The sequence below is a fragment of the Acomys russatus genome, chromosome 4 (genome assembly GCF_903995435.1).
Source record: "Acomys russatus chromosome 4, mAcoRus1.1, whole genome shotgun sequence".
In the NCBI taxonomy this organism is placed as follows: Eukaryota; Metazoa; Chordata; class Mammalia; order Rodentia; family Muridae; genus Acomys; species Acomys russatus.
The window spans coordinates 4,696,207-4,814,585 of record NC_067140.1 but is presented as its reverse complement, the minus strand read 5'-3'; the positions used below and the strand labels follow the sequence as shown (position 1 = coordinate 4,814,585).

Sequence of the window (118,379 nt, the reverse complement as noted above, 5' to 3'; positions counted from 1 at the left end):
AACTCAGGAGCCAGACCATGCCATTGAGCCACTTTCAAATTGAGTTTTTAACAGAAAAAAAAACACAACCAGGCAGGAGAACAATTTTTTTTTTCAGGTACAGTGTGTTTACCCAACTTAGAAGAATTATTCTTCATTGTATCTAGGTAGCTAGACAAAGCACTTTAAGCTGATTGGTGGGGTTTAAGGTAGAGGAGTACTTGGGGGCTTTCTAGCTCTCTGGGAGTAAGGAACATAGCATGATGTTGAAGTCTTTAACTCTAGTAGAACATACATATATTTTTAGCTCAAGCAGAGCAAACATTTATCATCTTTTTAATTTTATTTATTTATTTTTTTAACTCTAAGCAGCAAGCTTTGACCTTTTCTGGTTTCAGGAACGTAAGGCCTGAGAACTTGAACTTAATTTCACCTTATGGTCAAAATGGAGATTGGAGTAATATGGCTTCTGATATGCTAAGAGCAATAGCTGGTGTTAACAGAAGAGATACAGTCATGCTAAGAACTAAAATAGGTGTCAACAAAGGGCTATTGTTAGTTGAAAGGAAGGAAGGAAAAAGAGGGCTGGAGAGATGGCGCAGTGGTTAACTCACTATTTACTCTTGCAGAGGACATCAGTTTGATTCCCAGCACCCACGTGGTAGTTCACGACTACCTGTAACTCCAGTTTCAGGGGACCCTGCTCTTTGCTTCTGCCAGAAGCAGACATGACCACAGACATATACACATGCAAAACATCCACACACATAATTATCTTTAAAGGAAAGAGATTAGTTTGGGCAGTGATGGCACACGCCTTTAACTCCAGCACTCGGGAGACAGAGGCAGGTGAATCGCTGTGAGTTCGAGGCCAGCCTGGTCTACAAAGTGAGTCCAGGACAGTCAAGGCTACACAGAGAAACCCTGTCTAAAAGAAAAAAAAAAAAAAAAAAAAAAAAAGGAAAGAGATTGGAGAGCCAGATTTAGTGGTGCATATCGATAATCTCAATACTCCCAAGGGACTATGGCAGTGGGAATCACAGAATTTGAAGCCAGCTTGCACTACCAAGTGATTTCTGGACCATCCTGGACTACAGAATAAAATACTATCTCAAGAAAGAAAAAAAGAGGAAGAGAGAAGGAACTGAGGTTTTTGGACTCAGATCCAATAGATTTTCGTTTGTTTGGTTTGGTTTTTTTGTTTTTCAAGACAGGGTTTCTCTGTGTAGCCCTGGCTGTCCTGGAACTCACTCTGTAGACCAGGCTCGCTTTGAACTCAGAGATCCGGAGGTAGAGGCAGGCAGATCCTGGATGCTCACTGGCTAGTCTAGACAGAACAGTGAACTTCTGATTCTTCTGATTCAGTGAACTTCTGATTCTTCATTGCAAGTTCCAGGATAACTGGACCTACACAGAGAGGCCATGTTTCATAACAAAACAAATGACTACCCCCCCCCTTTTTTGTTTTTTTCAGGACAAGGTTTCTCTGTGTAGCCCTGGCTGTCCTGAATTTGCTTTGTAGACCAGGCTGGCCTTGAATTCACAGTGATCCACCTGCCTCTGCCTCCTGAGTGCTGGGATTAAAGGCGTGCACTACCACGCCCAGCTTAACAAAAACTTTTAAAATATTTCTTAGGATATTCTACCCTACCCCCACCCCTAACAATGAGATAAGCATTCCTTCCAGCTCCTAGGAAGCAGAGGCAGGTGGATCTCTGTGAGTTCAAGGCCAGCCTGGTCTACAAACAGAGTTCCAGGACAGCCAGGGCTACACAGAGAAAGTCTATCTCAAAAAACAAGCACAAACAAACAAACAATGCATTCTGTGTGATTCCATTTACAGTACATAAATCTTAACAGTCTAATCTGTGAAGTGAGAAGTCAGAACACTGTTTACCCTAAGAGGAGTCCTAGAAATTTCTAGAAGATAGCTTGAAAGGACCTTTATGGTACTCCTAATATATGTCCAAGTTCTCTGCTCTCTTCTCCCTCCCTCCCTCCCTCTGCCAGCCCCTTCTTTCTCCCTGTCCTCTCCTCTCCTTTTTTCTATAGTGTGTGTGTGTGTGTGTGTGTGTGTGTGTGTGTGTGTGTGTGTAAGCACCTTTACTTGCTGCACCATTTCCCCAGCCTATTTCTTGTTTCTCGATATGGGTGCTGATTAGACATGTGTGTTGTATTTTGTGAAGACTCACATTTATACATGTTTATGCCTTTGCATTATTCTCCAACAGAAGTTTTTAAATTGCAAGGAACCGGAGCTATGGCTCAGGGGTTCGGAGCACTGGCTGCTCTTGCAGAGGGCCTAGGTTTGGTTCCCAGAGCCCACACTGTCTCATAATTGAAATGCGGACTCTAAGGAATCTAATGCCATCTTCAGGCATGCATGAGGTCCATATTCAGGCATGAAGGGAAAACCTTCATATATGTTAAATAAAAATCTTAATTTTTTTTTAGATTCTTTTTTTTACGGTTTATTTATTTTATACATATATGAGTGCTGTTTCCACATGTACACCTGCTTGCTAGGAAAGAGCTTCAGATCCAAGTATAGATGGTTGTGAATCACCATGTGGTTGCTGGGAATTGAACTCAGGACCTCTGGAAGAGCAGACAGTGCTCTTAACCTCTGAGCCATCTCTCCAGCCCTTAAATTTTTTTCTTTAGCTTTACTTTTCCAGAATATATTGAAAACAGATCTTTAAACATTAAGATTATCTGCCTTGACAGGAGCCTCACATAGCTGTCCTCTGAGAGGCTCCACCCAGCAGCTGATCCAAATAGATGCTGAGACTCACAGCCAAGCATTGGGTGACGTGTAGGGAGTCTCGTAGAAAGGATAGAAGGGCCACAAGGGGACAGGAGCTCCACAAGAAGACAAACAGTGCCAATTAACCAGGGCCCAGAGGGGCTTGTGAGGACTGGACCTAGCCCCCCCGCCCCACAGATGTAGCTCAGGCTTCATGTGGGGCCCCTAGTAAGGGTAACAGGGACTGTCTCTGATATGGACTCTGATGCCTGGTTTGTTGTTGTTGTTGTTGTTGTTGTTTGTTTGTTTTTATCACTCCTTCCCTAGCTCAATCGTGATTGGACTTGATCTGCTGGGAAGTGTTGTTGTTGGGGCTCGCCTTTTCTGGGTAGGGGAGGGGGGAAGGGGGAAGAGTGAGGGAGGGTGGGACTGGGAGGAGAGGAGGGAGGAGAGGCCTATGATCAGGATGTAAAGTGAATAAATAAATTAATTAAAAAAGATTATCTGTCTTCAGGGAGGTCATTTTTTGATGCTGTTCAGTCTTTTCTATCTTGTAGTTATCACTCTATTTCTTCCATTTTTAATCATTTCTTCCTGAAGAAAAAGCCAGTTTGCCCACGTTAAGCATTTATAGTATAAATGTTATAACAAGTATTGCTTCCCTTAAGGAGTTCCTCCATTTGTCTGTGTATCAAGGCACTTTACTGCCCCATACTGGTCAACTGTCAATGAATTTACACAGTACGATGTTTGCCCTGTGAACGGCACCTACTGAGATGTGGTGTGTCTAGCTAAGGTGTCAAACCTTATCTTTTGGCCATTTTGTGATGAACCCTGAAAACAGCAGGGTGCTGATGCTCTGACCCTGTTTATTATTGCTGTTTCCCCCCATACAAGATAGTGATGGCCATCGCCAGTTCTTCTTCTTCTTCTTCTCCTCCTCCTCCTCCTCCTCTTCCTTCTTCTTCTTCTTCTTCTTCTTCTTCTTCTTCTTCTTCTTCTTCTTCTTCTTCTTCTTCTTCTTCTTCTTCTTCTTCTTCTTCTTCCTTTTTTGGTTTTTCGAGACAGAGTTTCTCTGTGTAGTCTAGGCTGTCTGGGACTCGCATTGTAGACCAGGCTGGCCTCGAACTCACAGGGATCCACCTGCCTCTGCGTCCCAAGTGCTGGGATTAAAGGTGTGCGCCACCACCGCCTGGCACCAGTTCTTCTTATATGTTTCTAATTAAATCCCAAATTCAAACATTTGTTTGTTTGTTCTGTTTTGGGACGGTTCACTATGTAGCTCTGGCTGGCTGTCCTGGAAATCACAAAGATCCTTCTGAGTCTGCTTCCCAAGCACTGGGATTTAAAAGCATGTGCCACTATGCCCAGCCAAATTTGCTTTTTGTTTTTGTTTTGTTTTGTTTTTGAGACAGGGTTTTCTGTGTAGTCCTTTCTGGCCTGGAACACACACACACACTCTCTCTCTCTCTCTCTCTCTCTCTCTCTCTCTCTCTCTCTCTTACTCTCTACCAGGCTGGCCTGGAACATAGAGATTTGCTTGCTTCTGCTTCCCAAGTGCTGGGATCAAAGGTGTGCACCACCGTTGCCCAACAAATCTTGTTTATAATCTGATGCTATGGTACTGGTTTTGTCTAAACTCATTTGTTTGTTTTTGGATAAAAGAAATAAAATTCATACAATATATTCTGATGATGCCTTTCTCCTCTCCCAACTTCTCCCAGATCCTCCCCACTTCCCTACCCACCCAGCTGCTCCCTCCCTCCTTCCCTCTCTCCCTCTTTTCTAAAAAAACAAACAACAAAGAAACTCACACACACACACAAAACACAAAACGAGAAAGCAAAATATACAAGCAAAAGACCAACAAGACCACGGGGGGCGGGGGGTGAAGAATGAAAGAATAAAACACTCAAAGCTTTATGAAACAAAATGTCTGAAAAATACTACTGAATGTATTTTGTGTTGGCCATCTACTCCTGGAATGGAGCCTCCTCTCAACTGTGGTTAATAGATTCCATATTTTAAAAAACTATTATTTATTTATTTATTCACATTACATCTCAATTGTTATCCCATCCCTTGTATCCTCCCATTCCTCCCTCCCTTCCTCCCATCTTTCCCTTACTATAGATTCCATTTTAAAAGACTAATTTTTCCTTCACAAGCTGGTACCAATTGCAGATAGCCTCTTGGCTAGGGGTAGGAGCCTGTCTGCAGCTCCCCCTGTCATCCTGAACCCTGTCTAGTTGAGTCTGTCATGGCCCTGTACGTACTGCCACAGTCTCTGTGGGTTCATATGTGCATTGGTCCTGTTGTATCTGGAGGATGCTGTTTCCTTGGAGTCATCCATCACCTCTGGCTCTTAAGATATTCCCACCTCCTCTTCTGCATAGTCCCTGACCCCTAAGGGAGGGCTTGATGAAGACATTCCATTTAGTCCTAGGCACTCCCAATATCTCTCACTCTCTGTGCATTGCCAAGCTGTGGGCCTCTGTGTAAGTTCCCATCCACTGCAAACTTCTCTGATGATGGATGAGTGAGGCACTGACCGATACCGTTGATCCATACCTCTAGTTCTTCGATTTGCTTTTTTTCTTTGCCCTAAGTCAGAATCCAGAGTAATCCTGTGTGTTGTGGGACTATTCTTCTTGTTCAAAATGTTCCGTGAAACAGCCTCTCTCAAAGCGTCAGCTACTCTGCTGCTTGTTAGTGGTAGCATTTGTGCCAAGCATGCTTCTGAGCATTTGTACATATTAACAACTTAAATCTCCCCACAACCTTAAGAGTTCAGAACCCTGGTATCTGCATCTTACAGATGAAGCAACAGAAAGATTAAAAGGGTAATTAGTTTCCCCCAGGAAGATCACAGTCTATTAGAGACACACAACAAAAGCCATGTAAAGATTTCAAAGCAAAGGGCTGGGAGGGTACTTGCTATGCAAGCATGAAGACCTGAGCATGAGTTCCCAGCACCCACTGAAAAGTTGAGCCTGGTGGCACACACTTGCAGTTCTGGCACAGGGAGGCAGAGACAAAGGGATCCCCGGAGCTCACTGGCCAATCAGTGAGCTCCCATAAGTAAGGCCAGCAGGGTTGCAAGATGTGACGAAGAATACTTGTCTGGCTTCCATGTGTGCACTGCGCCATGCGTGTATCCACACTCTCATATGTAGCACACAAATACACTTTAAAAGTAAGGTAGCCTTCACACATGTGCATACATGTTCACACACACACACACACACACACACGAGATAAAAGAGAAAATACTCTGGACCCTGAGAGACAAGTCATTTTTCTCCTTTTGGTCCTAGTTTCCTACCCTGTACAAGGAGGTTGCATCCGCCGGGTACCAAGTGGCTAGGAAGCAGCCGCTTTGCTTCAGTTCCACCTCGTAACCATCCTCCTGGATGATCCAACTCATGGCCTACTTTTGTTCCTATGCTGCCTTCCCATGAGCAGGAAGCAATTCTGTGGCCTATAACCCTATTACCTATACAGATGCCCAAGGGCTGCCTATCTCCCTACGTCTCTGTATCCTTGGACAGCCTTGAAAACCCAGGGACTTCAGTTTAAGGAGATGGACAACCAAGTAAAAATGATCAAAACCAAGCACTGTGGCTCATGCCTATAATCCCAGTGCTCACTCGGCAGATGCGGGAGGATCAGAAGGCCAAGGTCGTCCTCAGCTATAAAGCAAGTTTGAGGGCAGTCTGAGCTACATGAAACTCTCAAAACAAGAACAAAAAACTAGGGGCTGGTGAGATGGCTCAGCAGGTAAAGGTGTCTGCCACCAAGCCTGAGAACCCGAGTTTGCTCTCTGAAACTCACATTGTGGAAGGAGAGAACCAACCCCACATAGTTGTCCTCTGACCCCCACACACGCACTTTTGCCTAAGTATAAGCATGTCTACAAATATGCGCACATATATGCTTGCATGCAAAGTAAAATTTGTAAAATGCAGTTTTCTTTTCTTTTCTTTTCCTTTGTTTCTTTCTTTCTTTTTTTCTCTTTGGTTTTTCAAGACAGGGTTTCTCTGTGTAGCCTTGGCTGTCCTGGACTTTCTTTGTAGACCAGGCTGGCTTCAAACTCACAGCGATCCACCTGCCTCTGCCTCCCGAGTGCTGGGATTAAAGGCGTGCGCCACCGCTGCCCGGCTGAAAGGTACAGTTTTCAAAGAACTAAGAGTTTTTGTTTTTAAATGGGAGGCCGGAGGCTGGAAAGATGGTTCAATGGTTAGGAATGTGCATTGTTCTTCAGAGAAGCAGAACTAGATTCCTAGCATCCACATCCTATGATAGCAACTTTGGTCCCCGTGGGCATAGTACTCTTTAGCGCGCATGCGTACCCCCCCCCCCCATATACACATAACTGAAATAATAGTAATAGTACAACATTGAAGAGTGAGTTGGTGCCAGGCATGGTGTGAACACCTTTTATCCCAGCACTTGGGAAGCAGGACAAAGTTCTGTGGTTTCCAGGCCAAGCAGGGCTATACATTGGGATCTCATCTTAAAAGTGGGGATTGATGATGGCCTGGGGTGTGTGTGTGTGTGTGTGTGTGTGTGTATGCATATAAAATTTGTGATGGCTGTGCTTGGTTGTCAATGTGACAACACCTAGAATGAACTTCAATCCGGAAATGGAGGGCACAACTGTGATTCAGATCCTGGGCCACACCTTTTGCTGGAAGTCCATATAAGGACAATGGAAGAAGGACGATTTCACTCTGCCCGCTTCCCCTCACCTTGCTAGCACATCCATTCCCTCACTGGCATTGGAGCCTACTTCTTTGGGATCCCAGCTTATACAGAAGACCAGCTGGGGCACCCAGGCTAGATTCTTGGACTTTCTCTTCACAGCTAGTCATTGTTAGATTAGTTGGACTACAGTCTCCTGTATGTCATCCCAGTACACATACATACATACACACACATATATGTACACACACACACACACACACACACACACATATATATATATATTTGTTGCCTTACTTGTGACTCTTAGAGACCCTGACTACATTCCAGCCACGCTAAGTGAACAGCTCAGTGGCACTAAGCACACCCACCACAATCATCTCTACTGTCCACACCACCATCCTTCAGGAACTGAAGCCCTGGACACATGAAAGAAAGGCTTCAAGACCCACGCTTCCTCCAGCCTCTGGGAACCACTAATCCAGCTTTATGAACCGACTGTGCACATAAGAGGAATCATACAATATTTGTTCTTTTGTGCTTAATTCACTTAGTATAATGGCAAGGCTCAACTACATTGTGGCATGTATCAAAAATTTTGTTCTTGCTGGGCGGTGGTGGCGCATGCCTTTAATCCCAGCACTCGGGAGGCAGAGGCAGGCGGATTGCTGTGAGTTCGAGGCCAGCCTGGTCTACAAAGTGAGTCCAGGACAGCCAAGGCTACATAGAGAAACCCTGCCTCGAAAAAACAAAGAAACAAACAAGAAAACCCCAAACAAACAAAACACAAGCAAACAAAAAATTTTTTCTTTTCTGTTTGTCCTGGGAATTGAATTGATGTCTTTGTTCAGGTCAAGCACATACTATCCTCCCAGCTCCTCCTTTTTGGAGGCTGAATAGTATTTCCCAACACAAGCTACGCTTTGCTCATCTTTCGTCTGTTGTTGGACATTTGAATTGCTTCCACTTTTTGCTTGTCATGACCAACTGCAAGCAGGGGTATGCAGTTTCAGTTTAAACACCTTAAGTTGGATGGAAATGCTGGCTCATGTAGTAATTCCATGTTTACCCTTTTGGGGAATTGTCAGGCTGTCTTCCACAGTTACAGTCCCGCTAGTAACACGGAAGGTTCTGGCCCCTCCATGTCCTTGCCAATGACTGTCATTTTCTATCTCCCTCTGCCCTTTTGAAACAAGGTCTCATGTAGCTCTGGCTGACTTCAAACTCACTGTATAGCTGAGGATGGCTTTGAATGGCTGGTTTTTCTGCTTCTACCTCCTGAGTAGGGGATTACAGGTGTTCAGCAGTCCAGAGGATCAGTCCCAGAGCTTCCTTCATGCACACTAGGCAAGAAATTTACCAGTTGAGCTATACCCCAGCCCCATTTTCTCACTGTGATTGTGAGTGTGTGTGTGTGTGTGTGTGTGTGTGTGTGTGTGTGTGTGTGTGTGTAGAAGTTGGTTAGGCTTCTTTCTTTATCACTATATTTATTTCTTTCTTTATTTTGGCTTTTCAAGACAGGGTTTCTATGTATAATAGAGCCCTGGCTGTCCTGGACTGGCTTTGTAGACCAGCCTGGCCTCAAACTCACAGAGATCCACCTGCCTCTGCTTCCCAAGTGCTGGGATTACAGGTGTGCACCACCAGGCCCAGCACTATCTTCTTTTTACAAGACAGTTTCTGCTGAACCTGGACCTCTGCAAAACTAGCTTTTGTTTTGTTTTGTTTTTGTTTTTTGAGACTGGGTTTCACTGTGTAGCTCCAGGTATCCTTAAGTTCACTCTGTAGACCAGGCTGTCCTGGGACTCAGAGTTAAAGGCATGCACCACCACCGCCTGGCTGGGAACTACCTACTGCACCCCCAGTGCTAGGATTACAGGTGCAGACCGTCACTCCAGACTTTTTATGTGGGTGCTGGGAGGTTAGACTTAAGTCCTTATGCTTGCATTTTCCATGTGCTGTTTACCCAGATCCTTTATTGTGATTTTGATTGCATTTTCCTAATCATTACTGAAGTCAAATGTTTTTCATGTGCTTATTTGCCATTTGTATGTTTTCTTTGGTGATTTGTCTATATTCAAGTCTCCCCACCCCCTTCACCCCAACACTAGATAGAAAAGAAACAAAGAGAGAGGGGAAAGGAGAGAGAGAGGGGAAGAGATAGAGAGACAGAGACAGAGAGAGAGACAGACACATGCACACACACACACACACACACACACACACACACACAGAGAGAGAGAGAGAGAGAGAGAGAGAGAGAGAGAGAGAGAGAAAGAGATCCTGAACTTAATTTCTTCTTATTTTTTTGTTTTGTTTTGTTTCTTTGACCACAGCTAGTAACAATCACCAACCTCCCTGATGACCAACAACCACCCACACCCTCTCTTGGGGCCCTAGCATCTATGTACACTCTGAAAAGTTCCAAGAATTCCAAATGTCACACAATCGCAGAAATTATCTGCAGCTGGCAAAACCACGCTTCTACTAGAGCACCAGGCAAATCATAGTCAGCTGTTGTGGACAGTCTAAAGCAGCCCTGCCTCCATACATCTGGGATTAAAGTGAAAGCACATCCTTATAATGGTTCTGTGTTTTTAAAGAAATCAAAATCCCAGAATTCTCACAAATATCACTACAGATGATGTCATCTCCAACTCTAGGTAGCTGGCTGTTGTCAAGACCCCATCTCTGCAGGATGAAGTAATCAATCATTTTTCATTCCAGTCTTCAGATTGATTAACCAAGCAGTTCATTCGCTCTATGATAAACAAAAGTGACCCTTTTGTTGTGCCACATTTTCAGGCTAACACACAAGAGTACATGTTATGCATTCTGTTTGCAAGACAATCATGAATTGACAAAATAAATTTAATGCTAGAAATCAGGATGATTCTTACCTTTGATGAGACAGACCTTCACTGGAAGGGAACAGAAGGGGATTTTCTGGTTGAACTGATCTGCAACATGATCTGGGTGGTGGTATCACAGGAACATCAGATAAACAACTTAGTAGGTGCACGGGGGAAAGAGCTTAGTAGGAAAGCATGCGTCTAGCATGTGCAAAGCCCGGAGTTCAAGTTCCCAGCACAGCAATAACAACAAAAAAGGCACACATATAATATTTTTATATTTTATTTATATGAATTATATAACTTTTAAAATAACTTCTTTATTTTTATTGTTTCTTAATTTTTATTTTATGTGTACTGGTGTTTTGCCTGCATGTATGTCTTGTGAGGGTGTCAGATCTTCAAGTTACAGGCAGTTGTGAGTTGCCATGTGGGTTCTGGGTATTGAACTCAGGTCCTCTCGAAGAATAGTCAGTGTTCCTAACCACTGAGCTGTATCTCCAGCCTCTAAATTATAACTTTTTATAAAATGAAAAATGAGAACATAAATTAATCAAGCCTTAGGAGAAATTAGTATGAATGTTCCTCAAACAATAAAAGGCCTATCATATAATCTAGCTATAGCATTCTCATGTAAGTATACCTAAAGAATCTAGGTTAACATACAACAGAAATACCTACACACTCATGTTTACTGTGCTATTATTCACAATAGCCAAGCTATGTAATCAGCCTAGAATACCATCAGGTGGATATAGAAGCTATTATACATACATACATAATTAAATATTATTTATCCATAAAAAGAATGAAATCAGCCAGGCAGTGGTGGTGCACACCTTTACTCCCAGCACTTGGGAGGCAGAGGCATGTCAATCTGTAAGATCAAGGCCAGCCTGAAATACGCCTGGTGATACAATGTCTACACCAGGGAGGTGATACAAAGACTAGCCAGGGAGGTGATACAATGTCTACACTAGGGAGGTGATACAATGTCTACACCAGAGAGGTGACACAATGTCTACACTAGGGAGGTGATACAAAGTCTATACCAGGGAGGTGATACAATGTCTACACCAGGGAGGTGATACAATGTCTACACCAGGGAGGTGATACAATGTCTACTACTAGGGAGGTGATACAATGTCTACACTAGGGAGGTGATACAATGTCTACACCAGGGAGGTGATACAATGTCTATGCCAGGGAGGTGATACAAAGTCTACACCAGGGAGGTGATACAATGTCTACACTAGGGAGGTGATACAATGTCTACACCAGGGAGGTGATACAATGTCTACTACTAGGGAGGTGATACAATGTCTAGCCAGGGAGAGATTTGCTTGTTCTTTAGCTTAAGATCAATGAAGAAATATGGCTTACATTTTTTATACATTAAAAATTGGCTGTATAGGATAGGAGAGTACTGGATTAGTTCCTAGCCCGGACATGGTGGCTTATAAACATGTGTAACTGCAGTTCCAAGGGATCCAGTGTCCTCTTCTGGCCTCCACAGGCAGGTACCAGGCATGCACTCAGTACACACACATACACGCAGGCAAAACCTCATACACATATAAAGTGAAATATTTTAAAAACATTTTTAGCAGGGCGGTAACGGTGGTGCATTTCTTAAATCCCAGTTCTTGGGAGGCAGAGACAAGTGCATCTCTGTGAGTTCAAGGCCAACCTGGTCTACAGAGTTCTGGGACTACAGTTCTAGGATATTCAAGGCCACACAGGGAAACCCTGACTCCACATGTGGGTATGCATGCACAGGCTCAAGAGGTCAGAAGACAACTCGTGGGAGCGGTTTCTCTCTTCCGTCCTGTGGGCTCCGGGCATGGAACTCAGGTGGTCAGGCTTGGTGGGCAAATGCATTTACACATTGATCCATCTTGCCAGGCTGGGTTTTTAAATTTAACAACAGCAACGATTTTAGGAACTGGAGAGATGGCTCAGTAGGTTAAGAGCTCACCCCTCTTCCAGAGGACCCAAGGTTCCATTCCCACCACCCACACGGCAGCTTACAACACACTGTAGCTCCAGTTCCCATATCTGACACCTCTTCTCACCCCCACAAGCGCCAGGCATACACATGTGTGGCGCACACACATACATGGGTGGTACACACGTGTTGCACACACGTACATGTGTTGCACATGCATACACACACCGGCAAAACACCCATACACACAAAAATAATAAATCTTTTAAAATAATAGGTTTCATTATGGGATTTTCATACACGCACATCACATTTATACCCACCTCACGTTCCTTTATTCTCCCCCGCCCCACCCACTTTCTCCTCTCAAATAGTTTTCCTTCTGCTTCATGACACGCACACACATCTAGATTCTGTCGAGCCGTTTTTAGTAAGAGAGTGAATGACGCACACTCAGATTTCTGACTGAGGAATATTACTAACGAGAAAATAGTAGAGGAGCACGCTGAGGGTGATGGTGAGGGCGGCTCCTGCACACACACAGTGTATGCTCAAGAAATATCTGTGCAATGAAAGAGTTCCAGACTCCCTCTCTTAGATGAGGCAATACAACGGAGCTATTAAGACTCCATCTGCCCTACGCATCCCTCTGACAGCGGAAGAAGCTGAAATGCAGAGGCAAAGAATATCACGAAGCTAAGGGGTGATCCAGGGAATTCAGATAGCGTTCCCACTTTGGGAAGAGGGTAGAGAGAAGAGGCCAGACGCCCGCCTACACTTGTTCACGCAACTTACATTTTGTGAGCACTTACTGAAGGTGGTGGTGGTGGGACAAAATAGGGGAATATTAATTTATAGGAGAATAATACAGGTTATCTTTATCGCCACTGTTATTAGACACTATGCTAATAATGGCACCATTAGCTCGCTGTGTCGAGCGCTTTCCAAGTCTTCCCCCCATTCCCCCTGCGCAAGGAAATACTGTTATCCCCAATGTTGGGATGAGCAAACTGAGGCGTGGAGCGTTAACATGGCCAGCACACAGCCACCAGCTTGGACAGCGCTGGACGTCTTAAGCAGACCGAGGTCGGACCCAGCACCCGAGCTCGCACGCTCGCCAGCTCCTTAGCTCGCGCGCTCCACCTTGCGCGCCAGGGGACGCCCGGTCACGTGGACAGGGCCCCGCCCCTCGGGCCCGCCCCGCCCCCTCCGTGCTCCCTCCCTCTCTCCTGCCCTCCCCCTCCCTCCCCGGCCCGGTCCGGCCCATCCCCCCCCTCCCCACCGGCTCCCTGAGGCCCTGCCGGGTCGGGCTGCGGGCGGCCGGGCGCCGACGGCCGGACAGACGGACATAGGCGAGGACCGGCGGACGGACGCGCCGAGGGCGCTGGGCACGCACGGCCCGGGCCGGCGCTGCGAGGCCCGCCCGGGAGGGCCGGGGCCGCGCTCAGGTGAGGCGACGGGCGACGCTGGCCCGTAAGGGGTGGGCCTGCCGGGCGTCCCGGGCCGGGCCCGGTTGGCTTCGTGGGGAGGAGGCGCCGCCCGGGCCCGGCGCGCGAAGATGGCGCCGGGCCGCCGTGCAGCTCGGCCTGAGTGCGGCCCGGGCCCGCAGCCGCCCCACCCGCCGCCGCGCTCGTGTCCCCGTCGCCATGTTGGGGAGCGGGCCCGGGGCCTGCGGGCGGGGCGCGGGCGGGTGCAGCGGGTCGGCGGTGGGGAGGGTGCGGGGCTCGGGGTCGGGGCGCTGCGAAGAGTGCAGGGCGGCCGAGGGGCTTGCTGCGCGGGGTGGCGCTCCGGCCCCGGAGCCGGCACCCGTGGGGCGTGAGGTCCGGGCTGGGGGCGCGGAGAAAAGACCCCAGGAGCGAACGGGACCGGCGTTGGGCTTGGTGGGCTGAGGGGGTGGCTGGCGGTGGAGTTGGGTTAGGCCGTGCGTAGCGTTCCGAACCCCAGAGTGATACCTAGGGGTGAGGGAGGCGGCTCGGGGGGCCAAGTCCTGGCTGTCAGGGCTGGAGTAGTTCTTTGCGTGCAAAGGAGGTGATTGCTTAGAAATGGGGGTTGCGAACGCGGGTATCGGAGCAGGATACTGACGCGGGAGTCAGACTGGAAAGGCGCTGGTGCTGAATGTCCAGTCTTTATGACTCCCAAGGGTCTCTGGACCTTTGAGCCCCAAGGAGCCTCTAGTCCCGTTTGGAGGTAAGCAACAGGAAAAGGGAAGAACTTGAAGAGGAAAGAAAGGGTGGTGGGGGTAGGATGTAGGAGCTTGACAGAGAGCAAACGGCAAGCAAGAGTGGAACTGGTTAGGAAAGGACAGAACCTCCATCAGCTTAAGGAGTTGTCTTTAAAAGGAGGGACCTGACTGTTTGGGGGCGGTGACCCAAAGTGTCTTTCCTGGAAGGGGACAGCAGCTTTAAAGAGCAGGGTCACCTGAGGAGGTCATCTGAAAGGTCTTGTTAAAAACCAGTTAGAATGGTGAGGAATGAATAGGGAAAAACTTCAGTGGCTTTGGAGATCGCGTCATGATTTCAGATCAGGTAGTGGTTTTAGCCTGAGACATAGAAAGGTAGTTGGTTTCCCAAGGCAGAACATATTGGTGACTGGGGCTCCTGGTGGCTCCTGCTTCCTTGCTCAACTCACTGCCTCAACGGAGTTTAACTAAGTCAAAAAGCACCATATATTAGAGAGCCATTAATTTTTATTTGAACAAGTTTGTCGGTACAACGGCTGAGTGGAATATAAAAGACTAGAGATAATCAATTATTGGATATGTCCTAGATTTTTCTCTATTGGTACTTAAAAAAAAAAAAAAAAAGCATCGAGAAAGAACCCCTTTGTAGAGTTTAAAAAGTTGCCCTTCCTCTTCTAGATGTTTGTTTATTGCAGAGCAGAACACAAAAAGCCTAAAAGGGAAAAAAGAACCCTGACGGAGACCTAGGCTCTCCATCGTGTCTGATTTAAGTTCTGTTATTATAAAGAATTCAGAGTTCCAAAGGACCATGAGACAAATCAGCCTATTGCATATAGTTGACTTTTAATGTCCCCTGGTTTTGCAACTTCAGCCAATCACAAATTAAAAACATTCATTAAAAAAAAAAAAATTACATCTGTGCTAATCATACTTTTTTTTTCTTGTCATTATTCCTTAAACTAGACAGCTTAAGAACTGTTTGTGTGACATTTATATTGGATATTACAGGTACAGGGGATATGCAAATATGATACCATTTTTATATAATGCTTGTGATATTCTAGGAGGTCCTGAAATCTACTGTAAATGGATACAGTAAGGAATGACAACACAGCGCCCCACACAATTAAAAAAAAAAAAGCCTTAGAAGCTGGGTGCGGTGGCTCACGTCTCTTCTCAGAGCACAGGAGGCTGAAGCAGGAGACTGCTTCAAGTTTGAAGCCAGCCTGGCCTATAGAGTAAAGACCCTGTCTCAGGAATTTAGGGGGGGAAAAAAAAAAGATTTTGATTGGTTGGTGATGTGGTTCAGTGGTAGAGTATCTGCCTCGCATACTACGTAAGGTCCTTGGTTTTATCCCCAGCACAAAAGGAGTGAGGAGGGACTTTGAACCAAGAGAAGTTGGAAGGATTTTAAACACCACAGGTATATTTTCTGGGTCTTTATAATGCAAAGTGGTGTGCCACAGCATCTAGTGGAGCATGTAGACCTCTCTCAGTTTTTTTTTTTTAAGATAGGGTTTCTCTGTGTAGCTTTGGCTGTCCTGGACTCTCTTTATAGACCAAGCTGGCCTCGAACTCACAGAGCCTGCCTCTGGCTCCCTGAGTGAAAACAATATTTTTAATTGTATAAAGTAAAGTGCATTGGATTAAAAAAAAAGCAATTGCATTAAAATAGTTACAAAGTCTATGCTGATGTATCTGTACACATAACCTTTTTGTGACTGTGGTGGTAGGGATCAAACTCAAGGCCTTGCTCAGTCCAGGTAAGCACTCTACTATTGAACTGTAGGCCCTGTGTGTGTATAGGATGAGGGTGTACACATGTGAGGCCAGAGGTTGACTTTGGTGTCTTACTTAATGGCTTCTCTACCCTACTACTATTTTTTTTACCTTGATATTTTCTTTTCTGTTCTTTAGCTATCTGTGCGTGTGGAAATCTGAGGACAACTTGTGGGACTCACTTCTCTTTTTCCACTTTTATGGGTCTGCCATATCAAACTCAGGTCATCAGGCTTGACAGCTAGTGGCTTTACTACTGAGTCACTTTACAGTCCTAACCCTTTGTTCTTTTTTTTTTTTTTTTTTTTTGGTTGTTCGAGACAGGGTTTCTCTGTGTAGCCTTGGCCATCCTAGACTCACTTTGTAGACCAGGCTGGCTTTGAACTCACAGCGATCCGCCTGCCTCTGCCTCCCGAGTGCACCCTTTGTTCTTTGAGGCAGGGCCTCTCACTAAACCTGGAGCTTATTGATTCAGCAAGGCTGACTAGCCAGGGAGCTTCAGGCAAGCAATGGGGTTACAGATGTGTGCTGTAGCACCCTGCCTTTATGTAAGGACTACCATTGCAAACTCAGGTCCTTTTACCCTTCTGAGACAAGCCACTTGAGCCATCTTCCAAGCCCTATATATACTCTATTACCAGCACATTAGGAAGTAATTTTCTTTCTTTCTTTTTGGTGTTTCAAGAGAGATTTTCCTCTGTGTAGCCTGGACTCACTTTGTAGACCAGGCTGGCCTTGAACTCACAGTGATCCGCCTGCCTCTGCCTTCTGAGCGCTGGGATTAAAGGCGTGCGCCACCACCACCAGCTAAGAAGTAATTTCAAAGACATGTGCCTTGAATATGGTAGAGCAAGTATGGTCAGAGATAAGACAAGGTTGTTAAAGACTTGACTGAGGAGTATGGCCTGAGTCAAGATTTTTGGGAGGGGAGGTATATGATGGTTTATTTTTTAGGAAATGAATGGATGTTCTGTGTATGTGTGTATATGTGTGTGCACATGTGTGTGCTCATACGTGTAGAACCCAGAGTTCAATCTCTGTTGTCATTTATCAGGCATTGTTCAACTTGACCTGCATTCATCTGTATCTGTCTGTCTGTGCCTGTATCTCTTCCTCCTCTCTCCTATCCTCCCACTCCCCTGCCACCGCCACCCCCCCCCCCCCGCAATATTGTTGGAGTCTCTTCATGGCCTGGAATTTACCCTGTAGGGTAGGTTAACTGGCCAGCAAGCCTCAAGATTCTGCCTGTCTCTTCCTCTTCAGCATCGAGATTACAAGCGTGCGCCAATATGCCTGGGTTTTTTATTTTTTGTTGTTGTTCGTTTGTTTGTTTTATGTGTTTCCTGGGATGAACTCAGGTCCTCATGCCTGGAAGACAAGCGCTTTACAGACTGAGCTATCTTCCCAGCACAAATAGATGTTCTTTTGAGATATGTTGCATAGACTCAAGAGAAAAGAAAGAAAGATGCGGGCCTAAATTAAAGTTCAGAGAGTGGACATTGATCAGAATTGGGCATTCCAGGTGTTGATAACTGGTACTGTGAGTAATAAGGAAGCATTTTAAACTCTAGTTTGGATGATGACTGTCAAAAACATTTTTTTCCAGTGAAATAAAGATAAATAGAAAATTGTCAGATAGTAATAGGGTTTTTGCTGTTGTTGCTTGTAGTATGTAGTGTAGTTTTTGGTTAGAAAAATTAGAGGTATTAGCTGACATGAAAGATAGGGCGAGATGTCGAAAATAGTAGAGTGTACACTCCTATAGTGTAGGAAACATAGTTTCCTACATTAGGGTCTACCAAACTAGCTCATAGGTCAAATCTTGTCAACCACCAGTTTTTGTAACTAATGTTTCATGGAAACACCACCACAGTCATTTACATCTATGGCTTTAAATGCTTCCAGTGACAGAACTGAGCAGTTGTGACAGAGTGTGTTTTATTGTTCAATCATAGCAAATTGACTGTTTTGGAATCTGCTGAATGGGTTAACTGTGGTAGTGTCAGGTTACACATTTTATACTCAACTGGGGCTTGTTCTGTTAGATTATATATTTTTCTATTGGATTATTTCTGAAAGTGCTCCTTTACGTATTCAATTATATATAATACATCATATATATGTACTACAAATGTAATTTCTCAGTTTGTAATATATTTTAAAACTCTGAGATAGCCGGGTGTGGTGGCACACGCCTTTAATACCAGCACTTGAGGAAGCAGAGGCTGGTGGATCTCTGTGAGTTCAAGGCCAGCCTGATCTATAGAGTGAGTTCCAGGACAGCCAGGACTACACAGAAACCCTGTCTCAAAACCCACCACCACCACCACCACCACCACCACCACCACCAACAACAACAACAACAAACTCTTGAGAGTTGAGAATACATAATTTGGTGACAGAATTTGCTTGGCATGCTCAGTGACTTGGGCTTGATCCTCTGCACTGAAAAAAAAAAAAAAAAAGTGGGAGGAGTGCTGGAGAGATGGCTAGGTGGTTAAGAGCACTCAGTGCTTTTGCACATGACCCAGGTTACTTTCCAGTTACAACAGAGTCCAGTTTCAGGGGATCCATTTTCCTCTTCTGGTCTCCATAGGCACTGCATATATGCACTACACATATATATGTTTAGGCAAAACACTCATACACATAAAATAAAAGTATTTAAATAAATTAATTAAAATAAACCTGTATAAGGTTGCTAAAACTTTGGGAATTTAATGTCAATTTTACCAATCCTTTCCTCCCCAAGATTTTTTTTAGTTTATTTAATTTTATTTTATATGATTGGTGTGAAGGTGTCAGATCCCTTGGAGCTGGAGTTACAGAGAGTTGTGAGGTGCCATGCGGGTGCTGGGAATTGAACCCAGGTCCTTTGGAACAGCAGACAGTGCTCTTAACCACTGAGCCATCTCTCCAGGCCTTATTAGTTACTGTGTACATCATCTTCTAGAATCTCAACTATTTAGCCTTTAATGTTTAAATCTCTGATCCACTTTGTGGGATGAGGTGAGGTGCAGTTACATTATATCATCTATATATAATCACTTATGTCAATACCAAATACTGAATAGCATTTGCATTCAAATTGTAAGCTTTTTGGTGGAATCTGAGGTCCTAGTTTCAACTTTCCTGTTTACTAATTGCATGACCTGGGAAAGATTTATATAACTTTTGTGCCTCAGCTTCCTCATCTTTAAAATAAAGATAATAGAACTTACTTAATAGAGTTACTAAAAGGATTAAATTAATTCCTGTAACACGTGGAACAGTGCCTGACACAAAATGTTCAATAACTGTTAGCTGCTATTTATAGCCACTCTTCACGTCTCATTCCCGAGCACCTGGCACAAAGTGGGGACTCACTGTAGTTCAGTCAATTGTCACACAGATTTGGCTCTCAATTAAGAATGATTGAGAGCTAGGCTGAGATGGTCGGAAGGGATGGTTTGGTTTTAAGGTTGCCGTAACTCTCTATTGGAATGGAATTCCTCACTTCTTTTGCAAATAATTTCTGTAGCAGAGGATACAAACTGGCAACCTGTGGTTGACTTTGACCCTCACACATATTTTGTTTGGCTCATGCAATATTTTTAATGTCTTTAAATGTTTACACAAACTCCCAAATTTGACTTGTCTTGAAAACTTAGAAGATGTGTCAACACCAAGCTCATAGTCTTTCATAGAGAAACTCAGCAAAACATGTAGGCTGATGCATGTTCTAGTTCTTTGCGATCTGCAGTGCTCTGGCTTAGTTTTATGGTTCTGTAGACATTTGATTTTTTTTGGCTCTTTCTTTTTCTTTCTTTTTTCTTTTTTTAAAATTTTGAATATTGTTTCCTAAACTAAGAAATAGCAAATGGGATAAAGTCACAATGACCGAAAATAGATTTGGGTTTATGCGCAGGTTAAATGTTAAGATATATTTAAAAGCTGAGCAGTACTTGAACACAACGAGTAAAATGAGAGTTTAACATAAGATAAGGTAAAATTCAGTTCAACTCTATGGACATTTAGGCATCTACTATCATTGGATGCTGTGCTATATTAGAAGTTACCACACTGGTGATAAAGAACTTGCTAGACAGTTTACACAAATATTGCAAAAAAGAGGTCTTTGAACTTGTGGTATGGAGCTGCTATCTTAACAGTTCCACAAGAGAGAGGAAGCAGGAATTCATTCTTTTAACATTTTATTAAGGACTACATGTATGCCACAAACTGACTAGAATTCTATACTGTAGGATCTACAGGATTTCAAGATGAATATAGCAGAATTTGTGTGATGACTATAATGAATTAAGGAGTTGAAGTAGAGCCTTAAGAATGGTACAACAAGGGCTAGAGAGATGGCTCAGAGGTTAAGTGCACTGGCTGCTTTTCCAAAGGTCCTGAGTTCAAGTCCCAGCAACCACATGGTGGCTCACAACCATCTATAATGTGATCTGATGCCCTCTTCTGGTATGCAGGTGTATATGCAGACAGAGCACTGTATACATAATAAATAAACAAATCTTAAAAAAAAAAAAGAATGGTGCAACAGCCGGGCGTGGTGGTGCACGCCTTTAACCCCAGCACTCGGCAGAGGCAGGAGGATCTCTGTGAGTTCGAGGCCAGCCTGGTCTACAAAGTGAATCCAGGACAGTCAAAGCTACACAGAGAAACTTTGTCTCGAAAAGCAAAAAAAAAAAAAAAAAAAAAAAAAAAAGAACGGTGCAACCCTTAGTACTTGCCGATGACACGCTGTTTTACAGACTGATGAGTCATGAGTGTGGTGGCTTGTGCTTAGGGAACAGTAGTCTTGTCTGGGGCCTGTGAGGCAGCTTAGTAGGTAAAGGCACTTGCTCCTGCGTCTGATGGCCAGAACTTGCATTAAAGTAGGAAAGAACTGACTTAACAAAGTTTTCCTTGCATGCGCGTGCACGCGCACATGCACACACACATACACACACACAAATAAGAGTTTAATTTGCCTGGAAAACAGGTTGTTGCACAGTGTTTTTGGAGATAAGGCTTGAAATGAAGATTGAATGGCAGCAACACTGATGATACTTTTTTTTCAAGACAGGGTTTCTCTGTTGTAGCCTTGGCTGTCCTGGACTCACTTTGTAGGCCAGGCTGGCCTCGAACTCACAGCGATCCGCCTGCCTCTGCCTCCTGAGTGCTGGGATCAAAGATGTGTGACACCACACCCAGCTTTTTTTCAAGATTTTAGAAGGAGCGGCAGTGCTCATACTTTGCATGCTTACTATTTGCTGTGTAGGTGCTGAGCATTTCACAGGTAGTATTTTATTTGATCCTCATAGTAACTTGGTGAAGCTGCTTCTGGTTTTTAAAAATCCCTTTTTGTAAACTAAGCAAGAAACATAGGTAACAATTGATAATATTTTGCATCTAGGCAGTCTAGTTGCAAAGTCTTCCTAACCTGTGCGCTGTATGCTAATGAACCATGGAAGGCTTTTTGGGTTGTGTTTGTTGTTTTGTTTTGAGACATCCTCTTTCTAGGCTTGGTTAGCATTCAATTTGAGATACTCCTGCCTTCTTTCTAGAGTGCTGGGATTACAGGTTTATGCCACATACCTGGATCATGGAAGACTTTTTAAAAAAGGTTTATTATGTAGGGCTGGAGAGATGGCTCAGAGGTTAAGAATACTGGCTGTTCTGGTGCCCTCTTCTGGCATGCAGGCACACATGGGAGCAGAATACTGTGTAAATAACAGCTAAATAAATAAATCTTAAAAAAAAAAAAAAAAGATTATGTATAGTGTTCTGCCTGCATGTTCACCTGCCTTCCAGAAAAGGGCACTAGATCACACTATACACGGCTGTGAGCCACCATGTGGTTGACAGGAATTGAGGTCAGGCCCACTGAAAGATCTTGTTTCAGGCTGGGGAATTGGACTTGATTGAGTAAACAGTGGGAAGCCATGAAAAGTTTTTAGTGTTGTAATGAAAACTGTTAGGAAAAGAAGCTCTTTTGTGAAGTTCTGGATCAACACAGGAAGAAAGGGAAGTCATGGAGCTGGTTATTCCCTCCCTACTCATTAGATTGGATGTTTCTTTTCTTTTTTAAAAAGATTTACTTATTATTTATACAATATTCTGCCTGCATGTGAGCCAGTAGGCCAGAAGAGGGCACCACATCTCATTATAGATGGTTGTGAGCCACCATGTGGTTGCTGGGAATTGAACTCAGGACCTTTGGAAGAACAGCCAGTGCTCTTAACCTCTGAGCCATCTCTCCAGCCCAAATGGGTGCTTCTTGAGGGCTGGGCCAAGGCTGTTGGCTACATTCTTTCTCTGCCTTTGGCTCCAATGTGTACCTGTTGTGTAATCTAGCATATTATTTACTTAAAAAATTTTTAAAAAATCTTTTTCCACTTTATTTTAAAAAATATGCAAATAGCTATCTGTATTCTATATACATCAGTGTCTAACTTCAGCATTCCCAGTATGCACACAAACAGGGAACAAAAGCTCTTGTTAGCCAGTTCCTTTGATAATACTAAGCCTGTTGAATATTCATTCCATAGGGGGCCCACTTACTTCATTTTTTAAAGATCAAACAGAGGTCTCATGGGAAGAAATAGTGATGAATTTGTGAATCAGATTCCTGTTTGGGAAATTGTTCATTGGGTTGTCTCTTCCAATATTAATACATTTTAAAAATTACATTTCTTTATTCATTTTGTTGTTTATGTGCATAAGGAGGCCAGAGGGCAACTTGTGAGAGTTTGTGATTGAACGTCAGCCATTGGGCTTGGCAGCAAGTGCCTGTATCTACTGAGCACCTCACCATCTCCCTGTCCATATGTACTTAACGTTTTATGAAAGTGACTCTCTGGCCTTTCTATGAAATATAGACTTAAAGAATTTTAAATATTTGAAGAAATATAAAAGCACCATTGTTTCAACAGGGTGGTGGTGGCGCACACCTTTAATCCCAGCACTTGGGAGGCAGAGGCAGGTGTACCTCTGTGAGTTCAAGGCCAGCCTAGTCTACAAAGCGAGCCAAGGACAGCCACGACTACACAGAGAAGCCCTGTCTGGGGGAGGGGGGAAGCACCATCGTTTCCCACCAAATGCCAGAAGAGCTGGGAAGAGTAGGTAAACTGCATTTTATTAGACTAAAAAAATCAAGGGTGGGTGCCGTGGCATATGCCTGTAATGCCTACTCAGGAGCCTGAGGCAGGAGGATTTCTATTTCCTACCAAGCCTGGCCTAGATAGTGAGAAGAGAGTAAGGCAAATCAAACAGTTCCCACATGATGTACTTTAAACACCTTTCCCATTGTGAACATTAGCTAAGAGCAGTATGTGTACATGCCAACATTATATGAATTGACATAATAAGTAGCTGTGACTGTTTTCTAAGAAATGACGTCCTTGGGACTGGATATGTAGTTCAGTGATAGAGTGTGGTTTTGAATGCTCAAGGGCCTGTCTTGGGTCCATAGTACCAAGAAAACAAAATATGAACTTTCTTTTTTTGTGGTTTTTATTTCTGAGACAAGGTTTCTCTGTGTTTCCTTGGCTGTTCTGGACCCTCTTTGTAGACCAGGATGGCCTTGAACTCACAGAGATCTGCCCACTCTGCCTCCCAAGAGCTGAGATTACAGGTGTACGTCACCATTCCTGGCTCAAAATATGAATTTTCAGTAGAAAAAATTTGTGTTGTGTATAACTTGTCAGCATATGTGGAGATGATATATTCAGAACCATTAAGGTGAAAATTAGTGTTTTGGGACTGGGTGTGGTGGCGCATGCCTTTAATCCGGGCACTTTGGAGGCAGAGGCAGGCGTATCTTTGTGAGTTCAAGGCTGGCCTGGACTACAAAGTGAGTCCAGGACGGCCAGGTCTGTTACATAGAGAAACCTTGTCTCAAAAACCAAAAAACAAAAAAGGAAAATGAGTGGTTTTGGCCAGAGAATATGCCTGGTGATGAATATATATTAAATGTGTACCAGGTGTTAGGAGACGTGCACAGGGAGCGAGTATGTTTGGGCTTCAGTGTCCATGGAGGAATTATTTCAGACTCTCTTGGATACCAAACTCATAGATGCTCAAGTACCCTGTATAAAATGCTGTCCTCTTTGCATTTCACCTCTGTGTGTCCTCCTGTATTCTGGGAATTGTTTCTAGATTATATAATGCCTAATACAGTATGAATGCTATGTAATTAGTTATACTGTATTGTTTAGGGAGTAATAAGAAAAAATTAATACAAACACATTTTTCTACTTACTATTTTTTTATAATTTAATTTTTTTTTATGTTTTTTGGTATTTTACCTGTATGCATGCCTATGTGAGGGTATCAGAGGCCCTGGAACTGGAGTTACAGACAGGCGTGAGCTTCCATGTGGGTGCTGGAGATCGAACCCCAGGTCCTCTAGAAGAGCAGCCTGGAATTCACAGTGATGAGCCTGCCTCTGCCTCCTGAGTGCTGGGATCTCAGGAGTGCACCGCCTGGCCACAATTCCTCCTTCCTTCCCTCCTCACCCCCTTTCTGAGGCAGGGCTTCTCTGTGTAGCCTTGACTGTCCCAGAACTAGCTCTGTAGATCAGGCTGGCCTGGAATTTACAGAGTTCCTTCTGAGTACTGGGATTAATGGTGGGTGCCACCACTGCCCTGCTGCTCATTGAAGAATTTTTAAATAGTTGGTGATTCAAGTTTTGTATGACTGATTCAAACTTTAGGGACAGTTATCAGTATGATCATGGATAAGTAAATCATCCTAAAGAAAAACAGAGGTTCTGTGATTTAACGCATTCTTCATTTGTTCATGGCAGTAATTTTAAGACAGTCAAGAAGACACCCCCCTTATGAAGAAGAATAGCCCAGTAAACCTTGTCTCTCTTTTCCAGTCAGTCATCTGTAGGCAGTTTCTTTTCAAGGTTTCTATTTAAAAGCTTGTCCATGGATCTAAGCACTGATAATCATATTACTCTTCATTTTCTTTCAGACTTTTCTTCAAAGTTCTTATTGCTGCTCTTGATTTTTCTCCATACCTGTTAAGTTTTTCATATTCTTTAAAAGATCTGACTGATGGAGTAAGTGATGACTTGGTCATCTATGAGCTCTCTTGTTGCTCTTACAGAGGATCTGGATTCAGTTCACAGTACCTGGCAGCTCACAACCTTTTCATAACACCAGTTCCAGGGACTCTGGTAGCTCTTCTGCCTTTGTGGGCATCAGGCGTACACTTGTAGTGCATGTACATGACATGTAGGCCAAACACTCACACACATACATTTAAAACATATATTTGACTATTAGAAACATTTTAAAAGTTGTATACTATCCAAACTAATGAGAGATCCCCTTTCCCCCTGTCTGAGTTGGAGTGGGGTGTGGGTACATGTGCTCTCTAGTGTGCAAGGGCATATATATAGTACATGCCAGGTGTGTGTGCCCATGTGGAGGCCAGAGTTCAAACTGGGTATCTTCTCTGATTGCTCTCCACTTTTACTACAACGCCGCTGCCGCTGTCGTCAACTACTACTACTATTAGTGCTACTGTTGTTGTTGTTGTTGTTATGATGGCAAAGACGACAAAGAGACAGTCTCTTTAACCTAACATGAAGCTCACAGATTGGCTTGACTAGCTGGCCAGTGAACTCCAGGGAATTTTTTGTTCTACCTCCTAGTACTGGGACTATAAGAGTATTAGTTACTTTTTTTCTTGTTGTAGTTTCACCACAACCAAGGCAGCTTATAAAAGAAAGAATTTGAGCTTTGGGTGTTGAAAGTTTTTTTTTTTTTTTTTAAGATTTATTTATTATTTATACAGTGTTTTGCTTGCATGTATGCCTGCATGCCAGAAGAGGGCACCAGATCTCATTATGGATGGTTGTGAGGCACCTGGGACTTGAACTCAGGACCTTCGGAAGAACAGCCAGTGCTCTTAACCTCTGAGCCATCTCTATAGCCCTTGAAGTTTTTGTTTGTTTGTTTGTTTGTTTGTTTGTTTGTAGTTTTTGAGGGGAGTTTTGAGGCAGGGTTTCTCTGTGTAGCCTTGGCTGTCCTGGACTCACTCTGTAGACCAGGCTGGCCTCAAACTCACAGTGACCCACCTGCCTCTGCCTCCTGAGTGCTGGGATTAAAGGCGTGCGCCACCACACCTGGCTTCTTAAAGTTATTTTTATAAAATTGTGATACCTGGCTATCACACAAAGAATTGTGACTCTATTATATTATTTTAACAAGCTTCACAGCACAACTGAGTAGTTTTACTCTATTGTTAACCCTCTAAGTTAATTTGGTTTCCTCCCAGTGTGCATCCCAGAGACACTTGCACTTTGTAGCTTTCTTTGTTCCAGCTCTTTTTCCTGATGTCTCCTGGACGTCTGCTGGTGGCTCAATCCCCTATAACCAGCCCCTTTAAAACAATAACAAACATCTATCACCCACTGAATGACCAAAAACCATCCACCACCTCTTAGGAATGGGGCATAGTTTTCTTAAATTGCTTCCTGCTGATTTGGGACATTGTCCTTTTGGTGGTCCAAGACAATTTAAGACATTGTCCAGTCTTAAGAAAGCTAGATGTAGCCAAGCATGGTGGCAGAAGCCTTGAATCCCAGCACTCGGGAGGCAGAGGCAGGTGGATTGCTTTAAGTTCGAGGCCAGCCTGGTCTACAAAGCGAGTCCAGGACAGCCAAGGTTACACAGAGAAACCCTGTCTTGGGCGGGGGTGGGGTGGGGTGGGGTGGGAGGGGGCGGGGCGGGGAGGGAAGAAGGGGGGAGGGAAGCTAGATGTAACTTTTGCTGTACAGTCTCTGAATGCTGAGAAAGCTCAGAGCTTATCTGAAGTCCAGACTGTAACAGTCTGATGCTGGACAGTCTAGCTAGCCATTTTGAAATTGTCCTGGATATAGATTTTTGAGGAAGCAATTATTGAGGCTGTCTGTGAGGTTCAATCTCCTGGTCTACTTGTCTTTTTCAGTGTCTTGTCTTCTTGCTCTGCAAAATATATAAACTTTCAATGGTATTATGCATTTTTGTATTAATATACATATGGAATATGCACAGAGCACAATTCAGATAAAGATGACTCTCTGCGCTCTGTTCGAGCAGGTAAGGTAACAAAATGCAATATAAATTTTTATCTATGCCATTTAAAAGAATAGCATAAGTCCTGAGGATTTTGTAGCCAAAGATTTATTGACTGTGCATAACTTAAGTTCTGGCTGGTGACATTTTCATGTCTCTGTCAGTCTCAGATCTGTTCCCATGAGAGGGATCAGCAAATTATGTTACCTGTCCTGTTGAGTCTTCTTGATTTCTTTTTTTTCTGTCTTCAGCCAAGATCTTCAGGAGATCTCCCTGTGTCTAATGTGATTTCCATCAGTTTGGATGGAATACATCACTTTTTGTTTCCTGTGAGACAAGAGCATATTCTCCTCCTCAACACAGCACATTTCTTGTCTTCCATTTTTGGAATTAAGAGTTTTATATGCTGATCTAATTCAGCAGTCCTTTCTAAAATCCAGTATATTTTAGATGGTGTGCTACTTGCCTCATTAAAAAAAATTAAAATGAACAAATCATTATTTAGCCTATTTAGGAGAAGATGGTATATTCCCCCTCTGTTTTATGAGCACCTTTTAAAAACCATTGTTAGATCTTTTCATAATTGATTGATGTATGGGCTTTATATAGGCTTTATCTGTGGCATTAGGGTTCCAGAGGCTTAGAGCCATGTGATCAGAATAGAGGCATCGCAGTAGGAGGAGCACTCACACATGAACTGCAAGCAGGAGGCAGAGAGAGCAAGCTCTAATGCTGTACGTCTTCGTCCCCAGTGACACAGGCCCTTCACGAAAGCCACACCTCCTGATCCTCCCCAAACCACTACCAACTGACACTTATGAGAGGACATCTCTTTTGAACCACCATAGGTGTGTGCTATCATGTTTCTGTTTTTATGTGTGTCGATATTTTGCCTGCCTGGTGCCAGTGGAGGTCAGAAGAATGCATTAAATCACCTGAAAGTGGAGTTATAGATGGTTGTGGGCCACTATGTGGGTGTTGGAAACTGGACCTTGGTCTTCTGCAAGGGCAGCCAGTGCTCTTTAACCAGTAAGCATCTCTCCATCCCTCAGACCCAGCTTTTTACAAGGGTTCTAAAGATACAAATTCAGTCCTTCCATTGGGGCAGCAAGCACTTTACCTACTGAGTCATCTACCAGCCACGGTTTCTCTTTTCCATGAAGCTTGTTGGCTTTGTCTACAGCAGGACTGTACTTAAATAGTGAAGACTCACTTAGAGTGTGACCAGTCATGGTCTTCAGGTACTTTTCCTTGGTTGTGTCAAGGCAGGTCTTGATTTTGTGTTTAAAGAATAAATGTCCCTGCTGGCACATTTGCCTTTAATCCTAGCACTGGGGAGACAAAGGCAGGCAGATCTCTGAGGCTAGCCTGGTCTACAAAGGGAGTTCCAGGATAGCCAGAGCTACACAGAGAAAGTCTGTTTCAAAGAAAGAGAGAGAGAGAGAGAAAGAAAGAAAACCCAATAAAAAACAAAACAAAAACAAAAATGAACCCCCGTCTTTACAAGCTTAATTCATATAGATTTAAAAAAATATTTCTTTATTTTTATGTATGTGAGTGTTCTGCCTGCATGCACACCTGCACAGCAGGAGAGGGCATCAGATTACATTATAGATGGCTGTGAGCCACCATGAGGTTGCTGGGAATTGAACTCAGGACCTTTGGAAGAGCAGGCAGGGCTCTCAACCACTGAGCCATCTCACTAACCCCTAAATGTGTAGCCCAGGCTGGCCTCAAACTCATGATCCTCCTGCCTCTGCCTCCTTCAGCAATCCTACTGGCATGCACCACCACAACCAGCACATATAGATTTTTATAGATTGTTTTTGTTTTTTAGTGTTTGGAATCTAACCCAGAGTCTTCTGTATCATATTTTATTATTTGGTAACAATATTGATCACTTTTAGTCATGTCTATGCATCTCCCATAAACTTGATTATTTGGAGTTTAAATGGTTTTCAGTTTGTTTTTAATTGTTTTGCAATTTTCAGTTGTGCCTTTGTAACATCTGTTTATATGCCTTTCTTATTTTTCTGTTAGACTGTATTCCCTAAAGTTGTTTAAAATTAGGACTAAGGATATTACTTTTGGCTACATCATCATATTATTCTTTAGAATGACTACCAGTTTCTGTTGCTACTAGCTAAGTTACTACTGGGTTTTATTATTTTTTTTCCTTGTAGCACAGTTGTAAAGTATTACAGCTTAGCAGAGGGTCTGAGTGATACTTTAAATGCTTCATCATACAAAATTTCATGCTCACAAAACCTCCCACTAAATAGTGCCTTTCGTCTATGTTCAACATGCTGCTATGTTCTTACTGGGTTTAAACCATATTTTAAAAAGACATTTTGGGCTAAGAAAGATAGACGGCTCAGCTGTTAAAGGCTAGGTTCACAACCAAAAATACATTTTGATACCATGCTGCAAAGTCTTCAGCATGCATCTCTTACAAGTAAGGACACCTTCCCCCGCCCCCCTTAAGTAATTGTTCTGTTGTAATTAGAGAATTAGGTTATTTAAATAATCATTTTAGGCCTGGCAAGATTTTTCAGCAGGGAAAGTATTTGCCACCAAGCCTGCTGACCTGAGTTTGACCCCCCAGGATCCACATGATGGAAAGAGAGAACCTACTCTCAAAAGTTGATCTCTGCATGTGTACATGTGTGTGCCTGAAAATGTAATACATAAAAAGTTTTAAATTTCTTACAGTTGCAATTTTTGGTTTTGTTTTGCCTTTTCAGACAAGGTTTTTCTGTGTAACAGCCCTGGCTGTCCTGGACTCTCTTTGTAGACTAGGCTCTACTTCTATCTCTACCTCCTGAGTGCTGTGTGCATGCCTAGCTTGCAGTTTTTTCTTTTCTTTCCTTTTTTGATTTTTCAAGACAAGGTTTCTCTATGTAGCCTTGGCTATCCTGGACTCACTCTGTAGACCACGCTGGCCTCAAACTCTGCCTCCCGAGTGCTGGGATTAAAGGTGTGCACCACCATGCCCGGCTAGCTTGCAGTTTTTAAAAAATGCATACATTATATGTTACATGATGGAATCCAATGCCTAAGTCAATTGGGCACTCACTAATACAACCAGGGCAACGCTGGAAAGAGTAATGAACAAAACATCGGAGTCCACACTGAAAAGATTTTTGGCAGGCCTTGTAAATGTGGACATGTTGCTGGACTTTGATTTCCCCAACAATCATAACAAAATCAAACTCTTTTATATTTGTTTAGGGGAACTTCTTGAAAAGCATCCAAAGGAAATGAATAACAGCAACTGTGCTGAATGAGGTGTAAGCACCAAAGTAAGGCCACATAGTATATTCAATGGGATGCTCACAGAACTTAACTTTACAGAAAGAAATACCCTCCTAACAAGCCCAGGTTCAGTACTGTTCTCCAGTGTGCCAGCTAAAGAAGGGTTTTGCATCTTGGTCAGAAAGAGGCAACGTGCTGAGGGAGCCCTGTGCTGATAAGTGTGCAGGATGTGTACCAGCCTGAGTCTCAGCAGACAGCACAGTAATAGAGTCTATTAGATCATGATACTATGTGGGTCCCAAGCAGTAAAATGATTAGAGCTTCTCTCCTGTGCATTTTCTAGAGAGTTCAGTTAGCTTTTCGGCTCTTTTAGTTACAGCTTTTCCAACTTGACTGATACGATTTTGATCAACATATTCTTCTATGGAGTATTCCAACAACCTTGAAGTACATGTCAGGCTACTGCGCTTAAATTTTGGTCCTCCATTGTTCGAGAACAATTGAGATTCATTTACTACAATAAAGGGGTGGCACAGCATTCCAAGTTTCCTCCTTGCCTTGAAGAGAATATCTTCTTTTGTAAAATTAAGTGAGCTTAGTTCACCTTTAAACATTTCTCAGGCTGGCATGGTGCCATGCTCTTCTAATCCCGGCATTTGGAAGGAGAAAGGGGCAGGTGGATCTTTGAATTCAAGGCTAACCTGAGAGAGACCTTGTCTCAACAATGGAAAAATTTTTTCCCCTGTTCTCTCATAACTTTCTCATTGCTTATTTCATTCAGGTTCTGTATATTTTTTAAAATGTACTTATGCTTATTTTATGTGTATGGGTGTTTGCCTACATGTATGTATGTGTACCACATGTGTGCCTCATGGAGGCTAGAAGAGGGTATGGAACCCCCTGGAGCTGGAGTTACAAATGAATGTGAGCCACCATGTAGGTGCTGGGAACAGAACCCAAGTCCTTGAAAGAGCAGCAAGTGCTCTTAATTATTAAGCCATCTCTCCAGCTCCTCATCTATGTTTTTAAAAAATGTTTAATATTTGCTCTTGCAATGCTTGACTACCATAATACCTCCCTGTTTGCCACATTGTTATTATTTGAGTGACCAAAGTGCTAAAGTGGCAATTGCCAGGTCTTTCTATTGTAAAGTTACATTTTTTTCTTTTGTGATTTCTTAGAAATGTGTACCTGAGAAGATATATCATACTAATTGGCTCATCTTGCCTCTCTTACTTTTATCTTTTTGGGCCATTTTTTCAGTATGACTTGATACTTTCTATTTATATTATGCACATAAAATTGTATTCAGTGTAACCAAAACTGGTGGATTGTTATTAAGAATAAAATTCATTGTCAAGAGATAGCTAAAAGTAGGATTGGGTGAAGATATAATGGAAGGCATTTCTTTCGTAGGATTTTGTGATAGTTTATTTTTAAGTGTGTATGTGGGTCTGTCGGTCTGCCTACCTGTCTGTCTACAGACACTAAAAGAGGGCACTGGATTCCTGGAGCTGGAGTTATAGGAGGTTGTGAGATATCTGACAGGGATGGGTATTGGGAGAACTGGAATCCAGTCTGCTGGAAAAATAGCAAGCACCCGACAGCCAAGCCATTCCCCCCAGCTCTGTGTATGCTTAAAGGTGTGTGTGTGTGTGTGTGTGTGTGTGTGTTACTTAAAGTTAAAAAGTTATTTTATTTTATTTTCATTTGTGAAGTAGAAGCCCATGCTTGCCTCAAACTGGATCAAGCATGCTGGATCAACATCCAGTCTGCCAGTGCTGGGGTCATAGGCGTGAGCCACTCACTGCATCAGCTGGGTCATAGACGTGAGCCACTCACTGCATCAGCTGGGTCATAGGCGTGAGCCACTCACTGCATCAGCTGGGTCATAGGCGTGAGCCACTCACTGCATCAGCTGGGTCATAGACGTGAGCCACTCACTGCATCAGCTGGGTCATAGACGTGAGCCACTCACTGCATCAGCTGGGTCATAGGCGTGAGCCGCTCACTGCATCAGCTGGGTCATAGGCGTGAGCCACTCACTGCATCAGCTGGGTCATAGGCGTGAGCCACTCACTGCATCAGCTGGGTCATAGGCGTGAGCCGCTCACTGCATCAGCTGGGTCATAGGCGTGAGCCACTCACTGCATCAGCTGGGTCATAGGCGTGAGCCGCTCACTGCATCAGCTGGGTCATAGGCGTGAGCCACTCACTGCATCAGCTGGGTCATAGGCGTGAGCCACTCACTGCATCAGCTGGGTCATAGGCGTGAGCCACTCACTGCAGCTGGGTTATCTGCTGCTGGGATCAAACCTCGAACCTCATGCACGTGAGGTCAGCACTCTACCCACTGAGCTGTATCCTCTTTAGGATGTTATAGCCCCCTAAAAGTAAATTTTTAATTCATAAAAGTTCTTTATGTGTCCACCTAAAAGCACCTAGAATTTGTTTTTATTCTTTAGTCTCTAAGAGTTTCATTTGGCTGTCTTTTGTGTAACAACTTTTTTTTTTAAATCAATTTTAAGTAACTATTTTATCATGCTTAACATTTTTTTTTACAATTTATACTTAAAAGCTTTTTCATTTTAAACTCCCAAAGCAGTAATTTGTTGCCACAAGCTGAGCATCTGTGGTGTAGGCCATGAAAAGGCCATCTCCTTTTCTCCAATTGTATCATTTGAGTATAATAGCCTAATGTGATTCTCCTTTGCTTTTTCTGTACTCTGAAAATCCAGTATATATACTGACATATTTTCCCTTAAAAGTTATGCATTATTCTACAACTTCTTTTTTCCTTTAGTCAAGTTGGCCTACAACTTATAAGCCTCCTTCCTCTCCCTCCCAGGCATGAGAATTGCATATTGGCACCACGACACCTAGTTATGATTTCTATTTTTTTTGTCTCTTAGGGTATTATACCTTTCTTTCTAAATCATAAATAATATCTAATTAAATTTTATTAATGGCATATTCTGTTTATGTGGTATTCAATGAATTTTTCTGAGTCTTTCCCATTACAAACTATTTTACATATTATTTATGTATATTTCTTTGTGTAGCCCTGGCTGTCCTGTAACTCAGTCTGTAGACCAAGCTGGCCTTGAGCTCAGAGCTCCACTTACCTCCGTCTCCTAAGGGCTGGGCTTAAAGGCATGTGCCACCACTGCCTTGCTGTTTAATGTGTGTTTTTAAAAGTAGAGTTTTTGGGGGGCTATAGAGATGGCTCAGAGGTTAAGAGCACTGTCTGCTCTCCCAGAGGTCCTGAGTTCAATCCCCAGAAGCCACATGGTGGCTCACAGCCATCTATTACAAGGATCTGATTTCTTCTTCTGGCCTGCAGGTATACATGCAGATAGAGCACTCATACATAAAATAAATACATCTTTTTAAAAAGTAGAGTTTTTCTTCTGTAAATCCCTAAATTGAATTGAGATTTTTTTTTGACAAAGATTATTACAGTTCTATACCCATTCACAGTAAAGAAGAATGTTTTTGTTTATAGTCCTTGAATGTTTTAAAACCTAAAGGGACCTGCAGATCTGCTGAGCTATACCCTGCTGATCTGTCTTCTCATTATGTAGCTTTAGTGAGTCTTTGGTTCATATTAATTGTATCCTGCCCCAACTCACACAACTTCATGGGAAGGCCAAGCCTCCCTGGCGTGCCTAACCTTTCTATCTCTCTTTCCACATCGCATTGTGTGTTAGTGTAAGTGGTACTAGTCAAAGGCAGAGGAGGGTGGCACACACCTATAACCTAGCACTTAGAAGGCTGAGGTGGGAAGGCTGAGTTGTAGGATAGCCTGGGCTATATGGCTAGATTCTGTCTAAATAAACAGTAAATAAAGCCGTTTTTTCTTAATATGAACACTAGCTGATCTTACGATTTGAAAAATGAATAATGAGGTTAGCAAATGTTTCCATTTCCATGCATGGCATCTATAATAGGGAACAATTGTAAACTTGGGACATCTTTATTTCTATGCATTTGTTTCTTTGTTTTTGCAGTTGTTATTATAAAATAATTATTTCAGAGTATAGAGTAAATGCTAAATTAAAATGTATGATGTTATCAACATATTTGCAATTTAAAACAGAAGAGCCCTGATGCCGACTGTATGGGCAGGCTGGAACAAATCAGCTAACCTGTAAGATTCTGATGCATGCTCTTTCGGACTTTTTTTTTTTTTTTTTTTTTTTTTTTTTTTTTTTTTGAGACAGGGTTTCTCTGTGTAGCCTTGGCTGTCCTAGACTCTCTGTCCTGTCCTAGACCAGGCTGGCCTCGAACTCACAGAGATTGGCCTGCCTCTACCTTCCCTAGTGCCACCGTACCTGGCTCATAATGAAACTCTTTCAGGGACTCTACCCTGGACAAACACTCACTGCCTCCTCTCCCTCCTCTTCCCTCTCCCCTCTCTCCCTTCCCCTTCTCCTGTGCCCTTCCTCTTCTTCTCTCTTTCTTTTGAAAGACAGAGTATCAATGTAGTTCACAGGCTAGCCTAGAACACATTGTGTAGCCCAGGCTATCCTCAATGTGTCTGTGTTTTAAGTATTTTAATTTGAGTATAATATGCATTAGGAAAAGTACACAAACTGTAAAGATCATGAGTTATAAAATGAGTTTACATGCATTTAAGAAGGTGTTATACAGCTTTTTTGAAAATACTTTGAGTATTTTTGGTACTAATAAAGTTTATTTGCTTAAAAACCACTGCACTAAGAGACTATATACCTTTCTTTACAGCTCTTTCTAGAATAAAAGCAGGAATGATGATGGATGGGATTGGACGCTCATCATCATTTACTTAGACGCTGTTTACCGGGTTTGTTTAGTCTTCTGATGTTTTTCTTCTTCCTCTTTTTTCTTTTTCCTTTTTGTCTAGGTCCTGGGAGGAATGGAGAGGGGTCCTATTGACTACCTTTTCTGAGAGTGGTCAGAAAGTTCTTAAACAGGTCTGTCAATTCTGTAGAATAAAAATAAAAGTTTGATTTTTTAAAATTTAGTTTCAACTAAAAGAATTGAATGAGAAATAAACTTATAATTTTTTTTCTGGCAGTAATGGGAGTTGAACCTAGTACCTCATATGTGCTTTAGACAAACACTAAACCAGAAACGATAGCTGTGTCCATAAACATAAATATTTTTAAGCATTTATGATAAGTGTGTGTGTATGTGGGTGTGAGAGTGCCATGGTGTATGCGTCAGAGGAGGGAGCTGGTGTTCCCCTTCCACCATCTGGCTTTCAGGGGGATTGAACTTGGCTGTCAGGCTTGGTGGTGAGCTCTTTTACCCACTGTGTCATCTCACTGACTAAACTTTACTTTAAAAAAAAGAAGTTATCTTGAGCTAAGCATGCAACAAAATATTTCACTTTGGCAAAGCTGCATTTGGCATGTTGGTTAACTAGGTTGGCGTCTATGTTATGTGGGTTATGTTATTTTAATGTAGGTTAACTGGATGAAGAGGTGAATTTCTCAGCTGTTTATGATTTTGGAATGGAATAGAAGCATAGACAAAACCTCCAAATTAAATTATCTGACCCTTTCTGATGCTCTTGGAATTCCCAACAAGCTGCCAAATAGATCTCAGAAGGTCTAGTACCTGTAGCCATTTTTTAAAAAGATTTATTTATTTTATTTATTGCATATGAGTGCTTTATCTGCAGAAGAGGGTATCAGATTACATTATAGATGGTTGTGAGTCACCATGTGGTTACTGGGAATTGAACTCAGGACCTCTGGAAGAGCAGGCGTTGCTCTTAACCACTGAGCCATCTCTCCAGCCCAACCTGTAGCCATTTTTGTCACCCACTTCTCTGTCGTCACTATGCAGCTGCATCATTAGACAGACAAGCTCAGTGGGTTCCTTAAACTTGTCTTTACAATGGGATTTTTGAATTTTGATCATAGCCTGTGTCAATTTTTAGACATAGTAATTGGTTCAAATTGTTGATCTTTTTATTTTATATATAAACACATGCATGTGTAATTTCCATGCCTACATACACCTCCCCACCCCCACTGTTTGCTTTGCTTTTGCTGTAGTGCTGAGGTTTGAACTCAAGGCCTTGCTCAGGCTAAGAGAACACTCTCCGCCCTGAGGGTTGCTTTTTTGTTGGTGATAACGATTGCAGATGGGGGTCTTTCTTTTTTATTGTCCTGTCCCCCTAGTGTGTATGTGTGTGTATGTATGTATGTGTGTGTGTACATACATAAGATATATATATCTTAGAATTCCCAACAACAAGCTGCCTTATAGATGTCAAAAGTTGTAGTGTCTGTAGCTATAGTTTTGTTACCTACTTCTCTGTGTCATCACCAATCAGCTTCATTATTATGCAGAGATACAAACTATCTCAGTGAAGTGTGTGTGCATGTGTGCATGTGTGTGTGTGTGTGTGTGTGTGTGATTGTTGTTGTTATATTATTAAAGACAGAGTCTCTCAAATGTAGCCTTCTGGCCTTGAATTCACAGAGATCCACTGCCTTTGCCTCCTGTGCTGGGATTAAAGATGTGTGCCACCATGCCTAGCTATTTGTTCATTTTTGATCAGTCTTTACAGGCCTTTAGACTTGGAGTCATTAGAAAAACCTTTCCTTCTTGAAAGTTATATTTTTCTGTGCTTCTATAATATTAAAATGTAGAATTTCATTTATTGTATTTGAAGTTTTAGGCCTGTTTGTAGTTACCTTGTGTAGTGAGAGAAATCTAATTTTTTTATTCTTCTAGATGGCTACCTTTTCCTAATATCATAAAAGGAAATTATTTTTCTTCACCATTATGAGATAGTAAAACTCCAAAATTCTGTTAATCTCTCACCTACTTATATAATTTTCATGGTGGTCTTAACTATTGAGAATACAATGTGTGGGCGCTGTATACCCACGTAGAAGGCAGAGCGCAGAACCACTCTCCCCTGGAGGCCAGAGAGGACTTTGGCTGTCCTGCTCTGGCACTCTCCACCTTAGTCATTTGAGAAAAGCTCTCTTAGAACCTGGAGCCACAGTGCTATAGCTACAGTGCACACAAGGCCATGCCTAGCTTTTTATATGGGTGCTAAGAGTTTGGAGTCCAATTCCCATGCTTGCACAGCAACCACTCTCACCCCCCGAGCCATCTCCACAGCCCCTAGTAACACAGTTTAGTCTGATAAGGCTTAATCCTAATTCCTTTCTATAATCTGATTTTTCAGAGTTTTCCTATAAATTTTTGAGTCAGGTTGTCTTATTAAATTATAAATTAGGAGCTGTACACTCTGGGAGGCTGAGGCAAGCCAATATCTGTGAGTTTGAGGCCAGCCTGGTCAACAAAGCAAGTCCAGGACAACCAAGGTTACACAACAGAAACCCTGTCTCAAAAAAAGAAAATTATAAATTAGGACAAATTGACACATAATAATCTTTAACCACAAAGGTATCATTTTATCCATGCCTTTAAATTTTTTTTGTCCTTCATTAAGAATTTAAGAAAGACTTTTATGTATATGAATCCTTTGTTGTATGTACGTATGCATCTGCTTTGACCGTGTGTGAATAAGAGGCCTTCAGATCCCCTGGAGCTAGAGTTATGGCTGCTGCAAGCCACTCTGAGTGCTTGGACCGAACCTGGTCCTCGGAAGAAGCAATGAGGCTTAGGTTTTCTTTTTATATTTTGACCTTTTTTTTTTTTAGTTCATTCTTAAAGATTTTAACTTTGTTGTTACTATTTTAAAAAAGAGATCTTAGTCCAGTGAGTGATCCCAGCACTTGGAAGGCAGAGGCAGGTGGATCACTGTGAGTTTGAGGCCAGCCTGGTCTACAGTGGGAGTCCAGGACAGTCAAGGCTACACAGAGAGACCCTGTCTCAAAAAAACCCAAAAAGAGAGATCTTTCTCTACCTTTGATGAATACATGGGTAATACATGCTATGTTTTTTGTATATTAATTTTGCCTTGTGCTGCTTTGCTAAACTTTCTTATCTGTCTTTTGTTTGTTTGGCTTTCAAGAATACAAGTGTGTTGCCTTCTTTAGTTTTACATTCTTTCTGTGCTCTCTGATAGACCCCCAGCCTCCTCCATGAAGCAGACCTCTGACTTGTAGTTATTGGTGTGTATGCATGTACTGTTTCACATGTGCACGCACTCTGCTGCTGAGTTACAGAAAGCTGTGTGTGCGCGCACGCGTGTGTGTGTGTGTGTGTGCGCATGCATGCGTGTGTGTGTGTGTGTGTGTGTGTGTGTGTATGTGTGTGTGTGTATCAAGAATGAATGGTTAAGTCATCCAGGTGAGGTGGCATACAATCAAGTTGTGCTGGAGGCTTAGGCTACAGATCAAGACTTCAAGGCCAGCGTGAGCTACACATTCTAGCCCAGCCTAGGCCAGTACGGTGGAACACACCTTTAATCCCAGCACTCAGGTGGCAGAAGCAGGTGGATCTGCTCATTTGAGGCCAGGTTGTGGTGTACCTAATGAGTTCCAGGCCAGCCAGGGCCACATAGTGAGACTTTGTCTCTAAATAAATAAATTGCTATCCTATAGTATCTGCTCCCTCCTCCAAAAACAAAAAACAAACAAATAAAAACAAAAGCAGAGGTCAAAGGAAATCACTTAGTGGCAAAATAAAATGCATGTATAAAACCCTGGGTTCAGTGCCCAGTATTGGAGACAGGGTGTGTTACACCAATGGAGATGATCACACAACATTCCCCTCAACAGATACTGAGTTTGTTTTGAATTCTAACAACAAACTCACTTAATCATGATGCATTATTATTCTTTTAAAGTACTGCCACAGTCTATGTAAAATTTGACTTAGATCTTACACATTGGTGTAAGACCAAACAATATAAAAAATTATCTATAGCTACATATTGTGTTGGTTTTGAGTATTTATATTTACTTCATAAAATAGAGGGACTGACAAAATCACTCATTTAGTAAAAGTACTTGCTACCCAGTCTGATTGCCTGCATTCAGTCACCAGAGCCTGCGGGAAACCGAGTCTCTGAAGCTGCCCTCCCGTCTCCATGTGAGCTGTGGCATGAGTATGGCCACACACACGCAAAACAGCACACGCAGTTTAAAGGTTTTCATGCATGCATGTGCACGCGGAAGCAACTTCAGGCCAGAAGACTTCTGTGTTCTTTGAATAACTGGTTTTTTTTTTAAGTTTGTATGTGGTACTTTGGGGTGAGAAGGACCTTGCAGGTCATCATGGTAGGGAAACAAACTGTCAAGAGGTGTGAATGAAAAATTGGTTCAGATAGACTTCATCAATCTGGATGAAGACTTCTGGGGAGTCTGGTGGTAGGTGGCTTATTCCATTTTAAAGACAGTATAATTTGGAAAAAAATTTCCTTTCATAATATAATTTCTGGTACCCAAGGAAGCATAATTACATTGAAACTCAACTCAAATCACATGTCATTTTTTGAAAGAAGATGGTTTCTAGAGACAGGTTACCTGCACTAGCTTGACTAGGAGGGGTCTGGTCTCGTCTCCATCATACAGATAGCATAGAGCATTTGGGCTGTTAGCCACCTCTGGTCCTGGCTGTGGGAGCTTAGAAGAGCCTCTGGCTATGCAGATGATGTAAGGGTCATTTAGACTACTAGGTATCTCTGTCCTGGTTGTGGGAGTTTGGGGAGCCCCTAGCTATAAGGGTCATTTAGGTTACTATCTACCTCTGGTCCTGGTTGTAGGATCTTGATATGGCCCAACAGGTAATGTTGACCATAGGCTTAATCACTTCCAACTCCCAGCCTTCTGGATGTAAGAACAAGTTTTACATCTTTCTCATTGGAAAGCCAATGTGTGCTTAGCATCCTAGTTTCCAAGGAGATCTTTGGGCATAAGGACCTTCTTGCTATGCTTCCAACATAAAAATAGTTATATTGTAACTTGTCATGGTGGCACATGCCTTTAATCTTAGTGCTTGGGAGGCAGAGGCAGGCGGATCTCTGAGTTTGAGGGCAGCCAAGGCTACACAGAGAAACCTGTCTCAAACAAAATAAAGGGCTGGAGAGATGGCTCAGAGCTTAAGAGCACTGCTGCTCTTCCAAAGGTCCTGAGTTCAATTCCCAGCAATCACATGATGGCTTACAACCATCTAGAATGAGATCTGGTGCCCTCTTCTGGCGGCAGCTGTTACCTGTTGGCAGAGCACTGTATAAAAGTAAAATCCTTTTTAAAAGTATATTAGCAATCCTTTGAATTTTCTGTGTTGCTCTGTCATGATGTTTGTTGTTTTTCTTCCTTTTTTCTTCTTTTTTTTGGGGGGGGGGCATTAGTTTTTCTCTGTGTTAGCCCTGGCTATCCTAGAACTCCATCTGTAGACTAGGCTAGCCTCAAGTCATGTACCTCTACTGCCTGGTTTATTGTTTTCCTTCTTTACTTTATTCTTTTAAAAGATTTATTAATTTATGCAGCATTCTGCCCACCAGAAGAGGGCACCATATTTCATTATAGATTGTTATGAGCCACCATGTGGTTGCTGGGAATTGAACTCAGAACCTCTGGAGGAGCAGACAGCGCGCTCTTAACCTTTGAACCATCTCTCCAGCCCCTTCTTTACTTTCTTAAATTAACTAGTTATTTAACTGTTAAAAAAAAATTCTCCCGGTATAAAGGTGTTGGGGAAAGGCATGAGTACGCATGCTATAATCACCACACATGAAAAGCTGAGACAGGGAAATTGCTGAGAATTCAAGGTCAGACTTGGTTGTAGAGTGACAACCTGCCTTACATTTTTTTTTAATTATTTACCTGTCTGCTTTTGTTTTCTTGGAATTTTGTTTTACTTACTTGAGATAGTATCTCATGTAATACAGACTCCAGACTCTCTTGATTCAAGGTTGGCCTTGAACTCCTGATCCTCCTGCCTTGAGTGTTCCCTTCCCTCCTAAGTGCTGAGATTACCAGCTTGAGCCACTGGGCCTGGCCTTCTCTTAGTTGTTTAAGTAAGGATCTTGATATATAGCCCAGAATGGCCTTTAATTGTGCTCTTCTTTCTTCTGCCTCCTAAGGGCTGATTGCATGTATATCCCATAAATGATTTTCTGTTTTCTAATTGAGTTCTGTTTAATTGATGTATTCATTTTGCTCCCTTTTAGTTCATTAGTTCATTCTAATAACTTTTTCCCTAACTTTGAGTCAGCTGTTTAAGTTATTTATTTACCCCTCCCCCACACTTCATGTAGATATTTTGTGGCTATGAATTTTCTCCCTCATTAATTTGCCTGTATTCTTGGGTTACTATGTGTTGTATACATTTATAGTTTTCTAGAAATTTTGCATTTCTGCTTGGTATTTTTGCTTATTCTGAGTCTGTAGGTTTTGCTGTTCCTGTGAGGTAGGAAGATCTCTCTTGGTTTTATTATGAGTCATTTTAGTGCATTGTTTCTTAGAGTATTGAGTATTCTATTGTTGCGTTAGATATCTTGAGAGTTTTCCTTATGGCCTAACTTTAAAAGTATGATTTTCTTGGATTAAAAAGGTAATTAAGCAGTAGTTTTGTTGTTGTTGTTGCTTATTAACTACAGGTACATATCCAGCTAAAATTTTGAGATTATAAAATCAATATTGAGCCAGCAAGATGGTTTCTGAGGGTAAGGGCGCTTGGCCACCAAGCCTGAAGACCTAAGTTCAACTCCCAGAATGGTAGAAGAGAAAAGCTGATTCTCGCAAATTATCTTCTCACTTCTGCACAGTGTGACTCATGTATGCTTGTGTGCACACACTAAATAGATGTTTCAAAGATTGTAGTCAGTATGTGGCAATAACAAAATTATAATACCAAGTTAAAGATGTTCTAGTCTGATGCTATCTTGTTAAGATAGGATATTTTTTTCTGAAGCATGCCAAAATAATAAATTTTTCACGTATAACTTGTATGTTTGCTATAAAGAATGCTTTAGAATTTAAACTAAAATGTTGATTAAAACTACAAGATACTGTGAATAAAATAGAGAAAATATACTTCATGGGGTTTAAAAATAAATTTGAAATTCTGTTAGAAGATGATAGTCTTGTATTTAATGTGAATAGAAAATATTCTATGGAGCTGGACAGATGTTCAGCTGTTAAGAGTTGGCTGCTTTTTCAGAGGACTTGGGTTGGTTCCCAGCACTGACATGGCAGCTCACAACCCTCTGTAACTCCAGTTCCAAGGACCCAACACCCTCTTCTGGCCTCCCCAGGCACCAGGCACACATGTGATGCTCATGTACACATGCATGCAAGCCACCCATGCATACAAATAAACAAAATTTTAAACACTTTTAAAAGAAAAACATTTATCCCCAAATAGCTATGGCAGGTTTAGGGATCTGGAAAGGGATGGGAAGCCAGCCTTTCTAGTTCCGTGGTTCTTATATAAAGCTGGTTTGGGTGCCTGAGATTTGCTTCTACATTCTACATGGGCCATGTTCTAAGATTGCTAACAAAAAACTGATTTAATAACCTCTAGAGTTTCCATATTGACTTTACCTTACAGTATTTGTATTTTTTATTTAATTTCTTTATAATACTCTGGTTTTACTATTTTTCTCACTTTTTTTTTTTTTTCTTTCTTTCTTTCCTAAAAGAATTCTGATTTGGCTGCTACTTTGATATACAAGCCCTAAGGATGCCACCTTATTTGGACTTAGAGGATGACCTGGATAAGTGATAAAAATCAAGACATTTTGGTGAGTGAAATTTTATGTAAGAGTTTTGTTTTTAAGTCCACCTTGTTAAATTTTTACTTTATTTTAAATTTCATTGTTTTATATGTACTGCGTATTATAAAGATAAGTTATATTTGGGGGGAGCTTTTTCCAGTCACCCAGTCTAGCTCCCAAATAAATCACACAGAGACTTATTTATTAATAAGCTTTAGGCTCAATAACTGGACAGATATCATTTACTCTAGCCCTCTATGCTAGTCCTACAGATGGTTGAAAGCCTCCATGTAGGTTCTGGGAATTGAACTTGGGCTCGGGTCAGTGCTTAACTGCTGAGCCAGCTCTCCTCTGGTTTATTTCCTAGCATATTGTCAGTATATAGAGAACCTACCGGTTTGTTTTTGTTGGCATGTGTGGTTTGGGATGTCCATGGAATCCAGAGGAGGGTATCATCTATCCCAGGCCTCTGCAGGAGCACCTGACTGCTGAGCCACCTCTCCAGCTCTACATCTTATTTCTGTTTGTATGTGTATGTGCCACCCGGGGTTAGAGAGGTCAGGACGTAACATACAAGAGGTGCTCTCCCTTTCCTCCATGAAATGTCTGGGCATTTAGGTAATCAGGCCTGGCTGCAAGTGCCTTTACTCTCTGAGCCATCTCTCTCACCAGCCCTCACTGTATGTCAGCTTTTTTTTTTTTTTAAAGATTATATCCTCTTCATTCAATTTTGGTAATTCATGTATTGAGAAAAGTACCCATTTCTTCTAGAGTTTACAACTTACAGGAAGTTTTCATAATATTCCCTAATGATCCTCTGAATTTCACTGCTTTTCCTGTTTAGTGTCTGTCAGTATGTACATACGTACATACATAATCTTTTTTGAGACCAAGCCTCTTGTATCCCAGGCTGGTCTTAAACTCCCTTTTAGCCAGATAGACCTTGGACTTATGAGATCCTCCTGCTTCTACTTTCCGTGTGCTGGCATTACAGGTGTGCATCACCGTGCCTGGTCTGTGTGACGCTAGAGACCCAATCTAGACCTTTGTGCATGTCAGACGAGGACTCTATCAACTGAGGTGCATCTCCAGCCTTCTAATTTTCTTAATTCATTATCTATTTATTTTGGTTATCTTATCAAAGAGCTAACTCTTAGTTTCATTAATCTTTTATATTTTTGTTTTACTCCATTTCATTAACACCTATCCTAGTATTTATTTTGTCTTTTCTTTTTTGAGAAAAAAAAGTTTAAACATTTATTTATTTATTTATTTATTGTTTGTGTGAATGGGCTTGACGGGTGTGTGTGTGTGTGTGTGTGTGTGTGTGTGTGTGTGTGTGAGAACCATTTGCAGTTTGATTCTCTTCTTCCACCATGTCAATCTCAGAGATCAAACTCATCATCAAGCTTGGTAGAAATCACAACTACCTGCTAAGTCATCTCACCAGCCCTCTTATTTTTTTTTGAGACAGTCCTAGTTTCACAGGCTTAGAAGCAATGCATTTACTGCTTAACCATCTCACCCAGTCTGTGTTATGGTTTTCCACATACTAATTTTGGCTTGGCTTATTCTTGTTTTACTAAGACCATGACATACATCATTAGGTTATTTTTCTTTCTTTCTTTTTTCTTTTCAAGACAGGGTTTCTCTGTGTAGCCCTGGCTGTCCTGGACTCACTTTGTAGACCAGGCTGGCCTCGAACTCACAGAGATCTGCCTGCTTCTGCCTCCCGAGTGCTGGGATTAAAGGCGCCACCACTGCCTGGCTAGGTTATTTTTCTTTCAGTGAAAGAAAATGGCTTTGAAATGGTTGCTAAATAAATAAGCTTTTTAGGCAGTTTTGAGTCTTTGTCTTTTCTGCTAAGCAGCAGCATTTTTAGCTTTAAAAATCTTTATTCATTTTATTTACTTCTAATGTTTATTAAGAGTTTTTAATGTAGCTGGACAGTAAGTATAGTTATTTTATAAGAGATTTTCTTAATGCTGTTGTTTGAGACAAGATTCTGGCTCTGCAGCCCATGGTGGGCTCAAACTTGTGACCTTCCTGCTGAGACTGCACATGTGGACTCAGCTTGTATGTTTCTGTGACCTTTCATATATTTCTCTCAATATTCTAATCTTACCCAAAAAAGCATCATATAGTATTATGAAAGGAAATTTTATGTAGTAAATGAGTTAGATCTTTTTCAGAAGTACAGATGATGGTATGTTGAAATATTGAGTATATAATGACACGCTGTAATAGTCTCCATCCTCTTCTTTTTGAAGGTTTTCTTGCTGTTTACTTTGCACATACTTCTGGAATAACACACCATGGCTTTAGATGACCTTCCAAACTTCGAAGACATCTACACTTCCTTGTGTTCATCAACAATGAGCGACTCAGAGATGGAGTTTGACTCTGGACTAGAAGATGATGACACAAAAAGTGATAGTATTTTGGAAGATTCCACAATTTTTGTAGCCTTCAAAGGAAATATAGATGACAAAGACTTCAAATGGAAACTGGATACAATATTAAAGAATGTGCCCAACTTATTACACATGGGTAATTGCTTTAATTTTGGCTTCCTTCTTGTTGCTGTTTTGAATTGTTTGCCCTTTCCTTTCATGGTTATGTCAGTTCTACAAGATTGAAACGCTGATTTTAAGTGCAAATGTAGAATTTAAAGAGTTGCCCCTTCCATATTAGCATGTCTGTTGTTGTCATGATCTTTTTTATTTTAAGGAGTTAATTAATTAATTAGGTATGTATGTATGTATGTATGTATGTATGTATGTATGTATGTATGTATTTCGTGACTGGGTTTCTCTGCGCAGCCCCGGCTGTCCAGGAACTCACTTCATAGTCCAAGCATCCCTCCAACTCAGAGACCCACCTGCCTCTGCCTCCTGAGTGCTGGAATGAAAGATGTGTGCCCCACTGCTGATCTATTTTCTTTACTTTTTAGTTTGTGTTTTAGAAAGAAGTCAGGTTTTACTGCTCGACACTGAGGTTATAGCCTTTATTACGTTTTTATTGCCTGTGGGGTGGGTATGTGCCATAGTGCATATGTCCTTCCACCATGTAGGAACCAAGGATCACATTCATGTTATCAGACTTAGTGGTAGGTAGCTTTACCCACTAAGCCATCGCACTAACCCAGATTGTATTTTTGATTCAAAAACATTTTGATGGATATTCTCAGGTATGACAGAAATTTTAAAGCCCTTCGTTTTCTCCCTAAAGCAGTAATGAGCCCAGGCTGCCTTTGACATAGTTGCCAGCCCACAGCCCTGATGCTAGGACTACAAGTGCAGGCTGCCTTGCTTAGCTTTAAAACTTGCTAGTGGAGTGTAACTGTGTTGCCATTACACAGTGTTCAGCTACATGACATTAAAGCTATATAACACTTCTGACTTGTGTGGAACATTTAAAGTTTCCCGTAATCATCAGCTTGGGAAGAAACTTTAGTTCCCATCCTGTGGAACCAGGACCCAAAGGTTTTCAGTGTTTGGAGACATGTCTCCAAATGCCATGGAAAAGCAATAAGCTTAAGACTTGGAATAGATTCTGATGCCTTCTCAGATTTCACCCGGTAGCCACAGGTTTCTGGACAGATCACTTAGCCTTTCTTTGGGCCTCAGTTTCCTTACCTATAAGAAAATTTTTACTAAACGTTGTCTAACCATTTTAAAATCTTGTGAGTATATTAATCCCATCCCTTAGCAAGTACTGTGTTTTGGTTGTTTTACATTACAGCAAGTGAATTCTGTATTAGTCTTTAGTATCAAATAGTTTAAGAGCTGGAAGGGGCTTCAGTGGAAGGAACTCTCTTATTAGATGTCTGCATTTTGAGAAAACATACGCCTGTATGTGTTGATTCTTGATTTTTAACTCTATTTTATTTGGAGTATTGAAGCCTCTACCTCCCTTCCATCAACCCCTTTACCCTGGGTATGAGAAAGAATGTTAGTGAGGAGAGGGGGTGCAGGCCCCTTTACTTCTCCCAACTGTTTAGGGTCAATTGGGTTCTTTTGGGAAATACCAGTCTCATCAACAGCAGACGCAGCAAGCAGCCTACTCCGAACCACTGCGTTGAAACCTTTCTCTCTGTTGAAAACTTTCTCTCTGTCTGCCACACCAGAAACCGGTCTCTGGTTTCTCCAGACTGCTACACGCCACCTCCATATGCCACACCTTCTCTCTCTGCTCTTTCAGGCTGTTCCCAGCTGGCAAAGACCATGCTTTGAAACTGAGACAATTACCAGCTGTGGACAAACTAAAGCCCAAACTAAAACCCCACACTTGGAATTAAAACAAAAACATATTTACATAACATAACTGAGTTTACAAAGAAACCAAAGATTCCATTACATATATAGCCTTTTTTTTTCTTTTTTTTTTTTTTTATTAATTTATTCTTGTTACCTCTCAATGTTTTTTTTTTCTTTTTCTTTTCTTTTTTTGAGACCGGCTTTCTCTGTGTAGCCTTGGCTATCCTAGACCAGGCTGGCCTTGAACTCACAGCAATCCACCTGCCTCTGCCTCCCTTAGTGCTACATGGCCATTTTATTAATATTTAAAAGATGTAATTTTAGCAGTAGTGCATGACTTTAATTTCAGCAGTCAGGAGGCACAGGCAAGTGGATCTCTGAGTTTGAGGTTAGCTTGGTCTACAGAGTGAGTTCTAGGACAGCCAAGACTATACAGAGAAGCCATGTTTCAAAAGAAATGAGGGAGGGAGGGAGGAAGGGAGAGAGAGTATGTTGAATAAAGAGTATAAATTGTTTAGTTGATCTGGGTTAATAACATTTATCTGGAGTTGCCAGATAACTTTTATTTACTTCCTTGTCCGTAAAATGTAATTATAAGCAATATTACTACCTCAGTTAACTTTTTAATTCTTTAATTGTAAAATACATACAGTGGAATTTGCCATCTTCGCCATTTTTATATATGGCTCAATGACACTTATACAATTATATTATTATGCAACAATCACTAGCAGCCATTTCTTATAAAATTAAAATCTGTACCTATTACATGATAACATCTCATTGCCTCCCTATTCCAGCCCTTAATAAGTACCATTATACTTTTTATGGTTTTTTTAATTTAAAAAATTAGATTTATTTATGTGTATGGGTATTTTGTCTGCATGTATGTAAGTGCACCATATGCATGCATTGCCATGGAGGCCAGAAGAGGGCATCATATCTGCTGGAACCAGAGCTACAGCCAGTTGTGAATTCCATGTGCGTGTTGGGAACTGAACCTCAATCCTCTGGAAAAGCAGCCAATTCTCTAACTCTCCAGCCCCCTTTCTTTGACTATATCTATGTCATATAACCAGAATCATGTATTTTTATGCCTCATTTCATTTAGCATAGTATTCTCAGTGTTTGTCCATGTTGTAGCACATGATAGGATTTCCTTCCCATTTCAGGCCAAATATTCTACAGAATACCTGTTGCTGGGCACTTGGATTACTTCCATGTCTTAGCTGTTATGAGTGATGCTGCTGCAAACGTGGACACGCCCTTCCACATCTTGCTATGCCACAGCTTCTCACTGTTTAGTTCTCTCAGGAGACTGCGCCATTTGTGTGTTCCCGTCATTAGTGCACTGGGCTCCCAATTTTCCTGTGTCATTGCCAACATTTGCTATATTCTACTTTTATAATAGCCATCTTAATGTGATATGGTATCTAGCCACATGAGAATGCTTTTTAGTGCAAGTCCAGTGTAAAGTAAAGGTACACACCTTTAATCCTAGCAATCTGGAGGCTGAGGCAGGTTGATCTCTGTGAGTTCAAGGCCAGCTTGATTTGCATACAGAGTGAATTCCAGAACAGCCACGGCTACACAGACAACCAGTATCTCAGGAAAAAACAAAAACAAAAGTCCAGTGTTTGTATTTTTTTCTTTTGTTGCCTGTCCCTTTGCTGCTCTATCCAAGAAACCACTGCCAAATCCAAAGTGGTAAAGACTTGTCATACATTTTCTTCTAAGAGTTTTAGGTCTGTATTTAAGCGTTTGTTCCATTTTTGGTTACTTTTTGTATGTGATGTCAGGTATAACTTCAGTCCTTCGCTTGTGGACACACACTTTCCCCAGAATAAGTTAGCTTTTATATATTCTTAAGAATATGTCCAGGAGTTTATGTCAGTTTTAGATTGCAGAGTGCCAAATGTTTTTCTGTCCTAAAGGAAGCTGACTTGCCAAATGCATGTTTTCTCCCTCAGTTTGTTGGACTTTAGTGGACTCTTACTTAAAATAGGAATTTTTGTTTTGTTTTTTAGTTGCACATCCTCTAGTGCCTACAAAATTGATAATGTTATTTTCTTTCCTTCATGACTAAGAATCCAGCAAGCTAAAGGTACAGAAAGTGGAGCCCTGGAACAGCGTGAGGGTCACATTCAACATCCCCCGGGAAGCGGCGGAGCGGCTACGAATCCTGGCTCAGAGCAACAACCAACAGCTTCGGGACCTGGGGATTCTCTCCGTCCAGATCGAAGGTGCATTGCTCTGCCGTGTGCCCATCTGTGCTGGACACAGTTAGGGTTGTGCCCCGCACATACTGACACGGCCGTGCCCACTCCTCTGCTCTTATGTGTGAGACTCTGCAGCAGCGGTGTGTCCTGTGCTTCATGTTGCAGAACCATAGAATAGAGAGAGGGTTGAGGGTGTTGCCCTTGCACGCTGCTGGCCTTCAGTCTCAGACTTGGAGTTTTACTCATACCCTGCCAGGAAGTGACTTGTCTTTTGAAGCATAATCTCATTTTAATTGGCTTCCCTTTGTAACTTTGCTATTTCCTTTATTCATCTAGCAGATTAGGGAGTCCTAAACAGTCTTTTGTTAAGTATTTATTGCTGGAGTGACCCTCTAAATGTAAAAATATGCTCAGTCTAATGCATACATAACATCCAGCTAAGCTTAAAGCTCTTGTGATGCTTGCTGCTGCCTCACAGAATGTAGGCCAAATTCTCCACATGACCTCATGGCTTGCACAGTCTGAAGTCTTAGGCTAGTTAATTTCCCTCCCCAGCTCTCTGTTTTCTGGGTTCTTTAGTTTTCATTGGTACTTTTTTTTTTTCCCTCACATACATTTATTAATGCCACTTTGTAAATGGTAGTTTGGCAAGTATACTGTGATGTTCCGTGTCCATTTAACACAGTTTGCTTAGGCTTAGCTGACGTGATTCATTTTGAGTGGACTCAGGGAGCGGTTAATGATGGCCATGGGCAGGTGCAGGCCAGGTGCATGCCTGACTTTATAAAGGATGAGGGTCATTAACTCTTTTCCTACCCTAATTTCCTGGTAAACCTGGGTATAATAGGGTTTCATGGGGACCCAGGCATTCTTAGAAAGCTTAGAAGCAGACCAAGGCCGCAGGCCACACAAGATTCTACAACAGACTGGGAAAGGTCACTTTTATTTGGTTCTTTGAACACACAGTTGTCCCTTCTACCACACATCTTTTGCAGCCGCCTTCTGTGTGTGGAGTACTGCCATATCAGTCCATTCTTCAAGGTCGTCCTTTCAGCCCTAAGTCTCTGCTGACTCAGACTCTTGCTGTGCTGTAAGAAAAGTCCCTTTCATGCAGAGCATTCATCTCACACCTCCCTTAGAGCGGCTATCTGGTTACTGTTTATCCCTCCATGCTCTGTGAATAAGTGCTAGGAGGAAGGGGATCAGTCTGGTCCATGTTAGTCTCTTTAGAAAAATGTTGTGGGAAAGCAAGAGGAGGATATAATAGCTTTACCACCTGGTATATAATTACAAATAAAATACGCTCCTTGCTGTTATGTACTCAGATGAGCCCATGGTCTTAATAAGGACAACTCTATGGTGTGAATTAAATTTTTTTGTTTTTGGTTTTGTTTGTTTGTTTGTTTGTTTTTGAGATAGGATTTCTCTGTGTAGCCTTGGCTGTCCTGGACTCACTTTGTAGTTGTAGTTGAGGCTGACCTCAGACTCAGAGATCCACCTGCCTCTGCCTCCTGAGTGCATACGCTACCATACCAGGCTGATGTGAATCACATTTATAGTTGATATAAACATCAACTATGGGCAAATATGCAATAATTTCTCCTTTTTAAAAATATTTTATATGTATATTGTGTGTGTGTGTGTGTGTGTGTGTGTGTGTGTAGGGGTAAGAAGATAACCTAGAGAAGCCGATTATTTTGCTTTACCATGTAGGTCCTGGAGCTCAAATTCAAGTCATTAGGCTTGGAAGCAAATGCCTTTACTCTCTGAGCTGTCTCACTAGCCCTACCTTATGTTTTGGGACAAAGCCTTTTACTTGGACCTAAGACTTGCCAATTAGGCCAGCTTGGCTGGCCATTGAACTCAGGTGATCCTCCTGTCTCTTCCTCCTCTGTGTTAGGATTACAGTTGTGGTTCATGTACCACTCCAGGCTTTTTGAAATGGGTACTAAGAATCAAATTTGGGTCCTGAGCAATCACTTTATACTTTACCAACTAAGCTATCTCCTTAGTCTCTTGCCAGTGGAGAATTTTTAAACAAGGAGTGACATTACTTGATGTCATTTCAAGAACTCTTGTACTTGGGAAGCAGAGTGAAGAGGCTGAGGCAGGAGGACTGCACAAATTTAAAGCCAGCATAGGCTACAGAGTAAGACCCTGTCTTTAAATAAGTATGTAAAGACACCTCCTACCCAAAAAGGGGCAAAAAAAGCTTCTGCTCAAAGTTTCTTAGCACATTTAGTCTGTTGCTAGCTCCTTCCCAGCGGTAAAACCTCCACAACCCATACTCTCTTAGGCTTTCACTCTTAGTTCCTAAAAGCAAGTCAGAGTATTTGACAGCCTCTAGTGATTGCTCCTTTATTGGTAGGATGTTGTTCCCTGTGTCTAGCCAGTCTGTCCTCTGATTAAGCTTTACCCAGAAAGCTCAGTGACAGGACAGAAGAAAGAATCTCCTTATTTGCTCCTACTTTATCTTCAAACTGGAAACCAGGGTCCTACGTTATGAGAGGAGTTGAGCATATAGCCCTTCAGCTCCACCGTGACAGGCCAGCTACATTCTAACTGTCCACAAAGTGGAAGTGTCTTTTTTGGAAGGTACTATGGTAGTCAAAATTGTGAATATGGGCAAGAAGCACTCTGAAACATGTTTCAGAAGTTGTTTTTCCTTCTTTTTTCTTTTTTCAAGACAAGGTCTCTCTGTGTAGCCCTGGCTGCCCTAGAACTAGCTCTGTAGACCAGGCTCTCCTCAAACTCACAGAGATCCACCAGCTCTGCCTCCTGAGTGCTGGGATTAAAGGTGTGCGCCATCGTATCCGGCTTCTTAGAATCTGTTTAATGAAATAATCCTAGTGATATTACCTACTGGATAAAACAAATGAGATAAAATTTTAAGATGGCTCAGGAGTTAAGAACACTTGCTGCTCTTGCAGAAGACCTGGGTTCAGTTTCCAGCATCCACATAGTGGCTCACAACTCTAGTTCCAGGAGACCCAGGACCCTCTTCGGCCTTCTTTGGGTACTGTACACATGTGGTACACCGACATATCTGGAGGCAAAAGTCTTACATAAAATAAATCTTGTAAGAAAAAGTACAGAAGATGTAATGCACCAGTATGGCACGTGCTTACCATGTACGAGGTCCTGGATCCAATTCTCAACATGGCCCATTAACAACCTGTTTAAAGGATGGGAGCCCACCATAGAGGTGCTCTGAAAGACTCCGCCCAGTGGGGGATCAAAGCAGATGCTGAGACTCACAGCCAAGCTTTGAGGTGGATTGTAGGGAGTCTTAGGAAAGAGTTGGGGGATAGAAGGACCTGGAGGGGACAGGAGCTTCACAAGGAGACCAACGGAGCCAACAAATCCAGGCAGAGGAGGGTGCTCCAGAGACTGATGCACCAACCAAGGACCGTGCATATGAGGACCTGGATTCCCTGCTCAGATGCAGTTGATAGGCAGCACAGTCTCCTTTGAGTCCCATAATATGGGGAGTAAGGACTATTTCTGACATAGACTGTGGTGCATGGGGCAGCCTTGCCAGGCCACAGAGGAAGAGGACACAGGCAGTCCAGATGAGACTTGATAGGCTGGGGTCAGATGATGGGGAGGAGGACTTCCCCTATCTGAGGCCTAGTAGGGGGAGAGGGGCTGAGGAAAGGAGGGTGGGGCCTGGAGGAGATAAGGGAGGAGGCTACAATTAGGATGTAAAATGAACAAATTAAAGATTAAAGAAAACCTGCAGAGCCGGGTGTGGTGGCGCACGCCTTTAATCCCAGCACTCGGGAGGCAGAGGCAGGCGGATTGCTGTGAGTTCGAGGCCAGCCTGGTCTACACCCAAGGCTACACAGAGAAACCCTGTCTCGAAAAACCAAAACTAAACCAAACCAAAACAAAACAAAAACCAAAAAACCAAACCTGCTGAAATGCTGTTCTTGAGTTTCAGAGGCAGTGAGAAGAGACTTCTTTACTTTTCATCATATGGCATCGCCGCCAGAGACCTGTAGGGATCTTTGTGTTGCTTGGTGTTTTGCTTTTTGTTTGAGATAGGATCTTGTGTAGCCATAGGCCTCCAACACCTTATGTAGCCGAGTACAACCTTGACCTTCTAATCTTCCCCCCACCTCTAAGGTGCTGGCACGACAGGCATGTTCTAGCACACTAGGTCTGTGCCGTGCAGAGAATAGAACCCAGTGCTTTGTGCATGCTAGGCAAGGCTCTGCCAATTGGCTTATATTTGTGACACCTGGAAACTTTTTTTATAATGCAGATATTGAAAGAATATTCACAAGCCTACAGTCAAATATAACAGTATCCCCATACTTCCCTGCCTTTTTTCCCATATTAAACTTTATATCTCTTATCTTCTGATTATGAACTCCCAGAAAGAAATCAGGAATTTTGAGTTTCTGACAGTTTTTTCCTGTCCCCTTCTATCTCTCTATCCTGTGTCTGCCCACACACAATTTATGGGCCAGTTGAAAATAAATGTTCAAAGCCAAGTGCACTGGCTCATGCCTGTAATCCGAGCACTGGGGGAGTGAGAGGCAGTCAAATCTCTGTGAGTTCAAGGGCAGGTTGGTCTACAGAGGGAGTCCAGGACCCTGTCACAAAAAAAAGAAACATTGAGACTTTGAAGTTCTCTGACACTAAGCAACTTTATTAATGATTGTGAGACCTGATTATGATCTCCCTGTGCTTGCTCAGATGGAGCAAACTACATAGGCTAGGATTTCAATCTCATGTATTCAGAAAGCCAGACTGAGCTATATAATGAGGGATTAGGGTTAGGGTTGGAATACTGAGTTATTCCTTTTTGTAGTGGTAAACTTAGTATAATTCTTCAAAACAGAAAACTAATTCTTATGTAACTGCCTGTAAACTAAATCTGCATCTTACCCTGGCTATTTCCATTTTATAACTTTACTGTCATTTTCAGGGGAAGGTGCTATCAACCTGGCTTTGGGTCAAAACCGAAGCCAAGATGTGAGAATGAATGGACCCATGGCATCCGGAAATTCTGTTAGGATGGAGGCAGGATTTCCTATGGCAAGTGGTCCAGGTGAGTCGTCCTAGTTATTTGTGTGACATTTTATCAGTTTCTTTTTAGGGGCTTGAATTCTTAAGGTATGAGTCTTGCCATATAGATGGGGTGTTTTGCAAACTCATTTTTATTTACTCAGAAAAAGGAGACATGAGTTATTCTCAAGAAGGTTACATTAACAGTCTGTACGGTCTTTGGCCTAAAATTGGATGAACACTAAGTTATAAGTAAACATTTATTAAGTGCCTAGTACATGATAAAACCTCTGCTAAGTGTTAGAAAGTAAGACATTTTCCACTCTCAAAATAATTAGTAGGGAATGTGGCTTTCCATTTTGTACTTTCTCTGAGCCTATGGATCTTTAAGCAGAGTTCTTATGTCTTATGTGCAATCTTCATGTACGTGGGACGATGTGTTTTTATGTATTTTGACGTGAGGGAGTTAGCTGGAAGTGGTGGACATGCCTGTGCTAGCTCATCACATAAGATGCTAGGGCAGGATGGTCACATGTCTCAGAGTGGGAGGGAAGAATTTAGAAGAGGTACAAGTAGTAGTTTACTTCCTTTTCTAGTAATCCAGACTTTCTCCGTAATACTATGATTCATGCAACATTAGAGTTGAGTCGGCTTTTACTTTTAGAGCTGGGAAGTTGTGGGATTCATGGAAAGGAAGCCATTTGTCCCAGGCCAAGTAGAAATAGGTTTATATTCCACATGTCCTCACTCTCAGATCTGTGGTTTTTTTTTTTTTTTTTCATTGCACTAGTGGCACTGAAACCTTAGAAGCTTAAGGAGTCTTTATTCAAGTAAAACAGAAAGGCACAGCTGCTATGGTTGAAGAGGAGTAGGAGCCTGAGACTGTACACAATCTATTGCTCCATCCCTGGTGACCATGAAAAGCACAGCAGGAGGGGCTGTAAGGATGGCTCAGAAGTTAAGAGCACTTGTTGCTCTTGTAGAGGTACTGGGTTTGGTTTCCAGAAACCACATGGCGGCTCACAATCATGTATAACTGCAGTTTCAGGGCATTTGATGCCCTCTTCTGACCTCCACAGGCACCAGGCACACACTTGGTTCATAGACACACCCACAGGCACCAGGCACACACTTGGTTCATAGACACACCCACAGGCAAAGCATGCATACACATAAAGTAGAGGGACTTCATTCATAAACTGCTGTTCTGAACTGTAAGCAAGAACTTGGCATAGTTAGGCATAGTGGTGCATGCTTTTAATCCCACTTAGGAGGTGAAGGCAAGGGGATCTCTGTGAGTTCGAAACATAGTGAGTTTCAGGACAGCCAGGGCTGTGTAGAGAGATCCTATCTGAAAATACCAAAACTAAAAACCCAAAGGATTTGGCATAGAATTTAAATTAGGTTTTTATATTGCCCATGCATTTTCTGTTTACCTCAAGTTATTTACCCTATTTCAAGCAAATATATTATGTATTTTTATTTCCCTGAAATATAGTGAATATATTCATCTTTATCTTTAAAAATGAGATGATAAGGTCTGCAATCTTCAGAGCTCATGCTTAATAAGCAAGCATTTCATAACTTTCTCACACATGCTCTGTACTGTCAACTACATTCATAGCCCTCAAGATCTGTTTTATGACTCTGTCACAGTCTATTCGGTTGGACTGATATGAAGTGCCATATAAGAAATCATAGGTGGTAACATTGCCACTGCTGAAAGAGTGAAAGTCAGGAGACCCTAGCTACCTTACGTGTCGTTAGTGATGAAATGAATAGATGTGATTTGAAAGCCAGGAAATCTGGGTTCTGATCTCAACTTGTGCTCACTAGCATTAATATTTTCTGGTCATAGGTGACCATAAATATCTTAAATTATATCCTAGAAACAATGTTAGAGAGCTCATCAAGTCTTGAAATGTTAAGACACTCATTAAGCTGATGCCAGCAGACTAATTGCAACATCTCGTGTCTGGCCAGCATTATGGTGCTATAAGTTCATCACCACAAAAACCTTGAAACATTAGGTTGAAATTAGATTAAATTGGTATTTAATGGAAGACACTAATTGTGATCAGTTACAACACAAATACTAGGGCCGATCAATAAGCTGTGACTTGTAGTCACCTGTGACATTTTAAACTTTCAGGTATGTCTATACACCAGCTACATTTTAAGATTCCTTTTCTCATTTGTCTATGGAGCCTTAAGGGATGCAAATGAAATTTCATAGCAGGTTAAACTAAGTGGAGAAATCTTCCTAGGGAAAGAAACCTTCCCTTTCCTCTGAAACAATATTAAGTAACTTTTTAGAATTATTTATCAAGAGTATCTTAACTTATCACTTAATCTCAGCACTACTTTCTTCTCTTAGCATTGACAATAGAAAGCAACTAAATCTAAATCTAGAGCATATTTTTTCATGTCTTTAGAGAATCCTAAGATTTGTGGGGTTACCATAGTAATCATTAATCAAAGGTTTTCATTCTTGGCTGCTGGTGTTTGGGGCCAGTGATTCTTTGCTGTGAGTAGCTATCTTGTACATTGGAGAATATTTAGTAGCATCCTGGACTTTTTTTACCCACCAGTTGTACCACAGATGTACCACTCTACATCTCTTCAATTTGTGTCCATTAAAGGTATCTTTGTATATGACCCAATTTCCCCTAGATACTATCTGCAGTGAGAACCACAGATCTAGTTCAAATTCCTATGTAGTACCAGAAATGCATGCTAGCATGTTACTACCGAACATGTAGTCAGTGTGCACTGGAAAATTTCTGGGAATAAGAAGCTCATTGTGAGGCCAGGCAGTAGTTACACACACCCTTCATCAGGAGGCAGAGGCAGGAGGATCTCTGAGTTCGAAGCCAGTTTGGTCTACAGAGTGAGTCCAGGACAGCCAAGGCTACACAGAGAAACCCTGTCTCAAAAAAAAAAAAAAAAAAAAAAGAAAAAAAAAGAAAAAGAAAAAGAAAAAAGAAAAGAAAAGAAAGAAAGAAATTCAGAAACTCACGTGATCCAAGTCATGAGAGTGCTCTTGTTTTTGGTGGGTTTGTTTTTAGTAAGGTCTTCACTGTACAGCTCTCACTAGCCTGGAACTTGCTGTGCAGATAAGGCTAACTTGTTGCTATCCTCCTGCTCTTTTTTTTTAATCTGAGTGGTGAGGTTTCAAGTGTGTACCACCATAATTCATGGTTCGTGGATGCTCCTTCTAATTTTGAAAATGTGATGGGATTCTACAAAAGTAGATCTGGTTTCAACATGTAACAGTTTATCTGGTTATCTTCTCCAACTAGAAAACTCCTGAAAGTTTCAATGTGTAGCTGAGATTTTAAATACCAAAAGAACTTTTCAGAGAAAAATCCAAGTTAAAAATGAAAATGTGAGTAGTGATAAACAGCTGGTATTGAGGCACAAGACTTTGCAATCCCAGCAGTCAAGACCATGTCAAGACCAGTCTGAACTACATAGCAAGACCATGTCTTTGATGAGTGGAAAAAGGAGGAAGGAAGAAAACATAAAAACATCATGGAGAGTCTGAAGAGTCAAGTGATTTGGGTTGCCAGGAAGGCTACATGAAGAATGGGGGGGAAAAAAATCCCTCATGAAGCCAGACTTCACAGTGAAAGGTAGATTCTAAAAATGTTAGTTACTTTGACAGAGGGAGATACATGGGTATCTGCCTTTCTTTCCCTGTGCTCTCTTTGGAGGCTGGTGGTTTGAGGGTTTTCTTCTCTGACCATCTGCATGTTGAACATATAAAATGACCTGGAACAGCTTAACCTGTCATTAACATTAGGTGGTTCTAGACTAATGAAACCACTGATGCTCTGGAGGACCACATTCTCAACCCAGGCCATTATGGACTGTCAGTTAAAACTTACTCTAAAAAACAAAATTGTACTAAATTAGTGAATTTTAGTGTTAAACTTCCATTTTTTTCAGCATTTTAGGTAATAGAGATATCAGTGTGCTTAAGATTATGAAAAAACAGGAAAAAAGATATTAACAGAATATAAGTATTTGGAGGGATAGAAGAACTTGTACAAATTTAAAGGCATCAAATAAATAATTTATTTAGCAAATTAGCAATATGTGGACTTTAAGGAGAATTTGAAGAAGTCATGCAGAATACAAGAGAGAGAAATAGTAGACATATGAAAGTGGTCAAGAGACTTGAAGGATAAAATGAGAAGGTTTAGGCCAGGCGGTGGTGGCGCATGCCTTTAATCCCAGCACTCAGGGAGGCAGAGGCAGGCGCATCGCTGTATGTTTAAGGCCAGCCTGGTCTACAAAGCAAGTCCAGGATACACAGTCCTGGGCTGCACAGTGAAACCCTGTCTCAAAAAACAAACAAACAAACAAACACAAAACAAAACAAAAACAAATTAAGAAACCAAGGAACAATGTTAAAGAATAGCTGGAAAATTTCAGAGCTGATTTTTTTTGTCCCCAAAATAACACAACTTCCATATCAAAAACTCAGAAATGGTGAGCATCACAAATAAATCCACATCTAAACCATATTGTTAACGTACAGAAATGGAAAACAGAATTGTTAAAGGCACTCCCTAACCCCCACCCCGCAAGAGCCATTCACAACTCATTTCTCAACTGGGCCATTGGAATCCAGAAACCTTAGAACAGCATTTCCAAAATGCTAAGGAAAGAATTAGGAGCCTAAGTTTTAAACCTAGTTGTGCTGCCAAAGGAACAGTAGAAGTTTTCCAAGACTTAAGAGGAGTGACTAGCTGTGCTTCCCAGCTGACCTGCTGCTCTGGCCTCGTGGTAGAGGCAGAAGAAAGGTGCTGGGTGCTGTGCCTTGCACCTGTGTGCGTGGACTGTGCTAAGTGGCAAGGCTATATTAAAGAGATCATAAAGGCCATTCATTCATTACCTTGCCTGCAACACTCCCTTTCTTAATGTGATCCTTTGTGTTCCCTACTGATTTAAGAAGTGGACGAAGCGGTTCATCACTTCAGAGAGAATCCACACTGGACAGTTTGTGTCATGCAGCAAGAAGGTCCTGCTCAATATTTGCAATGGTTGTCTATGGGCAGCATGCCTGAGGGTACTATTGTGTGTTTCCTAGAAGGCAGAGGCAAGCTGGCATGAGCCTCTGAGAACTATGCTACAATCATCTCCCACAACCCAGAAACTAAGAAGACCCGAGTAAAGCTGCCTTCAGGATCCAAAAAGGTCATTTTCCAGGCCAAGAAAGCTGTTGGTGTGATGGCCAGTAAGGGTAGAACTGACAAACCTATCTTAAAGGCAGGCAGTGCATACCACAAGTAAAAGGCAAGAGGAACTGCTGGCCACGGGCACAGGGTGTGGCCATAAAGCTGTGGAGTGTCCTTTTGGAGGTTGTAACTACCAGCACATTGCCAAACCCTCCATTATCCAAAAAGATGCCCCTTGATGGGCACAAAGTGGGTCTCATTGCTTCCCACTGGACTGGCTGACATGGAACCAAAACTGTACAGAAAGAAAACTAGAATTCATGGGCCCAATAAAGTTTGGTTTTTTGGCCAAAAAAAAAAAAAAAAAAAGAAAAAGACATTTACTATTAATAGACCTTTGCTAATTGGACTACTCAAAGATGCATTTCAGGAAGTAGAAAGTTGAACCTAAGATGGAAGAAATGAAGTCTAAGAAGGAATGGGCGAGCTAAGGATTGTTAAACAGAGGTAAACCTACATAAGACTTAGTAAGTAACAATGACAATCAGATATTGTAGTTACATTCTAGGTCAGGTTTGCCTGTTGACACTTTAAAGATGTCAGTAAAATAATAGAATGTACAACTTTAAGCAAGTAATAGAATGATAGAAAGGAAAGGTGTGATAAAAAAATCCAGTAAAGTTTAGGAAAAATAAGACAGTATAGCATAGGGAGAAAAAGAATAATGTTAATATAAGTGATAGAGTGAATGATACGTCAGACTGTGTCAGTAGCTGGCAGTAAAAGTAAGTGGATTGTGAACACTAATAACATAGAAGTGATTACTTAAAGTAATATTCTCAGATTTAGCTCTGTACTGTTTGTGAGAACTGTATAAAATATAAGGACTCATAAGGTTCAAAGATAAAAAGATTAAGGCCGAGTGTGTCGGTTGCACGCCTTTAATCGCAGCACTCAGGAGGCAGAGGCAGGCGGATCTCTGTGAATTCAAGGCCAGCCTGGTCTACAAAGAGAGTCCAGGACAGCTAAGGCTACACAGAGAAACCCTGTCTCAGAATAATAATAATAATAATAATAATAACAACAACAACAACAAGCAGCAGCAGCAGCATCCAGGTAAGTAGTAACCAAGAAAAAGTATAATTTTTTTTTTTAAAATCAGACAAGACAGATATTAAAATGAAAAGGATAAAACTGGGCATGGTGGTACATGCCTTTAAACCTAGCACTGGGGAGGCTAGGACAGGTGAGTCTTCCTGAGTTTGAGGTTAGCTTGGCCTACAAAGCATGTTCCAGGACATCAAGGGAATTTAGTAAGACCCTGTCTCTCAAAAAAAAAAAAAAAAAGACAAGAAAACAAACAAACAAAAAAAGACTATAATATGGTCATGTTGGCATCTGCCTGTAATTCTAACCACTTAGTATCTGCTTGGGAGGGTCTCAAGCACAAGCCTAGTGACTGCACACCAAACTAAAGGCCTGCTGGAGCAATTTAGACTCTGTCTCAAAATGTAAAAAGAGTTACACATGTAGCTTGGTGCTAGAGTGCTGGTCTAGCATATGCAAAGACTTGAGTTAAGTCTCTAGTACTACAAATAATAATAAAAGATAAAAATCATGTAAATGAAAAAGAATATAGCTAAATTTTTTTATATACCTACCATGCATCTGAATATATAAAAATTACATGGAGTCTTGGAGACTTTAACATCTCTTGGTATGAATCAAACTTACAAAAATCAATAAGGATAAAGAAAGTATGAATAGCATGGTAATTTTTATATAGTGAGCCAAGCCTAGTGGCATACACCTTTAATGTCAGTGCTTAGGAAGCAGATGGGTCTGTGAAGAGGCCAGTCAAGGCTACAAAGATTATCATCCCCCAAACCCTCAAAAGCTTTATATAATGAACGTGTATAGAAACTATGTAATCCTAATTCCAGAGTTTTTAGTCTTTTTAAGCATAAATGGAATATTTATATGAGTTAACCATGTTTCCAAAAGCAAGTTTTAATAAATACCATGGAGCAATGTCCTATAGATTCTATGTCTAATCATAATATACCTAAATGAGTGGCAAAATAAATAGCATATAGGCAAAATACCCCATATTTTCAAAAATTTAGAAATTATAAAATAAATGCCTTTAGGATTTGAAAAGGTAATCGTGATGGAAGTTGAAGTGTTTAGAGTGTTATTAGAGTGTGGTAGTGAGGATGCATGTCAGTCACATTTTGTGAAATATAGCCATTATAGAAGTTGGAAGGAAAGCTCAAAAACTGAGAAAAATGATGGTGCGTACCCTTAATCCCAGCACTCAGGAGACAGAAGCAGGTCTATCTCTGTGACTTTGGGCCCGTCCAGGACAGCCAAGGCTACATAATTTGACCCTATCCCAAAACAAACAAATTTTTTTTATAAAAAGGAATTGAGAAAAATTGTAAAGTAATAAGAAAGAAAATAATAGTGAACAGAAATAAGTGGAATGAAAAGTATAATTAAGGAGCAACACCAAAGCACGTTTCTTTTTAAAGAGCAACTAAGCTGGTGGTGTAGCTCAGTTGATAGGGGGTTTACCTAGCAGCTAGAGACTGGAGTTAGTGCTACACACCTATGGTTCCCAGCACTCAAGAGGCTGAGGCAGGACTGTTGCCATGAGTTTGAGGCCAGCCTGTGCTAACTATGTAACAAACAAGACCCTGTCTCAAAATAAAAACAGAGGGATTAGAGAGATAGCTCAGCAGTTGAGAATGCCTGATCTTGCAGAGAGCCCGGATTCAGTGTCCAACACCCATGTGGTGGCTCACAATCAGCCATAACCAGTTCCAAGAGACTCAGCACCTCTTCTGGTCTCCACAAATAGCAGGCATGTAAGTGGTGTACATACATATACATGCAGGCAAAACATAGTATTTCTAAAATATGTCATTAGAAAAAAAAATTGGCCAAGCACAATGGTGCACGCCTGTAATCCCAGTACTCAGAGAGGCAGAGGGAGGTGGATCTCTGTGAGTTCAAGGCCAGCCTGGTTTACAAAGCGAGTCCAGAACAGGGCTATACAGAGAAAAAAAAGAAAGAAAGAAAAAAAGAAAAGAAAATTTTAAGCTGAGTATGGTAGCTCATATCTATAATCTCAGCCCTGCCTGACGCAATTTACCATGAGTTCCAGACAGGTCATTAGAGTAAGATCTTGTCTCAAAAAACAGCATGTGTGTGCACACACACACATGCGTACCAACTTCAGAATGTTATTCTAGGTATTTTTTTTTCTCCTAGGACTAATAAGAATGACGAGCCCTGCCACTGCTATGATGCCCCAGGGCGGGAACATGTCATCTTCCATGGTGGCACCAGGCCCCAGTCCAGAACTGCAGCCCCGGACTCCGCGCCCTGCTTCTCAGTCAGGTAGTGTCTGCCAGGCTTTGAGAATTAGCGAGGCTGGAACTACTTGCAGGTACCATGAGATTCAGCCACTGAAGCTGAAGGCGCATGCCTTTAATACCAGCACTCAGGAGGCAGAGGCTGGTGAATTGCTGTGAGTTCGAGGCCAGCCTGGTTTCCAAAGTGATTCCAGGACAGCCAAGGCTACACAGAGAAACCCTGTCTCAAAAAACCAAAAAAACCAAAAACAAAACAAAAACAGAGAGAGAGAGAGAGATTCAGCCACTGAGGCTGGATTTCTAACTGCTTTGTTCCAAAATCTACCATGAACTCTCACAGCTAAATGTCAGCATTTCTTCTTAAAATTGCTTATTTTATCAGCTATGCTTCAACATTCCCAAGAAGCATGCTGTCCTAGTTGAGGGTTTCTATCACTCTGAAGAGACACCATAACCATGGCAGCTCTTATAAAGGAAAACATTTCGTCGAGTCTGGCTTAGAGGTTTGGTTCCTCTAAGGCAGGAAGCATGGTGTCCTCACGCAGGAGCTGAGAGTTCTGCATCTGCATCAGCAGGAAGAGAGAGGGACACCTACCTCCAACAAAGCCCTGCCCACTCATTGTGCCATCCCCTGTGAGGCTGTGGGGCCATTTCCATTCAGACATCATGTATACCTTGGGATGTTTAGTCCTATAAGATACATCATGACAGAATTTTGAAGTCATATGAGTTTGGTAAATGTTTCATAAGTTGGGCCGGGCATGGTGGCACACGCCTTTAATCTCAGTACTTGGGAGGTAGAGGCAGGCGGGTCGCTGTGAGTTCGAGGCCAGCCTGATCTACAAAGCGATCCCAGGACAGCCAAGGCTAACACAGAGAGACCTTGTCTCAAAAAACCAAAAGATAAAAAAATAAAAATAAAAATTTAAAAAGAACTTCATAAGTTAACATGTTTACAGCACTAAGCTTCTTACAGTAAAGAAGAAATTTGTCTGAAATCATTAGGTCTAGCATTTCCCAAACCTAGTTGACTATTTTATTTTGTTTTCCTGTAATAGTAATTTGCTCCTCGGCACCTGTGTTTAAGGCAGCATTCATCTTTAGGTCTGCTGGTGTGCTGTTGGTACTTAGAAGATACTCATGGACATGATAATATCAGTGGCACCAGCAGATCCAAGCCAGTGTGCTCAGACCTGGGTCGTAATAGGTTAATTATTGTTCACTCTCTTTAAACAGATGCAATGGATCCACTTCTCTCTGGACTCCATATACAGCAGCAGAGTCATGCCTCAGGATCTTTACCTCCAGCGCATCATCCAATGCAGCCTGTTCCTGTGAACAGACAAATGAACCCAGCTAATTTTCCCCAGCTACAGCAGCAGCAGCAACAGCAGCAGCAACAGCAACAGCAGCAGCAGCAGCAGCAGCAACAACTGCAGACAAGACCTCCACAGCAACATCAGCAGCAACAGCCACAGGGGATTCGCCCACAGTTTACTGCTCCAACTCAGGTGCCTGTTCCTCCAGGCTGGAACCAGCTGCCTTCTGGAGCTCTACAGCCTCCGCCAGCCCAGGGCTCTCTGGGCACAATGACTGCAAATCAAGGGTGGAAGAAGGCTCCCTTGCCTAGCCCAATGCAACAGCAACTTCAGGCAAGACCTTCCTTAGCCACGGTACAGACACCTTCTCACCCTCCCCCTCCTTATCCCTTTGGCAGCCAACAAGCCTCACAAGCCCATACAAACTTTCCTCAAATGAGCAACCCAGGCCAGTTCACAGCTCCTCAGATGAAGAGCTTGCAGGGAGGGCCCTCCAGGGTCCCAACCCCCCTGCAACAGCCCCACCTCACCAACAAGTCTCCTGCCTCCTCACCCTCCTCCTTCCAGCAGGGATCCCCTGCATCCTCCCCAACGGTTAACCAAACTCAGCAGCAGATGGGACCAAGGCCACCTCAAAATAACCCACTTCCCCAGGGATTTCAGCAGCCTGTCAGCTCTCCAGGTCGGAATCCTATGGTTCAACAGGGAAATGTGCCACCTAACTTCATGGTGATGCAGCAGCAACCACCTAACCAGGGGCCACAGAGTTTACATCCAGGCCTAGGAGGTGAGGAACACTGAAACTATTTGTGTTAGTAAAGTTACTGGAGATAGATTTAAGTAGAGCGTCAGCTTTTAGTATTAATGGAGGGAGTGAAATGAGAATGTAATCATTTGGTTTTGTGATACAGTGATGACACTTGATATAACTTAGTTAATGTATTTTTATCTTGATATACAATGTAACATCTTACTGGTTAAATATAAGCTAGCTCTCTGGATAAAAATGCAGGGAAAGTTGAAAATAGAGATGTTTGTTTTGTTTCAAACTATTTTTGCTTAATCTTGTACTAGTACGTTAAAATGTCCAGACCAAACATGTATTTTATTAATAATTTAAACTTCTTATTTGCTGAAGGATTAAGATTATACAGTTGAGCAAAAATGAAAAGATAAGTACAGGATTTTATTGGGGAAAATGCCCTTCTACTTTACCAATTTTGATAATCCTAGTTAGTAAAATAGTAAGCATGGTATTTTTAAAGTATTAAAGGGGACTAAGTTCAAAAATCATTACTTTTATAGTTTTATAATGCCAATGCCTGCTCCTTAGAGAGGGAATTCCACTAGTTATACCTAAAGGAGATTTATTTATTTATTTTGTAAGGTGCCTCTTGTATGAAGATAAAGCAATGGAGCTTAATGTGTGAGAGGTAAAACGATTACAGTAAAACTTATCCATCTCCATGTTTATTATTTATTCTTATTAATCATCTAGGGCACATGACTGTGCTTGGAGCTTTTCAGTAAGGTATAGAGAGTGTCAGTAAAACTGTCATCTGATAAGCATATCCCCCACCAAAAGATACCCGTTGCCTACCCAGAAAAACTCTGCATCTTGAATGCAACACAGCAAAGGCATGCTCCCGTGGTTTCTGGTGAAATTAAGTTGCTCAGCAGTCCTTTCACTCTCTTCTAATTGCTTTTGTTGAAATACGGGCTCTAATATTTGAGTCCTAAGATGCTTTTAGGAAATGTAAGGGCATTTTTTGCTCCAAACTTTGCTACTCTGGGCATCTAGCCCTAGATCAGTGGAATCTGGGTAGTCCCTTCTGCAAATATGATTATTGATTAAGTTACAATGAAAGAATGTACATGGGGACTTGTTGCTGCTAATGGAAGGACAAATGCATATTTGTCTACAAAGAGCTTTTCAGGGCATTGGAAATTTGCCCGAATAAGCAAATTTTAAGTGAGGGTTAGGTATTATTGCTTTCATAGAGCAATTGATGAGCTCGCCTAGGTGATCTGGCCACATCAAGGCCTGTGGTACACACGAGTGGATCTGACATTCTCTTTATTGCAAACATGTTTTTCTAAATTAGGCCTTCCTAAAAGGATGTAAACTTGAGTAAGGTTACTTCAGAGCATGGTTTCTGGTACCGTAATTATCCTAGTTGCAACAAATCTTTGAGAGAAAGGCATAAGTTGATACAGCCTCACTTTGAAGCTCCTGTGAACTCTTAGCTCTTCCAGAGAAACAAGGGCAAACCCTGGAGGGAGGGAGACTTTTCTGCAAAGATTTCCCTCAAAGGGGAACACTGCCCATAAATCCTTAACTGGGGCCCAGCTCTTTGTTTTATAGTATTTCATAACCATTTGTTTGAATACGAGAGAATTAAGCATATCCCTTTGGTGCCTGTGTCACAGTGTATAAATATTGGGAGTCTGTTGTACTACAGAGAAAAGTGAGCCCTCAACCTTGCTGTGGTATGGCCTCAGATCACATGTAGGGAGCAGATTGCCATTTTTTCCTTGGCATGTTCTAAGTGTAAATTTTTTAGTATTTTTCATTTGACAGTGCTCATGTAAGGGATTGTGTTGATTTTTTTAACCATCTTTCCCAACCTTATTATTAAAGATCCTACCAGTGTGACAGAGAGAGCTAAGCCAGTGGAAACTCCATGCAGCTCATCCTTCCTTATCCATTCCATATCTCAGCAAGAGTATAAATTTGCTAGATAACTGCCTCACTCGTTGTTTTCTATTAAGGAATGCCTAAACGCCTCCCACCCGGCTTCTCAGCAGGACAGGCCAATCCCAACTTTATGCAAGGTCAGGTGCCTTCCACCACAGCAGCTACCCCTGGGAATTCAGGAGCCCTTCAGTTGCAAGCAAATCAAAATGTCCAGCATGCAGGTTTGTTTGATTTAGCCACTTGTATTTTAGCATTGTTAGGGTGGTAAATACCTTGAAAGACAACAGGGGTATACAATGAACACGTCCTGGGCTTTCTCTTTAATTTCAAACATGTAGATAATCATTGAGGATGATGACTGAAATGTGGGGGGCGAAGGGGGAGTTATATTTCCCAAGAATCAGGAAACACCTTAGGAAAGGAAATGAAACTTCAGAGCAAAAGTCACACGCACACACAGACCAACATGTACAGACACACACATACAGACACGCATACAGATAAGCACACACTCTTCCATTTCTTTCTACATAGGGCCAAAAGTAAATAGCTTAAGTCATTTGGTCTATATTGCAACTATTCAGTCCGTTTAGTGAAGGAACAGGTCTCCAAATCCTTGCCTGTTTCAAATCCATCTGTGGCCTGACTTGTTGATCCCTGGATTAGAGTTTGCTCAGGCAAAAGGCATTTTTTGGGGAAAAAAAAACCCATAAATTCATATGTATGTAGGCATATGGCATGTTTGAACATCTAACTTTTCCAATCTCTATGTACTACATATTAGCTTCATTTGTCTGAATATCTAAATTGAAGCATGCAGCGTGGCATTTTTCCAATTTAAGCAGGCTCAATAGTACAGTATATATAAGGAAGAAATAACACGTAGTGGGTTGGCTAATAAGTATTGCTTGAAGCGTTGTGTAAGCTTTAATATTATGTTTCTGGGTTTCTTTTGGTTGCTTAGCAACAGCGTGGCTAATCTTTTTGCCCTTTTTCATTGAAGTTGTTTGGACTAAGTTAGCTTAAATTTTTCTGAACTTCACTTTTATTATAAATTGCTTAACGAATGGGAAAAATTCTAGGGCCTGAAAGTCAGCAAGTAAAAGTGTTTTTTCTGGCCTTCCTTGCCAATAGGCATATTTGCCTATACACACACAACACACACACACACACACACACACATACTCATAAATAATAAATAAATAAAATTTTAATATTTTTAAGAAATAAAGAATGAGGGACTAGCGAGATGGTTTAGTATTTTAAAAGGCTTTGTGCTCTTCCAGAGATCCTGTGTTCAGTTCTCAGCATCCGTATCAGTGGCTCATAACTACCTGTAATCCTGGATTCTGGAGATCTGATGCCCTCCTCTGGGCATGCACATATGTTGGCATTCATTCACATGCACACATACAGATAAATCAAAATGAAAAATGAAAAAAAAAAAAAAGAATGAGGGTAGGCATAGGGGCACATTCCTTTCTTCTCAGCACTCAGGAGGCAGAGGTGGGAGGATCTGCAAGTCCAGGCTAGCCAGGGCTACACAGAGAAACCCTGTCTCAAAGGGGGAGGTGAATTTTTCACAATAAAAACTTCATACTGTCACTTGAAGAATGAGAGGAGTAGGATAAACTATTTGATGCTTCCTATCTGCTAATATAAAACTGCATTCTTGAGTTATATGAACTAGTGTTCTATAGGAAGTTAAAAAACATAAAATTTATAATCCTTGGGGCTGGAGAGGTGGCTAGGTGGTTAAGAGCACTGGCCCAGGTTTGCTTCCCAGCGCCCACATGGTGGCTTACTCCAGTTCCAGAGGAGCTGATGCCGTCTTCTGGCTTCCACAGGCACCAAGCACACATGTGGTATACAAACATGAACAGGCAAAACACCCATACACCTACAATAAAAATAATTTTTTTTAGATTTATAATCCCTCCACCCTGGCACAGCTGTTTGACAGTAAGCTGTGTGCTTACTGTCTCCATGTCTCCATTTAAAGCAGTTGTCTTCCTGGTGCTGACGCGGCTCTTTTCACATCTATCACTTTCTATTCTGTTACCTTGTTTTAGTTTTCTGTTAACTTTAATTACTTCCTGGAAAAAAATGTTATTTTATATTTTCTCTTGCCAGCTATGCATTAAAGGAGCAAAGATCTTATCCATTCTTTTGCTATTAAATTAGTATTGGAAAGACCCTGTTGTTACTGGATACTCAATAAATGAGGCTTAGGTGGCTGTGTACTGTATATACAACGCGCATAGCACATACTTTGAATTGATGAAACTAGTTTAAAAAGCCTTCCTGAAGTTCAGGAGCGACTGTGACAGTGTGAGCAATGAACAGTGTGTGCTTCCCTCCTAAGCTGGAGCATGGCTGGTTTCGTGACTTCGTTACACTGCCACTTTTTTAGTTTCTGTTTAAAGTTAAAAACACAGAGATAGGACATGGTTCAGACAGTAAAGAGCTTGCTGTAGAAGCATGAGAACCACAGTTTGGATTCTAAGAACCCATAGAAAAGCCGAGTGAGGGCCGGAGAGATGGCTCAGGGGTTAAGAGCACTGTCTGCTCTTCCAAAGGTCCTGAGTTCAACTCCCAGCAACCACATAGTGGCTCACAACCATTTATAATGAGGTCTGGTGCCCTCTTCTGGCCTGTAGACACACATGCAAACAGAACAACAACAACAAAAAAATCTCTAGATAGAGCCTGGCAGTGGTGGCGCACGCCTTTAATCCCAGCACGCGAGAGGCAGGGGCAGGTGGATTGCTGTGAGCTCGAGGCTAGCCTGGTCTACGAAGTGAGTCCACGACAGCCAAGGCTACACAGAGAGACCGTCTCAAAAAACCAAAAAAAAAAAAAGAAAAAAAAAAAAAAGAAAAGCCGAGTGAGTGTGGCAGCTACCCATAATCCTAGGAGTTGGGAGGCAGAGACCATACACATTCAAATATGCATACCATGCACATGTACATACATACACCAAAAATGACAGGGATAAAATAAATCACACCCGCTCAAGATGTGTACAGCTCAGTAGGAGAGTGCTTACCAGGCATGTAAGAGGCCTTAGGTTCATTGTTTCTATTTTTGGTGTTTTGAGATAGGATGTCACTATGTACTCCAGGCTGGCCTTGAACTTAGGGCAGTTCTCTTGCCTCAGCCTCCCAGGTGCTAGAATTACAGGCATGAGCCACTTTGCCCAGTTAAGAATATTTTTAAGCCAAACATATGGTGCCCTTAAAGGCAACTTGGACCACATTGTTTCAGAACAGCCCACTGTATAGTGAGGTCCTGTCTCAATAGAACAAACAAAATAAGATAAACGGTTACTCATTTGAAGTGGGTGGGTAGATTGGGAGTGTAGCTCTTATAGAATTCATGCTAGTGTATGGGAGGCCCTGGGTTCATTCTCCAACATCAGAGTGAGATTTGGGGATAAAACAAGTAGCTATAGGAATATTCCAAGGATCTAACAATAAACAATGCAAGAGGCTAGATAATGCCTTTGGTTTAAAGAAAACTTAGAGCATGTCCCATGGTGGTCCACTAGAGACTGCCACAGAGTAGGATCACAAAACTATTAGCATCTTCCTGTCCACAGCTTCCAGATAAGAAGTTTGCCATTTTTAGGTGACTTTAGCAGAGGTACCCTATCCTTAGGAAATATTGTATACTGTCTTCTTTAAAATCAGCATCCATGTTTTTAATAGCTGAATAGTATTCCATTGTATAAATGGACCACAGTTTCTTTATCCAGTTTTCAGTTGAGGGACATCTGGGTTGTTTCCCAATTCTGGCTATCATGAATAAAGCTGCTATGAACATGGTTGAGCAAGTGTCCATATGATATGGTGGGGCATCTTTTGGGTCTATGCCCAGGAATGGTATAGCTGGGTCTTGAGGTAGAACTATTCCCAATTTTCTGAGAAAGTGCTAGATTGATTTCCAAAGTAGTTGTACAAGTTTGCAGTCCCACCAACAATGAAGGAGTGTTCTCCTTTCTCTGCATCCTTGCCACCATGTGCTGTCACCTGAGTTTTTGATCTTAGCCAGTCTGACTGGTGTAAGGTGGAACCTCAGAGTCGTTTTGATTTGCGTTTTCTTGATGACTAGGGACGTTGAGCATTTCTTTAAGTGTTTCTCAGCCATTTGATATTCCTTTGTTGATAATTCTGTTTAGTTCTGTATCCCATTTTTTAATTGGATTATTTGGTTTGGTGGTGTTTAATTTCTTGAGTTCTTTATATATTTTGGATATTAGCTCTCTGTCAGATGTAGGGTGGGTGAAGATCTGAGAGATAGAAAGACCTGGAGGGAAGCCAGGCATGGTGGTGCACGCCTTTAATCCCAGCACTCGGGAGGCAGAGCAGGTGCATCACTGTGAGTTCGAGGCCAGCCTGGTCTACAAAGTGAGTCCAGGACAGCCAAGGCTACACAGAGAAACCCTGTCTCGAAAAACAAAAAACAAAACAAAAAAACAAAAACAAAAACAAAAGACCTGGAGGGGACAAAGCTCCACAAGGAGACCAGTGGAGCCAACCAATCTGGGCTGGGGGTGGGGTGGGTGCTGTAGAGACTGATGCACCAACCAAGGACTATTTGTGGTGAGGACCCAGACCCTCTGCTCAGATGTAGTAAATAGACAGCATAGTCTCCTTGTGGGTCCCATAACTTGGAAAGTAGGGGCTGCCTCTGGCATGGACGCTAGGGCCCACTTGTTGATCACTTTCCCCTGTACAGGGCGGCCTGGCCAGGCCACAGAGGATAGGATCCAGGTGGTCCAGGTGAGGCGTGATAGGCTGGGGTCAGAAGACAGGGGAGGAAGGCTCCCCCTTTCTGAAGACTAGGGCAAGGGGGAGGAGAGAGGGTAGGACCAAGAGGAGATGAGGGAGAAGGCTACTATCGGGCTATAGAGTGAGCAAATAAAAAATAAAAATAAAAAATTTAAAGTTTAAAAGTAAATAAAATGCAACATCTAGATTTTAAACACAGTTTTTAAAAGGCATACTTTTTGAAGAAGCATTTTTAAAATGTCTTTTCAGTGTTCCTTAGTTTTTTCTAGAGGACACTGGTGCCTTCTTTGTTTCCCTTGTTTATTCATAATAAAACTCATTTTCTAGCCCATGATGGTTTTTGTTAATTTCATTCACAATAAGATAGTTACAGCCTGGCATGGTGGCTGGCGTACACTTCTAATCTCAGCACTTGGGAGGCAAAGGCAGGTGGATCTCTGTGAGTTCAAGGCCAGCCTGGTCTACAAAGCTAGTTTAGGACAGCCAGGCCTGTTACACAGGGAAACCCTATCTCAAAAAACCTAAAAAGAAAAAGGTAGTTACAAGCCATATTATAATAATTAATGCTTCATTTAATCTGAAAGTAAACTTTATCTTCTAATGTTATCTTTACGTTAGTATATGAGAGTAAAAACCTGTTTTCCCTGCTGTATGATCATGGAAAATTTAAGCAGTTACCTCTATCCTACATTACACCTCCAGAGTCTAAAATACTCAAAGAAAGCATACAGAACACAGTACACTTGTGTCAGTCTTTAGATACATGGATAACGGGCGCCTTTCTAAGCATATAATTTGTGTGTCATGATAACATGATGATAATTTTTCATTCTTTGTTTTTGTTCTTAAGGTGGTCAAGGAGCTGGTCCTCCTCAAAACCAGATGCAGGTGTCCCATGGGCCACCAAATATGATGCAACCCAGCCTCATGGGAATACATGGCAACATAAACAACCAGCAGGCTGGTAGCTCTGGGGTTCCTCAGGTGACCCTGGGCAACATGCAAGGCCAGCCCCAGCAGGGCCCACCATCTCAGCTGATGGGCATGCACCAACAGATCGTGTCCTCCCAGGGCCAGATGGTCCAGCAACAAGGAACTTTGAACCCTCAAAACCCTATGATCCTTTCAAGGGCCCAGCTTATGCCACAGGGCCAGATGATGGTGAACCCTCAAAACCAAAATCTTGGACCTTCACCCCAAAGGATGACCCCACCCAAGCAGATGCTTCCCCAGCAGGGTCCACAAATGATGGCACCACATAACCAGATGATGGGGCCTCAGGGGCAAGTGTTGCTCCAGCAGAACCCAATGATAGAGCAAATAATGACCAATCAGGTGCAGGGGAATAAGCAGCAATTTAACTCTCAGAACCAATCCAATGTCATGCCGGGACCAGCACAGATAATGAGGGGACCAACTCCGAACATGCAAGGAAACATGGTGCAATTTACAGGGCAGATGTCAGGACAGATGCTGCCTCAGCAAGGGCCTGTGAACAGCAGTCCATCTCAGGTTATGGGGATGCAGGGGCAGGTTCTGCGGCCACCAGGGCCCAGCCCACACATGACCCAGCAGCATGCTGATCCTGCTACTACAGCAAATAATGATGTCAACTTGTCTCAGATGATGCCTGATGTTAACATGCAACAAACCAACATGGTCCCGCCACATGTGCAGACTATGCAGGGAAACAGTGCTTCAGGAAACCACTTCTCTGGCCATGGGATGTCTTTCAATGCACCATTCAGTGGTGCGCCCAATGGAAATCAGATGTCTTGTGGTCAAAATCCAGGCTTTCCAGTCAATAAGGATGTAACGTTAACAAGCCCATTGTTGGTCAACTTACTGCAAAGTGACATTTCTGCCGGCCATTTTGGTGTAAACAATAAACAAAATAATACCAGTGCAAATAAACCGAAGAAGAAGAAACCGCCCCGGAAGAAGAAAAATTGTCAGCAAGATCTAAAGTAGGTTATGATTAGTTTACCTCAACTATTATTTGTTTGTTTCTGTGTAGACATTTATTGATAGAATTTTTGTTTGCTTGGTTTTTGTTGTTGTTTGGGTTTTTGTTTGTTTGTTTGTTTTTTGAGACAGGGTTTTGCTACAAGCCTTGGCTGTCCCAGAACTCACTCTGTAGACCAGGCTGGCCTCAAACTCAGAGATCTGCCTGGCTTGGCCTCCTAAGTGCTAGGACTAAAGCTTTGCTCAACCTCTGCCTGGCTGAAAGTTTTAATCATATTTAAAATTAGGGCTGGGATGTGGCTCTGGAGAGTACCTGTCTACCATGCACAAGGAATGCGCAGGGAATAGCAGCAAGAAACCCAAGAGTTCATGGTGATCCTCTCCAAGTTTGAAGCCTGCTGGGCGAGATGAACCCTGTTTCTAACATTAGGACAGCACAGACATGGTTACCTAACAATAGCCAGTTCAGAGTTATCTTGCCTTTATCTGTGCTCCTTTCCATTATCATTTGTTTATGGCAAATTTGCTTTGTGTATATGTCAGTGCTATTGTGGAAGATACAGTTCTTTTATATAACCACAAAATAACAGTAGCATGCCTAGTAAAATTAGTCTTATGTTTCCAAATAGTGTTCACATTTTTCTATTTCATTTTTCTTCTTATAGTTTATTTAAGGATCCAAAAAAAGTCAGTATCTTCCAATTGGCCAATAGGTCTCTTAATTCTGCAGTCACAGTGGGAGTTGTATCCCTCAGCCTGAAAAGTGACCAGTGATATCCCAGTGCCATTCTACAGAGCACAGACCTCAAGGTTCCCCTGACTGCTTGGGGAACTCAAGAAATGTGTTTGCTGAAGGGAAAACTGCTCGTGGAGATGCCCTGCCATCTCACAAATAGGGGATTTTTTTTTTTTTTTCATGTGTGCTTTTCCTCTAAAAGATCCTTATCATCCCTAAAAGCTTAAATCAGCTTAACTTTCAGTAAAAGTTCCCCAGAGGGAACTTTCATAAGATATAACCGGAAGGGTAATTAGCATTTATGTTTCATATCCTAATCCTGAAATTACATATTAAGTTATACTTCTGACTTTTGGCTAAATGTTTCCTGAATGTTTGAGATGGATTTTTAGCCTATAATCATAAAACTGCAGTTCATAGACATTAACAGGGATGAGTGACTAATGAACACAAAACCATTGTTAGGGCAAGCATGGTGGCTCACTCTTGTTAGCGCAACACTCAGGAAGTTCAGACAAGAGCCTAGCTTGGCCTTCATAGAGAGACCTCAGAGAGAAGGGGGAAGACTAGGGATGGGGAGACGCAGAGACAAGAGAAAACTCAAACAAGGGAGCTTTGTCTAAATAAGCTTAAACATTCAAACTAAACCCAACTGCCTTTACCCAAGCTTTTCTGCAACATTCTTTGGTTTTAGCCTATTATGTAAACTTGCTACTTTTGAATCTTAAATATTAAAAGACAATCATATATTAACAACATATAGTTTCCTGAATTCAGACTTAAACACTTTACCTCTTTTTTTTAATGACTTTATCTATTTATTTCATGTATATGAATGCTCTATATGCATGTATACCTGCATGCCAGAAGAGGGCATCGGATCTCATTATAGATGGTTTATGAGCCACCATGTGGTTGCTGGGAATTGAACTTAAGACCTTTGGAAGAGCAGTCAGTGCTCTTAACCACTGAGCCATCTCTCCAGCCCCTGCCTAACTTTTCTTATACCTGGTCCTCAGTTAAATTCCTGCTGTTATTAACCTGTCTAAATACCATTTTTATGGTAGTAATTATTTTATTCCCCTCAATAGGCTGGCAATAAAATTGCAGTTACCCATTTGCCAAAATAAGTATTTTTGCTGTCTTCACCAGCCTTCTGAGAAATGTTAATTGTTGATTCAACACACTTTTAAAAGGACATTGAGCAGGCATGGTGACACATACCTTTAATCCCAGCACTCAGGGAGGCACCGGCAAGCGGATCTCTTTGAATTCGAGGCCAGCCTGGTCTACAAAGTGAGTCCAGGAGGACAGCAATGGCTACACAAAGAAACCGTGTCTTGAAAAACACAAAACAAAAGATCTTATACAGCACTGGGGCTCCTAGGAAAGAGACAGTAGGCGTGGGAAGGTAACCTACAGTGAGTTCTACTATTAGCTTACCATGAACCCTGTCTTAGACTATTGCAACCTTTGTTTTCTCATCCGTAACAAAAGGCTGGAGCAGATAACTGAATTTTGGTAGATTTTATTTCTTTCTTTGTTTTAGCTATATAAAATAAATTAAAGTGAAAGACACCACAAAACCCTCCTTTATGATTTGAATAAGTGGGAAGTTATATAAGAATCAAATTAGTATAATGATTTGGTTGTGCTTTGGACTTGCTGAATGCTGATGGCTTTTAAATTTGTTTTGTTTTTTTGGGGGGGGTTCCTCTTTTTATTTTTTATGTGTATGGGTATTTTGGCTGTGTGTATATGTGTACACCAAATGCATATGTGCCTGGTGCCACCAGAGGCCAGAAAAGAGTGCCAAATCTTCTGGATCTATAGGGACAAATGGTTGTGAGCTTCCATGGCGGTGTTGGGAATTGAACCTGGATCTTTTGGAAGAACAGCCAGTGCTTATAACTTCTGAGCCATTTCTCTAGCCTTATGCTACTGGTGGTGCTTTTTTGTTTGTTTGTTTGTTTGTTTGTTTGTTTTGTTTTTTGTTGTTGTTGTTGTTGTTTTTTCAAGGAATTTATGTGGTTTATGAAACTATAATGGAGCAAAGTACTATGTAAAAGGAGATAATCAGAACAAAGGGAAATTAAGGTAGGAAAGAAAAGTGCAACTGGGAATAGCAAACAAACCAAATGAGGAATACAATCATTCTGGTTCTTCAAAAATATGGTTGTTAGTAGGGAAAAAAGAAAGTTTTTCCTTTCTTTCCAACTAAAATTCTAAGTTACAAAAAGTATCCAATGGTTTCATCCAAAAAGCCTTCGTTTTGCAGCAAAGCTAAGTACCTTTGTTGTGTTATTCTCCCCCTCTGTTCTCTGAGTACTATCTCCATTGGTTGCCTTACAAAATCTGTTGAATCATTGGCACCTAGTTTGAATTTAATAGCCTCACTGAAAAACTGGTTTCACTGGAATAGCATTTCAGAATATTGGTAGCTCAAAATCCTGATCAGGCATTAAAACATCTACGGGGTGTATCATTTATCGAATGATTATGAATATTCAATATTGATTTATTGCTTTAGTAAACCAGTGGTTACTCCTTAACCAGCTTTATACCCAAATAACCACACAGGAGACCAGGGTCTATTTAACCAGCCTAGAGCACAGTGCTGTGCAGTCACTACTCCATCCTAACCCTCCAGCTAGTACACTTTCCTCCATTCAGGTGTCCCACATTATAATTGCTTTTTACTCATGTTCTAGGACCAGCTCATTCCTCCTGGTCTTCCCGGGTCCCCGTCATGGATATCCCTTCTCTCCTTCCTGCTCTTTCTCCTCCCTTCCCTGGACCAGGATGTCCACCCTATTCTCTGTCTTGTTCAGCATTGGCTAGTTGGCTTTTATTGGCAATACAAAGAACAAATGGTGATAGGTTTACACAGAGTTGAGACAGGAGATACTTAGAATAAGCATCACAATGCAGTGTCTGGATTGAAACCAGATAGTGGGGTAGAAAAATCAGCATTTGAATGAGCAAGGGTAAACTGTGCACAGCCCACAAGAACGTTATGCCAACAGTCATTGTATGAAACATTATACCAGCAAATAGAGGGTAACACCGAAAAAGTACAGTGCTAAGATAAAGTGAATGTTAAGGTTTAATGAAATGGCCAGGTTACTCACAAGTCAGTGTTCAGTATCCAGACTAGAAAGATGCAAATAATGATAAGAATGATATGTAAACACATTGTAGTTGTTTAAAGTAGGAAGAGGTGGAGCTAGGTTCATGTTTCCCTTATACTCAATCTGTGCTGCTTCTATTTTAGCACCCCAGATAACCGTCCAGCTGGGCTAGAGGAAGCCGACCAACAGTCATTACCTGGAGAACAAGGAATCAACTTGGACAACACAGGCCCTAAACTGCCAGAATTTTCAAACCGGCCACCAGGTGATAAAATATTAGCTAAAACTGTATATTTTGCATTGTGTATGCACCTTTGCAAGGCTTCTTTCTCTTAAGTGAAACAATAATACTTTGTCCACTAACTAGTCTGCTTCAGAAATGTGAATTAAGTTAATACTTCTAGCATAACTTCTGTAAGTATACTTGTAAATGCTTAAGTAGTTGTCATTTAAGTCCTCAAATCAGACTGAGCATCTTTTTGGTCAGCAATGTAGTTCTTGTTGGCATCAGAGTAAAATATGATGCTATAGAGATGTACTCCCTGTATCGTGTGTGCCTGCACTGCTTACTTCCTGAGGCTTTCTCAAAGCAGAGGACTACTGTTAGGATTTAAAACAAGATGATGTTTTAATAAAAAAATGTAAATTGTAACTCTTTAAAACATATACAATATATGAAAAGTAACAAATATATACCCATGTGACTACCATCATCCTAATAGCTTATAATAAATAGTGCCAGTAGTATTGAAGCCACTTCTCTGACTATAAAATGTTTTCTTTTAAATGTTAAAGAACATAGTTTTATGAAAATCTGAAATTGATTCTTTCCAACTGAGGCATCATGGAGCCAAGAGCAGAGAACACAGCATCTCTATCCATGTTTTCTTTTGGCCTACACAATGACTTATAACCTTATTCCAGAGTGAAGGTCAAAGTTACACAAGCCCTTTCTTAGGGATATAAAGAGTTAATGCTTTATTTCTTCCTCTTAAGTAATTTTACCTCCTTTTTGGCATATTAATAAAAGTAATACTTTTAGGGCTAGTCGTTCATCTGGTTCTGATTTATGTATTTCAAAAGCATATCCATTATGATGTCAAGACTTGATGTTACTTATTACAAATTGCTTAGCCTCCTGCGGTTGTCACTAATGAGCCACCAAAGCAGCACTGCTGGAGCTAGGCAGTCTCTAGTTTGTGGTGAGTATGTTCAGAAGACATTGTGAGCAGGAAGGTAGGTGGCCTCTCACCTCAGGCATATCTGAACTCTATGGATTCCAGAGTTCCTTCAAACATTTATTGCCTCCTGCAAACTGGGAACCTGAGGCTGAATTTGGCCTTAATGGATTTGAATTGCTAGTGATGTCTAAATAAATCCCTGAGTTTAAGTGACTTTAGAAATACGCAATTGCTGTGCAGTTGGGTAATGTCTGCGGGACCCTGATGGCTCGTGCAATGTACTTCTTTCTTCACTACCTGCCTGGCCCCTAAAGGCATCAAGGCTTTGTATCTCTTGACTAATAAACGTAGTTATTGATTGTGTTGTGGGACATTGTGTGGACCTGGCTTTCCCTTTCAACCATCTATCCCAGTCTGTCTTCTTACTGTAAGCCCCTCTGGACTGCTTCCCCCAGCTTCTGGACCCTTTATAATAGCTGAGCCTTTAGCTCTTGCTTTTGAGAGACTGCCATGTCATCTCTATTACTGTCGGTATTTACTGTGCTGTCTGATAAACTCATTTGAAAGATGAACGGCATCTGTGTATGGCTCTGACACAAGTGAACTTTTTCAGAAATTATAATTTTCTTAATATAGGAACCCCAGATTACATAAGAACCTGTTGTGCTTGACCTGTTGGAATGCCAGATTTATAAATATCAAGAAGCTACTTGACCTAAAACAAAACAAAAGGATTTTTAAAGAAAACCTTCAAAACTGAGCCAGGTGTGGTGGCACAGCTGCCTATATCCCCAGCACTTGCAGGGTGGAGGCAGGAGGGTTAGCAGTTCAAGTTCATCCTCAGCTGCACAGTGAGTCTAAGGCCGTCCTGGGCTGCTTGACACCCTGTCCAAAAAAAAAAAAAAAAAAATCAAAGACAAACAAGCAAACAAACAAACAAAAAACAACTTCAGAACTGGATTCTGCTCGTTGGTACTATGGAAATCTTTGGCTAGAAGACAGTGACTCTGTAGATCACAGAGTCTGACCAAAAGCGTTTGGTAGCTGCTCTAAGAAAATCTCAATCCAGAATTTCTTCCACCTGCCAGAGCCAATTATTTGTGTTCTTACACTTTCATGCAACAGTGGAATTATGGAATCACATCCCTGACATATGCCCATTTTCCCACAGTGAACCACTTCTTGGTATAATTTGAATCTTCCTTCTGTTTATGCTGATTGCATAAGGTTTTTGTTCAGAAAATCCAAGTAAATCATCACAAAAGAGGGAGTCACGTATGACAATGCCTTCTGGGAATCTAGAAGGCATCGTTCTTCAGGGTTCTTGTCCAATTATTTTTTTATTCCTGAGGTTTGTGCTTCTGGCTTATTTGTTCTTCAATTGTGGATTCATAGAAAATACTTTTCCAAATAAAGACTTCTGTTTATGAAGGTACATGGAGATTAATATGCATGAAAACTTGAGTACTTTATTTTATTTTCACCATAATAATCAGCCCCCATTGCCTCTCTGTTTATGAAATGGGTGCACACCTAAGGCAGTATAGTACATTCAGTTTTCCCCCGAGGATCGAGCCTAAAGCATACAGCATAATATATGGAGACCATGGACCAGAGTAATTGAAATCCTGTTTAAAAGAACTCAATCATAGGATTACATATTTTACTTTTACTGAAGGAATAAAAAGGCTGTTTGCATCAAAACCAAGTCTTGAGAAAGACAAGTCCTCTGCTACAAGAAAAAGTGATTTCTAAATGTGTTATTTCATATGCACAGTGAATTACTGATTATTTCTACATGAGACCTAATGCTGGGCAGAAGGCTACTTGCTGTTGATAGTTTTCCTCTTTTCCTGTTCCGGTGGTAGAGCCAGCCATTTGTAATGCATGGCACAGTCTTAATGCAGTGACGCTTCATTAGCAGCCCGGATACCAGGGGCTTCATGTTCTTAATGCTTTGCTTTTTGCTTCCCTAAGCAGTGTGCCACCTTGCTTGTGTCAAATAATGAGGGGCTGTCCTGGGAGCAGCATGCCTGAGGTATTTGTGCACAGTCTGCTACCTATGAGTACTGCTTAGTTATACTCAAAAGGTAGCAAAGTTTTCTTGCTGAAAAATCTAACTTCCCTGATTTTGGGGGGCTTGTTTTAGGTTATCCTACTCAACCAGTTGAACAGAGGCCACTACAGCAGATGCCTCCTCAACTCATGCAGCATGTGGCACCCCCACCACAGCCGCCACAGCAGCAGCCACCACCACAACTGCCTCAGCAACAACAGCAGCAGCAGCCACCACCACCTAGTCAGCCACAGTCTCAGCAGCAGCAGCAGCAGCAACAACAGCAGCAGCAGCAACAAATGATGATGATGCTTATGATGCAGCAAGACCCTAAATCCATTAGGCTTCCAGTCTCCCAAAATGTCCATCCTCCACGGGGTCCTCTGAATCCAGACTCACAGAGAATGCCCATGCAGCAGAGTGGCAATGTCCCTGTCATGGTTAGTTTGCAAGGACCTGCCTCTGTGCCACCATCACCTGATAAACAAAGGATGCCAATGTCTGTGAACACTCCTTTGGGAAGTAATTCAAGGAAAATGGTATACCAGGAGAACCCACAGAATTCTTCTAGCTCACCACTAGGAGAGATGCCCTCACTTCCTGAAGCTAGTGGCAGTGAGGTACCATCTGTTCCAGGAGGCCCAAATAACATGCCCTCGCATTTAGTAGTTTCTCAGAATCAATTAATAATGGCAGGGCCCAAACCTGGACCATCTCCACTTTCAGCAACTCAAGGTGCAACTCCTCAGCAACCTCCTGTAAATTCCTTGCCTAGCTCCCATGGCCACCACTTTCCAAATGTGGCTGCTCCAACCCAGACATCTAGGCCTAAAACACCAAATAGAGCCAGTCCCAGACCCTATTATCCTCAGACACCCAACAACCGCCCTCCCAGTACAGAGCCTTCAGAAATCAGTCTGTCACCAGAAAGACTCAATGCCTCCATAGCAGGACTCTTTCCTCCACAGATTAATATTCCTTTACCTCCCAGGCCAAATTTAAATAGGGGCTTTGATCAACAGGGCTTAAATCCAACAACTCTGAAGGCCATTGGGCAGGCACCTTCAAATCTTACCATAAATAATCCTCCTAATTTTGCTGCCCCACAAGCTCATAAGTTAGATTCTGTGGTGGTGAATTCTGGAAAACAGTCTAATCCTGGAACGACAAAACGGGCAAGTCCAAGCAACAGTCGTAGGTCTAGTCCTGGGTCTAGTAGGAAAACTACCCCTAGTCCTGGAAGGCAAAATTCAAAAGCCCCTAAACTTACTCTGGCTTCTCAAACAAGCACAACCCTTTTGCAGAGCATGGAGATGCCTAGAAATGTGTTGGTTGGTCCCACTCCACTTGCCAATCCCCCCTTACCTGGAAACTTTTCTAACAATAGTGGGCTTAATCCCCAAAACCCCTCCATGCCTGTGCCTGCAGTGGGGACTGTTCTTGAAGATAACAAAGAGAGCTTGAATGTTCCTCAGGACAATGACTGCCAGAACTCCCAGGGGAGGAAGGAGCAGATAAACGTTGAACTGAAAGTAGTCCCTACCCAAGATTCTAAAATGGTTGTCCCTGAAGATCAATCCAGAAAGGATGGGCAACCTTTGGATCCTAACAAACTCGCCAGCGTGGAAGAGAACAAAAATCTGATGTCTCCTGCCATGAGAGAAGCACCGACATCGTTAAGCCAACTTCTTGACAACTCTGGAGCTCCTAATGTGACCATTAAACCCCCTGGGCTTACAGATCTGGAAGTAGCACCTCCTGTAGTCTCAGGAGAGGACCACAAAAAAGCATCTGCCATTCCCACGCTGCAGGATCCGCCTTCTAAAGAGCCCTCTAATTCCGTAAACTTACCTCACAATAACGAGCCGTGTTCAACCCTCGCACATCCAGAATTAAGTGAGGTCAGCTCTAATGTTGCACCAAGCATCCCTCCAGTAATGTCAAGACCTGTCAGCTCTTCCTCCATTTCTACTCCTTTGCCCCCAAACCAAATAACTGTGTTTGTTACTTCCAATCCCATCACCACTTCATCTAACACATCAGCAGCCCTGCCAACTCACTTGCAGTCTGCATTGATGTCCACAGTCGTCACAATGCCCAACGTGGGTAACAAAGTCATGGGTTCTGAGGGACAGTCAGCTGCTCAATCTAACGCCCGGCCTCAGTTCATTACACCTGTCTTTATCAATTCATCTTCAATAATTCAGGTTATGAAAGGATCACAGCCAAGCACAATTCCTGCAACCCCACTGACAACCAACAGTGGCCTGATGCCTCCCTCCGTCGCAGTTGTTGGACCTTTACACATACCTCAGAACATAAAATTTTCTTCAGCTCCTGTCACACCTAATGTCCCTTCCAGTAGTCCTGCTCCAAACATACAGACAGGTCGGCCATTGGTCCTTAGCTCACGAGCCACTCCTGTTCAGCTGCCTTCCCCTCCTTGTCCATCCTCTCCAGCCATCGCTCCTAATCCTTCTGTCCAGCAAGTAAAAGAATTAAATCCAGATGAGGCCAGTCCTCAGATGAACACCTCAGCAGACCAGAGCACTCTGCCCTCTTCCCAGCCAACCACAGTAGTTTCTCCCCTTTTGACGAATAGTCCAGGCTCCTCTGCCAATCGGCGAAGCCCAGTCTCATCCAGTAAGGGCAAAGGAAAAGTGGACAAAATTGGCCAGATTTTGCTGACCAAAGCTTGTAAGAAAGTTACAGGCTCTCTGGAGAAAGGGGAAGAACAGTATGGTGCGGATGGAGAGACTGAAGGCCCAGGGCTAGAGACCACAACTCCTGGGCTCATGGGAACAGAGCAGTGCTCCACAGAGCAGGACAGTAAAACCCCAACACCCTCAGCACCCACTCTACTAAAAATGACCTCTAGCCCCATGGGCCCAAGCTCCACCTCAACAGGACCCATCTTACCTGGCGGTGCTCTCCCCACCAGTGTACGCTCAATAGTGACCACACTGGTACCCTCTGAGCTCATCTCCACAGCGCCAACCACAAAAGGCAATCATGGTGGCATAGCATCTGAGCCACTTGCAGGTGGCCTAGTGGAGGAGAAGGTGGGATCCCATCCAGAGCTTCTACCCAGCATAGGTATGTACTTGAGCTTGGCATCAGCTCCTCATGTCAGTTTTGTGCTGACCTGTCCCACAAGAGAGTAAGCACGAGCCCTTTTCTACTTAAAGGAAGAAAGTTGGCAGTAGTTTTAGACTTGCTTACTGAACGTACATTGAAAAAATGTTTTTAAGTTCCATGTTCAGTTTTTGTTAACATGGCTCTTTCCTGGCTTCTGGACTGATGACATGTGTCATTTTCATGTACATACATGCACACATATACATGTTTCTCCATTTAAAAAGCATTTTCATGCACACTATCTCACATCATCTTTACACCAACCATGTGATGTGTTCTCACTTCTTCCTGTGGATGGAAGGATTGAAGCTCAGAAGTGTTTAGCGTTAGTTGAGACTCTACCCTTACGTCTCTGGCCTGGCCTGGCCCCGTGTGAACAGCAACTGCTCTGTGTATTTCCTGGCCCCGTGAGTGTGAACAGCAACTGCTCTATGTGTTTCCCATAATGAACACTTACTTGTTCTCTTTGCCTTGTTCTCATTATCTGCTTCCTGTTTGGGCTGCTCCAGAAAAGCTCACCAGAAAACCAGGTTTCGTGCTAAGCAAAGGAAGATCTTCAGATAGGCTTGGGTTGGTAACTACCAGCATTTGCCAGCTTGATGGGCTGGGGCAAGTTTCACTTTCCTTCTTTGTAATGTGGAGACATAACAAAGTTACAAGATTTCAGTGAGGTAATGCACGTGACATGCTTAGCACAGGACCTAAAATATGGTTCTGTGGTTCAAGTGTTATTGCCCATTTCCTTTGGATGTGTCTCTTAGTAAATTCCACTAGTGGTCATCTATTTCAAGGTATTCATTTCCTGTGTACTGCAAAGGTAGTTAATACTGGAAGCACAGGTGTCCTTGAAGCTACTCTCTCCTGTGTGGCTCAAACGGTGCAGAAGCTCTGTGCTCCTAGAGACAAGTCAGTGGTATGCTGCTCATAGCTGGGAGGCCTCTGCAGTATCTAAGCCAGCTAATAACACCTCTTTTATTTATGCAGCTAAAATACTTTGAGTGCCTACCAATTAGGAGGAGGAGCAGAAAGAATACAAGCATCAGGTTATGATCAGAGTTCAGATTTTAGCTCCACTGGTTGCCAGTTACAGTCTGGTGAGTTCCTTGTGCTTCACCTGTAAGTGGAGATTGTAATTACTACCTCCAAGATATGTGCGGCTCAGAGAGAGAACTTGAATATCAAGTGTGAGCATATGGCTTCATTCAGAGCTCTGGAAGGTTCCCTCCCTCCTTTCTCCTGCAAAGAGTCTATTGTCCTTTAGGAGAGAGCCTCCTCTGGGCAGGCCTCTGCTTCAAGGTTGAATATTGTTGATGTAGGTGACTATAAGAATGAAAAAGAAAGCCTGGCGCGATGGCGCACGCCTGTGATCCCAGCACTCGGGAGGCAGAGGCAGGGGGATCTCTGTGAGTTTGAGGCCAGCCTGGTCTACAGAGTGAGTTCCAGGACAGCCAAGGCTACAGAGAGAAACCCTGCCTAGCGGGGGGCGTGGGGGGTGGACAATTAAAAAGAAAGCTGGGCATTGTGGTGCAACACACTGCACATGAGACGAGGAGGTAAGAATCTCAAGAGCAGAACCATTCTCAGCTCCATAGTGAGTTTGAGGCCCAGCTAAGCTACATGAGACCTTGTATAAACCAGAAGAAACTGATATGGCTTAAGTATATTCTCTACTGCTTAATATTTCCATTTCTATTTCTACATTTTCCCCTCTGGTGTTAAGAAAATAATAATGAAGTAATTAGAAAATATTTTATTTGGATTAAAAATGATAATAGAGAAACATGTAAGCTTTAGGGAGATGAACTGGCAATTAGAAAGGGTTCAGTTTTACTTAAGACCACCTGCTTTATTTATAGTGATTGATTCTATTCTTTTTCAAGGGACTTCTGAGCTCTTGAAAATGTGAGAAATCAATTCAGAAGTTAAAAGTAGATGTTAAGGTATAGTTTTAAGCTTCATCAGAGAAGCATCCAAAGTAGATTCTTAGGTTACTAAGCAGAGAGAGAAATATACAAAATTTAGTTTCCACCAAAGGGTACAACTTACTGTTGCAGTTTATCATGAATTTTAGGCTGAAGTATTAAGGTGAGGGCACAGCCTTCGCAGCCCTGGCATACTTGAGGCTTAAGTCTTTACTGTGTAATCCAGAAAGGTTCTATTCCAGACTGTACTGTGTATTCTAGTTCTAAGTTCTAACTAGTACCTAAGTTCTTTCTGTCTTTCAAAGACTTAATTCTGACATTTCTACCTTAAATATTCCTTTACATTTTCAGCCTAGGATATTCTTTTGCTTTGGACTCCCATACACTTTATATTTTATGTATCTTTCCATATGACATCATAGTGCAGTGTGCCACATGTGTTTATCTTCAATACTAGGCTGAGTTTCTGATGTACAAGGAAAGTGAAATCTCTAAGGGTGCGTGGCATATTGTCTAGCCTCTAGAAAGTTCTTACAGCTATTTGTTAGGAAAGTAAATAATACTGGTTTATTATTAAGTATATATTTATTGTCTGTTTCATGCCCATCACTCTTGCTAGATGCTATAGAAAAGTACAGAATTGTGTGTTGTAGTAATCAAGGAGTGTGTATGTCTCCAGAGGGGCAAGAGAGTTTCTTAAGTGTTGTGGTAAATGGTATAGTCATTCTAAAAGTAGCTAGGTTGCTTAATATGACATAGCTTTTAGTTTAAAAAAACAAAAAACAAAAAAACCAGCAGTCAGGACTATTGTGGTGTGGCACATGCTTGCTGTAATCCTAGCACTGTAGAAGCTGAGGCAGGAGGATCAAAACTTTAAGACCAGGCTGAGGAAACTAAAAAAAAACCCTGTCTGAAAACCAAACAAAAAAGAAAAAAAGAGTCATGACCTGAAATTGGCCCTAAAACTGTGCTTACAGTGCCATCCCCTTTCTGGTGGTTCTTTATCTCTGTAAAAAGAGGAGCCGATCTTGGAGTGGTTGTCCTTGCTGCGGAGGGTAGAGTAGTTGCTTTGTTAAGAACATATTGAAGGTCAGCTTCAAGCGCTGCCTTCTAATGATACCGTGTTTCAGCAGTTACTTAGTTGTTTGGATAATGCATTTTGGTTTAGTTAGAAAAAAAAAAGTAAAAGACTTACTTGTTTGTTTCTTGCCTTAGCCCCTTCACAGACTTTAGTCCCAAAGGAAACTCCAGCCACAGCACTGCAGGGGTCTGTTGCCAGGGCAGGTAAGGTACCATTTAGAATACCTTCTCAGAGTGGGATGGGTTACCTGTGAAGGGATCAGTGTTGTCCTCATGCCAGTATCTGGAACTAAGTATCTGGAACTCTCTTTCTTGTTTCCAAGCCAGCTTAAATTGAGTGGCAGAACTTGTGTAGTACTCAGCGATTGCTTCTCTCTCAAGAAGGGCATTTCTGTGCTTGCTGTCTGTCTGCCACCCTACCTTAGTTGTTTCCCTGTCCCATGACTCTGCTATCCATGGCTGACAGCTAACTAGTTGGCATGTGGTTGCTTACCAGGGTGGCCGGCATGAATGTACCAAATGTAGTTGGGTTGTCATGGTGGATGTAGAGGTGTGTCCAAGCCTCTCTGCTTACAGTGAATCGTCCCAACTATTTCTGGATGATTTTAAGTTTCTCCCCATGACCAAGTATTATAAATAACCCTAGCAAATAGCACTAGGAGTAGATTTTCTGGAAGGAGAATTTGGGTACAATCTAACAGATAGCTGCTGTGAGATGCTGGGTCAGCTCTGAACACACACATACCTTGATGGCAGTAAGAACACTTCCCCTTTTGCATATTAGACTTACCAGAGTTGATAAGTATCATGGACATGGTTATAGTTTTACTTGGTTCTTTGCCGCAGAAGGGCTTTAAAGGGCAAAAAAAGGGAAAGTTAGAATGTCATTGACAATGTGCACATGGGCTGATGGCTCAGCAAGTGAGAGCTCTTGCTGCTCTTTCAGAAGGACAGATCAGTTCCCAGCATCTACATCTGGTAGGTCTTAGGTGCCTGTCACTCCAGCTCTAGGGATCTTAGAGTCTCTTGTGGCCTCCTCTTTGGATACTCTCATGCACATCACACATCTAACTGTGTGCGCACACGTGTGTGCGCGCACATACACACACACACACACACACACACAAAGGAAAAGAAAAGAAAAATGTGTATATTAGGTGAATTTGTGTGCTCCAGCTGACCCAGCAAGGAGGTAGAAAACCCAAGAAGGAGTTGTGTTTGTTTCTTGTAATGATATATCAGGTTTTATGGAAGAGATTTTGGGAACTAAGCAGAAGACAAAAAGCAAGAATTCCCTTCTGGCAGCATTTTACAGTGAGGACAGTGAATGTCCAACCTCCTCTCCTGAAAAGAGCAAAGTGAGCATCATATCAACAAATAATAATAGTCAATATTGAGCTATTATTAAATCCTATATTAAAACTCTGTATCGTTTCAACTTCATCTTAATGTAAAGCAGATAAGATAGTCACCCATACTTTTCATAGTAGGCATTGAGTCCTGAGAAGGCAAATAATTTGCACATGAGCACATGAATATAAGAAATGACATACAGCAGATATGGTGGATCATTCCCTGTAATTTCAGCATTAGGTGGCAGAGGGATGGTTGCCATGAGTCTGGGCTAAGTTGGGCTGCATAGTGAGTTCCAGAGCAGCAGGGCTACAGAATGAAAACCCTGTCACAAGCTCCCATAACACTTAAAAAACGAGAGAGAAAAAGAAAGAGTGGAGGTTTTAAAAAAAATTAAGCCCAGTAACTTTTCAGAGAGATTACCTTGTGCTTCTTCAGGCAGCTTAGATACCGAGCATGAGGCACTGGATTCTCTATGAAGGAAAACAGGGCAGGGCCAGGGAGGTCAGAGGTAGGAGACATGATTGGTGCCTTTGTAAAAACTAGAGCTACCTAGAGGCACATTAATAGAAATAGGTTTGGCATGGGGTGGTGGTGGTGTTTTCGGACTGGTGCTGAAAAGAAGTGTCTAGTAAACTCAGAAAATGCTCATGGATGCAGTCCTGCTAGACAAATTGCTTTAATTGTTTCTAGGTCACTGTCTGGTGGCTGATGTAGTCTATGATGTTTATCAGAAATAAATATATATAAGTAGTATCTCAAAACAGGGCTCGTTGCCTTCCAAAATTCAGTGAAATGTTGTTCAAAGGGAAATGAATCTGTAATAAACATTCTACTATATTTAAAGGTAATTGCCTTTAAAAAGAAAATGCAAGAGTGTGGTGATTTTTTAATAACGAAAACAATCTTTTAATGAAAGGAGGAAGCTTCTTTTATTCACCCAGTTTTTTAAAAAAGATTTGTTTATTTATTATGTATACAGTTGCATCAAATCACATTATAGATGGTTGTGAGCCACCATGTGGTTGCTGGGAGTTGAACTCAGGACCTCAGGACCTCTGGAAGAGCAGTCGCTTCTCTTAACCTCTGAGCCATCTCTCCAGCCCTACTCATGCAGTTTTAGCTGGATGCAATGTAAGCCAGACAGTTCTGTTGATCCACCCAGGTTTATTTCACAGTGAACTATAAGTAAAAATAGACCAAGGAAGTTCTTACATCTCCAGCAAACCAAGTTGGATCAGTGCCAATTTTGTCTCCATACCACACAGAATGAGACTCCTGCAGGACATGGAGACTGTTTAGTCTAAATACAGCATTCTGGATACTGGCTCGTACATAACAAGAGCTCCCATATCTCATTCTCTCCTTTGTATTTTTTTTACAGAACTTGAGGCAAATGCTGCCATAGTCTCTGGGCAAAGGTAAGATGACCATTTCTGCAGACTTAGCATGACCCTGACATGTATGTGTCTTTGAAGGATCTCAGCTTAGTCTTTAAACTTCTCGCCTTGTCCTTCTCCTATACTCTGGCACCATTTGTTTTACTGTTCATATAGAGCTTCTGTGAGTCCTCACTCCTCCAGGGGAACATCTCAATGAAACTTGATGAACCGGGCGTGGTAGCACACCTTGATCCCAGCACTCAGGGAGGCAGAGGCAGGTGGATCTCTAAGTTCAAGTCCAGCACAGCCAAGGCTACACAAAGAAACCCTGTCTCAAAAAAATCAGAAACCAGCCCCCCCAAAAAAGCTAAAACTGATGACTAAGTTTCTATCTTTTATGATTGCTTGCAAACTGACAACATATTTGTCATTCAACATAGTGAGGAAATAAAATGTTCTCTATATAAATACTACCTTTTTTTTTTGTAACTGAAGATCCTCAAATATATCTTCTGAGCATAGCCGTTTGATCCACAAAGGTGAAAGAGAGAAAGCCAGGTAGGTATGATGTAACCCCAAACCCATGCTGTGTCCAACTAGCTGTGTAACCCTTTATAACCTAACAGATGAGGCACCTTATTGCCCCAGAGAGCAGTGTTCTCTCTCAAGAATCACTCCTCTTTAGTGAAAGAGTGCAGTAACACTTTAAAGAGTGTCTCATATTTGTATAGAAATGTAGTTATGTAAAATATCTTCATAACCATTTTCTCATTGGATCTTCATAACAGCTAATTTTTTTTTACTATTATTACTTGTCATACCATGAGCTACAAGCTCTCTAGATACACTATCTCACTTGATTTTCACATTTTCCATTATGATAATAAAACATATCAGATAGTTGAGAAATCTAAAGATCTAAATTGCCCAGGGTCACAGATAGAGCAAATGGTGAAATTGAGATTTCCAGCCCATCTCTTTCTGATGTCAGAGCCCCCACATTTGCCATGGATTACAGTAGACAAGTTGGAATTTATAGTAAGGAGTCAAATATTGCAGTTGGTAAATCACAGCTCCTCCATCGTGGCCCCTGTTATCTAATTCCAAATTGATTGCTATTGTTACTCACCATCTGTTCTTATTTGAATTGAACTGACACTTGAATTCATATGAGTTTCTCAAATAATATGCCAACTAGTTGTCTAGAAAAAATCTATCAAGATCAGATACATCTCACAGGTATCTGTTTTCAGAGCTGCCTGAACATTACATTGACCACACAAGCACAACGGCTGTATTGCTATGGCTTTTTTCTTTTCTTTTCTTTTCTTTTCTTTTCTTTTTCTTTTTTCTTTTTTTGGGTTCCACCATTAGGAATTGTCCTTAGAAAAATTGACTATTTTCTGGGCTCAAACAGAAAGCCATCCCTAGAGCCTCTAAAGGGAGGTGTAACCATCTTTACTTGTAATTCCACCCTGCTTCCAGTCTGGCTTCTGGGTGATATCGGGTAGCAAAAATAATGAATGAACAGTTATGGCTCAGTTCCCAACTATAGTGTTATTAGCACAGGGTCTTCTGGTAGGAGCGAACAGTGGAAAAGTGATAGTCGACAATAAAACCATGATTTGTACCTCTAAGGAACTTAGTGTCATAAAAGGCACAGGACATTAAAATAGAACATTCAGAGATGGAGAGAAGGCTCCGTGGATTAAGGGCAGTGTCAGCTCTTCCAGAGGACCCAGGGTTCCCAGCATGGTAACTCAACTCTCTGTAACGCCAGTGTCAGAGGATCCAGTGCCCTCTTCTGGCCTCAAGGGCATTGCACACACATGTGCACAGACATACAAACAAGCAACACACACACATAAAATAAATAAATCAACCTTTAAAAACCCCATATAATAGAGCATCCAATGGATACTTGAGGAGGTCATATGTTTAGACTGTGAACCCAAAAGAAGACACAAATCCACGGGGAGAGAGAGGCAGGGGAGACTTCCCAAAAGAAGCAGGCTTTGACTTGCTTTATTGTATTATACTTCAGTTCTATGCCCTGCAAGCAAATTTAATCAGAATTTTAAAAATCTTAATAAGCATTTAGAGCCATGGATATGGTAAGTTTTATTAATGAAAATTTCAGATTCATACCAGATTAAACCCAGGTGTGGTAGCACATGCATGCAATTCTAGCACTTGGAAAGTACAGGCCAGAGACCTAAGAGTTCAAGGTTACAGCACTCAGGAGGCAGAGGCAGGAGGATCGCTGTGAGTTCGAGGCCAGCCTGGTCTACAAAGTGAGTCCAGGATAGTCAAGGCTACACAGAGAAACCCTGTCTTGAAAAAACCAACAAACAAAAAAAGAGTTCAAAGTTATCCTTAGCAATATAGTAAATATGAAGCTAGTCTACACTATATGAGACCTTGTCTTAGAAAAAGAAAAAAAACATGAGTGAACCGAACTGCCCAGGAACTCATCTTGTAGTCACAAAAATAATTTCTAAGACAGCCGGGCGTGGTGGCACATGCCTTTAATCCCAGCACTCGGGAGGCAGAGGTAGGCAGATCCCTCTGAGTTCGAGGCCAGCCTGGTCTACAAAGCAAGTCTAGGACAGCCAAGGCTACACAGAGAGACGCTGTCTCGAAAAACAAAAAACAAATAATAATAATAATACTTATTATTATTATGTCTAAGACTGCATGTAGATGTGTCATAATTAAGTAAGCAATTATTATTAGGATTTTTATGTCTCTGTGAACTTGTCCCTGTGTCTTTAATAACAAAGTATTACCAATTTTAAATCTTGACTTGAATGAATGAATAAATTAAATTCCAGAGTTGGAGGCATTCAGTATATTCAGTGGATTATGAAGATCATTATTTAGGTAGTTTTGATGTTGTTGGTTTTTGTTGGTTGGTTTTGGTTTCTTGTTTTTGGTTTTGTTTTTTGAGACAGGGTTTTTCTGTGTATCCTTGGCTGTCCTGGACTCACTTTGTATATCAGGCTGGCCTTGAACTCACAGACATCTGCCTGCCTCTGCCTCTGAGTGCTGGGATTTATAGACATGCACTACTGTGCCCAGCTCAACATTGTAAGTTTTTGTTTTTGTTTTTTAAGATTTATTTATTATGTATACAATGTTCTGCCTGCATGTACACCTGCACACCAGAAGAGGACATCAGGTCTCATTATAGATGGTTGCTGGGAATTGAACTTAGGACCTTTGGATGAGCAGACAGTGCTCTTAATTGCTTAGCCATCTCTACAGCAACACTGTTGGTTTTATTTTTTATTTTATTTATTTATTTTTTTTAACACTGTTGGTTTTAATTAAAGCTCTGTAAAAGAATTTCTTTACAGTGAGTTTTAGAAATACAGCACTCAGGAAACTGAGCCAGAAGAACTGCCCTGATTTCAAAGCCAGACTACGCTACATAGCAAGTTCCAAGCTAGTCTGAACTAACTACAGTGTGACTCTGACTCTTTCTCTCTTCTCTCTCTCTCTCTCTCTCTTCTCTCTCTCTCTCTCTCTCTCTCTCTCTCTCTCTCTCTCTCTCTCACACGCATGCGCACGCACGCGCGCGCGCGCGCGCGCACACACACACACAAACACACGTTTTAAGATTTACTTCTTTAGGTACCTAGAAATGGAGTTACTAGATTTGGATGACACCAAATCCTCCCAGCATCAACATTACTGACTTCTGGGTCAGATGCTTATTATAAGGGGCTTCCTTTTTACCACAGAATATTCATCCAAATATGCCAGTGGCACCCTTCCCAAATTGGAAAAACAAAACAAAACAAAGTAAAAAAATTATCTAAGTCTAGGAATGTAGCTTACTGATCACAATTGCTCCTTATTGAGAATCGTTAGGTTACACAATTTATACTCTATCATAAGTATATAAAAATGTTTTTGTCTGTGTCTTTAATAACAATATTAACCAATTTTTAATCTTTGCTTGCTAAAAAGCCAGGCTGGGCATTCAGCATGCCTACAATAGGCTGTGACTATACTCCCATTGCTTAAGTAATTACTATGTCCTTATCTAACCAATATATGCTCAAATTTTCCTAGTCACTGCCCAAATAATATTTTCGTTTGAAGACAGGGTCTCTCTGTGTAGCCCTAGTTGGACTAGAACTCACTATGTAGACCAGGCTGGCCTCAAACTCAGAGACCAGCCCGTCTCTGCCCCGCAAATGATGAAATTAAAGGTATACACTACCACGTCTAGATTTTAGAAATTTTCAAACATCTATTAAATACATCCTAGAGCTAAACTTTTACAAACTAATGTTTGATGGGACATAGTACTACCTTAGGGAAACAAGTGAGGAGTCTTAGAGGAGCTGTTGGAATTCTGTATGTCTCTCACCTGCTTTCCCACAATTCCACCAGCACTGTGCTTTATTTTTCTAATGTAACAAGATAGATTGACTTTATTGTTCCATTTCTATCTAGAATGACTGTGGCTTGTTTTGGTTTTGGTTTTCTGTGCTGTGGATCAAACCCAGGCCTTGTACATGCTAGACACACTCAGCTGTGTCCCTGGCCCTGACTAGCTGCTAATGATCTACTAAGGACGAAACTGTACTCAAGGAGTCCCTTTTTATTTGTCTTGATGCCCTTAACCTTCTTGGAAACTTGGTACTTTTCTCTGTCAGCAGTGAGCCAAAAGAGGTAGTTGAGAAGTCCAAAACCCCAAGCCGAAGGAACTCTCGAACTGAGGAGCCAACCATGGCTTCTGAGAGCATGGAAAATGGACATCGAAAACGATCCTCTCGTCCTGCTTCAGCCTCCAGCTCTACTAAAGGTTAGCAGCGGGCTGAGGGGCGGGGGGGGCGAGAAACAGGGGAAGAGTCAGGTTTGATAGTACCTTCTTCACAGCGGGTCCTGTTAGGCCACTTTGCTTTCTCCTCTTAGTTTTGTCCGTTGCTCATTGTCAGTTCATTAACGAATATGTTTCTGTTGTGTACACAAGAGCAATAAACACTTCTGAAAGAATAAAGAACTTAACATGGTAAGTTGGCCTCTTTTTAAGTTGTTTGCACCTACATGTGGTGGCACACACCTGTAGTTAATTGTGGCACTAGTGAGGTGGAGGTGAGAGTTTAAGGGAGTTTGAGGTAGCCTGAGTTACTTGAGGTCTTGTCTTAAATGATTTTATTTTATGTATGATTTGCTCTATCTGCATATATACTTGCAGGCGAGAAGAAGGCATTAGAGGGCATAGATGGTTGTGAGTCACCATGTGGTTGCTGGGGATTGAACTCAGGACCTTTGGAAGATCAGACAATGCTCTTAACCACTGAGACATCTCTCCAACCCAAGGTCTTTGTTTGTTCATTTGTTTGTCTGTCTTGTTTTTTGAGACAGGGTTTCTCTGTGTTAGCCTTGGCTGTCCTGGACTTGCTCCTTTAGACCAGGATGTCCTCGAACTCACAAGAGATCCGCCTGCCTCTGCCTCCAGCGTGCTGGGATTACAGGTGTGTGCCACCATGCCTGGCATCCAATGTCTTGTTTTAAAAACAAGCATACATCCACATTAGAAAGCCCATGATCACTCACTTCAGTTAAACCCTGAATAGGGCCCAACCCCCTTTTCTAGAAAAGTCTCTTTCTACATGTTCTCTACTCCTTCCCACACTTTGTAACAGGGTCTTCTTACGTAGCTATGATGCCCTCAACTCTCAGTCCTCCCCTCAGCCTCCTAAGTGCTGGGGTTACCTGCATTCACCATTAAGCTCACTTAACGTTTTCATACTTTTAAACCTCCACCTCAACATTCTCTATTCTTCCTCGGTAGGGGCCCTCACATCTCCATTTCCACCACAGGATGTAAATGTGAACAGACTGCTGTGCCCCTCCTCAAAGCCAAGCTCAGTGCCTCCATGTGTGCATGATAGCATCTTTATGACCTCAGCCTGACACTGCCACATTTCTCTGTTGAAAACTTTCCCTAATTTGGGAAGGAGGAATTGTTTTGAGACAGAATCTTACCCTGTAGCCCAGGCTCTCCATGAATCTGTGGCAACTTTTCTACCTTAGCCTCCCAAGCCCTAAGAGTAATGAGCATGAACCACTTGTACAAGCTGCTGTTCCTTTCTTTTTCTCTTTTTTCTCTCTTCTCCTGTGTTGGGGACTGAACCCATGGCCTAGTGGATGTAAGGCAAATATTCTACCAACAGGCTAAATCCCCAACCTTACTGTTTGGGTTTTTTTGTTTTTGTTTTTGTTTTTTTAGTTAATTGCTCTTGACTTCTGTGTTCCAGTACTCATTTTCTGCTACCTCTCTGGCAACTCCTTATTTTTCATAGACATTGCCTTACATTTCAGTGTTGAAAAGCAGGCAATATGGTACATATATGTGATCCCAGCACTTAGGAGGCAGAGGAAAGATGATTAGTAACTTAAATTCATCCTCAGCTATATAGCAAGCTTGAGGCCAACCTGGGCTATAAAATACTCTGTCTCAAAAAACAAAAACTAGGGGCTGGAGAGATGGCTCAGAAGTTAAGAGCACTGAATGCTCTTCCAGAGGTCCTGAGTTCAATTCCCAGCAACCACATGGTGGATCACAACCATCTGTAATAAGATCTGGTGCCCTCTTCTGGCCTGCAGGTGTACATGAAAGCAGAGCACTTTATACATAATAATAAGTAAATAAAATCTTTTTAAAAAAAAACAAAAACGGCATACCGTTGGGAGGACAGATCCTGATGCACTTTCATTAGACGCTGATTTGAGGACTCAGCTGTTGCTGGCAGGAATGTCATCATACCTTACAAAGAGCCCCTAGAAGTAAAACCCAGCCTGCCAGTTACATATAGATAAAACAGAAGTGTTCAAGGTAACGCCATTTCCCTTGGAGGCATGTATAATGTTGAAAGGGGGTTGGACGGATGGCTCGGCGGTTAAGATCACTGACTGGTCTTCTACAGGACCCAGGTTCGTATTCCTAACACCCATATGGTAGCTCTGTAACTCCAGTCCCAGGGGATCCAATGTCCTCTTCTGGCCTACATGGACACTGCATAAATGTGGCACATAGACACACGTGTAGTCAAACCATCCATACATATAACATTGTTTTAAAATTAACAAAATGTCTGGCAGTGTGGTCAGTAATAGAATACATGTTTCTAGATCCTTACTGTGTTGAGTGGTAGAAATGGTAACATTTGGAGGGAGTACAAATTGAGCCACAAAAAAATAAAAATAAAAATAAATTGGTCTTTTCAGATACATTACAGAAATGGAAAATGACTTTTCTCTATGGTCTAGAGGAATTGGTCTCCCACCTCTCCAGGGGATGTGATAGAAACTTCAAAATCTGATGAAAGAAAAAGAAAATGTTATTTTGTTCTTTTTCTTTTTTTCAGTTGTTTGAGGCAGGACCTCACTATGTATCTCTAGCTGTCCTGAAATTTGCTATATTATAGACCAAGCTAGCATTAAACTCACAGAGATCTGCCTCCCACGTGCTGGGATTAAAGGCATGTGTCATAACACCAGCAAGAAAAAATTTTAGCCAGGCACTTTGGTGTTTGTAATCCTGATACTTAGGAGGCTGAGGCAGAAAGATCATACATTTGATCTGCTTGGGTTCTGGGGCAAGTTCTAGGTCAGCCTGGACTACAGAAGACGACCCTGTGTCCAAAAACAAACATATCTCATGACAGTATAGAAAGGTGCACTGGTCACCATTTCCACCGATCTTGAAAAGATTTCCAGTTTCTAGCATAAGTCGCTTGTTTACTGGCCCTGGTTAATGCATTGAAGACAGCCTCAAGGAACACTAAAGTGTGCTAATGTTGCTTAAGGAGTGAAAGTGAAGCCGCTTCCTCTTGTGTTAGAGTTCTGCACTTCTCCCCGTGTCTCCTGTCTGACTGGTCTCTGGTGTATCTGTCATCTCTGCTTCTGAGTCTGAGTCTGTGCCCTGGTACTTGTCCTTGTTCATAACAAAGGTCTTTACTCTGTAGTTTTTTTCTTTTGTTTCATTTTGTTTTTTAAAGATTTATTATTATATATACAGTCTGCTTGTACCCTTGCACACCAGAAGAGGGCATCAGACCACATTATAGATGGCTGTGAGCCACCATGTGGTTGCTGGGAATTGAACTCAGAACCTCTGGAACAGCAGTCAATGCTCTTAACCCCTGAGCCATCTCTCCAGCCCACTCTGTAGTTTTTGAATAGGACAGGACCACAGCATGGGAAAGGAATGAGGAATTCTTCACAAGAATCTTCCACAGGGTTTTACCAGGCAAGAAGGCATCTCACAGCCAGGCATGATGGCACACACCTTTAATCCCAGCACTCAGGAGGCAGAGGCAGGCCAGCCTGGTCTACAAAGTGAGTCCAGGACAGCCAAGGTTACACAGAGAGACTCTGTCTTGAAAAACCAGGCTGTACCTGAGTCTACATAGCATTCATCACAGCAGATAGACATTATCAACAGATAGCCACATGTTTACAGCATTTATGGTGGATATTTGTTTTAAGGTTGTTTTCAACCTGTTGGCTGTTTTCAGCAAATGATTACCACACCATGCACGTGTACACATATTCTAGGTCAGGAGCATAGAAAAGTACATAATTTAAGATTAAAGCTCTGCATTTATCTTAGGTTGTAAAAGCTGAGTATATGGGAAATCCAAGGCATAAGAAGGTTGGTTACATTGTTTTGTTTTTGAGACAGGGTTTCTTTGTGTAGCTGTGCCTGACTTTGTCTGTAGACCAGTCTGGCCTTGAACTCACAGAGCCTCCCAGAGTGCTGGGATTACAGGTGTGTGCCACCACTGCACCAGGCTGGTTACATTGTTTTCTTCAGGGCTAAATGTAAACATGCTGAGTACTCAGTAGAATAGCAAGTTAGGTAAATGGTCTTAATTGACCTCAAGGGGTATTTTTAATTTTGCTGTAAGGTCTGCCAGAAGTTTAGACTTTGGGGTGGCTAAAAGACATTTTCATAAAAATATACCACCTCCTTTACTTAGGGCCTCATACATTGTCTGTACTCAAAGGCAGTGTTCTAGTTCATTGGGCGCTATGAACTGACTCGGGAATGAAAGGGGGCAGAGCCTGCCTCATCTCCTAGCCATTTCTGTGTCTCAGATCCACCGTTTGATTTTTTTTTTTTTTTTTTTTTTTTTTTTTTTTAAATGGAGCCTTTTTTCCCTCTGTGTAGCCTTGGCTTTCCTGAGACAGGGTCTTTCTATGTAATCCCGGCTGTTCCTGTTCTGGAACTTGCTATTTAGACCAGACTCACCTCAAACTCAGAGAAATCCTCCTGAGTGCTGGGATTAAAGATGTACACCACCTCACCAGCCACCATTTGATTCTTCACACATAAGGGAGATGTTTCTAAAGTTGACCTAATTGATAGATATTTTTATTTTTTAAATTCTTTTCATTTTCATATGTGCATATGAGTTATTTCAGGTATGAGCACATGTGTGTGCATGCATGTGGAGACCAAATGTCAATGTTGGTTATCTGCCACTGTCTATTTTTTTTTTTTTTTTTTGAGATAATATTTATCACTGAACTTGGAACTTGCTGATTATGCCAGGCTAGCTGGCCAGGGAACTCTAGGGAACTGTTCTCCTCCCAAGCACTGCACCACTGTCCTGGCTTTCCATGTGGGCGCTGGGGATCCATACTCAGCTTCTTATGCTTGTCTAGCCAGCTCATCACCAACCGAGCCCTCTCCTCAGCCCAAATAGCTTTCTAAGGATGAGCAGTATCAGGATAAAACCCTGTATATTTTCACTCCAAATAAGTTGAAAATCAAACTTGAGTTGATTATAGGACCAGTATAGGTGACCCATGCCGGTAATCCTAGCACTGAACGGGCTGCTGTGGGAGGATGGACCACAAGTTTGAGGACAGCCTGGACTCTACAGAGTGAGGTCTTAATATAAATTAATAAATAGTTGATTATGGGGAATTGTGTGTGTTGTGTGAAACTCAGTTTATATAAAGTAAAACAAAGAACACCATTATTAATGTCCTTGGTTTGTAAATATTTGGACATACTCTCCCACATAGCATGAGCAATATGACCACCCAATAAGAATACTGGAGTTTTCACTAACAGAAGCCTGGAAATACTGCATTGGTCCCTGTTAGAAAATCATATAGGCCTCTGCGACAATTACCAGAGTTAGCAACAGTAAATTTGCCCCAGATTCAGGGAAGGAGATCCCTGTTGTGAGTGCTTTTGTGTGTGTGTGCACCACTGCTACGGGGTCAGTGCTAGAGATGGAGCTCAGGGACCATGTGAGTTCCAGGGATTAAACTCAGGTTTGGTGGCCAGTGCCTTTACTTACTGAGCCATCTCGGTGGTCTTCGTCAGATTTCCCCAGTTGACAGGGCCACTCTCTTAACTACATAAGCTAGCAGGCAAAGCCTTTGACTGTTTTCAAATCACGGGTCCCTTAACCTGATTTGGAGCCTACTAGGGCTGCCCTGTGTCAGCTGCACTCGCTGTGGGCGCCCTTTGTTGAACGTCTCCTTCCTTTATCCCGACAGATGTAACTGGTGCGGTGCAGTCCAAGCGTAGGAAATCCAAGTGAGCGAGCCGGAAGATGACGCGGCGCTTGTAAATGTGTGTGAATTTTACAGAGAGCAATTTTCAGCTGTGACTTTTTAAATCTATTTCTGTACAGTTAGTCATTTTAATAACACGGTCCTTTTCCTAGTCCCTGAAACCTGTCTCATAAAGTGTAACGGGGAGCAGCCCTTTTGGTGTTGCAAATGAAGTTCAAGGCTTCTAAAATGTTGCCATGTATTGAAAGGAGCTAATGCCATTATAAATGTTATTAGTTTCACATTTCTTAAGCAGCCTAGAGTACAGGGTGAGCATTTGTAGATCTTCTAATGACGTATTGTGCTGTGGACGTACTGTGTGTGAATAGCAGTAGTGGGGCAAAGAGCAATCTTGTCATTTGGAAATGTAAATAATTTTATTATATAGTGTTTTGGATGTATTTGTTGTAGAAATGGACCAGTGAATAAAGAAAATCTAAGGGTTTGTACAATGTGAAATATTGAACGTGTTAAATAAATGTCTTTGTCATAGAGCTTAAAAGTATATTATTGGAAAGAGCGAGCAAGCTTCTCTTGTGGGCCATAGATGAGCAAAGAGAATTCACTGTAACTCAACACACATCTCACCTGAAATGCCCGTCCAGCTGAGGAAAATGGATCTGCTTGCTCATTCAACTCATTCTTGGCTTTGAACAAACCAGATCTGTTTAGCAGCATATTGGAGGGTGAATGTGTATATATCTGATTCACTGAGTATGGCGGTACGTACACACAATCATAGTGCTTGGGGTGTAAAGGCTTAATAATCATGAGTTCAAGGTCATCCTCAGCTACATAGAGTTTGAGGCTAGGTTGGACTCCCTCAGACCTTGTCTCAGAAAGTAAAACCAGCAGGACTTTTAGAGACAAGAGGCTGTCAGCAACACAGATGGCATTTTCCCCACCTGAGCCTGTGCTGCTCTATTCTAGAAATGCACTCAGCTGACCAGCAAGACTGCCTTAGCACAGTTCCTGCAGTTAACTGGGCAGCTTTGTCCTTGCCATGACCCAGTGCTTGGGACTAAGACTGGGCCAGTGCCTGTTGTGCTTCCATTCTCATTTCTGAATTCAGGTGTCTACATGTGTCTTACAAGGATCTTCTAAAAATATTTTATGAGTCAGACCCTACATTGTCTGTTTTCAGTGTACTTACTTAGCCTCTTCCTTTCTTGTATGACAAATCAGAGCCAAGGCCAGCCTAATAATCATACCCTCTGCCTGAGTATGCTTGAGATTATAGTGTTTCTCATGCTTTAGTTCAGCTCAGGCAGAAAGCTTAATGTGCTTTAAATAGATTTTTATTTGTTTATATTATTTTTCTCCCATACAGGAATAGCATTACAATCTAACATTCAGAATCCTGTTACACACATACACAGGCATGCCACATGACCAGGTCGAGGCGGTTGTGTCCTTGAGTCTGTCAACACATCACAACATGGTCAGTCAAAGATTTTTCATTTCAGCCAGTCTCAACACAAAACACCCAACAGAGATGCACTCAACTTGTTGGTTCCATTTGGAACTAGGTGGTAGGGTAAGAAGGTATTAGAAGCAGGCTGTGGTTTGTCTGCATTCAGTCCCCTCACACAAAGCTACATGGATCTTGAAAGCCACCCAGGAGCTCTGTTAGGGTCCTTGTTGCACCTAAGACATTATAGGTCACAGCAAGTTGATCAGAGGGTTCCAGGCTGGGGAGCAGGCATACTCCAGAACAGCACCAAACTGCACTCATACACACATAGTGCCCTGCTGGGGCTAGACTGGCAAAGGTTAGAAAGTGACACCAGCTCAAGAGAACCACTCAGACTTATTGGAGAAAGCTGGAAGTTGCCCTTTGATGTAATTGGGACTCACTCTAGAAACAGGTCCCTCTGACATCCTAAGTTTTGGCAAAGTGCTGGTAGTATTGACATTAATACAAACTGGTACAAACTTCTCTAGGGACTCTGAAATCATCAGTCAGGACAGACTCTCTAACCTCCTCCTGTCTAGGGTTGCATAGGACTTTGTGAATTCTGGTTCCCTTGTGTATTCAAGTTCTGTGGTTTAAGAAAAAAAAAAAAAAAATCCTGAAGCATGCTCAAGGTGAAAGGCACATACACAGTCAATACAGTATGACAAGGTCTGATGCTTCAGGAGTCAGACTAGCAGGAGACTGAGTAGTGTTGGTTCTTAGAAATGTATACACAGTTAAAATATTGCCACACTCAATTGCTACAGAATCTATAGGAAAGTACAAAAGAAAAAGAAGCCTTGCAACCAGTCAGATGAGAGATTGGGGGGCGGGAGGGGCGGTCGAGAAGTACAGGTCAGGAGTGAGGCCTTTTGAAATTTGAGCCAAATGCCCTATCAAACTTCCCACCACAGCGGGATCATGGGCACTTGGCCAGGACTGAGCCGAGGCCCCATCTGGCAGTGAGGAATAGACAAGGAGGGCAAGAGGGAGTCTCAGCTCTTAGAAGTGCTGAGGACCCCAAGCCGGCTGGGAAGGGACCTTAGCACAGCTGGGAGAGTACATGTACTAGGTTGTAACTGAAGAGCTTGGGACAGGAACAAGGTTATCAACTACTAGGGACCTAGTAAGCTAGTGTGGGGGTTGACCTGCTTCTAGTTCCCATGTGGCTTGTCACTGGGTGAGGAGACCCTGGCAGGGCTTCCTCTACCCGTCCTGGGGACACCCTCTCCCATCCCTATGAAGCCTGATGAAAAAGGATCAGGGAGGGCAGCCACTTTTACCCTCAGGAATGCAGTTTCCTCCAACCCCAGCTCGGCTCTGAGGCCTAGAAACCTGGGGTTGAAATGAAAGGGAAGACCTGTGTTAATATGTAACAGGAAATCTAAAAGTTTTCAAGAAGGAAGAGCACACGCTTTAAAAAAAAAAAGGACAGCTAGAAAGAATCGGAAACGACTTGGGGCATCCCAAGAGGTTGTTGCTGGTGTCTGAGCCCCACCACAAGAAGGGAGAAGCTGGCTACCCCAACCCTGTGCCCTACCCAAGAATTCCTTACCAGATAGTTAACGAGAAAGAGAAGAGGGACCATAGGACACTCAAAGAGCCCTGTGGGAGGACATTAAGAAGCCTCTTGAAGGCCCTGTACCTCTGTAAGAAAAATTTGGGAACTGGAACAGTGAGGCTCCTGGCCTCCTCTACCCAGGAGTGTTTATTAGCCAGCTATTTTGAGCCAAGTATGAAATATAAGGCCAGAGGCAAGATGAAGGCAGAGCTGTCTGGGGATGGCTTTACCCCATATTTGTCTTCCTCAGCATCCTCCCTCTGCATTCTCACCTTGGGTGTGTACTCTCTTCCCTGCCCTCCCTCTGGCCTGTATCTCGCCTAAGCTAATTCTAGCACCTTGGGCATATGAACAGAGCGGATGTAGAGGCCTTACCCGACTTCTACTCCTGGGGTGGCGTGTCAAGGTAAGGTGACAAGGTACGTACAAGCCCTTCGGACTCCAGACTCACAGGGTGGGGTGGGGTAGGTGTTACTCCTGAAAAAGGACCGGTTCCAGGGAAAATTTTGAAAGGTAGGATTATAGGAAAAGGAAATGGGGGCAGACTCCAGGCTCAGGCCTAAGACCAGGGCTTAGCTCCTCTGACCAAGCACAATGCCAGCTCTCGCAACGCCCTGCTCCCTACTGTTCTCCATCTGTCCCTGTCTGCATCTTCCCATAGGCTGCCTGTTTCCCTCCATTCTCTTCACCCCATCTAACTTACAACTCACTGTCCTCCACATACTTAAACTTTCCAGGCCTAAGCCACTCCAAGGAGCCCAGCCCTCCACCCTGGAGGAGGGCAGAGAAATTGGGGAGACTGAAATCAAAACCCTGTGCCTGACCCCTGACTACACAGGGTAAGGACAATGGCCCAGGCCTGCCAGGCTGTTCCTGGTCAGGATTGGAAGGGAATTGCCAGGAATGGAAAAGGGAACAGGAGTGGGAACCATACCAAACAAAAAAGAGTAAGTCTTGGAAAGTGGGAGCTGAAAGTGGAGAATGTGCCAGGTCAAGGTAGGGGATGCTCTTAGAAATGAGCTGGGCTAGGAGGGCGAACGTGGAGGCGTGAGAGACAAGAACAGGGTCTGAAAGGGAAGCCTAGGGGATTAGGAATGGGGAGTGAGGTGCTGAAGAACCAAACCCTGGGGCAGGGGAGTGACCTGGGATGAGCGAGGTTAGCAGGTGAGTTAGAAGATCAGAAACAGGAAAGGCAGGGAAGTAGAGGGTCACCATCCCACCTCAAACACTTAGGAAAGAGGGAGGTTGTGGTATCCAGATGGAGGCAGGCAGACCCTGGACACCCCCCCCCCCCCGAACAGCACACTGGCTGCTGCAGAGGGGGCTGGTGGGACTAGAGACTGCGAGGGATTCGAGGTGCAGCAGGGGCGCTCAGTAGTTGAACTGGCGCTGGCACGGCTGGTAAATGAAGCTGCCCTGGGGCTTGGGCCGGCGCGAGCGGCTCTCTCTGGCACGATTCTGCCGTTGTAGCACTTTAGCACTCAACGTGTGGCGCTCAGCCCGCTGCCGGGCCCTCTGCAGCCTCCGCACCTGGCCGGTCTTCTCCAGCAGCACAGCTCGTCCTGGCACGGGAGCGGCTGCGTGATGCAGGGCCCTGGGCTCCCGGCGGGCGGGCACCAGCTCCCTGCAAGTGCAGAGTACAACTCTGTCAGAGGGGTGGAGGTGGGGCCTGCCATCCCCAACCCTGTCTCTGTAGGGCACAACCCTGTCTCTGAGGGGTACAAACGCTTCCCTTAATCACAATTAGGATGTGATTTAAGCCCCTGGGGCAGGCAAACTAGACAGAATAGAGAAAAGGCTCAATCACCATCCGTACAGGCTCTGCTCTGCTCTGACTTCATAGTTCAAGCTGGTCTTAATCCTCTGAGCCAAAACTCTCCCAAACTCTGCCTTAGCCACCAGACCGAAGCCTCTCTTCCATCTGTGAGCCTGATACAACCCACCTGACCCATCCTCTGACTCAGGGACACGCCCCTGCTAGACTCCTAGCCTCTAGCCTCTAGTAGCCACCCCCCAACCCACTCACCCATCGCTGAGGTCCTGATCAGGCAAGGCAGCATCAGGGTGAGGGGAAGGCGGCCCAGACTCCAGCACTATGGTGCTCCCGGTGACATAAACAGACATGCTGGGATGTTCAATGAGGAGGTCCTCCAGGGGGTTGCTCTGGAGGCGGGCAGGCCCAAGGCCGGTCCCCTCTGCAGTAAAACAGGCGGGAGGGGTAACAAACCAGCTCTCATCCATCAAGGAGGGCGCAGGTGGAGGGCGGCCTGCGGGAGCAGGAGAGGCCCCAGGGTTGGGGGGAGCCGTGTAGCTGTCTATAGGGTGTGGGAGTGGGAAGCAATGAGGAGGAGGGGGAGCAGTGGGATGGGACACATACACACACATGTACCGGGACACAGGATGGGGAGAGAAAGGGCATCATTAGTCAGACCTGCAGCCCTGTCCATCGTGCCCAGAGAGCCCCTGAGGGCCAGGGTCCTTACCCTGCTGCCCTAGGAGGTCCCAGGTGTATGCTCAACAAATGGCAGGAGACAGACAAGAGAACTGTCTGTATTACCTCATCTCTGGGCTCCCTGCCTCAACTTTGCCCAGCCCCCTCCCCCTGCTATGCTGCAAGACCTCCTGTGCTTATGATGCTTCGTAGGCTAGGAGATCCGAGTGCTAGCCCCTGACTCCAGCCTCACCCTGCAGGTCAATGATGAGCCAGCCGTCCACTTCATCCTCCTCTGAGACGAAGGCCCCTGGACAGTTGGAGTCTTCCGGAGGCGAAGGGGTACTGAAGAAAAGGCTGGTGAAGCGCTGGAACATGGTCAGCAGGCGAAGCAACCTCAAGGGGGCGCCCTACGGCAGTACAGAACCCTGGGAAGCATAGGAAGGCATTAGAATCCGACTAGAGCCAGCCCTCACTGGGTGGCTACAGCCCCACAGCCCCTGAGCAGAGCTAACAACATGAGTCGGCTCTTGCTGTTTGCGCTTTTCTGCATTCACAAAGCTTTCCTGTATGAGTTTAGCAAAGTGTTGGGTCCTTATTTTCCCATCTGTCAAATGACAACCCTAATACCCTAATAAGAGTTAAATGGGCTAAACACTTAGGTTTAGAACAGTGCCTGAGCACACAGAAGGCATCCAACAAGCTAATAAACAGGTTGCTTTGGGAATATGGAAGAACTGACATATATGACCAGGCTGTGCCAGGGTTGGTCTCTAGAGGATGAAACAGCCAACCTGGGCTTTGAAAAGCAAATGGGAATTTTCCATTGAGAGAAAAAAGTGCCCTTACTATTATCATCATAGAGTGAACATTCATGTGTCAGGTACCAGACTAGGTAACTTCATCTGGTTTACCTTACGTAGTCCTCACAACAAAGCATAGAGTCGGAGCAAGGTATGAAGGTGCAAGCCTGTCACCTAGGAGGTAGAGGCAAGAGGATGCGGAGCTCAAAGATGTGATGGCCCATGTGTGTCTTCCTAGCACTTAGAAGATGGAGGCAAGATGTGGATGGCCACAGAGTGAGTTCCAAGCAAGTCTAAGCTACACGGGACCCTGCCTAAAACAAAACAAAACAAAACAAAACAAACAAACAAAACAGTCCTTGGCTACATACACAGGCTCCTGTCAAAAGGCACTGAAAGGGAGGGGGAGGGAGAGAGAACAACTTTTTTTTTTTTTTCTGGTAGAGAGAAATAAGACAAGACTCAGAGAGGCCAGAAAACTAGCCTGAGATTTTACAGCTAGTAAAAGACACAAGTAGTATTTAAGTACAGGTAGCTAATGGCATCTGCAAATCACTATAGTCCACTGCTGTCTGGATTCGGCTTTTTTAACTTGGTAAATAGGGCTATGTCCAAGTATATTTGTCTAGGAAGAAAATCTTGGATTTCAGCAAGATATTCTAAACAACAGTCTTTGAACCCAGAGACCAAGAATAGTTATGACCTTGTGCGGTTTGAAAATGCTAGCTAACAGAAACCTCACAGGGGCCAGGGATGGTGGTGCACACCTTTAATCCCAGTACTCGGGAGGCAGAGGCAGGCGGATCTCTCTGAGTTCCAGGCCAGCCTGGTCTACAAAGTGAGTCCAGGACAGCCAGGGCTACACAGAGAAACCCTATTTTGAAAAAAACCAACAAACTAAACCAGAAACCTCACAGTTCTTGCTACAATCTCTCCATGAGATTGAGCTACCCTCAGATGTGTCTTCAGGATGAGGAGGACCTATGCCCACAGGCCCTCCCCATTAGTCCAAGCCCCTTTCCCCAGACTCTTGTTCAAAGACAGCACCCCTGGGCAACAGGAAGAATATTGGGTTGCCTGGATAGTGAGACAATACAGATCATGATAGAAGGAAGCTGTCAGATAAAAGGAGCCATTAAGGATAAACAGAAGTGTTGGACCAAGACCCACGCCTTCAGACAACCCTTCCCTGTTCTAGGAAAGGAGACATCAATCTATCCAAAACGTGACAGCTTAGTAGTGGGAAAGTGCAGAGTAAGTAAAGCTGGAAAAACCTCAGCAGATAATATCCAAGAATATAATGATGCACAGGATACAGGGAGAACAGACATGTTCCCGGATCCAGACAGCACGTTTCTGCCTATCCATATGGAGGTCTGGCATCAAGCTCTAGCATGAATGTCTCAAGGTTTACACTGTGTGACAGACCCTGCAAGGAGCCTTTTCAACTGTTGACATGTTGGGTGAGGTAAGAGAGGCTTAGCTGAGAAGCTCCCTGACGGCTACAGCCAGGAGAGCCGGTAGCAACCAACCAGCTATGATTGCCCCCTTCCCTGACCATTAAGAGAGGCTCCTGGGTTTTCTTTCCTAGCCTGCTGGCTTCCTGGTTCTCAGATTACTGGCTCTGCTCCAGGAAGAACTATTCCCTTAATACTACAGCAGCTGTGCCCAGAATAGCTCTTGAGCCCTAAGCCACCCCTAGCCCAGGCCATTCTTAAGCAAACCCTATCCTGGTGAAGGCTCCGGATCCAGCCTCTATATCCACTCACTTGGAAAGTAAGAAACATCCTTCTGCCTCCCCCTGAAAGCAGACTGGGAGACAACAGCTCTGCAATCACTAGTGCCAGGGGAGGTCTGGTTCCTCTCAGCTGGCGGCAGCTCAGGATCTGACCAGGTGATGAGAGGCCAAAAGCGGGAACTCCCAATGCATTCGCAACAACATCTGCCCTGAAGACACCTGGAGGCAGGCAACTAGGGACTCACCATTCTGTGGTCAAAACAGCTGGGAGACAGTAATTTATTAAGTTCTGAGGTAGAGAGGAGGCAGCGAAGGTTAGGGCCTTGAAAAACGGACCCAATTTTCAGAGACCTCCTGGAAGAATGTCCAGGATCAGTAAGACTGAAACAGCCCATCAAATTGGGGTGATGCTGAGCCCAAGATAGGGTCCTCAGTAGATGGAGATCTAGCCTGTAGCTTGTACTATGCATTTGCCCACAGCTAAGGAACCTGTTACTCGTTGACTGTGACTAAGTGGCTGAGGTCTCCAGTAAGCTATTTCTCTCTGGATCTCAGTTTCCCCTTCGGTGAAGTCAAGTTTAAGATGCTCAATATTTGTAGGCCGAAAATGACATCAACTAAGGCTCTGCACACATGTCAGGGATTAGAAGGATGTTATGTTGGGGGGCGGAGCCTGAAACAGAGGGGATCCGCTACCATCTGGTACTGTCTCCCGGACTTTGAATCCGAAGCCTCCTTCATCCACCTACCATCCTCTCAACTCAAATCGAGCTTTGCCGTCCGACCTTTCCTCAGGTCGCCAGGAAAAAGCAGATGAGAGGCCTGACCCCAGTCCCTAGATTAGTCCGGGAAGCCACCGAGTCCCCTCGGGTCCCGCTTGCCTTTCAGAGATTCTCAACCCTTTGGCCGGGCTCGACACAGCACCCACCGGGTCACCAGAGGACAAGTACCCAGGCAAGCCTGGAAGGCGGAGCTGGCCTTGGTGACGTCTCAATGTCATATGCAAATAAGCGACGTCATGGCCTACCGGCTTGGTGCAACCAATAGAGAGCCAAGAACGCAGCTCTTTCTGCCGCCGGCTGAAACAGACAAAGAACGGGAGAGGGGGGCGCAGGGCGTGTCCTGGGGCGCCCGGAGCCCCCAGCCCCGAAATCGGGACTCACCTGGGGCTGCTGCGGCAACCGGTGCGCTGAGGTAGTTGTGCGGCCGGGCGTCCCCGGGTCGCCGGTGCTCACAGCCGGAGCCGCATACCGGGGGACGAGCCGGGAGACGGCGGGGCTCGCGTTCGGACGCCCGGAGCTGCTGCGGCCGCTGCGCCGGGGTTCACGGCACAAATCCGAACGCTCCAACAGCTGATTGTGACGTCACAAAGGGGCCCGCCCGCTCGCGTCAACGGCTGTCGGAGCGGCGGCCAATCGCGGGCTTCGAATGCTCCTTTTCCCCCCGCCCCTCCGCGGTTTGCCAGCCGGTGGCTGCAGCCTGGGCTCTGCGCTCCCAGTCTCCGGCTGAGTGGAGGTGACGGCCCGAAATCCCTGCCCCCAGTCACCCACAGATCTCGCAGTGAAAGCGACCCCCCGGCCCCCCTCCGCCTCCACACACAGTCCTCTGCAAGAATCCCATCTCGCCGCTTTCTCTGCATATAACCCTGCTCCCTCACTCGTCCCAGCGCTCCGCACATCCCTTCGCCTGCATCTTAAGTACAAGACACCCCACCCCCACCCTCGCCGCTCTCCATCTGTAAGTCCCTTTTACCGCCCCCCCCCATTCCCCGCCCCCCTTGTCCTTTACGGCTTCTCCACAGTGCCCTTCTTCCCTTCCTATCTCTCCTCTGTCTTATCTCTCTATACGTTTTCTATTTTCCCAGCCCTCCCTTTTTTTTTTTTTTTTTCTTTTTTTTTTTTGGTGGGCTTGAGCAGATCTTGCCACTTAGGCAGTTACAAAGGATCACCTGCGAGTGTGGGGGAGTTTGGTGGGGCTGGCGGGAGAGTTGCCCTGAGTAGGCCGCGGAAAGATTGTTCTAAGCTGAATAAACATTGACCTGGAGACAGCTCAGCCTAGAACGTTTACACACCTTATTTAGCCCACGTCATTACCAGAACAGGACAGAGGAGTGACAGACAGGACGGGGATTGTTAGTCCAGATTTACATATGGAAAAACTGAGATTTACAGGCACATGCGCTGTAAGCCCAGTACTTGGTAGGTAGACGTGGGTTCAAGGGTTTGAAAGACAGCCTGAGCTACAGGAGACTCAAAAGGGAGAGAGGGAAAGGACTTCCTTCTGCCAGACTGCCAGTTGACACTGAACATTTGCCATATGCTAAGCACTGTGTGGTTTCTTAATCTTCACAATCAATTCAAAAGGTAGGTACCATCCTCCTTTCACAGTTAAAGAGACAGACCAGGAGCATCTAAGTAACTTCTCAGTGTAATTAAGCAATAGTCGATGGCAGAGCCAGGAGTTTAACTCACAGGTACTGGCCTTGGTATCTGTACCAGAGGGTCTGAACTTCTGGATTCTAAAGTCTCTTCAGGGAGAGTCCTGCGTCTCAACTGTGTGATTTCAAGTAAATCCTTACCATTCTGGGCCTTGGCTTATCTGTCATGCAGCCATAGATATTCAACCTTAGAGCTGACAGAGTTTTCCAGATTCTCATCCCCAAGAGTCTGCCAAGTTCATATTCCAGGGCCCAGCTCTGGCAGTGACCTGCAAGATGCTTAGGGGATTCCCAGGGCTAGAGCTTCTGGGTCTCTAAGTAGAACAGAGCTGGCAGATGAGGCTCGGAGAGCGGCCAGCAGCAGCTAGTTCAGAGCTCCATGCTCTGGCGATTTCAAGAACCCTGCCCAGCCTGGTCAGAAAGCCATAGGGAGGGCTGAGCCCTGCCAGGCAGAGAAGAGAGCCGGAAAGTAATACCCAGAGGCCCGAGGGAAGGCGATTAGCACTGTGTTCCTTACACTAGAGTTTCCAGTGTGCTCTCATTTGTGCAAACCTGAGCCTCTGCCTAGCACGGCCACTTCCCACTAATCCCATACCCTCCCTTGACCTCCTTGTTGACAAACTAATGCTGAACACGTCCCTCCTGTCACACCAGGAGTTTGCTCTAAAACCTTATGTTTTCTCAAAGCCCCACAGTTCCAACAGCGCTCGTGTCTGCTCTTCACAAGCCAGACCAGGTCCTCTCCAGCACTGTCCTCTCTCTTCTCCTTTGTCGTCTCAAAACTCTCTCACCTCCATGACTTACCTCCATGACTTTGTTTAAGCTCTCTCCTCTTCCTGGGTTGCCTCTCCATGCCTGTCTAACATTCTTTCCCCGTCTTCAAAATTCTCCTAGTACTCCTTAGGGGTGGCCACTCTTGTCCTACTCATGTGCCAGTGACGACTTTGATGGGCGGCCTCATTTGTTTGTTCAATAAATAGTAAGTAGCTGAGTGTGTTGCTTGCAACCTGTAGTCCTACCTGCTTGGTGTCTGGGAACCACCTGGCTAACACTGTGTACACACAGAAAGAGGGGGGGGGGGGATCAGGCAAGCCTGGTCTCATAGATAACCACCTGTCTCTGCCTCCCAAGTATTAGGATTAAAACAAGTGCTACCATACTCAGAGAGACCCAATTAAAAATAAAAGCATCTAGGTAGATGGGCTGGAGGGATGGCTCAATGGCCAAAAGCTCTGGCTGTTCTTCCAGGGATCCTGAGATCAATTCCCAGCACCTACATGGTGGCTCACAACTGCCTAAAATGGAACCCAATGCCCTCTTCTGGTATGCAGACATGCAGACAAGGTACCTAAATACATTCCATATTTTTTTTTAATTGGCTGGAGAGGTAGCTCAGCAGTTAAGAGCACTGACTGGTCTTTCAGGGGATCTAGATTTGACTCTCAGCACTCACATGACGTCTTATCAACATCTTAACTCCAGTTCTAGGGAATCTGATGACTTCTTTCCTGATCTCTGGGAACACCAGACATGCATATGGTGCACAGCTGTACATGCATGCAAGCAAAGCATCTATATACATAAAACTAAAACTTGCCAGGTGTGGTGGCGCATACCTTTAATCTCAGCACTGGGGGAGGGGAGCAAGGCAGAGGCAGGAGAATCACTGTGAGTTCAAAGCCAGCCTGGTCTACAAAGTGAGTCTAGGACAGCCAAGGCTACACAGAGAAACCCTGTCTTGAGGGAGAAAAAAAAAAAAAACCTTCAACTCTATACACCTCAAAATATTTTTAAAAGATCTAAAAGCACTCTGAACCACTGAGAAATCTCTCCAGCCCCTATTAAAATAACAAGCAAGCAGGGCTGGAGAGATAGCTCAGTGGTTAAGAGCACTGAATGCTCTTCCAGAGGGCTTGGTTCACAGCAACCACATAGCACATCACAACTGTCTGTAATTCCACTTCCAAAGGAGTCAGCACTCTCTTCTGATCTCCTCAGGCATTGCAAACATGAGAAGTAGACATGCAAGCAGGTAAAACAGCCATACACATAGAAAAAAAAAATCTTAAAATATTTTTTTAAATAGCAAGCAAGATGCTGGGCATGGTGGCGCACGCCTTTAATCCCAGCACTTGGGAGGCAGAGACAGGTGGATCTCTGTGAGTTCCAAGCCAGCCTGGACTACAGAGCAAGTTCCAGGACAGCAGAGTTGTTACACAGAGAAACCCAGTCTCAAAAAACAAAACAAAACAAAAAAGTAAATAAGTTAAATAAAATAACAAGCAAGTATTGGTGCCTGTGTGTGTGTGTGGTGTGTGTGTGTGTGTGTGTGTGTGTGTGTGTGTGTGTGTGTGTGAGCAAATGAGTGATTGACATCCCAAAGATAGACCCTTGTCTACATAGTTCCCTAATCAGGCTATATCTGATATATAGAAGATTCTAATCAAAGGCTTAGTCCTTGTATCCTAAAGCCTACAGACTGTGTGTAGCATGGGAGTCTCCCTGTATCTTGGTAGAAGCACCAAGTTCTGGTTCCCCAAGTCTAGAGAGTAGGGCTCTTGGCATCCACTCTGGTACCCTAATTGACCTGGATTCTGTTCCCAATATTGGCTGTACCCAATGTTCAAGCTGCTAGGCCAAATTCCAGTCTACTTGGGACTCTAGCCTGGTCCTGGCAACTATCAAAAGGGGCTGGGGCTTAGTGGTAGAGCAGACACCCCCAATGCATGATGTCCTAGCTCCATTCCCCAGTACTGCCAAAATAAACATACAAATAAAAAGGCGCTGGAGGGATGGCTCGGTGGTTGAAAGCACTTGATGCTCTCCCAGAGCACCCAAGTTTGACTCCTAGAGCCCACACAATGGCTCACCACCATCTGTAAGGCCGGATTCGGGGTATGTGATGGCTCCTCCTGACCTCCCTGAGCACCAGGCATGAAGGCTGGTGTGCACACACACAAGCAGACAAAATGCCTACACATGTAAAATCTCTCTTTAAAAAATAGTATCGTAAGCCGGGCGTGGTGGCGCACGCCTTTAATCCCAGCACTCTGGAGGCAGAGGCAGACGGATCGCTGTGAGTTCGAGGCCAGCCTGGTCTACAAAGCGAGTCCATGATGGCCAAGGCTACACAGAGAAACCCTGTCTCGAAAAACCAAAAAAAAAAAAAAAAATAGTATTGTGACAGGAGTCTACCCTGTAGCTTCACATCCAGTGAGACAAAGTACCATTCCTGTAGACATATGTGGATGTACATTAACATACATACGTATCTGTGTGCAAATATACACAAATGTGTAGATGAGGTCACACCCATGGGACCAGCAGCTGCCCATGTCCGTCCAACCTATCTAACTCATCCTGCTCATTCCCAGGTGTGAGCATCTGCCTAGTTTTATGGGCATTGGTCAAGGGGCCACCCCTGTCTTCGTGAATAGGCCTTGAGTTTGCATTTGCCATGCCCCGAGGACTCTGACCTGCCTTGGGGCCTCTACTTTAAGGGCTGGGATGTGTCAGCCTAGGCATGTCCTTCATGGGACCTTAGATGTGTGCATAGCAGGCCTGAGCCAGTCTGTGATGACTTGCTGATCACTTCCCACCTCTCTTTCCCCCTAACCCTTGCTTTAAGGTAGAGACTGAGACAGGAGAGAGGAAACCCTCGAGTGTAGGTAATTTTCTTTCTTATTTTGTTGGCACTCTGGGGGCTTGAACTCAGGGCCTCATGCATGCTAAGTGGGCACTTTACCACGGAACCATGTCCTCTCTTTTCCTTTTTCTTTTTTCTTTTTTTTTCTTTTTTTTTTTTTAGCATTTTCCAAAGCTTCCCAGGTTGGCCTTGAACTCAGTCTCTAGGCAAGGAAAGCCTTCAGTATACAATCCCCCTGCCTCATCATACCAAGCTGCTATATGACAGGCCTACAGCACAAACCTGGCAAATAATATATTCTTTCTATTTTACTGTTGAAGAAACTAAGACTGAAAGGAAGAAACTTTCGAAATCCGGCCACTCAGGCCTATCCATGTCAGCTCTGAGCAGTAACTGCTTCTCCTCTAGAAAGAGTCCTAGATTCGTATGTTTATATTTATTTATGGGGGAAGTGTGTGCCATGATACATGTGGCAGGGGGCAGAGGGCAAGAGTTGTGGAGTTGGTTTTGCCCTTCCACTTTTTTTTTTTTTTTTTCATGACAGGGTTTCTCTGTGTAGCCCTGGCTATCCTAGACTCACTTGTAGACCAGGCTGGCCTCAAACTCACATCGATCCACCTGCCTCTGCCTCCCAAGTGCTGGGATTAAAGGCGTGCACTGCCGCTGCTGCCGCCACCACCACCCCACCCCCAGCTGTCCTTCCGCTTTTAAGTGGGTTTTAGAGATTGAACTCAGGGTTGCCAGGCCAGGTGTGAAAAGCTCCTTTTTGTCCTATTGCTGTAATAAAACACCATGACCGAGACATTTTATAGACGGAAAGGTTTCAAAGAGTAAAGGCCACCATGGCAGGGAGCACGGCAGCAGGCAGGCAGGCATGGTGCTGGAGCAGCAGCTGAGAGCCCACATCCTACCACTGGGCAGAAGGAACTACCTGGGAGTGCCATGGGCTTTGGAAACCTTAAAACCCCTCTCCTAGTGCAGCACCTACTCAACAAGGCCACACCCCCTGATCCTTCCCAAACCGTCCCACCAACTGTTGGGACCAAGTACTCAAATATGGGCCCATGCTCATTCAAACCAACACACCCACCAACCCATCTTCATAGCTTCCTCCTCCCATTTTTTTCTGTTTTGTTTTGGTTTTTTGTTGTTGTTTATTTGTTTGTTTGTTTTGTACCTCTATGTGAGGTGCTGGCCATCCTAGAACTCACTTTGTAGAACAGGCTGGTCTCAAAATCAGACATCTGCCTGCCTCTGCCTCCTAAGAGCTGGGATTAAAGGCCTGTGCCACTGTCACCACCATCCAGGGCCCTCTTTTTTTGGGGGGGTGGGGGTTCGAGACAGGGTTTCTCTGCGTAGCCTTGGTGTCTGGGAACTCACTTTGTAGACCAGGCTGGCCTCGAACTCAGAGATCCACCTGCCTCTGCCTCCCGATTGCTGGGATTAAAGGCATGTGCTACCATGCCCGGCATTTTCTTTCTTTTCTTTTCTTTTCTTTTTTTAATTTTATTTTTCTTGTTTTTTGAGACAGGGTTTCTCTGTGTAGCCTTGACTGTCCTAGACTTGCTTTGTAGACCAGGCTGGCCTCAAACTCACAGAGATCTGCCTGTCTCTTCTCTCTCTCTCTCTCTCTCTCTCTCTCTCTCTTTTAAGGCAGGGTCTTACTCTACCCTTGGCTGGCTTCTACATTGCCATACTGAGTTTGGAACGTAGCACAATGGTAGAATGTTTGCATTCTGGGTTACACAAGAACCTGTCTCCTAACTCCAAAAAGCCAGTGCTTAGGAGGTGGGAGAAATTGAGTGTTAGGCAGCCAGGGGGTAGTGGGGTGGGGGGAGTACTATCTTTACATTCAGACATCTTTGAGTTGAACAAGCAAGATTTTTGAGACCTTCTGTGGTGGCTCACACCTGAATTTCCAGCATTTGGGAGATGAGTCTGGCAGAATGATGTGTAACTTGTGTGTTCAAGGCCAGCCTGTGCTCCAAGAGACAATGTCTCTAAATAAATAAATAGGCCACCACATGATTCAAAATCTCAAAGAACAAAAGAACAGGTTTCTTTCCCACCTCTGCCACTAGCACTTTACAGTGTACTCCCACTCGTCACAGAAGACTGCCCTTACCAGTCCCTTGTGTGACCTGGCAGAAATATCCTCTGCATTCACAAACATGTAGCAAATGATCGCTCACCAGTGGTGGCAGCACATTCCTTCAGTGCCAGCACTTGGAGGCAGAGGCAGGTGGAGCTCTGAGTCTGAGGTCAGCCTGGTCAACAGAGACAATTGCAGGGCAGCCAGAGCTACAGAGCTATAGAGAGAAACCTCCATCTCAACAAAACAAAACAAAACAACCTCCCCCTTTCAAACACAAATGTTAGTGTACTACACATAGATTTTAAATTTGAGATTTCTTTTTAAAGGTTTATTTGTATGTGTGTCTGTGTAAATATATGCCACATGCATGCCTGATATCCATGGAGGCCTGTTGGGTCCCTAGGACCTGAGTTATAGAGAGTTTTAATCCACCTGGTGTGGTTTACACTGAACTAAAATAAACAAAGGTCCTCCAGAGGAATGGATGGTCAGCTGCTGAACCATCTCTCCAGCGCCACGAATTTTTTTTTTAGAAGACAGGGTTTGTACATTGTCTCGGCTGGTCTTGAACTTTTAAGCTTCTTGTTTCAGTGTCCTCAGTAGCTAGAATTACAGTCCAGTGCCATCAGGTCGACCTTGAATTTTCTTATGTTTTTTTTTTTTTTTAACGCAATAATACGGGGACTGGAGAGGCTAAGAACACTGGATGCTCGTCATGAGGACATGGGTTCAATTCCCAGCACCTACATGGTGGCTCACAACTCTAAGTCCAGTTTCAGGGGATCCAATACCGTCTTCTGGCCTCTGAGGGCACAAGGCACACATGTGGTACACAGACATATGTGCAGGCAAAACACCTATACACATCAAAGGAAATGAATTTAATAATATAACATGGAGATAAGTCCCTAATTATACATAGCGTTCTGCCTAGTTCTTTTTTGTTTTTTGTTTTTGTTTCTTGAGACAAGGTTTCTCTGTGTAGCCTTGACTGTCCTGGACTTGCTTTGTAGACCAGGCTGGCCTTGAACTCACAGTGATCCATCTGCCTCTGCCTCCCACGTGCTGGGATTAAAGGCGAGCGCTGCCACCACCTGGCTCTGCCTAGTTCTTTAACAGCTCCATAGCATTTCATTGTGTCATAGTGTTAGAGTAAAGCTTTTCCATCTGCCCCGGCAAGTAAATGTTTAGTTTGTTCTCAGCAATTAATTTGCTCTGTAGACTGCTGTTCCTGAGTGTGTCATTGAATATGCTAGTGCCTGGTCTGTGTGGAGGCCTGGGATGTTTATTTGTTTTGTTTTGTTTCTAAGATAGGCTCTTTCTATTATGTAGTCCTGGCTGTCCTGGAACTTGCTACGTGAACTAGGCTAGCCTTGGTTTTTGGTTTTGTTTGTTTTTTGAGACAGGGTTTCTCTATGTTGCCTTGGCTGTCCTGGAACTAGCTCTGTAAACCTGGCTGGCCTGAAACTCTTGAATTCACAGAGATCCAACTGCCTCTGCTTCTGCTAAGGTTAAAGGTGTGCATCACAGCTGTCCTGTTAGTTTGTTCTACTTTGAGGTTGCCCTTGAACCCACAGCAGTCCTGCACCACCATGCCTGGCTGTTCTTAACTGCAGAGCCATCTTCCCAGCCCCATCCTGTGAGCCTTCATTTGGAAGAAAAG

General features: G+C 43.0%; 2 protein-coding genes and 1 pseudogene across 11 annotated transcripts; 2 read left to right on the top strand and 1 right to left on the bottom strand.

The window, feature by feature from the left end:
* Positions 1 to 13,615: 13,615 nt before the first annotated feature.
* Positions 13,616 to 100,553, top strand: Ncoa6 (nuclear receptor coactivator 6). Of its 8 annotated transcripts, XM_051143579.1 has the most exons (16): positions 13,621 to 13,677; positions 35,382 to 35,451; positions 43,062 to 43,163; positions 45,407 to 45,686; positions 49,483 to 49,638; positions 54,551 to 54,673; positions 63,093 to 63,221; positions 64,433 to 65,302; positions 67,288 to 67,434; positions 72,857 to 73,973; positions 77,982 to 78,103; positions 81,169 to 84,171; positions 87,351 to 87,419; positions 89,953 to 89,989; positions 94,621 to 94,769; positions 100,493 to 100,553. In XM_051143579.1, the coding sequence occupies exons 4-16, from the start codon at positions 45,452 to 45,454 to the stop codon at positions 100,534 to 100,536; spliced, it is 6,201 nt and encodes a 2,066-aa protein (XP_050999536.1). In that variant the 5' UTR covers positions 13,621 to 13,677; positions 35,382 to 35,451; positions 43,062 to 43,163; positions 45,407 to 45,451; the 3' UTR covers positions 100,537 to 100,553. The 8 variants fall into 8 exon arrangements, with proteins under 8 accessions (XP_050999537.1, XP_050999536.1, XP_050999541.1 ...); XM_051143580.1 differs by lacking the exon at positions 35,382 to 35,451 and having other exon boundaries at positions 13,616 to 13,677; XM_051143582.1 differs by lacking the exon at positions 13,621 to 13,677 and having other exon boundaries at positions 35,307 to 35,451; positions 67,324 to 67,434.
* Positions 58,165 to 60,131, top strand: LOC127188304 (60S ribosomal protein L8-like; annotated as a pseudogene).
* Positions 100,554 to 104,861: 4,308 nt separating the features above from the next.
* Positions 104,862 to 109,894, bottom strand: Tp53inp2 (tumor protein p53 inducible nuclear protein 2). Of its 3 annotated transcripts, none has more exons than XM_051143576.1 (4): positions 109,702 to 109,894; positions 106,251 to 106,425; positions 105,593 to 105,833; positions 104,862 to 105,190 (listed from the first exon to the last, which is right to left on the bottom strand). In XM_051143576.1, exons 2-4 carry the CDS (start codon positions 106,372 to 106,374, stop codon positions 104,938 to 104,940), a joined length of 618 nt encoding a protein of 205 aa, XP_050999533.1. In that variant the 5' UTR covers positions 106,375 to 106,425; positions 109,702 to 109,894; the 3' UTR covers positions 104,862 to 104,937. The 3 variants fall into 3 exon arrangements, with proteins under 3 accessions (XP_050999533.1, XP_050999535.1, XP_050999532.1); XM_051143578.1 differs by having other exon boundaries at positions 105,593 to 105,761; XM_051143575.1 differs by having other exon boundaries at positions 105,593 to 105,881; positions 109,702 to 109,893.
* Between the last annotated feature and the right edge of the window lie 8,485 nt (positions 109,895 to 118,379).

What these genes read in the sequence shown, in the direction of transcription:
- Ncoa6 (XM_051143580.1), top strand. Translation starts at nt 45,452, where the DNA reads ATGGCTTTAGATGACCTTCCAAACTTCGAAGACATCTACACTTCCTTG. An exon ending in GCCCAACTTATTACACATGG is followed by an intron (nt 45,687 to 49,482) that starts GTAATTGCTTTA and finishes TTCATGACTAAG; the next exon opens with AATCCAGCAAGCTAAAGGTA. An exon ending in ATTTTCAAACCGGCCACCAG is followed by an intron (nt 78,104 to 81,168) that starts GTGATAAAATAT and finishes GGCTTGTTTTAG; the next exon opens with GTTATCCTACTCAACCAGTT.
- Tp53inp2 (XM_051143575.1), bottom strand. Translation starts at nt 106,374, where the DNA reads ATGTTCCAGCGCTTCACCAGCCTTTTCTTCAGTACCCCTTCGCCTCCG. An exon ending in GCTCATCATTGACCTGCAGG is followed by an intron (nt 105,882 to 106,250) that starts GTGAGGCTGGAG and finishes CACACCCTATAG; the next exon opens with ACAGCTACACGGCTCCCCCC. An exon ending in GATCAGGACCTCAGCGATGG is followed by an intron (nt 105,191 to 105,592) that starts GTGAGTGGGTTG and finishes CTGCACTTGCAG; the next exon opens with GGAGCTGGTGCCCGCCCGCC.